The 109,100-nt window shown below is 33.8% G+C and overlaps 4 protein-coding genes across 4 annotated transcripts in view; all 4 read left to right on the plus strand.

The window, feature by feature from the left end:
• The window catches only part of LOC131625331 (uncharacterized), a 6,784-nt gene extending 6,767 nt beyond the window's left edge, over positions 1-17 (plus strand). Inside the window, exon 9 of the mRNA XM_058896198.1 lies at positions 1-17. This exon is cut by the window's left edge and continues 163 nt beyond it. Within this exon, the coding sequence (XP_058752181.1) occupies positions 1-17 (17 nt within the window).
• Positions 18-18,190: 18,173 nt separating this feature from the next.
• Positions 18,191-21,421, plus strand: LOC131625347 (scarecrow-like protein 27). Its single transcript, XM_058896211.1, has 2 exons — positions 18,191-18,477; positions 18,947-21,421. Exon 2 carries the CDS (start codon positions 18,947-18,949, stop codon positions 21,185-21,187), a length of 2,241 nt encoding a protein of 746 aa, XP_058752194.1. The 5' UTR covers positions 18,191-18,477; the 3' UTR covers positions 21,188-21,421.
• Positions 21,422-54,156: 32,735 nt separating this feature from the next.
• LOC131625307 (albumin-1-like) lies at positions 54,157-55,000 on the plus strand. The gene is made up of 2 exons (XM_058896182.1): positions 54,157-54,297; positions 54,397-55,000. The coding sequence occupies exons 1-2, from the start codon at positions 54,246-54,248 to the stop codon at positions 54,753-54,755; spliced, it is 411 nt and encodes a 136-aa protein (XP_058752165.1). The 5' UTR covers positions 54,157-54,245; the 3' UTR covers positions 54,756-55,000.
• A 17,455-nt stretch (positions 55,001-72,455) lies between these two features.
• LOC131625308 (albumin-1-like) lies at positions 72,456-73,383 on the plus strand. Its single transcript, XM_058896183.1, has 2 exons — positions 72,456-72,527; positions 72,821-73,383. The coding sequence occupies exons 1-2, from the start codon at positions 72,479-72,481 to the stop codon at positions 73,177-73,179; spliced, it is 408 nt and encodes a 135-aa protein (XP_058752166.1). The 5' UTR covers positions 72,456-72,478; the 3' UTR covers positions 73,180-73,383.
• Positions 73,384-109,100: the final 35,717 nt, after the last annotated feature.

The raw sequence follows: 109,100 nt of genomic DNA on the forward strand, positions 1-109,100 counted from the left end.
GTTTTGGACATATATAGGAGTTTTTCATAGCATTCATACATTCAACAATGTGAAACCAAGGGGGTTAATTTATCGTAGTAATCTTCTATGCTGCTTCTGAATTTTGAATATTGTTCGTGAAAGTTTTCATCATATTGAAAAATATCTATTGAATTTTTTCCTCATTATAGTTTAGAATGCTAAAGGTTCATGAGAAGAGATATTTAAATATTTAATTTTGTGGTTCTTACTTTCTATGACATGTTTGATTTGTTGTACAATACATAATTGATTTTTTCTTTTGTGCCACAGGAAAACAAGTGGGAAAATATTTCATGCCCTCGACGTTGGATAACTTATGAGTTTTTTTGGTGGTTCTACGTCTGCATTTGTAATGTGCTAGCCATGCATTTATGTTGCCATATACTTCTTTCAATTTGGTTGTTATGTCTTTCTATTATATATATATATATATATATATATATAATTAATTAATTTGTGACTAAATAATATTTTATTTGATAGAATTTAAGTTTATTTTTTATATGATATATTGTTCATATTTGCATTTTTGGAAGAATATTAGTTTTACTTATTAATATATCGAACACTCAAAAAGCATGTATAAAAAAAATAGATACGTATAAAAAAATATTTTACCAAATTTTTTTTTTACATATAATAATGCATTTTAAAGAAGCGATATTGAATGTATCAGTCTTTAGTATATCATATAAGATATCGCTTGGCAAAAAAGCGCTATTACATTATGGAATTATATTACACATAATCACAGACTATGTTAGCGCTTGAAACAAACACTATTAAAAATGTTCATTTAATAGCCCTTATAAAGCGCTATTATAAGTGGTGAATTTATAATAGCGGTGGCTTTAATAGCACTTAAAAGCACTATCAAAGCATAAAAAAAGCGCTATTAAATAAGCTTTTTGGCGTAGTGAAAAAATTAATATATCTGGTCTATTATATAAACAAATACATTAATTATTCAATAAATCTAAAAAATATATTTTCTTTTATAAATAGAACTCGAGAGAATAATTCATTTTGGACGATTTCTTTGAGGAGTTTGATAGTGTAAAAAATTAATTTTTAGTGAGCTAACATGTAGTAAAATGCTACAACTAAGGTTCAGTTTGGTTAAAATAGTTTATAGTTGATAAGTTATCTTGTAGCTTATAACTAATAATTTGTAGCCTGTAGCTGATAGTTAATAACTAATAACAAAGCAACCCTTGCACCATCTCCTTCTAGGGGTGTTCATTGGTTCGGGAAAATCCGAACCAAATCGGAATTCAAACTAAACCATAGTGTTTGCTTCAGGCATTTTTTTAGTATGGGCAAAAATCGAACAAAACTAACAAAACTCGATGTTAATTGGTTTAGGCATCGGATTTTTAAAACTCTACCCGCGGACCTGTCTACCCGAATCAACAATAACTAATTTGTATAATTTATATCATAATTATAATGGAAACTAGTATAAAGTATTCAACTTCAAAAAGGAAAAAAAATCATTTGTGACATTCACAATCTATATGGAGAAAAAAAATTAAGAATTTTATATTATGATTGAAATTTAATTGATGCAAATTAGATTTTTTTAAAATATTTGTGCTTATTTGTTTTTCGTGTATCCGATTAATCCAATACAAACCAACCCGTGGTTTTCCGGTTTGGTTCGGTTTGGACGTTATTGCAAAAGTGTGTAAATCCAATCCAATCCATATATTTTTAATCGGTTTGAGCATCAGATTCTCTCAAAACCGAACCAAACCGACCCACGAACACCCCTATCTCCTTCATCTCTCCAGTATCTCACCATGAAAAGGTGACTTGTTTCACTTTCCGACAATTCACATTGATTTATCTTCATAATTATTAAGGATTATACTAACTATCCACACATCTCTTTTAATTCAAATCTTTTATGGATATATTTTACAATTAAATATTTAACCTTTTATTAATAATTATAATTTTCATTTTTCAAGTATATAGAATTTTAAACGATTTATTTAATTGTTTTTTTTTGCAATAACACCTTATTACCATAATAAAATACTTCCATCATATTTATAAGAGAAAATATATTTTTTAGATTAATTGAATAATCAATATATCTGTTCTATCATATAAAAAAATACATTAATTATTCAGTAAATCTATTTTTTTTTTCATAAATAGAACTCGAGAGAATAATTCATTTTGGACGATTTCTTAGAGGAGTTTGATATTGTAAAAAAAATTAATTTTTAGTGAGCTAAAATGTAGTAAAATGCTGCAACTAAGATTCAGTTTGGTTAAAATATTTTATAGTTGATAAGTTATTTCGTAGCTTATAACTGATAATTTGTAGCTATAGCTGATACTTAATAACTAATAGTTAGTTTATTAGCCAATAGAAATATTTAGTTAAAGAGAATTTCTAGATAGACCCCATATGGGGAGAATCCCCGCTGAAAACCCCTATATTTCGGAAATGCATCTCCGAAATCACTTTTTTTCTGAAAAAAAGTTGATTTCGGAAGTACATTTTCGAAAACACTTTATTTTTCGGAAAAAATATGTTTTCGGAGATGCATTTTCGAAAATACCTTTTTTTCAAAAAAATGTGACTTCGGAGATACACTTCCGAATTCACCCCCTTGAAATCAGGGACGGAGCTAGGTTGAGCCCTTTGTGGGCCACTGCCCCCACTAATTTTTATATTTATTTGTATGAGTATTAGTTAGATAGATATGAATATTAGCAAAAGCAAGTTTGGAGATTTTATATATTCTGGACAAAAACATAAGTTTTAGGTGTGCCATTCTAATTATCTTTTTTTAATATTGGTTTTATATGTTTTTAACTATTTAATTATAATATAATATAATATTATAATAATATTTAAAATTTTATATGATCATCAATTTTTCTATAAAATTTGTAGTAATTAATAAATATTTTGCATATTTGATATATGCTTACTTGATATTATCCAAAAGTGTAATTGTTGAGATTTTTTTTTCAATATATATCATCAAAATTTAATATGAATTTTTTACTTCTAATAATGTCATATTATTTTCTCTAACTCTCAAAAATAACTTTATTTTAAAATATTCATGTAATATTTATTTATTGTTAATATATTTTTTATTAATTAAATTTCATTCTCTCACCACTAATTCAGCGGAACATAACGGAGCAGATTGGAGTCGAATATGACGGAGCGGAGCGGAATAGAATAGAGATCACATTCTATTGATTGGTTAATTTTTTAAAAATCTTTCATTCCATCTCAAACACCATAAATTGGATGGAACAAAAAATAGAGAATTGAATGAAATATGATGAAATTGATTCCATCATATTTCATTTCATTCCATTCCATCGATTATTTGCAAATCCAAACAATAAAATCTCATTAATTACCACTTCATTCCATCATATACCACCAATTCAAATATACCCTAAAATCAACTTAGTCATTTTTTATTTTAATAATAAAACATAATATTTATTTAAAAAAAACAAATTATTCATATATATATATATATATATATATATATATATATATATATATATATATATATATATATATATATTGCCCCACTAACAAGATTTTTTGGTTTCGTCCCTGTTTGAAATATTAATATTCTTTTATTTCGGAAGTGTACTTCCGAAATATTCTAAGGGGGTGAATTCGGAAGTGCATCTCCAAAGTCACTTTTTATTTTTGGAAAAAATGGTATTTTCGAAAATGAATCTCCAAAAATACTTTTTTTTCTTATAAATAAAGTGTTTTCGGAAGTGCACTTCCGAAATCAATCTTTCTTCAGAAAAAAAATAATTTTGGAGATGCATTTCCAAAACATAGGGGTATTTTGGGATTTTTGCTACGGGTGACTAAGAAGATTGGGGTCTAAAAAAAATCTTCTTAATAAAATAGTAGTTAGTAGTTCGAGTAGCTATAAATATAAAATGACATAAAAAATATTTTTTAATTAATAATTATACATTAGTGTGACTATTAATTTCTTCTCTTGATGAATCTAATGGTTAATATTTGTTCCGCTCATCTCTTATTATAAAATACTCTCATTTATATATATATATGACGTATAATATGACTGTGAAAATGATATTTTTATATGAGAATATGAAAATGAAGCTGAACTAAAATTTTAAAATAAATGATAAAAATTATGTATATTTTTTATTTTATGATCATACATTATATGATATAGTAGGGGTAATTAATAATAGCTAGAAAGCAAAGTTGAAAATCCACGGAAAAAAAAATGGAAGAATGCGACATTGAAACGACGGAGAAGAATGAAGACAAATTGTAGTAAGAGGTTATTAATTTTTTTAATATAAAATTTGACTTCTTATATTCATGTATTCAAAACATATTCATTTTATTTTAAATTATAATAAAATGTAAAAGATAAAAATAAGTTTTAGTTAAATAGTAAAGATAACAATGAAAAGAAAAAATTGACAAGGTAAAAGCTTTAAACTTAAAATCAAATTTAAATATTTTTAAAAAAAGTCATAAACCAATAAAGAAACTACAAGCCACCAGTTAAAAAACAATTACCCAACATAAATTTTTTGTTGTTGATGTGAACAAAAAGTTAAAGTTAAAAGCTAGTTTTTTTTGGTATTCCGAAACCAACTCTAAGTATATTTTGTTTAGATTGATTAACCATTTAAAAAAATTGGATGGAAAAATATATTTTTTTAAATGCAAATTTTCGACAGGTTTACTCTTTATAATTTATTTTGAAAATCAAGATTTTTATGAATAAACTTCTATAAAACTGGAGCGGGAGTTAAAATTTAAAATCTAAGAATGAAATACCTAAAAAAATTGAGCGCCATATATATATATTTTTTAAATTGAAAATTTTGAGTGAATAACTCATTAAAAAATTGTTTATAAATAGATCAAACAATCACCGATATTTCTCATCTTACTCGCTCGCCCGAGCACCATCTCTCATACTTTTATTTTCCTCTCTCTTTTGTTTCTCACGCAACAAACTTCATATTTCTTATTTGTCTAGCAATATGTATCATTTTGTCTGCCTCTTGCAGTTGCCTTAACTAACCCTGTTTTTGCTTTGGTCGCCCACTTTTCTACTACTTCGTTTAGTCAACTTATTTTATTAATTAATATATTTGAATTATTTTGCTAATTGTATTTTAAATATTGTGTTTGTAGTTTAAAGTAGGAATGTCCGCGGTGCGGTTTTGACGCTAAAAATCATCCGAATTTCAAGAGAAAAAAACATATGATTTGGTTTGGTTCAGTTGACTTTCAAAAATAAAACTGAACCAAACCAAGCTAAATTAATGTGGTTTGAGTTGGTTCAGTTTTTTACAATTTTTTTTATTAAGTTATACATACACATATAGAGAAAAATATAATTTTGTGTTTAATCGTCCATAAATTACCACAAAAAAGTTTATACTTGTGAAAATAAATTTATAATTTGATACATAAAAATGCGTCTTACAATTTTATCTTTGGTCTAAAGAATGATATACATAAAATTGCATTCGTTAATAAATATTATACTATAAATACGATAAAATATATTTTGTCAAAATAGTATTTATAAATGAATAATATTTTATTTTTTGATGCTATATAAATGTAAATAAATATCATACAAATAATATGATAAAATATATACATAATATTAGTTGATTTCTCTAAAAAATTAAAGAAATATATTAGTTAGTAAGATTTTGTAACATAATGCGGTTTGGTTTGGTTTGATTTGATTTGCAAAATACAAACCGCTAACCGAACTACGCGGTTCTGTTAAAAAATGACCCAAACACATCCGAACTAAATGTAGGTTTTTGCAATTTTGATTTTGTCTTGTTCGATTTTGCGATTTTCTATTTGGTCGTTTCAATTTTGTCTTGTTTGATTTTGCAGTTTTCTATTTGGTCGATTCGATTTTGAAAACCCTAGTTTAAAGTATGGTTATGTTAATTCAATTTTAAATTATTTATTGTGAAGGCAAGCCTCTACAACATTATGTTTTGATGAAGACAACTATCATAAGTATGCATCAATAAAGGATGAGCAAAAAGATCAAATAAGCTATGGATAAAGATTGCAACCTTCATGAAGTTTTAGCTTTGGTTGATTGATCTTCAAGTCATAATGGTATAAGTTAAATACTTTTACATTGGTATTCCTTAGTGCTCAAAAATCATATAAACTTTCATACATATGCATGCCCAAACTTATATATGCATGGCATAAGTTTCCAACCTTGAAAAACATGCTTTTTCACCTTTTATGCTGAGGTAACCGGTTACCCTGGTTTCAGTAACCGGTTACTGAAACTTTTTCCACTGTTTTTTGTATGGGTAACCGATTACCCTTGTTTCAGTAATCGGTTACTGTGTTGAAAATTTCAAAAAATATGAACGTTGGAGTGGGTAACCGATTACCCTGCTTTTGGTAACCGATTACCTGCTGAAACATTGCCTTGTTTCATTTTGCTTTATGTTCAAACGTGAATATCTTTTCAAACCTTAAACATTGCATTGTTTGATCATTTTATACTCTTTCTAAAGGGTGTAAATACCTATATAAATACCATAAACTTCAGATTTAAATCTCACCTCTTTCATTACAATTTACCATCTTTTGATCATATATTTTCATCATATATTTTCATACAAGTGTTTCATACTTGAACTTTCATTGAAACTTTTTCTACACATTGTTAGAAAAGTTTCTCATTCATACATAAACACTTGAGCACTATTATATCATTGTAAATTGTCTTGCTTGAAAGAGAAGATCAATCTTATAGATTGATATATGTTCATTAACATTTCTACTCAAATATATTCATTATTATTGACTTGCTATCCAGGATTGTTGGAAGCAAGGGTTATTGATTAGTGAGAGGATTGTTCTCATAATCAAGATAGTAAATCCAAGAGGATTGTTCTTGGTGGTTGAAATCTTGTTGTCCAGGATTGTTGGAAACAAGTTAGTGAAAATTCCAAGAGGATTGTTCTTGGTGGTTTTGTTAGAAGATTGTAGGAGGAGTCTTGGTATAGGCTTGTACAAAGATCTAACAATAGTAAAATCTCTTTCGTGTTTGAAAGGGGACTGGAGTACTCTCGGATTGTAAGGGGAACCAGTATATATCGTTGTGTTCTTTACTTTTTCGCAATTTACCGCTTTCATCACTATTAGCAAGAAAAGAAAAGAACCATTCAAAAACCTTCAAACACTTAACCAAAAATAAGTACAAGTATTCTAAAAACCGGATAAATCTTTGAAAACCTAATTCACCCCCCCTCTTAGGCGCACTTTTAAACTTACAATTGGCATCAGAGCAGGTTATAGGTAACTTGTTCCTAAAGATCCAGAATGGCTTCCGCAAATCAAAATCCAGTTTTTAGAGATGGTGGTAGTAACAACAAGCCTCCATTATTTTGTGGTGAATACTTTGACTTTTGGAAAATCCGAATGAAGGCTCACTTAGAAGCACAAGGAGAAGAAGTATGGGAAGCAGTGCAAAATGGTCCCTTTGTTCCTACAACTGTTGTCGATGGTGTTGAATCAACAAAGCTTAAAGTTTCATGGAACGATGATGATAGAAAGAAGGTTCTTGCTGACAAAAAGGCGGTCAATCTTCTTCAAGGTGCTCTTAGTATGGATGAATTTTTCCGAGTATCGGCATGTACAACCGCAAAGGAAATATGGGATACTCTTGTAGAAACTCATGAAGGTACCACCGAAGTTAAAAGATCAAGATTGAATACCTTAAGTCAAGAATACGAACTGTTTAAAATGAAGCCTAGAGAAACTATTCTCGAATTGCAAAAACGATTCGTTCATTTGACAAATCACTTGAAGGCACTTGGTAAGACCCTCACTAGCGAAGAACTAAATCTAAAAGTGCTTAGATCTTTAACGAGAGAATGGCAACCGAAAGTAACGGCGATATCCGAGAAAAAGAATCTATCAAAGATGACTTCTGCAACCTTGTTCGGTAAACTTCAAGAATATGAAACAGAACTCGGAAGACTTGAAACGCATGAAATTCAAATAAAAGATTCAAAAGATATTGCCTTAAAGACAAGAGCCAAGCATCATGATAGCAATCAAGAGGATGAATCCACTAGTGAAGAAGATGATGAGTTTATCAAAAAATTTGAAAAGTTTCTAAGAAAAGAAAGGAAAAAGGAGATCATCAAAGAGGAAGCACCAACAAGGAAGATTAAATGCTTTGAATGTGGAGAAAGAGGACATGTCAAAAGTGAATGCCCTAAACTTGAAAAGAAGAACAAATACTTCAAGAAAAATAAGGATAAAAAATCAAAGAAAGCATATGTAGCATGGGATGACAATGAAATAAGTTCATCTTCAGATGAAGAACATGTGAATCTTGCATTGGTAGCAACACACCATTCTGATGATGAAGACAATGAGGTTAGTAATGAATTTTCCCTTTTTGATAATGATGTTCAAGATGCTATAGATGAATTATTGAATGAATGCAAAATCTTGTATAAAACCGTATCAACTCAAAAGAAACAAATCAAAACTCTTGAAGAGAAAATGGATGCCATGCAGAAAGATTTTGATGTTGAAAAGAAACAATATGTTGATAAAATAGAACAAAAATATACATGTAATAAATGTGAATCACTTTCTTTTCAAATTGTTCAATCAAAGAGAGTACTTGAAAGGTATGAAAAAGGACAAATTGGGTTGGAAGGTGTCCTTAGGCAACAAAGGTTCCCTAATGATAAAAGTGGTCTTGGATATGCAAAGTCTAACAAACCAAGTACTAGTAAAACTATTTTTGTGAAGGCAAGTGAACAATTCAACAAATTGGATAAAGCACAAAAGGTTCATCATCATCCTAACAGGTTTCCTAAAAAGAAACCATATGTTCCTAGATACAAAAGTAATTTTGTTCCTACTTGTTTTTATTGTGGTATTGTTGGTCATACACCTAATGCTTGCTATGTAAGAAATTTCAGTGTGGCAAGTGGTCATTATGTGTGGGTTAAGAAAGGAACTAACTATGATGGACCCAAAGCACATTGGGTACCAAATCAAACTTAATTTGTTTTGTAGGTTTGCTTGAGGACCACTTAAAATCTATGGTGTTTTTGACAAATGGTGGTTCTAAGCATTTGATGGAAGACATAAACTAACTTTCAAATCTAGTTATAAAGTTCAAGGGTGATTTCACATATGGATAATACCTTAAAGGAAGAACTCTTGGCATTGGCAAAGTTGGAGCACTAATTTTCATATCAATTGAAGATGTACTTTATGTTGAAAGACTAAAGCAAAATCTTCTAAGCAAAAGTCAACTTTGTGACAAAAGCTTCAAAATAATATTCACCAAAGATGAATGTTTGATGAAGTCACTCATGAGTTAAAACTCATAGGTAAAGAATTAATTGTGTTCATATTTTATTTTCAATAATTTATCTTTTTCCCATCCTTTTTGATAATGACAAAGGGGGAGAAGATATTTGTGTGTATGTGTATGCTTGCTTGTCTCTAATATTTGCAGCCACAAAGAAGTAAAATTCTCTATAAATCAAGGGAGAGCTTTGATCAAGGGGGAGTTATCAAATTTAGGGGGAGCATTCACATAAGAACATTACACTTCATATTTCAAAGGTTGTCATCATCAAAAAGGGGGAGAATGTGAAGGCAAGCCTCTACAACATTATGTTTTGATGAAGACAACTATCATAAGTATGCATCAATAAAGGATGAGCAAAAAGATCAAATAAGCTATGGATAAAGATTGCAACCTTCATGAAGTTTTAGCTTTGGTTGATTGATCTTCAAGTCATAATGGTATAAGTTAAATACTTTTACATTGGTATTCCTTAGTGCTCAAAAATCATATAAACTTTCATACATATGCATGCCCAAACTTATATATGCATGGCATAAGTTTCCAACCTTGAAAAACATGCTTTTTCACCTTTTATGCTGAGGTAACCGGTTACCCTGGTTTCAGTAACCGGTTACTGAAACTTTTTCCACTGTTTTTTGTATGGGTAACCGATTACCCTTGTTTCAGTAATCGGTTACTGTGTTGAAAATTTCAAAAAATATGAACGTTGGAGTGGGTAACCGATTACCCTGCTTTTGGTAACCGATTACCTGCTGAAACATTGCCTTGTTTCATTTTGCTTTATGTTCAAACGTGAATATCTTTTCAAACCTTAAACATTGCATTGTTTGATCATTTTATACTCTTTCTAAAGGGTGTAAATACCTATATAAATACCATAAACTTCAGATTTAAATCTCACCTCTTTCATTACAATTTACCATCTTTTGATCATATATTTTCATACAAGTGTTTCATACTTGAACTTTCATTGAAACTTTTTCTACACATTGTTAGAAAAGTTTCTCATTCATACATAAACACTTGAGCACTATTATATCATTGTAAATTGTCTTGCTTGAAAGAGAAGATCAATCTTATAGATTGATATATGTTCATTAACATTTCTACTCAAATATATTCATTATTATTGACTTGCTATCCAGGATTGTTGGAAGCAAGGGTTATTGATTAGTGAGAGGATTGTTCTCATAATCAAGATAGTAAATCCAAGAGGATTGTTCTTGGTGGTTGAAATCTTGTTGTCCAGGATTGTTGGAAACAAGTTAGTGAAAATTCCAAGAGGATTGTTCTTGGTGGTTTTGTTAGAAGATTGTAGGAGGAGTCTTGGTATAGGCTTGTACAAAGATCTAACAATAGTAAAATCTCTTTCGTGTTTGAAAGGGGACTGGAGTACTCTCGGATTGTGAGGGGAACCAGTATATATCGTTGTGTTCTTTACTTTTCCGCAATTTACCGCTTTCATCACTATTAGCAAGAAAAGAAAAGAACCATTCAAAAACCTTCAAACACTTAACCAAAAATAAGTACAAGTATTCTAAAAACCGGATAAATCTTTGAAAACCTAATTCACCCCCCCCCCTCTTAGGCGCACTTTTAAACTTACAATTATGAATTTCAACAATTAGATCAATCAAAACACCTTATAACTATCAACACGATAGAATAAAAATAAGCTCGATACATATCTATGTTGACCTTTAGAAAGAGGATTTAATGTTTATAATTTGACATAATACACGATAATAAATATTGTTTTATGTTTTTTAGGTGCATATATCTTCGAGTGGATTGTACTTTTATATAAAGAGAAGAACCCTCATTGTAATATATCTCTTGATTGTAGTTAAGAAAAGTTGTATATCTTAATTCACAGGTTGTGGTGTTTGTAAGAAGAAAGTGGTTTGCTTTCTTCATAGTTGTATTATGAGATAGTGGGTGATATCTTAGTTGTAGTAGAAGTCTTATATGGTGAGGCTTGCATATATTTTAACAATATTGAAACAATTTTAAATATGTATATAAAATTAAAATAATATCATGTATTCAACACATTTATATAAATTTAACGACGGATAATAGAGGATTGAGTATAAGTGATTAACAATAGAGAGCGAAGCTGGAGTCGGCGAAGAAAGAGAATGGAGGAATGTTGAATGAAAATGACGTAGAAAAAAATAGAGAAAAATTGTAGTAAAAAATTCATAATTTTATTAGATATAAATTTTAACTTTTTTATTTACGCATTTAAAATATTTTTTAGATATAAAATTTGAGTTTTTTATATTCATGTATTTAAAATATATATATTTTTATTTTAAATTATAATAAATTGTAAAAAATAAAAATAAGTTTTAATTAAAATAATAAGGACAACAATGAAAGAAAAAATGACAAGATAAAAGCAATAAGTTTAAAAATTGATTCAAATTATTTTTGAGAAAAAATCATAAACTAATAAAAAATCTATAAGCCACAAGTTAAAAAAATCTTTTTTATTGATGTAAGCTAAAAAAGAAAATATAAAAGCTCTATTTAGCAAACCCTATTTTAAATTTATAGTTTATAGCTTATAGCTTATAAACTCGTATGATAATAAAAGATTTGTTTGATAATAGTCTTTTTATCACGAGCTTATAATTTATTTTACAAACTTATAACTTATTTTCTAGACGCTAATTTAAATAGCGTTTTAGTTTATAGCTTATCATTTTTCTTCCATTATTACTCTAATAAATTTTAATTATTAATTAAGAAATATCTTTTTTATGTCATTTTACATTTATCAGCTAGTTAAACTGCTAATTTTATCAAACACTTTAATTAGCTTATCAATTATCAGTTATCAGTCATTAGCTATAAACTATAAGCTAGTAGCCATCAACCATAAACTATAAGCTAGCTTAATTTCCAACTGCTAATTTTATCAAACAGAGTCAAAATAAAAAAAATTGTTGTTCTCAAACCAAATTCGAATATGGTCATTTTCGAGTGATTAACCATTTGAAAACTTGATTGAAAAAAAATACTTTTTTAAATTTAAAATTTCAAGAGATTAACTCTTTAAAAATTCTAACAAAATTGATTTTGAAATGCAAAATTTTCATTGATAAACTTATATAAAACTGGAGTAAGAATTTTAAATTTAAAATACAAAGATAAAATACTTAAAAAATAATTGAGCACAACGTTTTTTTTTAATTCAAAATTATTAAGTTATTAATTAATGAAAAATGCTTATTAGTAAAAAAAATGGAAAAAATAAGAAGTACAAGAATAGATTTCAACATTTCATTATCACCATAACCCCATGATCTCTATTAAAAAGAAAGTTAAATTTAAAATTATTTTAAAATTCACCACTAAAATAATGACACATATTCATTTTGACATTTCTTCTTCAAATTGATTCGTACTAAATAGCATTATTCATAAAAAAAATTATTTATAAATAGGGCAAACTATCTCCCTCTCATTTACAATATTTTATATTTCTCTTTTTATTTGTTCAAATATCATTTCTCATCTTTTTATTTCCCTTTCTCTTTTATTTCTCTTGCAACAAACTTCACATTTTTTATTTTTCTAACAATTTGTATTCCTCTCTACCACTCTACCTCATGTAACTATCTCAACGGACCCTATTTTTTCTCTAGTCACCCATTTTTCTTACCTCAGTTAGTCAACTTATTTTCTTAATTAATATATTTAAATTATTTTGTTAATTATATCTTTAATATCATGTTTGTAGTTTTAAAATATGCTTCCTATTGGTATGTTAGTTCAATTTTATATTATTTATAAATTTTAATAAGTAGTTCGATCAAAAGAAGTTATGATAATCAATTCTATTCAAAACACTTTTTAATATTCTATTTCCATTGAGACAGAGTTTGCAAAAAATATTTTTTGAGTTTATAGTATATAACCTGCATAATTAGAGTCGACATATCCTTCGATTACTGCTTTACTATCTTCACCCAAGGCTCCACCATAAATTATGACCCTATTCAGAGACCCATTTATGTACCTTAAAATCCACTTCAATGCTTGCCAGTGAACCTTTCCAGGATTCGCCATGTACCTGCTTACAAGACTTACTGCATATGCTATATCGGGTATAATACAGAGACCATAGTATACATCAAAGAACCAACTATATTAGCATATGGAATGCTATTCATATAGGCTATCTCATCATCAGTATTGAGACACCGATCAATACTCAGCTTGAATTGAGGATTTGTTGGAGTAACAACAGACTTTGCATTCGACATACCAAACTTTTCGAGAATCTTCCGTAGGTATGTCTCTTGAGATAAGCAGCTCCCAAGAATGTCAATCCCAAGAATCCTGGAAGCAGCTCCCATATCCTTCATATCGAACTCCTTATTGAGTTCAGCCTTCACCCTCATTACATCTTCGATATTGTTGCTTGCTATGAGAATATCATCCACATAAAGCAACAAAATAACAAATGAATTACCAGGTTGAAATCGGAAGTAAACGTAATGGTCGAACTGACTTCTAATGAAACTTATGCATGCCATGAACTTATCGAATCTCCTATTCCACTGTCGAGGAGATTGTTTCAGCCCATATAAAGATCTCTTTAGCTTGCACACATAATCTTCCTTCCCTTTGTTGACATACCCTTCAGGTTGCCTCATCAGGATCGTTTCATCTAGATCAGCATACAAGAATGCTATCTTCACGTCCATCTGTTCTAGTTCAAGATCAAATTGTGTCACCGTAGCAAGCAACATTCGAATGGACCTATGCTTTACAATAGGAGAAAACACACCATTAAAGTCGACACCTTCTTTCTGAGTGAAACCCCTTGCGACCAACCTTGCCTGGTATCTTTTCGACGCCACTCCTTTGATTCCTTCCTTAACTTTGAAAATCCATTTACAGCTGACTAACCTTGCCCCATCAGGTTTCTTGATCAGTTTCCAAGTGTGATTATCATGAAGAGATTTCATCTTATCATTCACGGCCTTCAGCCATTCAGTCTTATTTCAACTCCTCATAACTTCTTTGTAGTCTCTAGGTCCTTCGGCTAGAACCTCACTTGCAGAGATTAAGGTATAAGTTATAAGATCTGCCTACCTAAGTCTCTAAGGTGGCTTAATGATTCTTCTCGACCTATCTCTTGACAATAGGTTGTCATTGACAATTTCCTCAACTTCCTCAATATTTTCTGCTTCTTCTTCTTTGACTTCATCAGAGATATGCAATTCAGCATCAACATGCTCCACCTCAACAAGAATCTCTACCTGTTATAGCTCTTCGTCAGATGTTGCTGTATTTCAACCAACATCACCAGTTTTCTTAAAAGCCATTTCAGCTTCATTGAAAACTACATCTCGACTGGTGATACTCTTCTTGTGACCTTGCTATAGGCACCATAGCCTATAAGCTTTAACTCCTTCGGGGTATCCCATGAACATGCATTTTAGAGCTTTAGGTTCGACCTTGTCTTACCAGATCTGAGCATAGGCTACGCAGCCAAATACTCCTAGTCTGTTGATATCTGGTGGATGTCCCAACCAAACTTCTTCAGGTGTCTTCATATCTAACGCTGTCGAAGGGCATCTATTTATCTGATATGTTGCTGTCAAAACAACCTCAGCCCAGAACACCTTCTTTAACCCAGCACCAGTCAACATGCATCTAAATCTCTCCAAAATAGTTCGATTAAACCTTTCAGACAAACCATTTTGCTGTGGAGTTCCTGTAGTAGTTCTATGCCTTGCAATACCAGAGGCAGCACAAAAACTGTCGAACACCTCATTGCAAAACTCAAGGCCATTATCAATTCTCAACCTCTCGACCTTTCTGCTAGTCTGATTTTCGACCAAAGTCTTCCAACTTTTGAAATTCTCAAAAGTTTCATCCTTAGTCTTCTAGATGAATACCCATAATTTTCTGAAATAATCATCTACTATGGATAGAAAGTACCTTGCTCCTGAATGTGATGGACACCTTGCAGGCCCCCAAAGATGAACATGGATATAATCAAGGGCTCCATGTGTTCTCTGTTTGCCTTTGTTCAACTTCACTCTGCAAGATTTTCCAAGTACACAAGGTTCACAAAACTTCAACTTTTCGACTTTGTCTCCACCAAGCAGATTTTGTTTCCCTAATTCGACCAGACCCTTTTCATTGGCATGGCCCATTCTCATGTGCCAAATTTCTGTCTTTGACAAAAGTTTCATGGATGCAACATTTGTCGAACCACTTACAACTTTAGCCTCTATGGTATACAAGCCTTGTTTCTTCACGCGTCTCAAGACTTCCTTCGATCCCTTCATGACTCTTAGGATACTTATCTCTCTTTGGAAAATGTATTCTTTCTTGTCGAATTCACCAAGAGAAATCAAATTTCTCTTTAAATCAGGAACATACCTGACTTCAGTCAACAACCTTATTGACTCATCATGGAGCTTAAATCTCACAGATCCAACACCTACAATCTTGCAAGCTTTGTTGTTTCCCAGCAATACAAATCCGCCATCTTGATCACTTAATTCGCCGAACAAGTCTTTGTTTGGAGTCATGTGCTAAGTGCAACCTGAATCCATAATCTACTCCTTACTCGAGTCACCACTTGAAACCACAAGAACATCAGATGATTTAAAATCATCTTGAACAATGGAAGCGTTGCCATTATCCTTACCTCTACAATCTTCTAGGAGTTCAGGGCACACCTTTCTTATGTGACCCTCCTTCTTACAATGATAGCATCGAATACCGGATGCTTCGCCACTGTAAGACTTCTGCTGACTTTTGCTCTTATTCTTGTCGCACTTACCATCCTTACACAAGAATTTTCCTTTAACAGCCAAACCTTCACCAACACTCGAAGGTTTATGCTCATTTTGTTCATTCAAGTCCTTCGAATATAAGGCTGATTGAACTTCTTCAAAGGTCAGGGTCTCCCTTCCATACAAGAGAGTTTCTTTGAAGTGAGCATGTGAACGAGGCAAAGCACACGACAGTAATAACGCTTGATCTTCTTTATCGATCTTCATATCAATATTTTCAAGATCAAGAATCAGTTTGTTGAACATATCCAACTCCTCAATCAATACTTTGTCTTCAATCATCTTGAATGAATACAAAGCTTACTTCAGCTAGAGTCGATTTATCAGCGATTTGGTCATGTACAAACTTTAAATTTTCACCCATAACCCTGATGTCGTCGTCTCCTTTGATACTTGTCGAAGAACCTTATCACCAAGGCTCAACAGAATTGCATTGCGGGCTTTCTCTATCATGACCATCTTTTCTTTTTTTGTTAACGCATCATCCATAGCCGCTGCTCCCTTCAACGCTTCCAAACAACCCTGCTGAACAAGTAGGGCTTTTGATCTTCAAGCGCCACAGACCGAAATCATTCACTCTAGTGAACTTTTGAATCTCATACTTTGTAGAAGGCATCTTTTCCATGCTCACCGCACCAATTTGTTGTTAAAAACGATGTCAAGAATAAAGTATAATAGGGAATTAGGGAAGAGAAGAAGATCAACAAGGATTGATTATAACTGCTATTATTTTACTTTCTCTTCATACACGATTACAAGTGTTACAAGAATAACAAATAACCCTTTCACCATAAATTAGGATTTGCAGTATGCAATGATGAGAGACTAGTATGCTATTTATAATAAAACCTAACATACTAAACTAATGGGCTTTTTCACAAATACCCATTTCAGGCCAACTTAGGGTACAAGCTAACTTAAACAATTGGACATAACAAACAAGCCCAATTCAAAATACTAATAACCCTAGCATTTCAACACCCACATACTAGAACACACTACGACTACAGTATGTAGGTGTTCAACACCCTAGAGTTCGATCCAATTCTCAGATAAACTCATATAACAATCAAAGGTTTGTTTGGTAACCGTTTTTTATCACAGATTTATAGTTTATTTTACTAATTTATAGCTTATTTTTCAAACGATTTCAAATAACGTTTTATCTTATAGTTTATATTTTGGTTCCTTTTTGCTCTTATTACTATAATTAAAACCCATTAATAACTTTTATAATTTATTTTAATTTAAAATAAAATAATTATATATTAAATGGTTTTTATGTCACTTTAATTTATCAACTAATTAAACTGATAATTTTATCAAACACTTCAATTAACTTATTCGCTATAAGTCATTAGTCATCAGTTATAAGTCATCAGTCATCAGTCATCTCATAAATTATAAGCTATTAGCTAGTTTATTTGTCAAGTACTAGTTTTACTAAACAAAGTCTAAAAATCGTCACAAATTAACATATTTATATGTTATTTTCGTATTTCAAAACTTCTCTCTTTAAAAAAATCAATATTTATTTATAGTATCAAATCGTTTAAAATATTTTATAAAAAAATCTTAAATTCAAAAGATTTTTAAAAACCATAAAATCATTTTTAATTAAACCTTAAATGATTAAACAATTTGTAACTAGATTCATGAATTAGTTGCAAACCACATTAAAATATTACAATGACAACATCTCTCACACATTTCTAGAATCAAACAATATTTTATCAATAATTTACATTTGGAAACATCATTAAAATATCATAAAACAAGAGTTTGATCTCCACGCGCCACAACCGAAACTATGGAAACAAAACTCAATTGAGAGAAACTGCAACCTCTGCCAACCAGAGGGAAAACTACGTATGCAGACAAGTTACACAAAAAATACAATTTTTTAAAAACCTCAAAATAAAAAAACATTAAAAAAAAGTTAGAGAGAGAAAGATAGAGTTTTAGAGAGAGAAAGTTCTAGAGAGAGAGAGAGAGAGAGAGAGCACTTTACCACTTTTATACGCAGCACGCATCCATCTTAACAAAACACAAGCTACAAACAAAGAGTGTTGTGTTTGTTCTTCAACACAAACAACAACAACAACATCAAAACTCTCTCTTTCTCTCTCTAACATTCATGTCTTTCTTCTCCATTAACTTCTTCAACTCTATCAACCTCAACATGTCACACAACATCACACAAAACAACAAACTTTAAGGTGCTCTCAACTTGTTCATGTTTTTTTCTTAATGTTTTTTTTTTGTGAATAACATAACATGCTTTTATGTCATGATTTTTTTTGTAGTTTTGGTTTTCATTTTTCAAAATGATTACCCCACTAAAAAAAATCACTTTTTTTCAAATGGGTTTTGTTCAATTTTCATAAAGAATCTAAATTTGCTTAATTTCTAAGCTTAGTTTGTGGATTTGTGAAAAAACCCCAAAACCCATTTTTGAAAACTTAAAAAAAAATCATTTTTTTTAATTTGAAATGAAATAGGTTTATGGGGTAGTGGATTTTGTGGGGGAGAGGGTAAGAAGAGAACAAAGTTGCAAACTTTAAGGTCTTTTGATTTTTGATGTCTTTGGGGACATTTAGGTTTATATTGGTTTTGTGGTCACTCTTTATTATTATTCTTGTTCTTGTTTTCATGTTCAAATTGTTACCTTTTTTTTGTGTTGTTTAGATGAAGTTACCTTTTGAGGAATTTCAAGTGAAGGGAGTGTTGGATTATTTCTCTTCAACTTCAAATTCAACTTCAACTTCTTCAACAGCTTCAGATTCATTTTCATTGCTTTTGAATCAACAACAACAGCAACATCAGAATTGGACAACGTTGGACAAACAAGATTATTGCTATGTGGAGCCTACTTCTGTTCTTGATTCACGAAGAAGCCCTAGTCCTCCAATTTCATCTTCAACAATGTCATCTTCTCTTGGTAGTGGTTCAAACAACAACAACAACAACAACAACAACACTTCGATGGTAGTTTCGGAGAATCTCGCTCGTCTTTCAAACTCGAACTCGAATGAAGAAGGGTTCGAGAACAGCGAAGAGAAATGTAGTGGTGGTGGTGGTGGTGGTATGAGAATGGAGGATTGGGAGGGGCAAGATCAGTCTCTTTTGAGGTTAATCATGGGAGATGTTGAAGACCCTTCTGCTGGTTTGAACAAAATCCTGCAAAACAGTGGTTGTGGTTCTGGAAATGCTGATTTTCATGGCGGTTTCGGTGTTTTGGAACATCATCATCAACAACAACAAGGTTTGAACATGGACCCTTCTGTTGGGAATTATAATGTTTTTCCTTTCAATGCTGAAAATTTGGATGGTCACAATGTGAAACCTGGTCATGAATCTATGTTTGGTAACTATCCTATGTTGACATCATCGTCGACAACTTCCGGTGTGTTTTGTTCTCAGCAACAGCAACAACAAGGGTTCGGTGTTGTAGACGAGAAGCCTCAAGTTATTAACCCTAATTTTATGATGAATCACAATCAAGTTCAATTTGCTGATAATCCGTCTTTCTTTGTTCCATTGCCGTATCCTCAAGTGCAAGAGCAACAAGTTTTTTCTTCTCAGAATCAGTTGAAACGGCCACTTTTCGATGCGGTTGGTCACAATTATCCGGTACCGAGGTTACCGCTTCTGGATTCTGGTCAAGAAATGTTTGCTCGGAGGCATCAGCAGCAGCATCAGCAAACACAGCTTCCATTGTTTCCCAATCATCATCTGCAGCAGCATCAGCAATCGCCGGTTGTGCCCTTTGCGAAGCAGCAGAAGATGAGTTCTACTACTACCACCGGAGACGATGCAAGCAATCAGGTTCAGCAGAGTATATTCGATCAACTATACAAAACTGCCGAGCTGATAGAAGCTGGTAATCCGGTTCAAGCGCAAGGGATATTGGCGCGGCTCAATCACCAGCTCTCACCAATTGGTAAGCCTTTTCATAGGGCTGCTTTTTACACTAAGGAAGCTTTACAACTAATGCTTCATTCAAACAGTAACAACAATCTCAATGCTTTTTCGCCGATTAATTTCATATTCAAAATCGGTGCTTACAAGTCTTTCTCCGAGATATCGCCTGTTCTTCAGTTTGCCAACTTTACTTGTAATCAAGCCCTCATTGAAGCCTTGGAAAGGTTCGATCGAATTCATGTTATCGATTTCGATATCGGGTTTGGAGTACAATGGTCTTCTTTTATGCAAGAGCTTGTGTTAAGAGGTAACGGTACACCTTCACTTAAGATTACTGCTGTTGTATCGCCCTTGTCGTGCAATGAGATTGAGCTCAATTTCACCCGAGAGAACTTGAGTCAGTACGCCAAAGACCTCAACATGCCGTTTGAGTTCAACGCTTTGCACATCGAATCGTTAAGCTCTCCGTCATTTCCTCTACCGGGTCATTTATTCGATAGCAACGAGGCCGTTGGTGTGAACTTTCCTGTTTTGAGTTTCATAAACCATCCATCATGTTTCCCTCTGGCCCTCCACTTTCTCAAGCAGCTGAGGCCAAAAGTTATCGTCACACTGGATAAAAACTCCGACCGAATCGACGCACCTCTTCCAACCAACACTGTTCACGTTCTTCAATCTTACTCGTCCTTGCTCGAATCACTAGACGCTGTTAACGTGAACCTCGACGTACTCCAAAAGATCGAGCGTCATTTCATCCAACCAACCATCAACAAAATTGTCCTCGGCCACAACAACCGCTCCCCCGACAAACTACCTCCATGGAGGAACATGTTTCTTCAATCCGGCTTCTCTCCGTTCACATTCAGCAACTTCACGGAAGCGCAAGCCGAATGTTTGGTTCAACGGGCACCGGTGCGAGGGTTTCAAGTGGAAAGAAAGCCTTCATCTCTTGTTCTATGCTGGCAGAGGAAAGAACTCATCTCAATTTCAACTTGGAGATGCTAAGAAGAAGTGATTATTGATTGGTAACTTTTATGTTAAAGTTTTTATGTAATTGTTTGTGTAATTTTTAGGCTTATTTATGAAATCCAAACCCTAATGTTTTGTTAACTAAATGGGTTGGTTTCTATGATTTCAAAACTCTATTATTAGTATTTATGTAAAAGCCTTAAATGTTTCTTTGTCATCTTGAACTCAAAAGCTTATTGCTTAGTAAGAAACAAACAATTTGGGCATGAATGAATGGTCTCTTTATGCTTTAGTTTTTGTCTTAGGCCTTGTTTGGAAGAACTTATGAAAATAAGCTTATTGTGTTCATTAGCTGCATCAAGTATTTATATGAGGTTACGAAGTGGCTCGTGTTGTAATGGACCCTCTTCGGTCGGTTGCAGACGGTTAGATGAGAGAGAAACCTTGCAGTCTAACCGTCTGTAATCGGCCGGAGAGAATCCAAGTCCATCTATTACTTGTGTTATATTGAGTTTAATACGTTGCATGAAAAATATTGTACTAATTAAATTTGTGTTTATGCAAGTATGTTGTTAGAAGGCATTGAATTTAATTGTGTGTATCTTTGATAGATTCAATTTGGTTTGGTAGTTGTTGGATTAATATATTTTTTTTTTTTTCAAATTACGTGATTTTAGTCAACATTACATTGACACCAAAAGAAAATTTATGCATAATTATTGGTGAGATATTTTTAATTTATGTATTTGACCTAAATATAAAACTAGCCAACTAGGTAATGATTGGGCAGGTTTTTTTTCCTAATGTCAAAATGTTGCTAGATTTAAATAACTATACTTTATTTGTTAATTATTTATTGTGGTCTTGTCTAGATGTAAATGCAATGTATTCATACGTTCATATAAAGAAATTTTCTCTGTAGCTGTCTCCAAGATAAAAATTAAAAAAAACTGATTATATAAATCATTACTTTGACTATTTTATTTATTTTTAAATTAAAACAAGAAATTATTAGGGGCAAGCCTAGTAGCTCTACTCGTATTGCTCTATTGGTATTTGGTATAGGCTAATTCAGTACTAGGGTAGAAAAATTTTATCCGCCCGATTCAAACCGATTGATCTGTTATGTTTCAGGTTGATTTAGTTGTTTAATTTGAATATTGTAGGGTTATTTCGATCGAGCTCGGATGATTATTTTAAATCTGTCAAAAATTAAATCCGACCGAATTCAATTAATATTTAATTTATTTATTTTTATTACTATAAAACTAACATATTATAAAAATAAAAGTCACAGTATTGTCAGATTTTTATCATTTTATAGTTTAACGATATCGTTGTGTTATCACACTAATATAAGAACATGTCCTATAAAATTTTAAATGTTATTTAACTTTGTAGTTTAAAGTGTAATAATGACCAAAATAATTTCAATAATATTAGAAATGTTATCCCATAATAATAATCAATAATAAAAATTGTTATTCTTTAATTATTTTAAAATTTTGTTTATTTTTTAGTGAAATTTTATAAAAAAAATAGTCATTTTAATGAGTTTATTCCAATAAATATTAAACCGATAAAACCCACCCGACTTATCCACTTAATCGATTTAATCCAAATTGACGATAACCAAATTTTTTCCGATCGAAATAGGATCATTAAAATGAAACCGCAGTTTACGTTGAATTTAAGTTTTAGGCCCGATACCGACTTAAACCGATCGATTGTCCACCTCTATTAAGTACTAGTAATTGTTAAGTGAATTAAATGGATATAAACAGTTGTTTTAAAGTCTAATCTTTAATGATAAATATTTATTTATTAATATAAAGTGTTGCTATTTATAAATCAAGAATTTTAACAATTGATAAAAATATTATTTAATATTTATTTATTTATTACCATCTATGCAAGATAACGTTACTCTAGCTATTATATCAATTTAAGTATAAATCACAAAAAAAAATATAAAAATATCGTGTTTGATTCGGATGTGTTTGAACTATTTTTTAAGAGAATCATGTGGTTCGATTTGTGATTTATATTTTAAAATTTCAATCAAATTAAACTGGATTGTATTATATTACTAAATTTCACAAACTAGTATGTATTTTTTAATATTAAAAGAGTAATTACCATAAGCACAAAGAGAGTGGTTGTTGTGGTGATGATGAAGAGAACGGAGATGATGATAAATGGAGGAGACAAAGATAATTGAGAAAAGAAAATGAGAAGACGATGTGTACATTTTATGTATTGAGTGCACTTTCTAGAGTTAGGTACTTGGATAGTGAAACAATACATTATACAATAACACATAAAAACAAAATGTTACACCAATGACTATTTATTTTCTAATACATTAATATTTTTAATGTAAATTTTTATAATTATATATTATATAATATACAAAATATAAAAGTTAAATAATATGGCCGGAGTCGAGGAATCCACGGAGCGAGGTACTTTTTCAATCCCCACCACAAAATGTCATATGGAGAACTTTTCTCTCCATGCCCGTTTCCGCGAGGAAGAAAATCTCCAACTTCAATGCTCCAAATAGATAATTTCCACAAGAATTTCTATTAACAGATGTAAATTGACATTCTTAATATATATATATATATATATATATATATATATATATATATATATATATATATATATATATTTCTCTCTCCACGTATATTCAGAAACATTAATATATATTTATACCAGTCAAAATTATATTATATTATCTATTAAATAAATATAGTAAATAGTCTAATGCATCACCTACCAAATATAAAGTATATATATATATATATATATATATATATATATATATATATATATATATATATATATATATATATATATATATATATATATATATATATATATATATATATATATATATATATATATATATATATATATATATATATATATATATTTTTTTTCTCCACGTATATTCAGAAACATTAATATATATTTATACCAGTCAAAATTATATTATATTATCTATTAAATAAATATAGTAAATAGTCTAATGCATCACCTACCAAATATAAAGTATATAGTCTAATGCATCACCTACCAAATATAAATAATTAAAAATATATTATAAAGTCTGGTCTAATATTGAAACGTTTAAGTCTTAAAAGTGTACTCCTCTCAAAGTCTCAAATTCGAATCTTATTAGATAAAAATTGTCTATTAAAAAAATATTGTATTGTCCTATAGTATTTTATACAATGATAACTATTTTTGCAAGTCATACACATTATTCACTATTAATATTTAATATGTGAATTTTACCACTAGTTCTCTGCAACAAAACAAAAGAATATATATTTTTGAATTATATTTTGCATCTATATCATATCATATAGTAATGACTGGTTAAAAATACATAAATGTAGGTACAAGATTTTATATTTATATAAAACTAAAAATATGGGTAAATATTGCCAAAAAGTTTTCCAACATTTATTTTTATAAATATGAATCTAAAGTAGGGCTTGAATTCTTAATTTTAAAATTTACTTCGAAAATAACTAACAATAGTGCCTCCAACTATCACCACTTTCTCAACTTATAAAAATTAAAGACAATATTTTATTTATTTATGAAACCAATAATTATGTTTTTAAAATGAAATTACATCTCTTGTTCATTTGTCATGTTAATTAATTCTATTTCTTGCAAGTGACTCAATTTTCATTTCTTAAAAAGTTTTAGGAACAAGAAGATGCTTTGCCCCCTATGGTGTCTAAAGCTAAGTATCTGAAGGATCATATGTGCAAGGAATCACTTCCTTCTAAATGAAGATTGCAAACAAATATTAAAACATATTAAAAGAGGTTAATGAGAAATTGATGAAAAATGTGAGAAAATTGAAATCGGGCTTAAACATCTTATACAAATAGAAGAGGGTTATTACCATTTTTGCCCCCTGCCATATAGACGACTTTTGGTTTACCCCCCTGTAAATTTTTTTTTTGTAAAAGTAACCTTGCCATTTCAAGATTCTGTTTTTTTAGACCTTGGAGGAAAATGGCACACGCCCAAAGCCTATGTGGCGTGCTTAGTGGCATTTTTTTTCTTTTTTCTTTTTTTTAATTTCAGCTAAGCTGACGTGGAATTATATTTTTTTATTTTGATTTTTTTTTATTTCCACGTGGATTTTCTTTTTTTTTTTAAATTTTTTTTCAATTTTTTTTTAAATAATTTTTTTTTTGAAATAATTTTTTTTATTTTTTTTTTATATTTTTTTATTTTATTTTTTTAAAAAAAATTTGTAGGTAAATCCGCAGGTATTTTAAAACCCGTAGGTAAATCCGCAGGTATTTTAAAATCCGCAGGTAAATCCGCAGGTATTTTAAAATACCGCAGGTAAATCCGCAGGTATTTTAAAATCCGTAGGTAAATCCGCAGGTATTTTGAAATCCGTAGGTAAATCCGCAGGTATTTTAAAATCCGTAGGTAAATCCGCAGGTATTTTAAAATCCGTAGCTAAATCCGCAGGTATTTTAAAATCCGTAGGTAAATTCGCAGGTAAATCTGCAGGTATTTTAAAATCCGTAGGTAAATCCGCAGGTATTTTAAAATCCGTAGGTAAATCCGCAGGTATTTTAAAATCCGCAGGTAAATCTGCAGGTATTTTAAAATCCGCAGGTAAATCCGCAGGTATTTTAAAATCCGTAGGTAAATCTGCAGGTATTTTAAAATCCGCAGGTAAATCCGCAGGTATTTTAAAATCCGTAGGTAAATCCGCAGGTATTTTTTTCAATATTTATGTGTTTTGAATTTGAATAATATTAAAATAAATAATATATATATATATATATATATATATATATATATATATATATATATATATTACGTTAAAATAAATAAAAAATAAAATAAAATATTTAAAAAAAAATTAAAAAAATAAATATGACGTGGAATTAAAAATAATAAAAAATAAAAAATATAATTACATGTCAGCATATTTGAATTTTAAAAAATTAAAAAATAAAAGAATTACACAATCTGCATGCCACATATGCAAATGGCATGTGCCATTTGTTGGCGAGGTCTAAAATGACAGAATCTTCATTTGACAAGGTTAGTTTTACAAAAAAAAAATTTACAGAGGGTAAACCAAAAGTCGCCTATATGGCAGGGGGCAAAAATGGTAATAACCCAATAGAAGACAAGGGATTGGGCCATTTGGGTTATTTCCAGGCTTACTATTTTCACCCTATTGTCTGTACCTCCTACCCCCAAAATGAACTAAGCAAGGTTTACCTTTCATTTTTCACAATTAAATATTTTTCTCTATTATTTTAAAACTTTTTACCGTTGAAAGCTCTTAAAAATCTAAAAAAACTGAAGATTGCATAAAAAACAAGTGAAAGAATTCAAAAGTAGTCACGTCAAAATTCAGCCACTTATAGAATAAATTTGAATATATGGAATGTAAACATTTTCTTGGGTACAAATCTTATAGATTAAATGTATATGTGATTCCATTCCATGTACATGTCTAGACAAATGAAGTGATAAAATTACAATTAAACTATAAATGAATTACACATATGTTGAAATAAAATATTAAAATAACACAAATTAAATTAAATATATTTTAGATATATTTTAGATATGGACAAAATATTAAAATAAAATAACACCGACTGCAATGCAATTTTAAATATATTTTAAATATGAAACACAATTTTTTTTTGAAAACATTTTGATTCATCTCAAAGATATGGAAGTAAAATTGCCTATAAATCTGCTAGTCAATTACAACATGGATATTCAAAAAAGAGACTACATGAATCTACAAGATAAACATATTTGTCCTAGTTTTCTCTATTTCTTCTTGACTACTTAAAAGATTGTTATAATAGTAACGTGAATAGATAAATACACAAAAATTTTATTCACGTAGGTCAGCTAAATTACTGACGTCTGCGACTATAGAGTAATTATAGTTTCCTTTATTATGTCTTGTGAATTGCATATAGATTACAGTGTTACAAGTCATATATATAATACGAGGTCTTAGTTTAACTAAAATCAGTGGCGGAATCATAAATTTTAGGGAGCCTGAGCAAAAATTTTACACCATATTTTTACTAATTTTACACCCTGTTACTACTCATTTTGCCCTTGATTTTGTCAAAATTTCACACCCTGTTTTTACTAATTTTACCCTTAATTTTGTCTAAAAATTACTAATTTTGCCTATGGTATTGTCTAAAAATCGATTATTAGATGAGGAGTATACAACGAAAGGAGGGGTTGAACCCGGGCGCATGCCGGGCTCACTAGGCTGTAGACCCGCCCATGTCTAAAACCCTAATCCGAGTTTTCCTCAACAAACAATTATCTCTATCCATAATTATCTCAACAATATGAGCTATTCTCACAACAGCCTAGAGTTATCTCACAAATCCATAATTATCTCAACAATATAACTAATACTCTCAACAACTCATAATTAACTCAACAACCAATAAGTGTCTCAACAATATTTTTCTGATAGTACCGACACTTCTAAAAAAAGATGTGTCTGTGTTAGTCTTGGTGTTCAAAACTGACACAGACACTTATGATTGTGTTTATTTTATTCATTTGTTTTAGTTATTATCAGTATTGATAGATCAACTTCACTGTCCTGTTTTCTGTGTCCGTGCTTCATAGATTACCCGTTGAACTATGAAAAAAGATAAATGCTAAAAAGCATTACAAATAGAGTTATAAAGCTTGAAGTGTTTAACCACTAAACTAAGTCCGTTGACTTTGTCAATAGAGTATGATCATGCAAATCAATTCGTCTCCTTTTAAATCTACCTTCAAGTATCTTGACATGTATAACACGTAATAAGATTTCCAAGAAGCGTTACCTTATTCCAATGAGTATGATCATGAAAATCAATTTGTCTCCTTTTAGTTTTTAACTTGGTTGCATAAACTTATCGATGCACGCCTGCAGAATATTTCTCCTAACGTTTCTTCCGAAATGGCTGATAGAACAACACAATCAAATTCAGAAACTAGTAGAGCTTATCTGCATTTTCTTTAGTCCTGTTTTGAGCTTAGATTTTAATGAGTGTCGACTGATATCATATTGCTTTATTGTTTTTGTTATTTAGTTTGTTTCCTGAATTTTCTAGACTAGACTCTGGATCATTTGAGGCTTTAAAACTTGATGTGGAGCCTGCTGCATTGCCAAAGATAATCTAAATATATTTACATTCAATTGATGTTTAGTTCCATATCTATCAAGATCTCCGTCCCTCTAGTTGCAATATTCAAAGCCTGAGTTTCTAATGAAGCAATGAAATGGACACGAAATTGACTCATAAACACTACTAGTAAACATGACAGTGATCTTTTTAGACATGATTAGAGATGACAAATATTGAAGTATGTCATAAAACTTTTGTTGATGAAGAAAAAGAAAACATATTTTGAGATTGTCAAAAATCAGAAAGCCGAAAAGTAATGTGGTTCGAGCGATTTACGAGTATCGGGTTCGGTCGGTTCGATTCATTGATCCATTCATTAATATTATAATATTTTATATTAATTTAAAGATCATATAAATTAATATAAAAAAGTATTCTGAAAATTAAAAATTTAGTAACGATAATGAATCTTTTATCATTCTAAACAAAATCATTTTTTCAAAAAATGTCAAATATTTTTTTATATTTTTTTAAAATTTTGTTTTTGGAAGTCCTCCCCTCCCCTCCATACTCCCAAACATAGCCTAAGGGGATTTGGAAAATACTTCTAAACACCTTGAGTTTGAGTGATTTTTATATTGAGAGTTGGAGAGGTTGAAAAACACTTGGGTAGAAAATAGAGTTTGTTCTTTGGGAACTGTGAAGACTATTTTCTTGTAACTCATATGTAATCTCTTGTAACAACTTTCTGAGTATAGTGAATTGGAGAGCTGCCCTCTCCCCATAGTTGATCGTTTGATCGATCTGGGTAAACAAACCTTCGTCTTTTTCCCGCCTTATTCTGTTATATTATCTGTGTGTGAATTATTATTGCTGTAGACCATTTATTTTGGTTGCTATTATTCTTTGCTTCACAAATTGATATTGAATTTTGTCTTAATTCACAACAAGATTCACAACAACAAAAATATTCGTACCCGCGAAAATGCGCGGATAAAATCTGTCACGGGTACGAGGAGAAATCTATCACGGGTACGGGGAGAGTAGTTTAATTGATATCCGCAGATAAAATAAATAGATATTTAAAATACCCCTTTATTAATGGATATGGATAGAAGTTTAATGTTAGCGTGCCCGCAAATATCCGTATCTGTTAATAAATTATAAAAATGACTTAATATTATTAATTTTCTAGACTCTATCTTTTCATCTTCTAAAAAACTAAAAAACTTGTCTCCTCGTATTTTTTTTTGAGGTTTTCTTTGAAGAAAACCTTTACATTTATTTCCAATCTTATTAATCATTTCATATTTAATCTTATTCTATACTCCATACCTTACCGTCCAACCAACCAGTACTGCTCTTTTCCCATCCAACTACTGCCATTCTTTCTACTCCTCTGTCGTCCGCTCTTCCACCATAACTCACAATCACAATATCATTCTTTTTTTTGTTGTTAAAAATGAAATGTATGGAAATTATGTTTTGGTGAAAATGAAGGAAATTAATGTGATGAATCTTTGTTGTTAAAATAAGAGTGATTTGTATGAATCTTATGTGATAATAATGTTTTGTGTCTTTAAAAGAACCTGAATTTTTTTTATCAAAACATATTTTAGAAAAATAGTATTATCAATGGATATCTATAAATATCCGCAGAAACCTTAAAACCCACATATTAGTCGTTTAGCGGATATCCGCACAAATATATGCCAGATATGAATATTATATTTATCCAACAGGATAGACACGAATATCATACTTTAAATTTTCTTGAATTATGTTGATCCTTTTTGCATTAGATAATTATATTAGGCTACCCTATACTTTCTCTTGATGCTATCTTATCTCCCCAATCTTTCCCAAGTGATGATAGTTTAGAGTTATTCTATTTTGTTGGATGTTTCACTGCATTTTCTTCTTTCACTACTTTGATCTGAAATTCATCTCTACCTGAGAGTTAATGACAAGAGAGTTAAAATGTCCAACTCTATGGTATATTACAGATATATGAGGGGTAGGCTTACTTTAGAGAAGGTGAATGGCATCTTATGGAAAAGCGAATACTGAGCTTACCACAACTCCTAAAAAGAAGAAACGTAAACAATTTTCTTCTTACGTTATGCATTACATTGGAAGGGATTAAAGGAAAACACTTTTTTCTTGAAGCTAATGTAAAAGGTCCAAACACTTAAACTTGACAACACTGGAAACCGTAAGTATTCTTGTCTTTCAAAACATGCCATGATTATGAATATTAGTTATTATATATCCATAGATATTGAGCATTGGTCTATCAATTAAATAAGAGTATAAATGCCTTAGTTATTTATTGGAGCATTACTAATTGTTTTTCATATAGATTTGATTTAAAATTTCAATTCCCATACCAGTCGAATGTATGAGTTTTTCCTTGTGGATTTTATTGTCAAGGATTTGTAGACAAATCAAGTTCTTGTTCCATTCGGCCGGTTCTTCGACACCTTGGTCGTTTTAATGAGACACATGTTGGACATCATCCTGTGTTCATTCTTAATCAGCCTCATTAAAAAACTTTACTTTGACCTTTTTCTACTGATAAATTCTTCACCAGTCTTTTGCCATTTTCCAATTGTCTTAAAATTCCGGCGAAGATTTACAAGTTGATTGAACAGATTCAGAATAAGTTATCTTCAACCGTATCAATGCTTGTGTCTCTGATTTAAGTTGGGACATTAAGTTAAAGGTTTGGAAATGGGCCCGGATTGGGAACACTTCCACTACCAAGTGGAACTTTTATGAATTCTGCAAGTCCTTTGTACTATTTGCGTTAATCAGTTGGTAGGTTTTGGTTTTTCCGAGCCGTGCTTGTGTTCTTTTATAAGCGGGTTAGAGTACCCCCTAGCACTATCTACATATATTCATTGCTTATAAAAAACATATTCTCCATCAGTCTTATTTATTTAATTTGTAGAACTGGTTTTCTTTATCTTTATTTTAATATGCTGGTTCACTAGTTCCATTTCTAATATAGTACAATTCTTTCCTTTTCACTATTTAGTGTGTATGGGTGTTATATTGGTGTGCTTTATATAGAAAGAAAAAGAGCTATGCTATATCTACACTTCTTTTCCTACACTCTTATGTTACACCATATATTTTAACAAAGAAAAACACTTGGGCACAAAAATTAAGAAGGCATAAATTGTTAAAAAATGAGTTTTATATATTGTAGGTATAAAATTACGGTGTTGGTGTAAGTTTATCATTTTTCAAAGAAAAAATGTGTTTGGAATATATTTTGTATCAATGACATAGTATCAAAACTATATATTGGTATGAGTTATTGTACTTGCATAAAATGAAAAATATGGATAAATATTAACTTTTTGCCACTTTTGAAAAGATTTCCGAGAAACATTTAGAGTGTGTTTGGATGAGGTAATTAAAATTTTTTAAGAAATTTAAAATTCTAAGCAATTCAAATGATTCAATTGAAATTCATTCAATTTTAAATTCTTTTATTTGGATGAAGTATTAAAATGATTCATTGTTAAATTTTTTGTTCATTTTCATTAATTTTAAAACTTTTGACCCAAAATTTGAAATATGAAAAATAGGACTAATTTGCAATTTTTGAAAATTTTAAGTGACCATTTTGTAAATTTGGAAAATTATTAGGGACTTATTTGCAATTTTATGAAAATTTTTGGGATAAATTTATAATTTTAATAAAATATTGGACCATTTTACAAATTTAGAAAAATTAATAATAAACAATTTAACACTCAAGTTATGGAGCAATTTTAAATTCTTTATTTTTTGGTGTCATTTGAAATTCTTTAAATATAACTTGAATAAAATACTTCATAAATTTACATCATTTTAACAATTCTCTATATTTTTCATCTAAACAATGGATTTTGGTCAAATCATTTTTAATTTCCTCAAAAAATTACTTTCCCTCATTAAAATGCTCCATCCAAACACACTCTTAGTCTCATAAATGTGAATCTAATGATATGTATGGATACACTTTGTGAACAAAAAATTTAAATAACAATGTTTAAAAAAAATTACCAAAAAAACAAGTTTTTCAGAAAATTTACCAAAGTGTCTAGGTTTTGCAGGACCCCCTAGAGTATGCGCCAAACCATTTGGCGCATTAGTATAAATTTTCTTGAATTAGCCAATTCATTTGGCGTATAAGTGTTTGTAAAAAGTCAAAAAAATAAATAAATAAAAAAGAAACATCCACATTGGCGCCAAATCATCTGGCGCATACACCTAATTTTTGTACCAATGCGCCAATTCATTTGGGGCATACTCCAGGGGGTCTTGCAAAACCTAGACAAAAACTTATTTTTTTGGTATTTTTTTTTAAACCTTGTTATTTAAATTTTTTTCACACTTTGTAATTTATCTTTTTTATGGTGGAATACCCTTCAAACATACGTCTAACCCGCATATCCAAACATGCACTAAATAGAAGAAGATGATGCCTTGCCCTCTATGATTTTAAAGCTAAGTATCTGAACTATCATATGTACAATGAATCACTTTCTTTTAAATGATGATTGCAAACGAAAATATAAAACAAAAAGATTGAGACATATAGAGCGTACAAAATGAATGAAAATGAGCATAAGCGGTAAATGGAAAAATAATGAAAAGTGTGAGAAAAAGGAGTTAGGGCCCAATCATCTTTATACAAAAAAGAGAGGAATGAATTAGAATTTTTAACTAGCACCCATATTATTGCACTTGGTACCCCTTTTGCTACAGCTTTTATCATAATACCCTCCCACTTAAAAAACACATCTTCCACTATTTATTTGTTATTTTTTTTTAATCTTCTATCACATATTTACAAGCAGGGCCGGTCCAATCAACGCAGAAGCCCCGTTCTAATTTTAAAAATAGGCTCAAATTTAAAATATAAATACAATTATAATAATTAAAAAAGACACATAAAAATTATATTTATGTATTAATCAATAATATATTTAATTATAATTATTTTGAGTTTTGATCTATCTCAATTTTTGTATGTATTAAGTTTTTACTATAGCATTTTTGATTTATTGAATTTTTATTATAACATTTTATTTATTTCGATTAATATTTATGAAAAAAATTGGACCTTTTAAAAATTTGAGACCTCCTAAAATTTGGGGCCCTGTGCTGTAGCACTTCCTGCACATACACAGGGTCGGCCTTGTTTACAAGTAAATCTTTTTTTCCTGCTAAATTTATGCATTTTTACTAGCAATTTAGGATTCATACTGAATTATTAGGAAAACACATGCATTTTTACCGTCATTTTTACACTTTCTGATAAAGTTCCATATTGCACATACATTTATATCGGCATTTTAAAAAAACGCAATAACCAAGATGTATTTTTTCCAGAATTTTTGAAACATCCGATAAAAATGCATACATGCATACAAGAATTTCAAAAACGCCAACAAAAATGCATGTTGGTTAGTGTAGTTTTTAAAAATGCCAGTAAAATCATGTTGATTTTTGGATATTTAAAAAATAGTTCATGTTTTATAATTTTTTTCTGTAGTTAGGACTAGAGGAAGAGACGACAAGATAGCTCAAAGATTGACGAATGGCACAGACAACTCTGGTGGAGACGACGGAGATAACAAACAAAAATTGCATCTTAGGGTGGGTAGAGTAGCCCCTACAAGTTTGTTGGAACATAAGGTTGAAGATGAAGATAATAGAAGAGAGAGAAAGAGAGGGAAAAAATTGTAACTAACTTTTACTCAATTGAAAATAGTTACAATTGTTACAATTGAATGATTCTACACTCTTACAATCACAAAGCAAAAATGCTATATATACTAAACCCATATTGAGTCAAACTAATTAAAGCTCAACACAAGGCACAAAAATATTGAATGTGCAATTACACTTCAACAAAGTTCTCACTGTAGAAGGATTGTAGAAGGATTAGACAATACGACTCTATTTGGTAAAAATAACAGTTGACTGATAAGATAGCTAATAGCTTATAGTTTATGACTGATGGCTGATGACTGATAGCTTTTCGATTATAGCTGATGTCTGTTGACTTATAGCGGGTAAGCTTGTTGAAGTGTTTGGTAAAATTAGCGGTTCAATTTGTTGATAAATTAAAATGACATAAAAGACATTTAATATATAATTTTTTTTTTAAATTAATATAAATTATAAATGATATTATTGGATTTTATTTAAAATAATAAGGACAAAAAAGAAACAAAAAATAATAAGCTATAAGCTAAAACGCTATTTGAAATAGCGTCTAAAAAATAAGTTATAAACTAGTAAAATAAACTATAAACTTATGATGAAAAAATCGTTACCAAACATATCTTTTATTGTCATATGAGCTTATAAGATATAAACTCAAAAAATAATTTGTGAAACAGAACCTACATATAATTTATGTTATTTATTAGAACATTACCCATTGTCTTATTATATATTTGATTTAAAATTTCAATTTTCATACTGGTTGAATGTATGAGTTTTTCCTTGTGTATTTTGTTGTCAAGAATTTGTAGACAAATCAAGTTCTTCTTTTCCGCTGTGCATGTTCTTCGAAACGTTGGCCGTTTTATTGAGACTTATGTTGGTCATCATCGTGTGTTCATTCTACATAAGCATCATTAGAAAAAATTAATATTGACCTTTTTTGATTTTTCACCACTGGTTTAGTCCGGTTTGGAAGTCAGTGATTCTTCCTACTAAGTTCAGCGTCAATCACCACTGAACCAACTAACAATTAGTATCTTACAAACCGATTTTATTATAAGTTTTTGTAAGGTTAAATTATGTCTAATTGTAATTTTTAAGAAATTCACTGTAACATAGCATTTATGTTTGTGGATGAAAATGTCTTTGATTTGATCATTGTTGGATAGGAATGTGTTTTTTCTGGAAGGTGGGTTTGCAATATATAGGTTTTCGGTTTAAACGGTTGGGTCATAAACAAAATCTAGATTGAAAGCAAACGTGTTTTCATGGTAGTTGTGATTTTGGTATTTTTTTCATCTTCATATTTCAATTTGTACTTTATTATGTTGTTTTATCAAGTTTTTGACAATTATTTGTATCATATTTAGACTAGGATTATTATTTCTTTAGATTGTAGAACTGATTTTCTTTATCTTTATTTTAAAAGCTTTTCACATTAAAATGTCAATGTTTGTTATATCTGCTGCAATATATTTGATGTTTTTGTTTACATGTTTACAAGTTGACTATGCATTAATTTTCTATCAAATTGTTTGCATGTCTTTTGCTTTTTTAAAAACAAATTAAATAACCAAGCAATTGGGTTCGAGTGGTAAACGAGCTCCTACTAAGAACAAAGTTCGGAGAATACAAAGTCTAATTTTTGGTGGGAGCAATATTTATAGTCTACAGGTAAATCTGTCATTAATATATTTTTTAGTCCAAATTAATTTATAGGAACTTCTCTGAATGCTATTTTTTAAAATTGAATAAATAAAAAGTGGCATATTCAAATCCGCACTTTTACATTCAGTTTTTTATGCAAAGTTATCAATTGATGTGACAATTATTAAAATTATTAGGGAGTATATAATATTATGAAGTTATTTTAAGAGATCATCATCACTTTAATTTGTGTTAAAATAAGTTACACAATGTCTTTAAATTCATTTTTTTTTTATAATAGGGATGACCTAAACCTAAAGAAAAAAAGAAACAATAAAACAACAATGATAGGACTAACCGTTCAACTAGAATTCATGTTCAAATAGGGTCTTAATAAGTTCGGAGCCTCATCATAGATGAAGAAGTTTTTTTTCCATGCATCCATGATTAGCTAAAGCATCCACACACAAATTCGAATATCGGTAAACATGGAAAACAATAATAACCTCATGATCTTCAATAATCTCTTTCACATTCTTAAGAATGAAAGCACATTTAACTTTATCAATCTCTCCCTCTTTATTAGCTTTCACCACCAACATCTAATCAACATTAACCTCCACTCTTCTAATACCTAAAAGTAATAAACCTTCCGACACTCCTAAGAATTCCGAAAAATAACACTACAATTTTCCAAAAATAATCTCTAATAACTCCCTCACACCCTGCCACTCTATTACTTTTACTCATACCATCTTTATTGAGCTTAGCATAGTTGAAGTAGGAGGCTTCAAATTTTAGTGTGTATGGGTTTTTTATGGTGTGCTTTAAATTGAAAGAAAAAAAGGGTTTGGAATATATTTTGTATCAATGAGACCCCTTCAAAACTATATATTGTTATGAGTTATTGTATTTACATAAAATGAAAAACGTGGATAAGAATTGCTAAAATTTTTTGGCACGTTTGAAAAAATATAGTGAAACGTTTAGTTTCATAAATGTGAATCTAAATAGAAGAAGAAGATGATGCCTTGCTCAGTTGCTCTCTATGCCTTTTAAAGCTAAGTATCTTAAGTATCACAGGTACAAGGATTCACTTTCTTCTAAATAGAACTTAAAAAGAATGAGATAAATAAAGAGTAAGAACATGAATGAAAATGGGCCAAAGGGGTAGTAAAAAACTGATGAAAAGTGAGAGAAAAGAGGGTTTGGGGCCAAACATTTTATAAAAAAAAAAGGAATGAATGAGGTTACTTTTCTTACCCAATAGGATGAAGGTGAACACACTGAAAATCCGATTTTGTGTTTCTTATTTTTTTTGAGATGCATCTCCGGATGATTCAATACATAAAGTTGAGTGTGGCTGCCACTCTCCATTTATGCTAACAAATATTTCGGAGATGCATATCTAAAATCCCCACTGATGTTTTCAACACACATATAAAAGGTATGGCAAGTGAACGACACCCCGAAAATTATTTCAGAGATGCACCTCCAAAATCACCTATGTATGATGTTCCATGTTAATTAAGTCACACTTAATTGAATCAGTGACAATTCCGAAGCAGGAAAAATAAATAAAACAAAACCATTTCATATTCTTCTTCTTCTTCACGATCAAAGACAATCATTATACCAAAAAATTTTAAAACGTCCACACATTCTCAATCAACTTTTATGTTCTAAAATAACATTTTTGTGTTTTCTCACATCAAAAGTAGGAAAAGAGGTTGCAATTTCAGGTAAAGAACATGTATTTTTGTCTATATTGCTTGCATTAATTTGGTTTTGCTTGTACAAAATGAACATTGAGTTCGGAGATGTACCTCTGGAATATGTTGGATATTTTTCGGAAATGCATTTACGGATGTTGTCAAGATTGAGTTTGAATTATTAATTTATTTTTCTATTATGATTGGTTGTATATATGGTGCGCCCTAATACTTTGCTTTAAACTAATGTGTATGTTAAATCAGATAAAGTGGAAGATGATGTTAAACCAGGTGATGTTGAGGAAGATGTTAAATCGATTGATGTTGAGGTGGATGTTAATCGATTTTTATTGAGGTGAATGTTAAACCAGCTGTTGAGGTAGATGTTCGTGAATAATTTACAACTAATGAGGAGTTTGTTTAAAGTGAATATATGTTGTAATGGATTCGGACGACGACCACCAAACTTGGGTTCAATATTGTAATTGAGAGGTCTGATAATGGTTATGATAATAGACACGCATTTGTAACAATGGTATGCCAAATAAGTGTCATATACTAACAACCTATTGGGAAGTTGAAACAAGGTGACACCATATCGAGAAAGTGTAAATGTCCTTTTAAGGTTTGTAGATACCATAAGGTGAATAGTACATGGAAGTTTAATGTGATTTCTGATATACATAATAATTACTTGTGTCACAAGTTAGCTGACTATCCCATTGTATGTTGACATAATCCTGAGGTGAAAGAACTTGTTTCTGACATGACATAAAATATGGTGCCACCCAAAGACATACTTGAAACGTTGAAACAGAAAAAGCCTCAAAATGTATCAAATATCAAGAAAATATACAATGTTCGTTCCATAAACAACAAGGCGACAAGAGTACCAAGAACTGAAATGCAACAACTATTGAAGCTTCTGGATGATGAAGATTATGTTTCTAAGTACATAATGTGTGAGGACGGAGTCACTGTTTGAGATATATTTTGGACTCATCCTGATTCCATCAAATTATTCAACATATTTTCCACCGTGATTATAATTAATTAAACATACAAAATAAACATGTATAGATTTCCACTTCTAGAAATTGTTGGTGTTGTTTTGACAAAGATGCCTTTTTCAGTGAGTTTTACATTTTTGGAAAGTGAAAAAGAGGACAATATTACACAGGCTTTGGTAGTGTGCAAGACTACATTGAAGGATAAAGAAAATATGCCAAAGGTTATTGTATCCTATTGAAAAATGATTACGCTTCCTTGAAATGAGACATCTTATAGCAAGTGCTTATGATGTAGTGTGTATTGATTTGACAAGATATGGTTTCTTGGAAGCATTTTTTCCACTTCGGAGTAGGCCACCTCAAAATCCATCCGGATGCATAATGTGTATTGGGTCACATTCAAAAACACAACATTTTATTTAAATTTATTTGAAGCCAGGGTGTCCTATACCAAAGACATCACCATAATGGACGACACATTTGACAAAAGAGTTTGAAACTTCGTAGAGTCACTTTCTAGAAAGTATGAAAGAGTTCACCAAGTTGAGCGACATTAAAAGAGAATAAAATAAGGAAAAGTCAAAGGCGTTGATCCGCTGTCGCACACGGATCAAAATCGAGTGATTTTGAAATATAATTACGGTAACGACAACTCGAGCATCGTTCTCAAGGATTCTTGTTTATTAACCAAATGTAAAGTCGAATTTAGGGGGGGGGGGTTGGTTCAGTTTCGAATTACAGAAAAAGTGATTATAAAATAAGTGATTAATAATTAAGCTAAAACGAATCAACCTACTGTATCGACTTCCGCCTTATCATTGATTCATATAAATTTTCAAACGGGTCTGATCCTATTCGATTACAAGAACTATCAACAAGCGCAATAGCAATTATACGAAGGAAGTTTCTCAAATTCTAATTAGGTAAACAGAATAAAAACTAATGCGAATTAAGCAAACGCAATTTGATCGAACGCGATAGCGCAAAAGCTACGGTAACACGAATATGATTCAGAAACAACAACAACAATCGAATTTAAGAATTATATCCTATAGCCACAACCAAATTAAGAAAATAATTGAGATTATAAGAATAATTCAAAGGAAACAGATTAATATGGAATTTATAAAAGAACCTCAAAGTGGAATTCGATTACAGCAGATTGATCCTTGGGAAATTAGTTCTCCATAGTCATTCTTTGCAAGCTCTCAAATTTGTGAATAGTAAAACATGAATAGTGGATTTCATGATAAGTGTTTTCGGCTACCTAACCTAGGTAAAAACAACCAAACCCGTTTCACAACTTAACCAGGTCAAATGTACGATCCAGGCCCAATACAACTAACCCAAACAAAATACAAAAATAATGCAGCAGCTTCAACGAGTTTCCTGGCCTTGTTAGAGTCCGAATTAGCTTCTTACTTCTGAACAAAAGTCGTATATATTTTTCTTAGCTTTCCAACAACTGGTAGCACGCTTCAATCCGATACTCCAAGCTTCAGTTATGAATTTATTCGTGCAGACTACTAATGCTGAAAAATTAATATGAAAAACAAATAAATGCAAAAATAAAATAAATTGTAAAAACATATTAAAACATAAAAATAATTAAAACAAATCGAAGAAATGCTTGAGTACAAACATGAAGAACGTGCACCAAAATGCACTGATCAGGCGTCACCACCCATAGTGATAGATTTAGGTGATGACACATGTTTTGATGCTTTTTAGTTTGCCTCTAGCTATGTATTTAGATGGCCACTAATTTCATCTAACTAATGTTACCTCTCTACAACTTTATACAAATGTAACATATATTCAACATTAATTGTATAACAATTTAGATCAATTTTAAGAAAACATTATCTTTAAACATGTTAACAACTTTGGGTAATCTATGTTATGTATTAAAAATACCCCTTCATGCATAAAACAACTTTTGTATAGCACTTCGGGGCATTTCCGAAGATTCACTTCCAGATTAGCCCCATTTAACTTCAAAAACTACCAAACAGAGGGTGTTACGGAGATACTAAATGTGAGAAAAACACAAGAATGAGGGGGTTGAATTGTGTTAACTTTTCTTCTTTTTTCTTACAAATCTCTTATAAGATTTTGATCATAAGGATAAAATTTGAGTTAGAGTCTGATGATTACCCTAGGAATAAAGTTGATTAGAAATAAAGTAGAAAGCAAGAAAATACACAAGCAATTATCCTAGTTCCTCCTGTCGCACCCCAATTTTTGACCCGCATATTTCATTCATAGTTGGCTTGTCCCATTTTATTTCATGTATATTCATCATTTAAACATCGCATCGTTGCATATTTTGAAAAATATACTTTTGATAAAGTCGATAAAAATAACTTGCATTTTCACATCTTTGCATATTTATATTCGAGTTACCATTTTTAGAATATTTATTTTTTAGATTCCATAGACTTTAGATAATTATAGATTAATTTTTGTTATTATTTTATTTTAGGTTTAGATTTTTATTTAGGTTTTTTTTTAATAATCAAAGAGTATATAACAAAAAAAGAGAGAGTTTTTATTAATCTAGGCCCATTTAGTTAGAAGCCCATTTTTACACAAAAAAAATATAGTACAGAAATTAAACAAAAAAAGGCCTTCACTTTCTTCATGCCACGCCTCTGCTCCATCTTGCTATCCATGCCATTACAGTCCAAAAAATGCTGCATAGTCTGCTCTTTCTCCTGTTTAATAGCTGCTCCAATAAATCCAAAATTTTCACCAAAATGAGCATACAATCCCTGCAATCAAAAAGCAAAAGATCAGACTACCAAAAGTGTTCAAAAATCCATCCCCAATTTCCCCCCAAAACCATTTCATTTTCTCTATAAGAAAGAGAAGTAACAGCAAGAATAAGAGGGGGGACACGCACAAAAAAACCCTACCAAAAGAACTTCCTCCAAATTCATCTTCAAACCTTCACACATTATCTTCAAACCTGCCGAAAATCTGAAAGAAAAACACAGAAAGAAAGAACTTCAGAACTTCATACATTCATAACACCACACCCTCACCTTCATATCACCTTCTACTCTTTACAACCTTCGTAAATCCTCAATACTCAATATATTCCTTGATCAAACCTCCTGCAAACAAACGACATCACCAACACCATTGCAAGCTCGCGATAGACGCAACATAACTCAATAAACACCGACATCGTTTCGCAACTTCAGCACTGAATCCAAAACATCATCACGATTCGACAAAGATGCGCACCTGAGCAACTTCAAGTCGGACGGCGCCGTCGACGAGATTTAATTGATTTGCGTGGATCTCTTCCCCTGGTAACATCCGGGCGGTATTCTTCTTTCCTTGTTAAACTAATTGTTGTATGTTTGTGCTTGCTTGATGTATTGTTGTTGCTTTTTCCATTGCTGCCAATTGTTGTTTGGATCACTCTGTAATTCTTGTGGATGCCTTAGTATGTATAGAGTTGTGTTGTTATTTGTTTGATTCAAAACCTTGCCGAGAGATTCAGTGTGAGAGATTATTGAGTGAGATTCGAGCGAGAGAGCGAGAGTTTCGCGGTGAACAGAGGAAGAAGAGAGAACCGTGAGAAATCTCTGTTCTTTTTACTGTTGTTGTTTGTTCGTGAAAACATGAACAGGGTGAGAACGAATTAGGGCAGAGATAGGGTGCTTGATGGAGGCGGATCCTCCCTTGTCTTCTTAGGTTTTTTCTTTTTCTTTTGGTGTTGTTGATTTGGGCTGGTGACAATTAAAAGCCCAGCTGAACTTCCTCTTTACACACTCCCTTTTATTTGTTTATTTAGACCATTTACTTAAAGGTTGTTTTATTTTCTTTCTTTCATTAATATTTCTCACTCTTTATCTTCTAATTGGTTATAATATTAAAAAATCCAAAAAATATTTCATTAGACTTTATTTTAATATCAAAACATCAAAAATTTGTTAGATTTTACTTTTATATTAATAATACCAAAAAATATTTAGTTTAATCTCGACCCAAAAAAAGATCAATAAACCTTGGTCCAACGCCAAGTCGATACAAATAAACTTCTCGATCCAACGTCGAGTTTTTCTTTGTTACAAAAATTCTTTAAACCATACCGAGAGATCGAGTGACAAGAAGTGTACACCTCTTGAATACCTCGATTCTTTTGGATTAACACATTTTTTAAACCTTTCATTAATAAAATCAAAGTGATCAAGTGACAAGAAGTGCACACCTCTTGAATACCTTCGGTCCTTTGAATCAAGCAATAAAATGCTTTCTTAAATAAATCGAGAAATCAAGTGACAAGAAGTGCACACCTCTTGAATACCTTGATTTTCTTGAACCAAAACTCTTTAATTAATCAAAGTGATCCTGTGACAAGAAGTGCACACCTCTTGAATACCTTGATCTTTTGAATCAAAACACATTAATCAAACCGAAAGATCCTGTGACAAGGGGTGAACACCTCTTGAATACCTTGATCTTTCGAATCTTTTTTAATCAAATCAAAATGATCAAGTGACAAGGGGTGCACACCTCTTGAATACCTTGATCTTTTGAAACTAAAACACATTAATCAAACCGAAAGATCTTGTGACAAGAAGTGCACACCTCTTGAATACCTTGATCTCTCGAATCAAAATACCATAATCAAACCGAAAGATCTTGTGACAAGAAGTGCACACCTCTTGAATACCCTGATCTTTTGAATTAAAATACATTAATTTTCAAGGACAACAAGTGACAATGGGGCTCGCTCCTGTTCAATACCTTGGGTAAAGACGCGCTAGGTGAACACCTATGCTCAATCCTTTGCTAAATGTCCCTTTTAAAAACACAACCTCAATTTCATTCAACCTTTTTGCCTTATGGCTTTTAAAACTCTTCTCATAAACGAGACACTTATTCAATTTTAAAATGCGAACATACTTCCACATGTGAAGATCGAATATCTTCCACTCGAATGCGATGATGGCCAAAATCATGTCTTATCTTGATTTAGTCATCCATTCTTGTAGTGATCTCATATCCATGTGCGCATAGTATTTCCATTTGAAAGCGATCGAGTACCTCTCGCTAAAATCAACCAACAAACATTTCGTGGTTCTTCGTCCGAACTACGATTGCTCTGACTTTCCCATTGCACTAGGGAATACGTAGGCACAAGATACAAACGTCTTGGCGAGCATAATAATAAAAAATCATTTCTTTTTCTTCACAATAATAAAAAACCTAAAAATCTTTTCTTTTATCTTTTCTCGATTAATAAGCTAAAGAACACAAACATTACACTAACACTCAAACACAAAACTAACTAAATGGGTCCCATCGAGTACGATGGAGGTAAGGGGTGCTAATACCTTCCCCTTGCTTAACCGACTCCCGAACCCTAATTTGGTTACGAACGACCATTTTATCCTTCTTCTTTTCATTCGTGGGTTTTATCGATATTTTCCCTTTCCTCCTTGGAATGAATAAAGTTCGGTGGCGACTCTGTTGTACTTCGAGCGTGCGATTGCGCTCGAGTCACATTTTTACCGCTACAGAAAGTGGCGACTCTGCTGGGGACTATCCTAAGAGAGTCAACCCTAGTTTAGTTTGTTTTATGTTTTGAGTGTATATCTTTGTTTGTTTATTCTTGTGTTCTTTATGCTTGTTCTTTATGTTAATTCTTGTGTTGTTTATGTTTCTTTACTCTTGATTTATCGCTTTCAATTTATTTCTGTATATACTCAATTGTGGATATGGGAATGATACTTGAGAGAAGCTCTCAACCCGAGCTTTGAAAAACAAGAGAAAAACATAAGTTAGGAGGTGGTTGTGTAGTGCTAGTCCCCAAGGTGAACACCTTGAATGGCTAATACGAGAACCCCACTTGGAGGAGACTTAGTCATGAAATTTGTCATAAGATGGTTCGCCCATCGCATGGCAGAAATCTGATTTCGTCGTTAACTCCAAGGACCTTTAGAACCCGTTCCATCTGTAGAGGTTATGCTACTATCAAAAACCTTAGAGCTAACCTTGTGAGGGGATTCTTGGGTAAAATAATATAGAACTATCCTATTATAAGAAGCTTTCCTCAGTAGGTCCTGTTATCCATTTACATTTATCATTTTAATTCAGTCTTTGTATAACATCATGTTGCATTCCATATCATATGACATTGCATCATTTCTACATGAAAAAATAAAAAAATTCATGCATCTGCATTCATGCATTCAAGCTGTCAATAAAAGACTCATTCCGTCTGTCTTCATCCTCAAGTGGTATGTCTACCGTCATGTTGATTCCTCAACACATTGAACTAGAGGCATGAATCTGAAGACTATGAAAGAACTTCAACGAGGCCAAGATTTGCTAAGAGTGGAATTTATCCAAATGAAGAGCCAATATATCAGTCATGATGGATCATCCTCATCACTGATTATTTCACTAGGCCATGTTTTCTTACTGTTTGCAATTCCCTTGTTGGTACTGTGTGCTGCATTGAATGTTGTTTATTTCTAAATGTTAATTTTAATGATATGAGCATTACATATTTGAATCAATCCATTCACATCCATTGTGTGTTTCTTTATGCTTTATCTTTCAAAAAAATAATAATAAAAATATATCTCTTCTTCATTTTCTTTATCAAACTTGTGTTTTATGCAAAGATTGGAGGGAGGATGATGACAACGAAATACCCAAGTTGTTGAATTGTATGCTTTCAAATAGAACTTTGCTGATGATGTACAGGCATTGTTTCAATCCCCAAACACTGGAGAAATAAGGAAGTTAATCCCTAGTCAACCCCGTTGAGCCTAGAAGTCGGTGTTTCTTTTTGTATGAAAAAACCCGCGATTTTAACCTGGGGCAGGGTAGTTCTCAGTTAATTTGTTTATGCATTCAATTTCAAGAAAGTCATTAAGTACACCTTTCAATAAGGGTTTCAATTGAAGGTGACCAAGATGGTTATCATTAATCATTATCAAGGCAGTCACTATCTTTCCAACAGAAAAAAAAATATTTCAAAAAGAGCCCGCTAAGTCAAAACCTACGAAGGAGACTTAGGCAAAATTGGGGCATCCCGCTGACTGTGATCTCAAATGGAACAGTTAAGGCAAAAGTTAGGGATAATAGAAACAAAAAAGAGAAGTCCATAAATTCCTTGAACAACGATAAGACATTGTGACTATCAAAAGGAAGAGGTGACTGCCATCTCAAAGATTCCCTTGGTCCTTAAACCATCATCATTATCATAGGTGCAATCCCAAAAGCCTTTTGGAACCTGAATGTATAATTTGAATTAACTGAGCGTAGGATTGGAGATCATCACGAAGAATGGGGTGGGTACAAATAATTTTGAGCCTATATCCTTTGTTTCTAAAACCGTGAACCAAGCCACGTTACAACCCTCAAAAGACCTAATTGAAGCAAGGTTGATTTTTAAAGCATACTACAACAAGGTTGCGTTAACCTGACTCCTAAAGATCTTTGCAAATCGTTTGTTTTACCATACCTTTTGCTTTATCCATCACTTTGAATGTCTAAAACATTGTGTTTGGACCTTTGATTCATTTGCTTTACATCAATAGCATCATTCCAATAAATGATTTTTATTTCAAAATATGCTTTGAGCATCGCATTAAAATTTCCATTTTTGAACGAACATTCTATTTGCAAGAAATTACTCATCTTCAAGGAAGTTCAAACAGTCAAAAGACTTGATTAGTGATCCTATCAGGGGCACGTTACTTCAAGATCCTGTTGTTCAAGACTTATACTGGGGCAAGCGTTCCCAACTTTCATTTCAAGGACTGAAGCAACGATCAGGTAACAATCAGCCAGTCAGGGGCAGTCTTCCTCAGCAATCCCCAAGCAGTTTATCAGTCCTTCCAAGAGGATCATCAGTGTGACAAGACCATGATTGGCAGTGTTCTTGTGTTGAGGAATCAGAGTTTCGATCTACCCTCACAAAAGAGTCTACATCAGTTGTCATAACCGATTGCATTACATTACATTCACATCTCATGCATAGAAAAATTCAATATCATGCATAGAAACAAAATTCATACTCATTTGCATTCTTTCAAGGTTTCGTTGTTATCAAACATCTTACCTTGAGATCAAAGTCCAACTCACTTGGCATTTACCAAAGCAGTTTCGTCTTATATTCATCAGTACATTAGCTGATAATGTCAATTTACTTTTATTCATCAGTACATTAGCTGATGTCATTCACCACTTGTTGCTATTATCAGTACATTAATTGATAATATGCACTTTCATTTCCCGTCATTAGTACATTAATTGATGCGGGACTTTCATCAGTACATTAGCTGATATCAAAAGTCTCCTGTTTTCTATCGTCAGTACGTTAGCCGATGATTGATCATGGTTGTCTCATCCTTATCAGTACACTAGCTGGTATAGGACTTCTCTTCGTCAGTACATTAACTGATGTGAGCCTCTTTCTTCTTTCCTTATCAGTACATTAACTGGTATAGGATTTCCTTTCGTCAGTACATTAGCTGATGACAATTCCCTCTTGTTTCCCTCATCAGTACATTAACTGATGCAGGTCAATTTGTTTCGCATCTTCAGTACATTAATTGATGATATAATCGTTTTTCCTTCTTTAGTACATTAACTAAAGTCGTGTATCCTTTTCATCTTTTATCAGTACATTAGTTGATAAGAGATCTCATTTCCATCTTTAGTACATTAGCTAAAGTCGATGGTCTTCTTTGCCTTTACCAGTACATTAGCTGATATGAGTCGTTGTTTTCATCCAAAGCCAATAATTGGATGTCACAATCCACAATAAGGTGTTTTTCTCCATCTAATGTCACTCTTAGACGCTTCTACTGTCTTTTTACCCAAAGTTTTATCTCTCCTTTCCAAGTCTATCCAACATTAGTTTATCTTATTCCCCACAGAGAATCGAGTCTGTGTCATATCATATTGCATTCAAAATAAATAAAAAAGGTCCATGCATTGCATTTCATTTGCAAATGAAGGACAAAAATTGTGTACTTTGTATTTAAGTCTCTTCACATCTCTGATAGAAGAAACTTAAATAGGGGCATCTGTCGCACCCCAATTTTTGACCCGCATATTTCATTCATAGTTGGCTTGTCCCATTTTATTTCATGTATATTCATCATTTAAACATCGCATCGTTGCATATTTTGAAAAATATACTTTTGATAAAGTCGATAAAAATAACTTGCATTTTCACATCTTTGCATATTTATATTCGAGTTACCATTTTTAGAATATTTATTTTTTAGATTCCATAGATTTTAGATAATTATAGATTAATTTTTGTTATTATTTTATTTTAGGTTTAGATTTTTATTTAGGTTTTTTTTTAATAATCAAAGAGTATATAACAAAAAAAGAGAGAGTTTTTATTAATCTAGGCCCATTTAGTTAGAAGCCCATTTTTACACAAAAAAAATATAGTACAGAAATTAAACAAAAAAAGGCCTTCACTTTCTTCATGCCACGCCTCTGCTCCATCTTGCTATCCGTGCCATTACAGTCCAAAAAATGCTGCATAGTCTGCTCTTTCTCCTGTTTAATAGCTGCTCCAATAAATCCAAAATTTTCACCAAAATGAGCATACAATCCCTGCAATCAAAAAGCAAAAGATCAGACTACCAAAAGTGTTCAAAAATCCATCCCCAATTTCCCCCCAAAACCATTTCATTTTCTCTATAAGAAAGAGAAGTAACAGCAAGAATAAGAGGGGGGACACGCACAAAAAAACCCTACCAAAAGAACTTCCTCCAAATTCATCTTCAAACCTTCACACATTATCTTCAAACCTGCCGAAAATCTGAAAGAAAAACACAGAAAGAAAGAACTTCAGAACTTCATACATTCATAACACCACACCCTCACCTTCATATCACCTTCTACTCTTTACAACCTTCGTAAATCCTCAATACTCAATATATTCCTTGATCAAACCTCCTGCAAACAAACGACATCACCAACACCATTGCAAGCTCGCGATAGACGCAACATAACTCAATAAACACCGACATCGTTTCGCAACTTCAGCACTGAATCCAAAACATCATCACGATTCGACAAAGATGCGCACCTGAGCAACTTCAAGTCGGACGGCGCCGTCGACGAGATTTAATTGATTTGCGTGGATCTCTTCCCCTGGTAACATCCGGGCGGTATTCTTCTTTCCTTGTTAAACTAATTGTTGTATGTTTGTGCTTGCTTGATGTATTGTTGTTGCTTTTTCCATTGCTGCCAATTGTTGTTTGGATCACTCTGTAATTCTTGTGGATGCCTTAGTATGTATAGAGTTGTGTTGTTATTTGTTTGATTCAAAACCTTGCCGAGAGATTCAGTGTGAGAGATTATTGAGTGAGATTCGAGCGAGAGAGCGAGAGTTTCGCGGTGAACAGAGGAAGAAGAGAGAACCGTGAGAAATCTCTGTTCTTTTTACTGTTGTTGTTTGTTCGTGAAAACATGAACAGGGTGAGAACGAATTAGGGCAGAGATAGGGTGCTTGATGGAGGCGGATCCTCCCTTGTCTTCTTAGGTTTTTTCTTTTTCTTTTGGTGTTGTTGATTTGGGCTGGTGACAATTAAAAGCCCAGCTGAACTTCCTCTTTACACACTCCCTTTTATTTGTTTATTTAGACCATTTACTTAAAGGTTGTTTTATTTTCTTTCTTTCATTAATATTTCTCACTCTTTATCTTCTAATTGGTTATAATATTAAAAAATCCAAAAAATATTTCATTAGACTTTATTTTAATATCAAAACATCAAAAATTTGTTAGATTTTACTTTTATATTAATAATACCAAAAAATATTTAGTTTAATCTCGACCCAAAAAAAGATCAATAAACCTTGGTCCAACGCCAAGTCGATACAAATAAACTTCTCGATCCAACGTCGAGTTTTTCTTTGTTACAAAAATTCTTTAAACCATACCGAGAGATCGAGTGACAAGAAGTGTACACCTCTTGAATACCTCGATTCTTTTGGATTAACACATTTTTTAAACCTTTCATTAATAAAATCAAAGTGATCAAGTGACAAGAAGTGCACACCTCTTGAATACCTTCGGTCCTTTGAATCAAGCAATAAAATGCTTTCTTAAATAAATCGAGAAATCAAGTGACAAGAAGTGCACACCTCTTGAATACCTTGATTTTCTTGAACCAAAACTCTTTAATTAATCAAAGTGATCCTGTGACAAGAAGTGCACACCTCTTGAATACCTTGATCTTTTGAATCAAAACACATTAATCAAACCGAAAGATCCTGTGACAAGGGGTGAACACCTCTTGAATACCTTGATCTTTCGAATCTTTTTTAATCAAATCAAAATGATCAAGTGACAAGGGGTGCACACCTCTTGAATACCTTGATCTTTTGAAACTAAAACACATTAATCAAACCGAAAGATCTTGTGACAAGAAGTGCACACCTCTTGAATACCTTGATCTCTCGAATCAAAATACCATAATCAAACCGAAAGATCTTGTGACAAGAAGTGCACACCTCTTGAATACCCTGATCTTTTGAATTAAAATACATTAATTTTCAAGGACAACAAGTGACAATGGGGCTCGCTCCTGTTCAATACCTTGGGTAAAGACGCGCTAGGTGAACACCTATGCTCAATCCTTTGCTAAATGTCCCTTTTAAAAACACAACCTCAATTTCATTCAACCTTTTTGCCTTATGGCTTTTAAAACTCTTCTCATAAACGAGACACTTATTCAATTTTAAAATGCGAACATACTTCCACATGTGAAGATCGAATATCTTCCACTCGAATGCGATGATGGCCAAAATCATGTCTTATCTTGATTTAGTCATCCATTCTTGTAGTGATCTCATATCCATGTGCGCATAGTATTTCCATTTGAAAGCGATCGAGTACCTCTCGCTAAAATCAACCAACAAACATTTCGTGGTTCTTCGTCCGAACTACGATTGCTCTGACTTTCCCATTGCACTAGGGAATACGTAGGCACAAGATACAAACGTCTTGGCGAGCATAATAATAAAAAATCATTTCTTTTTCTTCACAATAATAAAAAACCTAAAAATCTTTTCTTTTATCTTTTCTCGATTAATAAGCTAAAGAACACAAACATTACACTAACACTCAAACACAAAACTAACTAAATGGGTCCCATCGAGTACGATGGAGGTAAGGGGTGCTAATACCTTCCCCTTGCTTAACCGACTCCCGAACCCTAATTTGGTTACGAACGACCATTTTATCCTTCTTCTTTTCATTCGTGGGTTTTATCGATATTTTCCCTTTCCTCCTTGGAATGAATAAAGTTCGGTGGCGACTCTGTTGTACTTCGAGCGTGCGATTGCGCTCGAGTCACATTTTTACCGCTACACCTCCTACAAATCATGAGCAGTCCATTCCCCTTGCACTTCCAAGAGATTTTCATTATAACTAAATATGATTACAAATTGGTCAAACACACAAGCAAGAGACTTCTAATTCCCAAACACATATGTAATGGACTTTAATGCTCAAGCATACAAGCAAGATATTTCAATATTCAAACACACAAGCAAGAGACTTCCAAATGCTCAAGCACACAAGCAAGAGACTTCTGACTCTTTAACAAAAATTACGAGAATGTGATAAACTACACTTGATATACAATTTGAGGTGTAAATAGAATACAACACATACAAACTCTAAGACTTAAGGACTTCTATTATATACAAGAGTTAAGAAATCCTAAGTTAAGCTTGTGCTCTTAGTTTTGAAAAATTAACCTCTTTTTATTTGTCAAGGTGCAATGTTGTGTCTTTTCTCCAAGTCTTCAGCTCCATATATAGAGAACCGAAAAAGAGACGTCAGAGAGAACTTCTTTCACAAGTGAGTCTACTAGAGAAGCAATATCAGATCCGTTGTAAAACTTCCTGATATGTTTAATTTTCTTTCAATACCATTTAAAACTCCTTTGCTATACAAAGAATTATCAGTTGAAGAAGACAAATTGACCTTAGAGTCTGATAGTAACTTGTTAGAAACTCCTTGATTCTTGAGCTTTAATTGGCTTCAGATTACGATCCTTTAGATTCTGAGTCTTAGCTTCTAATCCTTCAGACTCCGAGTCTTTAGATGTTAACTTGAGAAGAGTATGGGATCTTCAGATTCAGATCTTCAGATGATAACCTAGCCTTCTCCAACCTTTGGTCTTCAGAACTTGACTTCTTCAAAGGCTGACTCTTTAGAGTCTGATCTTTTGAATCTACATCTTTAAGATTCTATTTGAATGTTCAGTGCAGTATCAAAATTGACTTTTAATCAGTATATTAATCTTTGTACCTGCACACTTAAACACACATTAGTCTACCCAATTGCTCTTTAAATACTTTGTTATCATCAAAACCAAGGAATATGGTACACACCAATTTTGTTCCAACCGATACATCTTCGTAAAAAGCCTTATATTGGAAAAAATTAGGTGAGTTCGAAGATGCATCTCGGAATATCCTTTAAGACATGATAGGGTTTCTAAGGTCCAAAATGAACTAAAATGTGTATAAATAGATGGTCTCTCATCTCATGGTGTTAAAAAAACACACCACGCCAGAATGAACATATCTTAGTATTTTCATGACGACAACGTTGATGATTGTTGAAGTCCTTGGTGATATCGTCCTAACTATTTGATAATAGTGATTAACAATACTGCAATAACTTATGTCTATTGTTAGAGAACAGATGTTGCAACACACATGTTGGAACATCGTGTTTCACATGTGTCCCTTCGGTTAAAGTAGACAAATGCGACATGTGTAGTATCAGATTTTCGGTGAGGTTTATAGCGCTAGTGTTGTCACATTTTATCAGAACAACTCCAAAATTAACACTGTGATCATTAAGTTGTAGTTTCATCCAGATAATCTGTGCACAACAACTACCCACAATAACGTATTCTACCTCAGCTGTGGATAGCATGAAACTTGCTCGTTTCTTGCTATTCTAGGAGACAAGGGATTTGTCAAGTAAGTGACATGTACCATTGGTAGTTTTTTTATCTGATTTGCACAAAGCAAAATCAGAGTCGGTGTACCTCAACAAGTCACAACTCGTTCCCTCGGGGTAGCATAAACCCATTTGTGGTTTATCAGAGAGAAATCTCCGGAGGCATTCGACCGCACTGAGATGTGATTATTTTTGGGATGCTTGAAAGTGAGCACAAATACACACAACCAACATAATATGAGGATGCGATGTAGTAAGATAAAGCATTGATCCAATAATACCTTAGTATTCTCTTTACCCTACAAGTTTTCTCTTCTCGTCCTTTTCTAGGATGCATGAGGTGGTCATTGAAGTTTCTATCTTGGGCTTTTCCATGTCAAACCTCTTAATGAGTTCCATGTCAAACTTATAGGTTGCAACAATGATGAGAGACTATGTGTATGTATCTTAGGGTTTTGTGAAATTAATAATTGATCTCTTTTTTGAACTTTGAGATTATGTTAGATAGAGGACTATTCGGCCAGGAAAAATGATTTCTCTCACTTCCTTAACTACAACGTGGGAATAGAGGAAGACCAATTTCTCCCCAAATTATGGGGGAGGTAGTTTTTCCCCAAGATACTTCTAGGATGTTGTTGCTTGAACACCTGATGGACCACATGTATTAAGCTAAATAGACTCTGGATACTAGTTTGGGCGAATAAGCCAATTCACACAACCTAACCATTTCGGGTGACGAAGTTCACTTTGGACAACCAAGCCCACTTCGGTGTTAGCCCAACCTTCTTACACTTAGTTTGCTTTTTCCGTGGACTGTTTTATTATGGAACAATCCATTTTAGTCTCTAATAAAATTATTCTAGTCCAAATGTTAATAAAATTTAGAATGTTAATTTTTAAATTAATTTAATTTTGTAATAATTATTTTATTAAGTAATGCTATTTTTTTTCTTTTCTAAAGTTGCACTTTATGAATTGTAACTAATATTTTATATTTTTGTGTGAATGTTTGTGGTAGATATTTTATGAGAAAAAGGGATATGCACTGACAATCACAACCATGTATCTAATTAAAACACAATTTTAATTAAAAAAAACTAATATGATATAACAAGTGTAAGGATTTTGATTGAATATATGTGTAAAGTTTGTTTACACTGTCACTGCACTACCTTTAAACTCATATTTTATATTGATTCAATTAATTTATGTGGGGTATATATTTTGATTTGTTTATATATGATTTTAACGTTGATGAATTGTTTGTCATTCAAAATATTATATGAAGGATGATATGGTATAAGTCTCTTCCAGTTTAACTAGAGGTCTTAGGTTCAATGTCTGTCCTAGACACAAAGCAAGAAATAATTTGTATTTATTCTTTTATGTTTGTGTAAAAAAAGATTAATATTTAAATTGGGTTCAATTTTAACAGCTCATATAACAAACATCCAATTCAATCAATGATGGTCCACAAGATCAGGCCAGCTCATTGACAACTCTTATAAAACCCAAAATATAACAGAGCAATGAAGCCACTAGGCCATCCATGTACTATCATATTTTAATGAGCTCGTGCTTCTTGCCTCAATAATAATTGTACAAATTATCCAAAAAAGGGAGAAACATTATCAGTGTTGTGCATGTAGGGAAGAGATGCCCAAAGAAGATAATTTAGTCATTATTGGCAAATGAATGTGTGGTAGAAAATGAGGCACGACACATACCATATACAAAAGTCTTGTCTATAAATTAATACATGTAAGAATGAACTCATGCAAGTTGCAACACAACACTACACCAACCTAGCTAGTTCTTTCAATTCATTCAAGCATTATGGCTTATGCTAAGCTCTCTCTTTTGCCTCTCTTCTTACTAGCCACATTTTGTATGTATTCTATCTTTACTTCTTACTATGCATATACATACTTATGTATCTGTGTTTTGTATATATTTTTGTAACTAACTTTGGCATCATCATATGCAGTATTAATGTTCCCAATGAAGGAGGTAGAAGCAGTTTGTCCAATTGCATGTTTTCTATATAAGCCAAAAGGATGTGGTGATGGTTGTAAATGTGTCCCCGCTTCACTAACTTCTGGGGTATGTGTTAAAGCGTCATTTCAACATGTTACTATGATGGTGGAGAAACACCCTAACTTATGTGAGTCTCATGCTGATTGCACCAAAAAAGAAAGTGGGAGCTTTTGCGCTCGTTTTCCAAATTCAGAGATTGAGTATGGATGGTGTTTTGACTCTAACTCTGAAGCTGAAGCCTCATTCAAGAATGCTCTTAGCTCTGAATTCTCAAACTTGTTGAAGATGCCTTTAGATGCTTCCACTTAATATGGACAACAAAAACCATGCATGCATGCATGATCTATCTATACTTAAATAAAATTGCTATGTCTGTCTTTATTTCCAACTAAGTTTGGATTTCTTAGACACTTAAATTTCAAAAATAATGTATGTATGTGTGTGGGTATGTACTTTGTTATCTATGTTTTTACTTTGCAAGTAATGGATTCTAATGACTCTATGTATGTTTTCTTGAATCCTTTAATGAGTATTGGAGCATGATTTGCATATGATGTTGGTTGGCCCATTTTGTACCAAAGTTCTCTCTAAACTAGTTTATTTCCTTTTGTATATTTTTTTTGGAACAAATGGACTTAAGTTAATTTTTTAGGAGTTGTTAATTTTGATGGTAGGATAGAACAAAAATAAATAGCATAAAGGATTTGGATGTGACACTGCTAAAAATACATCAAGACAGATTTGAAGACAATTGTTATAGACAAATTGGGACAGTTCATGAAGAAAAAAGAGCAATATTTTATTTCCCATTTTCAATATTTTTTTACTTCTAAAAAAATAAAAATTAGTCTCGATTGACATATAAGACTTTCTCGATTGATACATAAAAATTAATGTTGTATGATGATATGACATAGCGACGTGATTGTGAAGTGATGCATTCTTATGAATGACGATGATTTTGTTGTTGTTGAAGTTCGACATTATATTAATAATGTTCGATGGTAATTTAGACGATGTTGTGAAGTATTGTTTATGTGTTTGTGGATGTGTGTCATTGTGTCGCATCCATTGCATAAGCGTTCTTTAGCCTGAGAATGGCAACGACTATTAACCTGAAAGATGGCAACGACTATTAGCCTGAAAATGGCAACGACTATGGCCCAATGGTAATGATTGAGATGGGAGTTTTACTCCGAATGATACCACATGCATTTGCATAAGTCGAGTCATATTTAGATTGCATTTGATGTTGCTTGAATGTGTGTTTGTTGTTGCGACGTGATGATGAGATGTTTTTTGTGACATGATGATAGTATAATTATGAAATTGAACATGTTGTCTTAATTGATTAATGATATTGTTGCCGTTTTGAAAGTTGTACTACATTGATAAGTTGTTTTGAGATGAAAGTGCTGTGAGATGTTATGTGATGCGAAGTGGTGAGATTATGTATGATCTATATCTCCTATATTATTTATCATGCATTCCTTTATATTATAAGATATCTCACCCCTTTGCTGATATTTCCCCTACCATGGGAAATGGGCAGGTACTCAAGCTTAGTCGTGGATGTTCGAGGTTATTGATGTGAAGTCTTTATGTTGCTTTATGGCAAGTTGAGTTGGTGTCCATTGCTCTGATACGTAGCACTCGGGGGGATTAGTCGTTATTGTTTAATTGTTGTATACTATGATGACATTTGTTTTAAGTTGAATATAAAGATGTTTACATGTCGTAATTGGAAGTTGTTGGATAAAGTTTTATTTTTCGAAAGCTATGTATCTTTATTAAATGCAATATAAGTATGTTTGTTTGGTTAAGTCGAAATATGACGTCCCATCGTTTGATGAATATTTTTATATGCACTCTGATTTTCGCTTATAATTGCGGGATAGAATTGGGGTGTTACATTTAGTGGTATCAGAGAAGGTCTTTCTGTCCGGCCAATGTTGTCTAATGTTGTTTATTCCCGTGTACGTGACGAGTGTGTGAAACACTGTCGGTACTTGTTGTTCTTTTTATCGTTTGTCTGCAGGAGTTGGTTTGAAGCTAAGTGGGGGAGAAGCTATGCTTCTCGGATATGTTGTAAGGTGTTAGTATATTGCTGCTGTCGGCGACAATGCAAGTGTCGAGGGAGTTTGTTGTTTCTCGAATCGAAGATGACTTGGAATTTAAGATTTTGGTTGCTAGTTAAGTTGGAATCTCTTGAGGAAGAGGATGATCAAGAATTATTGATGTTCACTTCTCGAAGGATGAGGAGCTATGTAGCGGTTGTTGGTATACGAGTGTGGTGCAAGTTACAGATGTTTCTGAAGGTAACTGTAAGTAATGGAAATAAATTCTAGAAGATGGAATTTAGAAAGTTGCGATGTTCCAACGCTACTGATGGACTGTGAAGCTGTAAGTTGTGTATCCTTACGTAAGATACCGATGTTGGTTCAGTGATTAAGTAAGGTACTGTTGTAGACCTTGATGAAGATTGTTGTAAGTGATTGAGGCAGTAGTAGAAGCTGTTGAAGCTGTTGAAACATTTTGAAGCGCGAGTGAGAATTGGAAATGCGGAGAGATGAACATGATTTTTATAATAAGAAGTGTTCATAATGGCGTACAAGAATTTTGTTCTGATGTACCGTCAGAGGTGCTTAAGGAAGTAGCTGCAAGACGTTGGTGTTAGTTTTGTTCGGAAGATTTTGGAAGATTAGTGGATTATGGAATTATAGTGCTTCTGGTGATATGAGTACAAGTTAGAGAAGAACATTATTAATGTTGGTAATGATGGTTTATACCCCATTATGGTTGTCGTTTATCTATTGGAAAATTGAGGACTTGATCACCCTTAATCACTTGTTGATAGTAGACGAAATCGTGGTTGGATGGCATAGACGTATCTTGCTAGCTTGATAGTGCATAAAGGGATGAATGTTATGTCGTGAAGATATCTGGTTAGTGTGAATTAACGGAAAAGTATCCATGAATGGTTGAGAAGTAATGAACAGGTCAGAGAAGCTGGTTTATAGGCGAGATAACATCTCAAAGTGAAGGATTGAGAATGTCGAGTGCACAACGATTTTTGTGATGGATGTTTAAGGAAGTCTGAACTAGATTAAGACTTGTGAACCATGTAATTGACGGAAAGATATTATGTGGACGGTGGCTTAAGATGAATTATCAGAGTTGCGCAGCGGATGTGTAAGGTGGCGCAGTTGCTATGCGTGTGTGTTTGTTAGAGGTGAAGAACTAGGTATCAGAAGCCTAGGAGAATGATATGTTTGTATCTGCATGTTGGATTTGGTGGACTGTTGAGATAAGAACGAGGTATCGGAAATATGGTATTTTTGCCGAGTTTATAAGGATGATATAAGGGTTGCTAGTTTATGGTGAAGTTGGGTGTATTCATCGGGTAATCTTGTTATATTGATGTTATATGTGATATGGTTTCTGTTATCGTGATATTGTTGTTGGACTATTAAGTAAGAAGTGATACTTCATGCTATGACTGAGTTGGGTATGCTGGCTACATTTATATCATTATAAGATTGATATGATGAGGCGGAGAGAGAGTTGTTGGTGTTTGTTGAAGATTGGCATGTATAATTAAGGGAATGAAAACACGTATGTGCTCTAATGTTGAGAATGTTGCTAATACGATAATGGTATGGCGTTGAACACCTAAGTATATGAGGGTTATGATTGTTACTACCTTAAGAATCATATGTCAAGGTGTTGTTGAGCAGTGATGATTCGGTTGCTAAGATAATGAAGTAAGATTGCATCTCCACATTTAAGCGTGTTATTGTTGTTGCTACCATAAGTATTGATAAGTCGGGAGATTCCTAAGGTGGTTAGTAAGTTGTTAGCAAGTATGTCATAGAGATGTCGAATAATTGACATTGGATTTAAGTCGGATTAAGTTGATTCGGTATTCGAAAGTGTTGTCAAACGCAAATGAGAATCGGAGAGTTGGAAGCGAAGTTAAGGATGGTTATGTCGGATAGATTTTCGAGGACGAAAATATTCTAATGAAGCGGGGGAGAGTTGTAACGCCCCGAATTTAATTAATTATTTAATTAAATTAAATCAAGGATTTATTCGTTGGAATTAGTCGAGGTTGGGATTTATCGGTTTTATTCTAAAGGTGTAATTGGATTAATATGTTGATTTGAGCAGTTAAGTTTATGGTCGGATTAGTCGGAGAAATATAATTGCGAGTTGGTATTAACTAAGTTATGGAGCAATTGTAGTTGTGGAATATTATTGGAAATAATATTATTTATGTTATGTGATTATCTATTTATGTGTGTTATTTGGCTTAATTGGGTAATAAGAGGAATATTATGAATTGGGCTTAAGTGAAAGAAATATGACACAAAGAGAGTGGATTGTGGGTTAAGCCCATTAGTGAGAATGAGTAGTAAGAGTTAGGGTTATAGAGGTTGGTCCCATAACTCATTTTGTGAGAAAGAAGAGAAAGAAGAGAAAGAAGAGGAGAGCTATGGCATGAAGAGGAAGATCTCCATTGATAAAGATGAAGCTTTTGATAAGGTAAAGGTCGGTTTCTTACTCTCTAAGGGTTGACATGATAATGTTTATGGGGGGTTAGATTGTATGTTATTCTCCATGGATGTGTGAGTTCAAAATGTTAGGTTTTGAGTGAAATCATTTGGGTAATGTTGTATGTATTGATGGAAATGATATGTTATAATGCTTCTTACCATGATTGTATGTGTGGGTTTTGAATTGTAGTATGTTTGGTGGAAAGAATGGGAAAACCTAACTTTTGAGATTTGGGTGAAATTCATAGATTTGCATGATTAATGAGGTTTTGATGAATATGGTGGTCCATATGAGTTGTATATATGATATGTATGTGAATTTCGTATGCAATTTTGAGCTAGAACATGGATTTGGGTGTTGGGATGAGAAGGGGGTATGCTGAACTCGTGCAGGGAATGTTTCTGCACTGCGATCGTGGCGCGAACATTAGAAGGCGGCGCGAACTGAGTAGTTGGTAGGCTACTGACTTGTGGTTCGCGGCGCGTCTGTAGGGTGGCGGCGCGACTGTAGGCAGATTTGAGAAAAATTCAAATATGTGTAACTTTTGATCGGTAACTCCATTTTATGCGTCGTTCAAAGCGTTGGAAAGCTAACGCAATGAACTATACCATGATGTAATGAAATGATTCATATGATATAGCCTCATATTATGTTTATTAGGATTAAGTGATGAACTATGTTGTGTTAACATGCGAAGTGTGCTCTTTGTTATGAATTGACATAACCATGTTGTGGTATAACTTGATGTATGTTTTTCGTATGACAATACAATATTATTGAAATGATAATATGTGCCTCCATTATGATGAGATAATGATGTATGTGATGATATGCATAATTGATAAAGATGTTGTATGCTATATGCGATTAATTATGCGTATTTGATATGTATGAGTCGACGACGATGCCATGTGATGAATTAACAATATGTATGTCTTTATTAGGAAGTTGAATATAACGTGATACGCTAATTACTTGAATTAAGGAATATGAAGAATTTGTTGATGTTGTTGGTAATATGATGAATTGTTGATGTTTGTTGTAACATGATAAATTGTTGACGTTTGTCGTTAACATGATAAATTGTTGTTGTTGTAACATGATGAATTTTTGTTGTTGTTGTAACGTGTTGATGTTTGTTATTGTTGTTGCTGCAATATGTTGAATTGTTGTTGTTGCTATAACGTGATGAATTTTTCGTCGTTGTTGTTGTAGACCCTATGGTCCTGTTGATAAGCTGTGTTGCGATATGTTGTGAAGTGAATTAATGTTGTATGATGATATGACATAGCGACGTGATTGTGAAGTGATGCATTCTTATGAATGACGATGATTTTTGTTGTTGTTGAAGTTCGACATTATATTAATAATGTTCGATGGTAATTTAGACGATGTTGTGAAGTATTGTTTATGTGTTTGTGGATGTGTGTCATTGTGTCGCATCCATTGCATAAGCGTTCTTTAGCCTGAGAATGGAAACGAATATTAGCCTGAAAGATGGCAACGACTATTAGCCTGAAAATGGCAACGACTATGGCCCAATGGCAATGATTGAGATGGGAGTTTTACTCCGAATGATACCACATGCATTTGCATAAGTCGAGTCACATTTAGATTGCATTTGATGTTGCTTGAATGCGTGTTTGTTGTTGCGACGTGATGATGAGATGTTTGTTGTGACATGATGATAGTATAATTATGAAATTGAACATGTTGTCTTAATTGATTAATGATATTGTTGTCGTTTTGAAAGTTGTACTACATTGATAAGTTGTTTTGAGATGAAAGTGCTGTGAGATGTTATGTGATGCGAAGTGGTGAAATTATGTATGATCTATATCTCCTATATTATTTATCATGCATTCCTTTATATTGTAAGATATCTCACCCCTTTGCTGATATTTCCCCTACCATGGGAAATGGGCAGGTACTCAAGCTTAGTTGTGGATGTTCGGGGTTATTGATGTGAAGTCTTTATGTTGCTTTATGGCAAGTTGAGTTGGTGTCCATTGCTCTGATACGTAGCACTCGGGGGGATTAGTCTTTATTGTTTAATTGTTGTATACTATGATGACATTTGTTTTACGTTGAATATAAAGATGTTTACATGTCGTAATTGGAAATTGTCGGATAAAGTTTTATTTTCCGAAAGCTATGTATCTTTGTTAAATGTAATATAAGTATGTTTGTTTGGTTAAGTCGAAATGTGACGTCCCATCGTTTGATGAATATTTTTATATGCACTCTGATTTTCGCTTATAATTGCGGGATAGAATTGGGGGTGTTATAGTAAGATTTTGAAGTGAGTGTTCACTGGTTATATGAAAGGTGGGAAATGTTTAAGTTTTAACAATTGAAATCTAAAGGATCAAAGTTCATTATAAGCATGTTTAGTACATTTACTGAGGCCTTAGAAAGGAGAAAGTGTAGATACCGTGAGATGGATATATTAGAAATAATAGCAGATAAAACTTTGTTTGACGAGGGGGAATGAAAAATCTTTTACAAGCGTGTTCAGTGAGGTATGCTTACATTGCACTGGGTGTTGTATATTTAACCCTTTATTTTATAAAGATGAAAAAAGCTCATAAAGACACATTTAAATAGGACATCAGAACATACCTCTCCCCTAGGATGGCAACATCTAGATCTGAAACTAGTTAGTTGAGTGGAATTTGTCGATCTTCTTCATATTTGTTGATGTTGAGATTTATATTAACCTTTTCCATTTCACATCCCTTAATTTAACTTGTTGAGGATGCCTTACTCTTTTGAGATTTTTCTTATGTTGTTCGTCAAGATGATGATACTTCATTGTTGTCCATTCTTTGGGTTTTTCCTCATATTTATCTTCCAATAGACTTTTTCTTAGATTATATGCACAAACTAAATAACTTTACCTCTACAAAATATACAGGGTTAGTTCATCAAAGGTAACATGTATGAATTCTACTATAGTCATGGTCTTTTCAAAAAAAATTTATAGAGAAAAAGATAAATTTTATTTCAAAGTATTAAAGACTGTGATTATAGCAGAATTAGGCGATACTCATTGCATTTGTCACACAACTTACTTAATACTAATTAAATCGTGCTATAGAAAATCACTAACCAAAACAACTCAAAGGTAGAATTAGGGATCTTACAAATATTTCTAGATCCAACCGATTTCTTTTGTTGTTACCATAAGAAGAAATTTCTCCTCTCATAGGAGTAAAATAAGAGAATATATTTATATTTTTGACCATGTGATTTAAACAACCATTATTAATTTTACATTATGAGTTTGAGATATCAAGCATAAGCATATATGTATTACAATTTAACTTTTTGACCTTTGGTACCCAAGTCTTTTAAATCTTATTACATTAATGGGATACATATTATCATTACACAAGTAAGATTGAACATAATTAACTTTCATTTTCTTTCATGCTATTCTGTATAGAAGTTAGAAGGTGTTTAGACATTTTTACTATCATGACTTTTTCTATAGAAAAAGGAAGTGGAATGACTGTTTTTATTGAAGTAGCTACATTTAAGATTAATCATTTAAAGGTCTTATTTTCTTGGCATCTGTTGGTAAAACTTTTAACTTTATTTTTATGTTCATAACCTAAAATGATTTTGATATAAGGTGTTCTTTGAATACATAGAAGAGGATTCAAGTTATATCTTCCTTTTTTAAGCTTATCAAGTGTGATATGCAACTCGTCAATTTTATTTTTCAAAATATTGCATTGTTCACACTTGATAGGTTCAACCATACCCTCATGAGAAGGAGGTGAATAATCTTGAATTAAAATACTTTGTTTCTCTTTAAGACTATATATTTCTTCCAACAAATTTTTACTTTCTTTTTTACTAGGAAGAAATAGTGGACGTGGATGCAGAAACAATGTGATTTAATTTATTTGATTTGCTATCTAACATTTTACATACACGAAATAATTAATCATAAGTATTGTAAAAAGTTACCTCTTCATCTCCATGATTTTCAATAAAACATATGTAGGAGTCTTTCTTTGAATCATCCAAATATTCCATATCATTGTCATTCCAAGATATATATATATATATATATATATATATATATATATATATATATATATATATATATATATATATATATATATATATATATATATATACACTACTACGGAAAAGGGCTACGAAAGCGCTTTTTTTGGGCTACTAAAGCGCTTTAAAGCGCTGCCAAAGCCTGCGCTGCCGTAGGTAACGAAAGCGCTTTTGAAAGCGCTCTGGTAGCCCCCGAGCAGATGCCTAAAAATCATATAACAATCGGTAAAATATAAAATCATTCAGTTTTAGAATCAAATTATATATTAACACTTTAAATGTACCTCTTTTAGTGATGCAACAGACTCCTCCTCCTGTAAAATCCCTTTACCCTTAATTGCGGGTTTTGTAGGATCAGTCTAAAATTAAAATGTAAAAAATAATTAACGTAACGGTGCAGAATTGACATTCGAAAACTAAATGATTCATAATGGTTTTCAATATACCTCATCACCAATGATAATGAACTCCGAGGGCCATGCAACAAATGACCCTATTGCATCTCGCATCAATGTTGTCTCTGAGACCATGTCAGGTACCGGTAGCACCGCATCATGATCTAATACAACATCAACTGATACTTTCAGGTGTCCATCCGGGAGCGGTCTATGGTGAAGTAAATCTCCTAAAGTGTTGTGCACTTTTCCCTTGCCAACTAGGCGATAATTCGGTGACGATAAGTATAGTTGGCAAGATGAAATGCCCTAAACCAATAGTAAATATAGAGTCATTATCATTAATAAAATAGAACAATTTGTAAGGAAAAAAAATTTATAATTACCTCGGGAAATTTTCTTTGACAGTTGATACTAGCTTTATCACTAGTTTCTTTCACCGATGAAGTATTGCAATTCAGAGACTTGTGCTTGTAATTCCTGCAATTTTTGCAACACTTCTTCTTTGGTAGAATTTCTTCTCCTAGAATGCTTGTAAAAAGAGGTTGGAGTCACACCATGACCTTTACCCCTCACCCGACCGGGATACTAGGAGCATCTAGTGCTCTACTAAGTACGCTCCTATCATCCTGGTCCTCACTGGTGGATACCGATTGCGACAAGGTCTCTTGTAATTCATTTACATTTCAATAATTATTAGTGGAGATAAAAAATCAATTATATATTAAAAAACATTTGATTTAATTAAAGACACAGTGTTATACTTACACATTCAGCATAAACTCTTTGAACATCGGGATCGACAGCTCGATTCTTGCCCACACGAGCTTCCTTCCACAACACATGTACTGGAAGTGAGGTTTCCTCACTTTTCATCTCCTCTAACTATGCATTTACATAAATGATAAAATCGTCAAATAAAACACATTTAGACAATTAATTAAAACACATTTCTATTTACTTACAATTTTTCCTCTAAGCGTGCATATCCCAAACGCCCTTTTTTGTATGGATACGCGGCTTTTGATGCTCTCACACTATTTGTGGCACTCCTTTTCCGAAAAGCTTCATCTCTTTGATTTACAAACTCAACCCAATCTTCTTCATCATTGAAGATCTCATACTTTTTTGGACGTCCCGGGGCCTCTTCAAGAAAGTTTCCTTCTTTATCCTTAAGATAGGTGTTTGTTAAATAAGCTTTCCACTCCCTATATCTTTTTCCGGCCAAACCAAGAATGAAGCGTTTACGCTCATCTGGTATGTTAAAAGACCTCTGCAAACAAACATACGCAAAGAGTGTGTTAGTATAAGTAATTTAATCAAATTATCGTCAAGATAATAACAACAACCATATATGATACCTTAAGCTCGTCCCAAATCATGTCTTTTTTCTCGTCCAACTCTTTGCTTTTCAGATTCCATTTAGCTACAGAGACTGGAATATGCAAACGAACAAGTGTACCAATATAGCTTGTCAACTTTGCAGAATTAGGACCAATTGGTTGGTTATCAGAATTCCATTCCAAATTATATATTAATCCTTGGTCTCTATGTCGAATGATTCCCTTCATAATGGTGATGCCTCGTGCAACTTCTTTTGATGATGTATCAGGTGAAGGATTTGTATCCGGAGCATCTCTATCTTGTGAGTTTTCTTGTGGGTTTTCTTGATTACTAGCCATTGAACCTGTATCAAACAAACTAAAGCACATTAGTACACTATTAATAAGCTAACAATCTATACAAGTCAAATGAAAGTCAAACCATGCATGTACAAGTAAATCGGAATCGAAATCGATGAAATCAGAATAAGCGTAAAAAAAAGAAAGTTGTCGGAATTGAACGAAATTTACATGGCTATGGTAAAACGTCCTCACGGACTCAAATGAAGTCGGTTTTCCGAAATTCAGACCCTAAGCCCGACTTTTGATCACGGGCAGAAGCAAAACCGATAAAAAACAGTCCCGAAATGTAAAGATAAGTGAATGAGCAGCTCCGGAATTGTCAAAATAGTATAGTTACATGTAAAGAAGTCGACAAACGGATACATGGTTCAAAAGTTATGTACAAAACGAAAATATGCACCAAAATTGAATAAGTATTGTAACAATCGGAATACAAATTGAAAAAACTATACAAGTTGAATATATAACAATCGGTACAAATTGAATAAAGCACATTAGTCGGAATATGTATACTATTACCTTTTTCACTAACGTCTCTTTCTTTTCTTGGTAGGATTGTGTTCTACGCGTCTCTTAACAACGCGGACGGTTGGATTGATCCAAATATCCTCATTATGATCATTTCTAGTACAAGATTCATTCTCATTTTGATCGTTTCTTGTACAAGATTCAATGCCAACACCAATATCACCTTGATCTCCAATGTTTTCATCAACTATTTTGTTTGATAAAAGAACTATAGACCATTTCGTACTTGTCGGATCATTGACATAGAACACTTGTTTAGCTTGAGAGGCTAGAATAAAAGGCTCATCTTTGTACCCCACTCTATTGAGATCCACTTGCAAAAATCCTGACTTATCCATTCGTATGCCATTATTATTTTCAACCCACTTGCAACCAAATACAGGAATCTGAAACTTTACGTAATCAAACACCAAAATGCGCTCGATAACCCCAAAATATGACAAATTTGCAAATTTCGGATTTAAGTCATTCGCACTTGATATGTGCATTGCTTCAACTACCAAGGTAACACCACTATTTTGCATAGTACTTTTATCATCCTGTTCTTTGGTATAAAATGTGTATCCATTAATTGCGTATGCGCTATAAGAAAACACAATTATACTTGGACCATAGGCTAAACATCTCAACCTTTCTGTTACTGAAGCAGGATCTGAACGATACTTTGAATAAATATGTTCCCTAAACCACAGTATGAAACTTCGATTGTGCTCTCGTACTATCCAATTCTCATTTCTATTCGGATTTAAATCTCGGAGAACAACCTTGTGCATTTCTACATACGGCTCAACCTCAATCTCATTATGCAAAACATACAAGTGCGCTTGATCCCGCTCGACCATTGATACTGTCACAACTTTATTTCCAATTAGCCTTTTTCATTCTTTTTTCAACAATATGAGATTTGGGGAGTCCAATTGATTGAACATTTGACAGAAAATCAGTACAAAACTCAACCGCTTCTTCAACAATGTATCGTTCGGCAATACAACCCTCCGGTCGACTTCTGTTTTTCACGTACCCTTTTAATATTGGGTTAATAGTAATTCAACCCCCTGTAATGTTAGCGAATTTTGCTTTTGCCCCCTCCCTACCTTTAGGCAACGGTTTTTTCAAAAAAACCGTTGCCAAAACCTGTCTTTGGCAACGGTAGGGGGGTAAACCAAAACACGCTCATATTACAGGAGGGTAAACTACTATTAACCCTTTAATATTTTCATATAACGTTCAGCAGGGTACATCCATCTCATATAAGCTGGTCCGCACAATTGTGTCTCTTTCACAAGACGAACGACTAGATGAACCATTATGTCAAAAAACGAGGGAGGAAAATACATTTCAAGATCACATAAAGTAACAACTATCTCTTTTTGCAATGTTGGTAAGATCGCGGGATCGATCACCTTACTGCAAATTGACCTGAAGAAAAAAGACAGTTTAGTTATTGCGCTTCTTACTTTTTCTGGCAGAATAGAACGTATACCTATTGGTAAAAAATGTTCCATTATAACATGACAATCATGCGTCTTCAAACTCTTTAACTTGAGGTCTTTCATGGACACAAGTCTTCTAATATCTGAAGAGTAGCCTTCTGGAACTTTAACTTCACTGAGGAACTTACACAATGTTTTCATCTCCTTTCTAGATAGAGTGTAAACAACAGGTGGCAGATATGTTCGTCTTCCTTTCGTCACGGGTCCCAATTCAGTTCTCATTCCCATGTTTACCACGTCCTTCCTTATGTTAAGGCCATCCTTAGACTTTCCTTGTATATTGAGTAACGTACCTATAACGCTGTCAAATACATTTTTTTCAATATGCATAACATCCAGGAAATGTCTTACGTACAACGACTTCCAATATGGAAGTTCAAAAAAATTGACTTCTTCTTCCACCCACCCTTGACAAGTGAATGTGCAAAAGGCTTGCCAAACTGAGTGCTCACATCTTTCACCTTTTCAAAATTTTGATCACCTGACAAAAAAGGCGGGGCTGTACGATGTTCGGCCTTTCCATTGAATGCTTTTCTCCACCCACGGTAGTGATGATTAGAATTTAAGAATCTACGATGGCCGAGAAAGACATTCTTCTGACAAAGATCCAATCGTGTCGTATCGGTTTCATCTTCACAAATAGGACACACTTTTTGACCTTTATTGTTGTACCCAGATAGATTTCCGTATGCTGGAAAATCATTAATTGTTCCAAACAACATCGCCCTCAAGTTGAAACTTTCTTTCCTATACCCATTGTAAACCTCCACACCGTTCTCCCACAAAAACTTTAAATCTTCGATTAAGGGTGCCAAGTATACGTCTATGTCATTCCCTGGTTGTTTAGGCCCAGAAATTAGCATAGATAACATCATGTACTTACGCTTCATACATAGCCACGGAGGTAGGTTATAAATCATAAGAATCACAGGCCATGTGCTATGCGAGATACTTTGAATACCATGCGGGTTCATTCCATCAGTAGACAATGACAAGCGAAGGTTTCTTGCTTCTTTTCCAAATTCAGGATAATCAGTATCAACTTTCATCCACTGTGGTGAGTCTGCCGGATGTCGCAACTTTCCATCAATAATTCTTTCATCTGCATGCCAAGTCAAGTGTCTTGAATCGGTTTCACTACGATACATGCGTCTAAATCTCGGAATTATAGGAAAATACCATAAGACTTTGGCCGGAGACAACTTTTTCTTATATCGAGGGGCACCGCATTTAGGACACTCATTCAACGCTGCATACTCGTTTCGAAACAAAACGCAATCGTTTGGACATGCATGTATCTTATCATAGCTCATGCCAATAGAGGACAACATCTTTTTGGCCTCATACGTTCGATTGGGAAGAACATTATCATCTGGTAGCATATCTTTCATAAGGGCTAATAACTTTGTGAAACTTTTATCCGACCATCCATTGTCCGCCTTTAAGTTGTACAACTTTAACACCGCAGACAATCTTGTGAATTTTGTACAACCATCATACAATGGTTTCTATGCATCACTTACCAACCTCTCGAACATTTTGGGACAATACTCAAGATCTTCTTCAAGCGCTTCTGCAATCTCTTCGACTCGATCATAACCATATGTGTCTGTGCAATCGTCGTTTGAAGCATACTTCGTATTACACCTCGACTCAACATTCCCGTTACTTTTCTCACCATGCATTGTCCAACATGTATAACTTCTATCAATTCCAAACCGTAGTAAATGCGATGCCAACTTATTCTCGTCAACCTTACCCCCATAACAGCAACCCAAGCAAGGGCATGCCATTCGAATCGGGTCTTTGGCGTGCGCAAGCATAAACTTAACGAATTCCCATACCCCTTTCTCGTACTCTTTCGACAATCAGTTTGAATTCATCCATGTTTTATCCATGTCTTAATTAAGCTAAACAAAAACAACTAATTATTAAGGCACAAAACGGTATAATGCGTTTCTGTCAAAACCAATAATAAAACGCAGCATATTCACACAATTTCAGACAAATTCATCACAATATTTTTCATATTTAACAATGATTTAGGTAATAAAACGCAGCATATTCATCACAATAAAACGCAGGTTCAATATTTTGAGTAATAAAACACATCATTTATATTCACGCAATTTCAGACAAATTAATCACAATACCAATAATTTAAGAAAGAAATTTACCTCGAATTTTACCGAACTCGAGAAAACGTAGAGATTGAGCGCTGTACGTCGAACTAGGCCGGGAAACGCTGCTAATTCAAAGGAAAGAAAACTTCTATTATAAAAAATTTCATACAATAAAAACCGACTCAACCACTAATTAGTTTATATACAAATGATACTAGAACTATCTGTAATAGCATAAGTAGTGCATTAATGTGAGTATACATAAAAATGAGGCCATACTCCATTGCTTAAAAAATATGTCAATCTTAAGAAAAATGAGGCCATACAAATGATGCATTACTCCGTATTCAAGAATTTGAACCGCATCAATCAACCAATATAATCACAATTTGATATTAACAACAATTCAACATGCGTGATTCAATGAACATCCCCACCCTTAATCCTCAAGAATGAACAACAACACTTTAATTTCTATCATCAATTAAGCACAACAAGCATTGAGTTTCAAGAATCCACAACAACAAATATGAATTTCTAGCAATATCAATCTCAACAATTAGTGTTCAACATAAATATGAATATCAACGCAATTCTACCTCTCATTCAAATTCGTTCAACAACAACAACCTCCATAATTGAATATTACTCATTAGGCACAACAATTTGCAAATTCAGAATTCAAGTATCATCACACATAACAAGCATGTAATCATCAACTAGAATTTATCATCAACTACCAACAACAATAAACAGGTTTCATCCACAATGCAAATAATTGAATCAACAACTAAAGGATCGTGAAATTACCGAGAAAATAGTGCGAGATCAGAGTCACGGCGCGAAGCAGAAGCTTACAGCGTGAATCGAGTAGAGAAACAGAGGATTCACGGTGGAGGGAGGAAGTCCGACGAGGTTGCGGAGGTGTCCGGCGATAGAGGGAGGTTGTGGTCGAAGGTTGATCTTAAGGTTCACGATTTTCTTCTCCAACGGCTACTGATTGAGAACGGAGAATGGTGGCTCACAATTTTCTAAGATGGTGAGTTTTCTGAGTTGAAATGGTGGGCAACGATGGAAACGATGGCACGATGTTCTCTTGTGGGCGACGATGGCAACGATGGCTGAGATGATTTCAAAGATTTTCTAAGTTTTCTGTGGGCAGCAATGGCAGAGAAAGAGGAATTAGGGATTTGGAAACGATGAAAGAGGAATTATGAAACGCGTTTAGTATAATTTGTTTTTAAAAATTTTAATTTTAAAAAAGGTATGACAGCGCTTTTGAAAAGCGCCTTCGTAACTAAGGCTATACCAGCGCTTTTTAGGATAAAAGCGCTCTTGTACCCCACCCCCTATAGCAGCGCTTTTGAAAGCGCTTTCATACCCCCCGATAAGAGCGCTTTTGAAAAGCGCTTTCGTACCCATGCCTTTACCAGCGCTTTTTGAAAGCGCTTTCGTAACCCCCCTATATGAGTGCTTTTTTTGTGTGTTTTTTAATTTTGTTTTTAGCGAAACCTATACCAGCGCTTTTTCCTAAAAGCGCTTTCGTAGGGGTGCTGCTAAAAGACAAATTTGGCATAGTGATATATATATATATATATATATATATATATATATATATATGTCTTCTTTGTTTCATTTTAGGGCTGGGGAGAGGTGTCAGGTTACACTAAGAACATGCCGCATTTCAGAGCCTTCGCCTCTTTAGAGGGAACCGGGTACCGAATTTTACAGGCGCTGTCTTGACCGCATGGCTGCTGAGGACATCCACTACGACTGCTAAGCTTATCACCGTGAGACAGTTCTGTTTGATGAGATCGTACTATATTTTGGATGGTTGGATGCTAGTTTGACCATCATTGTTCATTATCTTCTGGAGCACGTCATGCGTCTATTTGGCTACCAGCAGACGATACCTTGCCACCCTTCTGACTCCGCTTCTATCGTTATGACCCGTCGGCAACTAGATGAGGTCTTTGCAGATTGGGAGCACCACATGGTTCCTGCCGAGGCTCGGACGACCACATGAAAAAGGGATTAGAGCTGCGTCGACGGATACATCACATGGTATTACAGAGTGTAACACCCATACATGCTTCCCACCACACCTGGATCACCGCGCATACCAGCCCAAAAAAATATTTTACAAACTCATCAGACTCAGATGGACCACACTCAGAATGTTCTTCCTCGGCGTCGTGAGATAGCTGACATGGCGCGGGCAGGCATTGCTGATGGTTTATTCTCTGAGGGGTATGCTGGCCTTTGTCTAGTGGAGGGTATCATTAGAATGGCAGATGAGGCCTTTTTGTACCGTAGAAATCGTGCCAGGACAGGTCGGGCACTCGACAGTAGATGCAGAGTAGCTAACAGACGGCGCGGTGGACACAGAGGCGGAGGCGGGCCAGATCGCAGGAGAGAGGCGCATGATGATGTCCGACACACACAGTAGTGATGCCTGTGATTTATTTGATATATGTATTTTGATTTCATGTACAAGGTTTTGATATATGTATTCGACATTATTGGCCGACGATTTATACAATGTATTTTTTGGTGTACTATTTACTATTGTCTTTAAATTGCATTATTTTAATTTACTGTAATTGGGTTTTCCATTGTTATAAAAATTGAGTTTTGGAGTGAAATGTCTTTCATTTGAAAATATAGCAGACGGTTCCGTAGGTGCATCTAGGGAACACTCTGTTTTAACACGTTCCATAGATGCACCTACGAAAAGAAACAAAATTTTAAGAAAAAAATATTTTCAGATGTGAATCTACGAAAATAGGGGGCATAATTAAAATTTCGTCAAATGTCTAAAAGATTCAAGGGGTGTTTTGAGATTTTCTCGCCAATAGACCATCCCTGTACTATCATATTTTAATTAGCTCGTGTTTCTTGCCTCAATAATAATTATACTACTTATTTTTTAAAAAAAAAAAAAAGGAGCAACATTATCAGTACTGAGCATCTAGGGGAAGAGATGCCGAAAGAAGATAATTTAGTCATTATTGGCAAGTAAATGTGTGGTGGAAAATGTTGCACGACAAAGAAGATATACAAAATCTTTTCCTTTTTTTTTTCTCTATAAATTATTACATGCAAGAATAGCTAATGCACCACAGCACCAACCAAGCTAGCTCATTATAATTCTCTATTCATTCAAGCATTATGGCTTATGTCTCTCCCTTTTGCCTCCCTTCCTTGCTTGCCACGTTTTGTATGTCTTCTATCTTTACTTTTTACTATCATATAATCATGTATTACAATAATTGCATTGGCTTTTGATACTTCATCATGTTATGAATATTTTAGACTGTTCGGCCTCTGAACAAGGCTTGCAAACTTGCTACACATAATGTGTATATGCTAAATAAAATTTCTCTTGATGTACATTTACTTGAAGAGATGATGGAAAGTTCAAGTCTATTGGGTTCTATGCCATCGCAAAACATGCCTGTGTCTGTGTTTTGTATATATTTTTGTAACTAACTTTGGCATCACCATATGCAGTACTAATGTTCCCAATGAAGGAGGTAGAAGCAGTTTGTCCAATTGCATGTTTTCTATATAAGCCAAAAGGATGTGGTGATGGTTGTAAATGTGTCCCCGCTTCACTAACTTCTGGTGTATGTGTAAAAGCATCATTTCAACATGTTACTATGATGGTGGAGAAACACCCTAACTTATGTGAGTCTCATGCTGATTGCACCAAAAAAGAAAGTGGAAGCTTTTGCGCTCGTTTTCCGAATTCGGAGATTGAATATGGCTGGTGTTTTGACTCTAACTCTCATGCTGAAGCCTCATTCAAGAATGCTCTTAGCACTGAATTCTCAAACTTGTTGAAGATGCCCTCAGAGGTTTCCACTTGATATGTATAACAAAAACCATCCATGCATGATCTCTATATTTAAATAAAATTGATTTCGTATGTCTTTATTTCCAACTAAGTTTGGATTTCTTAGACACTTAGATTTCAAAAATAAGATATGCATGTATATGGGTATGAACTCTGTTATCTATGTTTTAACTTTTCAAGTAATGCAATCTAATGATTCTATGTATGTCTTCTTGAATATTTTAGTGACTATAACGAGTGTTCGAACTTGATTTAAGAGATTAATTACACTAATAAGTTATGTCAGTAATTACTCGTTTTTAACTGTTGATTTTATTATAATTTAATAGTCCTTAATTGGCCACTTAATACTCATATCATACTCTTCCTCCTTTGCAAAATAAGTGTCATATATCATATTATCTTTCTTTATAAAATAGTCCCCTCCCAGTTTAAAAATAAATAAATTGTATTTTATCAAATATATTATCTTTCTTTATAAAATAAAATATCTTTTTCTAACTTTTTCTAATATATTTGGAAATTCTTCATTTTATTTTATAAAAAAAGTTGATTCTAAATTTAAAAAATAATCATGATTCTTAAAAAAATTAAAATAATTCTTCTTATTTTTTAACATATTTCATTTTTTAATTATATTATATTCTACTCATTTAAAATGTGTTTAAAATGATAATGATAAATAATAATGAGTAGGTAAGAATTTAATTGTGGATTGAATATAAAATTTAATTTGTTTGAAAATGTTTAAAATGAGAGAAAACTTATCAATATCATTATTTATCTTTTAATATAATTTTTTTATTTACATATTAATTATTATAATCTCATTATTCATTATTTAATTTTTTATTTTTTATATAGTTTCATAATATAATATTATATCATATTTTTATATATTAATAAAAGTTATAGTTTATTTTAAGTGTTTAGAAAATAATTTATTTAAATAAGACAATAAAATTTGTTTAAAATTGGGAGGAGACAAATTTTTATAAAAACACACATTTGTTGAAAAATATTAAAACAATAAATAAATAAGGTCACATTAAGTATTTGTTTTTTCTGTGATATCTTTTGTTCCTGTGGTGTTTCTAAACATATTTTTATAACTTGTGAATTTATATGTATTTGATCATTTTCTATAAATATATACTAGGTGTGATTTTTTAATTTTGCATTATACTATTTTTTTTCATCCCATGCAACTATTATATATATATATATATATATATATATATATATATATATATATATATATATATATATATATATATATATATATATATATATATATATATATATATATATATATATATATATAAAAGAGAAAGGTTAACTAGTGCCCTCAGGGCAATGATTAAAACTTTTTTTTTTTTTTTGGCTTTATACCACCGGTTTAGTCCGGTTCGGGGGCGAGTTCTGGCATCAAGTGGTTCCATCCCCCTCCCGATCGCAGTTGCGGGGGATCGAACCGTGGTTCTCCCTACCAAGTCCAGCGCCAATCACCACTGGACCAACTAACGATTGGTGGCAATGATTAAAACTTTAAAATAGTAACTTTATCTCAATAATCTGTGTATTTAATGTCTTGAAAATTGAAATATTAAAATTTCTATAAAATAATTTCTTTTTTAGGAATACTTAACTATTCCTTGAGAGCACTAGTTAGCAAGACCCTTCATATAAACATTCTATTCAGTTTATATCTTATTAACACTATCCAACGGACACCATAAACTGTGTCGGGGCACGAATTTCTATCTTGAAATGGCCATTACTTTGTCAATTGAATTTTCCAATATTATTTCCTTAACTTTTCTTACATATGCCTCCAGCATTGGTGGTTGGTTCAGTTGTGACTATTGTTGATGAAGTAACGTTCGTGTCTGCAACAGAGGCCTCTGTTTTTCGGTTCGGGTTCCTAATGTGAAATTCCAAGTTCCGGTTTTGAACTTGAATTTGTATATTTCCTCTTTTGTTTCTTTGTCGTTGGTTGTTCGCAGTTTGTATTGTTCGGCTGAATTGATTAGGTTCCCGAGGTAAAGGCTTTGGCAATTTTTCATATTCGGTGAGTTGTGATTATGCCCATTGAAATGTCAGCTTCAAGTTTTGATTTTGATGTTTAATTTGTATAATTATTAATGTTACTCATGATGCTACCATTTTAAGGAACAATTAGTATTTAGTAGGTATTCTAAATTGTCATCTTTATATCAAGCAATAATCATCCAAACTATGTACACAAATGAATGGCATTATCATTATTATGTCCTAATTGATCCAATGATTGAAATTGAACATGTAATATGGAGGAAAATTATGTGCAGCATTTTTATATTTGATCTGTTTGCAATATCAGACTACAGTTGGATAGCTGTTATAACCAGTTTAAGTTCATCTTCATAGGTATCCCTAGAACTTTACATTATTTTGTAATTGTCATCTATAACCACTCTTTAATACATGTTCTTACCTATGTCATCCTCCAATATATTTTACAATGTCCATGACATTTGTCAATTTGAAGTCTACTGTGTTAAAAAAAATATTCATGATAGTACATAATTTGGTTTTGAAAACATACACTATTAGCATTGCCTAAATCATTAACACAACATAATACAACATCATCAACACAACATATAACAGTATCATTACCAAAATGTCATCTACAACCACACAACATAACCCAATATCGTTACTAAAATCTGTTACAACTAATACCCACTGCTGAAGTTAACTCATAATGTTTCCCAATTTCTTAAGTTACATAACCTTAAATTCACCGCCCATCATCAACGCCTCTCAAAAATTACCTTCTACCATTTGTTGGACGACAACCACCATTATAAATTACAACCACCATGTTCAACAAATCTCAAAAATATCACCAGCAACCACATAATACATTCTGTTACAAATTACCGATTCAACAACTTCACCATAAGTTCATCAGCAGGAGGGACACGGAGAATAAACGCAACCCTATCACCTCCTTTGATTTGTCTGTTCCTAAAAAAATCGTACCAACCATAACCAACAAACCTTTCTACACGCTGATTTCTTTTGACATAGTGTAGCTGACAATAAGAACTCACCCACCCAGTTATCTGCGTCAACAAAATTAATCCGCCTATGGCCGGTTAAGAAACATCTCCTAACTACTTTTTCAGGAATATACTGCAAAACATACATACAGATATTAGTATATGTATTGCAATCTGCCAATGGTGCTATATAATGTTTACAGAGTACCTAAAATAATACTTACTAATTTTTTTTCCTTTCAACCATCGTTGAAGATATCTTCATTTTCCAAACTATATAGGTTGGATGCATGCGAACATCTTCACATCTTCATCAGTTAAATCCTCAACACACCTTTCATCCCCTGAACTACATTCAAATTAACCACTTCTCCTTCTTTAATATCACATTCGCTATAAATATTATGTATTTATACCCTATATAATCAACTATAGTTAGCATATGCCAAATCCCACTACAAACAAACGTTTTCACAACATAAAACGTGAATGTGAACTGCAAATACTCTTTGGAACCCTAATGTCACGGTTAACGTTCACAATGGACAAAATGGATCTTTCCCTTTTAATTGGGCCGAATTGTTAAATGGACATGTGCCTTCTATCCTTATTTCTCCAACCTATGTTATATTCCTCTAAGTTTTCAATTTTAAAAATAACATTTAATAAATTTCATTTATAAACTTATTTTATTTTATTTCCATTATACTTACATGTTTTTATTAAAACACACATTTATTGAGAAATATTAAAAATAAAACTTTTTAAGAAATATTAATAAGAATCACATTACGAGACATGTTTTTTTTAAATAACAATCATTCATAATAAAAAAGCTAGATGGGAACTTTGACAAGTTTGTCACGTGTCAGCTCCTTATGCATTCTCACAAATTCTACCTATTTTATTTATAGCAAGTTATATTACTTTTTTATATTTTCACATTTTTTTATTTACTTATATTTATTTATATCATTATCATATTGAGAATCTGAAACATCTCCCTTTCCAAAACGAACATTCATTTTTCTCATATACCCATTAAAATATTATTATCTATTCAATGCTTTGTTGCGCCCAAAATGAAAATATTCACTGCATCAATAAATTTTTTGCATCAATCTTTGTCAATGGCTGTTTGATTCCTTCCCACTATCCTCTTCATATGCAAAACAAATCTGACATTCCACCCTCATCTTCCGACGCCTACGGTATGTTGTCCACATCAATTGGAAACAAATAAAAATAAACCCTAGGTAAACTTCTGCCTCCCTATTTTTCAATTGTCCACACTTTAACTCTTCTTTCTCTTTTTCGTGACTCAATCGCTCCTTCAATCTTACGCTCTATTTCTCTTCCTCTATTTTATTACATGGCTATGGAATTAATGAATCAAGCAACGAAATCCAGGTGATGCATCTCCCGATCTATGCTTCTACTTCCTCTGCTTTACATCTTCTTCCTCCTTCTGCTATTGGTTCGTGCATTGAAGCTTGGATCGATGAGGTCAAGGGGGCCGTTGGGGATGCGATTCAACCTAGATTGTTGAGCGTTGTTGTTGCGAAGGTGAAGCTGAATCAATGTTGAAGATGGATTAGCGTTTTGCAAGGTGCGATGGTGTCGCTAATGTTGTGAATGCTGGAGAATTGCGAGTTGAAGGAGATGAAACGAAGGTTCGGTTTAAAACAAGGTGATGTATTTTGGGAAGTTGCTGCGCTCTGAGTTTGTAGTTGTAGTATCCGATTCTATTTTGTAAGTGCCGTATGAAACAATGGATGAAATTTCCGAAAGAGATGTTGTAGTTGTTGCAATTTTGTTTCGCGAATGGCTGCAGTTTCGGTTCGAAGAAGGATATTATGGCTTTGCTGATTATTGAATTCAATGAGGTATGATGTGTGTTCTTTTTGCATGTTTTAGAAGAGGATTTGGATTTGATTGAAGATTGGTTTTAATGAAAGTTGGTGTTGAGTGAAGATGTTTGGGGATGAAGTTATGCGAAATTGTTGTGGTGATCGGTTCAGATTTTTGTAAGTTATCAATGTTGAGGATTAAAGGTTGATTTAATGGAGGCTGTGATGATTATTGGAGTCGTGGAGTGTTGGTATTTGAAAGTATGAAGGTGGCAAAATGAAGGAAATACTCCAAACTCCGACGCCGGAATTAAAGATGAATGCTAAACCAACATCGGAATCCTTAGAGTAAATTGTATGTTTCGATGCCTATCCTTCAGTTCTCCTTCGTTTTCATGTATCTTTTGGTGCTGGAAATTGTTTGATCTATTTTTTTGCATCTGTTAAAGTTCAATTCATCGAGCTTATAAAGTGATTTAGTTTTTTATTTTAGTTGCGTGATGTTGTTATTGTTTTAGGTCTGAGTTCAGAGAGACTTGCAAAGACGAAAATCCTACCAACAAATCCGTTGATCACAAGTGCGACTACTTAACTTTATATGTGTAATTGCAATTTCGATCTTGGTGTGGCTGTAAATGATGAGATATTGCATTGAAAATGTTTCCATTTGAGTTTCATTTTTTTCTAAACTTGGTAAGTTATAACGTATTTCTTTATTATTTTGATCCGTGTGTAATTGAACTTGGTGTTTTTGAAATTTTAGGTTTTGCATCACATGGAATCGTAGTTGATTAAGTTGAAAAAATATTTGGTGTCAAATACTGCGATCTTTCAAGTCATCAAGGCATTGTTTAACATGAGGATCCTTGAACTTTATGTGTGTGCCTGTTGACTCAGAAAACTACAACCTGCTATGTACTTTGTATTCATCAGATTCACTTTATGTTGTGTTTTAGCTTCATGCTTTTTATTGTTAAAGTGAAGTTTTCCTTTAAACCAAGCATGTGTGTTTGATGTATTTTCTAACCTTAGAGGTGTTCTTTTAATGCAGACTGATCCTAATTGGTGGTAATTTCTTATATAGTGAAGCTACAAAGACAATCAATCTTATTCATTTTGGAGCCGCACGTGATTTTCCGAAACGTTTTGTTGATGATTATTTAAGGATGATTGGTTCCTTTCCTTTGAACTTTTTATTTTTCTTATCTAAATATGACGATTTGAAATTTGAATTCAGTTTATTGTTTTCACTTTTAATTCTCCTGTTTGCTGAGTGTAGCAACCTGCCCTAAAAATTAAAAGGTTTTAGAGTCGCCACCTATTCTACCAGGGCGAATAGGAAACCCTACGCAGTTAAGAAATCTGGGTAAGTTATTATAATCAGGTCAAGGGAAGGTGTTAGGCACCCTTGACCATTTCCTAAGGTTTTGAGTTAAGGTAACAGTTTTATGGCTAAATATTAAGGTTTAATAGCTAAGGAAATGAATAGGGGAAAAGTGAGATTTTTAAATGAATTGAATTTTTGGGGAAGAGGACTTGCCTTGTTGCCAAGTGCCTACGTATCTCCTTAGGGAGAATCAGAGTCAACGTAGTTCGGGGCACAGGGTTGTACGTCTTAGGATTTGATATGAAGGTGTTTGAAGGTATTTTGAGTTGCCTTATCGTAGTTTTTGAAATGCGAAATTCGCAAGGTATTTTGAATTACCTTATCGTAGTTTTGGAAATCGCAGAATTGAAGAGACGAGTTTTGAGTGTTTTAAATGTGTTTGAATTTGGCGTAGAACCCTGGTTTAATATGTTACGATTAATCGCGATGATCAATAGGTTTGATCACCATAATTAACAGATTGAAGGGAGGATTGCTAACCATTCTAATCGATCGATTCGATTATCACGAATAGCAAACGGATGTGTTTTAATTATTTAATTTTATCGTTATCCCTCATAATCAATAGCTTTGATTAAAAATAATAACGAATTTTTAAGGAGGAAATGCTAATCAACGTAACCAATAGATTTGGTTAAAACCTTTTAGCAAGATAAATGTTATTTTTATTTCAATTGATTAAATGACTAAATGATTAAACAATCGATTATTATCCATCGCGACCAATAGATTTAGTCGAAACGAATAACAAATTAAAATCCTAATATTTCGGCCAAATGGCCAGTGGGATTGGGCAAACCCTAATGCGTTGATAAACATATCTCTAGGGTTTTTATGATTTATAATTATTAACGCTAATTAAACATATTAATCGAAGTAGTCGAATATTCGGGAATATAGTTATGGCCCTAATCCTAATTCACATCTAATCCTAATTTAAAAATTAAATCATATATATATTAATATATTAAGATAACTAAACAATTAAATACAATATAAATAATATATATATATATAAAAATAAAAGAAACCTGGTGGTGAGATCATGTGTAGCGCGTCTGGGATGCTCTATGGTGAGCTTCAGCCTTGATGCGTTGGATCTAGATAGGTGGAAATCTGATGGTTGACATTCGCAAGTGTACCATAGTCACACGCAGGTGAGCTGCGCTGGATCTGCAGGCTTGTTGATATGAAAAATACAGGAAAAAAACAGCGCGTCACACGCGAGGATTGAACCCCCGTTTTAATGGTGATAGGTATGCGCCCTTTACCATTCATCCATGGATCATTCGCTGTCAATACCATAATAACCAAACAATATATATGATATAAACTATTTAAATTTTGAAACAGGATCTGCGCGCCTTTGGTCTTCTTCATCTTCCTCACGTTTTTTTCTGAAAATACAACATATCTATGGCTACGATTCTTTCGTTTGTGGCCATACCCCCTGCAATTATCCATCTCACAAAATACAACGATGCACCTCAAAATAATTACACAGTTCTCTCCGAAATTTCCTTTTAAACGTGATTATGCCATTTTTTTTAGCTAATTGCATCTCTAACCAGCCATCCCCAATTCACCTCTTATGAACCCTAATTATGGTGAACGACCATATCTGGATCAAAACTCAAATTAAGATAATAAAACATGTTACAAACATCATAAATAACAATAATATGCAAGCAAAATCAGATAAGGGTGCGTGAATCGAAGAAAACGGTTCTTGACATATTGGAGCAAACCGTGACTTAGTGACATGATTCCAGGTGTGGTAAGCTTCGATAATGATTGGGAAACGACCAGCAAACTTCCAGGAACACATCTGAACATCTAAAGGCCTTTGAATCTCCTTCAAACCTCCAAACCGAATTCAAAATTCTCTTGACTTTTTGAGTTTGGCATCATCGCTTCTGGGCTGCAAAACCTGTTTTTCCCAACCCCCCTTTTCGTCTGAGTATCTTAGGTACTTATAATGCAATGGATTAGGTTAAGAATTTTGAAGAAAATCCTTGTAATTTCCATGATTAATATTTGATTGAAAATCTCCATGAAATCTTTCTAAATTTGCTCAAGCTCAATCCAATATTACCAATATTACCTTGCACGAATTTGGATGTAATATGTGATGTGTAATTGATTTGATTTGCTTGGAAAATAAGACTAAAATCATGGAATTTTCCATTTTGACTTAGCGAGCGTTTTTTCTTTTTGTTTTGAATGCTCCTTTGGAAATATTGATCCTTGGATTTTAAATATTGTGACTGCCATGTTGACTTTGATTTGTAAGTTTCGACTTTCATACTTCCTCGATCTTGAATGATGTGTTGAGGAAGAAGATTGTTGTGAATGTTATCTCCATTGCTTCCTCATTCTTGGATGAATGCGAGGAAGAAGATATGCTTGAACCTTATGCTTGAACTTTTGCTTCATTGATTATCTTGACAACCAAAATACACCATTGAATTAGTCGAAATCTACCCTGCCCCTGGTTGAAATCAAGGTTTTTTTGAAAAGTAGAAACAAACTCCAACTCCTGGCTCGAGGGGGTGACGAGGGATTAACATCCTTATATCTCCATTGTTTAGGAATTGAAACAATGCCTGTACATCGTCGGTTCGGTCTTACCTTGAAAGCATACGTTTAGCGAGATTTCGTTATTTGTATTCGTCATTCTCCCTTAAGTTTGTTAGTAATTGAGGATTGAAATTGAAAATAGAAGTGTGCGCGTGGAAAGTCGTAGTAGTGAGTGAGTGAATTGACTCCAAAACCTGCATCGTCGTCCCATTAGAATTGCTAATCCGAAGGTACAACGTTTATCCTGAGTAACACTTAGCGATCGTAGGGGTTGAAATTCTGAGCATGGCAAAACCTATTGATCCTAGGGACTATCTCCTTTGTAAATCCGTTGACCTTGTTTTACTCCTTAGCTCTTAGACTTGTAGAAGTAAAGGGTAATCTCGAATTCTCCTTGGGCACGTCAAACCTGTCGGGAATAAATCGTTAGCGGTGGGGTTTCGTCGTTTCGGAACTTCATGAGTTTCCTTTGACTGAACCTCTTTTGCTTTTTCTAAGAATAGTATCACACCGTTCGCAATCTTTGGAGTTCGTAGATTGATAAAGAAAACTTATGACCCTTTTGCCCCTCGGTGGGGAGTTAACATATGTCGCCTTCCCTCCATCGTAGTTATGCATCTTCAGTCAGGATATTGCCCCAGTCGGACTGACTCTTGCCCCCAGGTTATCGTAGAGCGTCCTTGTAAATTTGCTATGTTCGTAGATGAACCCCTTTATGACTAGATACCCCTTGAGTGTATCTATGAGGGAACTTCTTTGTTGAACTAATCCTTGCTCAACGATAACCTTGGTCGTATTTATGATCCTGTTACGACAAGGCATGGACATGCGGCTGGCATGGTGAAAGACATCCTCTTTTCCTTAGCAATACTAAGATCATTCTCAATAGTTTACCCTCCTTTCTCCATAGTTTGTGATCCTTTTGATTTTCTTCGGGAATTTCGGGAAACCGGCTAGCGCGGTAAGTATGGATGCGGGCGAAGATAGCAATGCAAATGTAAATGTATGAGCGCATAAAAATGCGAATGCATGCGTATGCAAAAGACTCCCTTTTTTTAAGGTGACTCCTTGTATGCAATGCAATGCAGACGTCGACTGATATAACCTTAAGGATAGCCTAAGCGGATTTAGGGACGACATTAGACCCTAGTGAGATCCTTGCAAGATAGACGTTATGACACGCCAATGGAAATCCCTTAGATTAGGGAGTATGCAGGAGGTATCGGCTGGTGATCGTTCAAGACAGTCACCAAATCTCATGGCCATCGTGAGGCCGTTCGACGTGTACTAATGAAGTTGTCCCTCGTGGGAAGGTTCTCTATGCGGAACACAACCTATCTAAGGACGATATCAGACAAAGTGAAATCCCTACAGGCTAGGGATTGAAGATGCATAAATGGAAATCCAAACCCTACAAGTTAGAGGGTGCGCGGGAATAAGCACGGGGTGACCGTTCAAGGCAGTCACTAAATCTCATGGCCACCGTGAAGCCAATCGACGTGCGTTAATGGGGATATCCTTCAGGGGAAGGACAAAGTCGTTGTAAAAACACATGGACGTAAAAGAAAATCCCTACAGGCTAGGGAGTGCGTAGGAGCAAGCACGGGGTGACCGTTCAAGACAGTCACTAAATCTCATGGCCATCAAGAGGCCAATTGACGTATGCTAACGAAGATGTCCTTCGTACGAAGGATGCGATTTTAGAAATAGAATCCCTACACGCTAGGGAATGTGTAGATGTAAGCACGGGGTGACCGTTCAAGACAACCACCAGATCTCATGGCCATCGAGAGGCCAATCGACGTGCGCAAATGAAGATGTCCTTCGTGGGAAGGACACGTAGTTGTAAAAATACAGAGATATAAAAATAAAATCCCTACAGGCTAGGGAGTGCGTAGATGTAGGCACAGGGTGACTGTTCAAGACAGTCACTAGGTCTCATGACCATCGAGAGGCCAATTGACGTACATAAATAGAGATGTCCTTCGTGGGAAGGACATGGTCTTGGAAATAGAGTCCCTGCATGCCAGGGAACATGTAGGGATACCTGCAAAATTAAAACGCAAGATATTCGCAGTATATGAATCGCAAGCATATAACAAGCACAAAAGCACAAAAGTCCTAAGTTCATAGGTTCGGCATGACGGCTTAGGGAGGCTACCCTTCCCACTGGTATGTTCTAGAAGGTCTCATGGGGTCGTTCGTAGCCTCCGAGACTTTTTGTCTCTTTGGATTTTAGAACAACTCATTTATCCATGAGGTTCGAGTTTTTGGGGTAGGTTCCCAGAGAGATCAGCCAAATACCAAGTCCTGCCCTCAACAAAGTCAAGCTTCGTATTGGACATTTCCGGATATTCAACCCACTCTGAGTGGAATTATCAATAAGACTCGTAGGCGATTCAAGTCCCCCCTGGTCTTAAGGATAATTTCGACACTTAGGTTTTAACAACAATTTATATCCCAAAAATATAAAAAAGGCAGCAATTTATATCAAAAAGTAATAAATATAAATAAGCAATTAAAGCAATATCTAAATTACTGTAAAAAAAATACTGTAAATAAATAAATTAAATTTAACTATTTAAAAAAACTAACCTCAAAATCCGACTGGCTATAATTCAAAAATATAGTAAAACAACAAATATTTAAATAAACAAATATTTAAATAAACAAGTATTTTTTTAATTTGCTGAAAAAATGAAATTGTAAATAAATAAATAAAAAAATTTAAATTTAAATATTTATAAAAAATAAATCCGAAACCCTGATTTTGGCAAATTAGCCAAACCCTAAAAAATTCGCCAAAACCTAAAAATTTATCAAAAACCTAAACCTTGTCAAAACTATAGGAACATAATAATTCACCATTATAGTGGTCCCCATCAGAGTTGCAAGCTGTAGCAACCTGCCCTAAAAAGTAAAAGGTTTTAGAGTCGCCACCTATTCTACCAGGGCGAATAGGAAACCCTACGCAGTTAAGAAATCTGGGTAAGTTATTATAATCAGGTCAAGGGAAGGTGTTAGGCACCCTTGACCATTTCCTAAGGTTTTAAGTTAAGGTAACAGTTTTATGGCTAAATATTAAGGTTTAATAGCTAAGGAAATGAATAGGGGAAAAGTGAGATTTTTAAATGAATTGAATTTTTAGGGAAGGGGACTTGCCTTGTTGCCAAGTGCCTACGTATCTCCTTAGGGAGAATCAGAGTCAACGTAGTTCGGGGCACAGGGTTGTACGCCTTAGGATTTGATATGAAGGTGTTTGAAGGTATTTTGAGTTGCCTTATCGTAGTTTTTGAAATGCGAAATTCGCAAGGTATTTTGAATTACCTTATCGTAGTTTTGGAAATCGCAGAATTGAAGAGACGAGTTTTGAGTGTTTTAAATGTGTTTGAATTTGGCGTAGAACCCTGGTTTAATATGTTACGATTAATCGCGATGATCAATAGGTTTGATCACCATAATTAACAGATTGAAGGGAGGATTGCTAACCATTCTAATCGATCGATTCGATTATCACGAATAGCAAACGGATGTGTTTTAATTATTTAATTTTATCGTTATCCCTCATAATCAATAGCTTTGATTAAAAATAATAACGAATTTTTAAGGAGGAAATGCTAATCAACGTAACCAATAGATTTGGTTAAAACCTTTTAGCAAGATAAATGTTATTTTTATTTCAATTGATTAAATGACTAAATGATTAAACAATCGATTATTACCCATCGCGACCAATAGATTTAGTCGAAACGAATAACAAATTAAAATCCTAATATTTCGGCCAAATGGCCAGTGGGATTGGGCAAACCCTAATGTGTTGATAAACCTATCTCTAGGGTTTTTATGATTTATAATTATTAACGCTAATTAAACAAATTAATCGAAGTAGTCGAATAATCGGGAATATAGTTATGGCTTTAATATATTAAGATAATTAAACAATTAAATACCATATAAATAATATATATATATATATATATATAAATAAATAAAAGAAACCTGGTGGTGAGATCCTGTGTAGCGCGCCTGGGATGCTCTATGGTGAGCTTCAGCCTTGATGCGTTGGATATAGATAGGTGGAAATCTGATGGTTGACATTCGCAAGTGTACCATAGTCACACGCAGGTGAGCTGCTGTGATACCCCAAAATTTGCCCATACTATTTTTCTTATACAAATTCAAATCAATACATAAAGCTCCAAGACACATTCTTCTACACAAGGCTCTAAAACTAGGGTTTGGCTTATTCGAAGGAAAATCAGTGAATCAATGGCTCCAAGGCATCTCATATGGCTCAATATATCTCACATCGTCTCCATGACAAGTATCAAGTCTCATCTCAAAGGATTGGTCACTCAATTGTTCAGAAAGTCAACAGTCGACTAAGTTAACCTAGAAGTCAACTGTGGTCAAAGTAAAGTCAAAACTCCTGATTTTTTTGTCAAGATCCTCATATTGAAGTATCATTCACCATTTGATCAAAAATTGATCATGGTTCATCATGGAAAGATCAAAAATCAACAAATCAAAAGGTTTCTAAATTAGGGTTTGCGAGACTTTGCCATACACTGAAAAAATATTTCTTTGTGCTTTTCTTTTCAGGATTATTATCAGATATCACCCGATCACGCGCCATGCCTTCTACGAAGCTAAGTCCCGACTTTACCTTTCTTTATTATCATTTAAATATTCATTTGCCTTATATTGTTAAGGACCTCGAAAGTCAATGGACTATTTTACACTCACGTATCTTGCCTCTCTACCTTTTCAGGATTTGACCTCGAGGCTGCCTTCGACTACAAACCATATCAGATCAAATAAAAGCTAAGTCCTTGTCATATTTATTTTTCCTTTTGCCTTTTTTTCATTATTTATTTTATTTTATTTAATTAAGGGTTAACCTTAATTCTCATTTGAACTGATAATACACTCACGCCTTCTTGTTTATTTTACCTTTTTCAATTTTCAGGGTTTGCCAACTGACAAAGCTCAATAATCGGTAACCCTAAACCATGATTTATTTTAATTATTACTTATGCCAAACCTTACTATAAACCCGCTGGTTTCATTTCCCCTTTCCTCCGCTGGTTTCTCTTTTCCCTTCCCCGTATTGCTTTATTTATATTTATTTATTGATTGATGTGGTTAGTAATTCTAGGGAGTGCAAGCTTGTAATTAACCTAGAATAACTAATTATAAGATAAATATTTGAATCAAATCACGTGATTGTTGCACACGCGCACACTTTGAGGGTAACCTCTCTGTTGCCTGTTGCCTTGTTGCCTGTTTCCTTGTTGCCTGTTGCCTTGTGTTTTGCAGAATAGCCACGTCCCTCGAATACGAGGATACCTCAGCAAATGTTGCCCTCAGTTCATTCAAAGGTCATAAGTCCCTAATGATGCTGCCTTCGATTCGCCAAATATGACCTCGTCCCTCGAAGTTGCCTACGAAGTGCTGAGGTATCCTCTGGCTGCCTACGAAAAGGCTATTCTGATCCTTCCTTTAGACTACCTGCCTCTCTATGGCATGGGTCAGTCTTATGGCGAACGATAATGCGACGACCCTTCAACCTCCAAATGAAAGGATTCCTGCCCTCTTATGGCATGGATAGACCCTTTCACCCTGAAAGGCTAAAAGAACTCCTTTTTCAAACTATAAGGTAATTGCCCCTAATTGCTTTGCCTTGCTCTAAAAATCTTTCATATTCTTTCTCATAAATCTTCAAAATGGCTACGCTCATTTACGAGCTAAAGTCCGCTTTCTTCTTCTACATTTCTTTTCAAAAAAACGAGCAAAGCAATTAAGAGCCCATGGAAAACCATGGATGCAAAGGGTGCCTTACACCTTCCCTTTGCATAATTACCCCCCGAACTCAGTTTTTCTAAAAAAGGTTTTTTTCTGTTCTTTTAGCCTTTCTAATATTTGGATAAAATAAAAGTCGGTGGCGACTCTTGCTATCCGCGACATTTCGATATAAAAGTCAGTTCACCGTATGACAGAACTGGCGACTCTGCTGGGGATTTTCTTATAAAAGAGGGGTTACCTTAAAAGCTTAGGATTCACTTAATTGTTTTCTATTGTTTGCTTTGCTTGCTTTATTTTTCAGGGCTGTTTCGGGAATTAACTGAAGGACGAATCCTATACCCGGATTCAAGAACACTTAAGATTAGGAGTGGCATAGTCATGGCGACCTCTTTCACATATGTGGGAGATGAGTGAATATGAAGTTCACACTTGAGTTAGGACTCCATAGCATATGCACACCTTTCTCAAATGAGGGGGGGTCTATGTATTTGTCTGTGGGTGCGCCGGAGCTCAAGGACCTTTAGTTACCCTTAACCCATCTTTGCCTTTAGGAACGTAGTGGGGGGACTACTCTTGACAAATGTTGAGAACTAGTCGCTACCCGATGCTACAATTCAGATAGGTCCTTTCTCAAAGTATCATTGCATGGTGCGAATGCATCATGTCCGAGGGTGCTTTAGAATGGCTGACAATTCTGGATAACTTATAGAACCTGTTGCTGAAATCTCCTTATCCATAGAAGTACCTTTGGGAAGGACACCTGATCATACTCCATGCAAGCCTTAAGCCAAAAATTGTGTGACTTGTGTGACTTGTTTGTGTTTGCTACTAACCTTCATTTCCTTGCAGGTTTTGTTAAAATGACTTGTTTGTCCTTACTATCTCACACTACGCCTAATGCACTGCATTCACATGACATCATGACATCATAAGCATAACATGATTAACTAACCCTTTCAAGGATCTTAGGAATTTAGGGCGCACAATTTCAGGTGCTCTTATCAAGGACTGAATTCCCATCAAGGGGCAAGAGGATTTATTTTCCTCTTGCCGTATGCCTTCCAATTCAGAGACTCGGTACCTATCAAGGGGCAAGAGGATTTATTTTCCTCTAGCCATTCTCCTTCAAATTCAGAAGTATCCCGAATCAGAGGCGATGACCCACTCGATATGGTGAGCTTGATTCTCAAAGAAAGACGTTCAAAGACAAAATTCAGAATTCTTCAGACAAAGACGCGACCAAATCATTTTCTAAATGTTGCTAACTAAATTCCTAAAGATCCTTGAAAATATTGCATTTGCACTCATAACATCGCATAACAGGTTTCTCACAACAGGTATCTCATCCTCTCTTGCTGTTTACTTCAGCACAAATGGATTTCGAGCAATCATTCAAACACCTTCAGGCTCATAACATCCAATCCCAAACTTTGATTCTGAACTCAGCCAAGGGGCAAGAAGAATTGAAGGCACTCCTATTCTTGGGGTACAATTACAATGCGAGATGCGCTAATTATTCGAACAATCCTGGTTATGGTGTAAAGGATGGTAGACCGTTGAAGCGTGCGATAAAAGATTTAATCATGACACTCAAATCAGAAAAGACCACGACAATGAAGTCACGACAACTGAGTCACGACAACAAAGTCACGACAACTGAGTCACGATAACAAAGTCACGACAACTGAGTCACGATAATGGAATCATGACAACTGAGTCACGATAATGGAATCACGACAACTGAGTCACGACGACAAAGTCACGACAACTGAGTCACGATAATGGAATCACGACAACTGAGTCACGATAATGGAATCACGACAACTGAGTCACGACAACAAAGTCATGACAACTGAGTCACGATAATGGAATCACGACAACAAAGTCACGACAACTGAGGCATGACAACTGAGTCACGATAATGGAATCACGACAACAAAGTCACGACAACTGAGTCACGATAATGGAATCACGACAACCGAGTCACAACAATGAATTCACTCATATGATCCAGATGCTCAGGGAAATCGAGCCAACGAATTCTAACACCTACACTCCTGACTATAAACCCAATGCGAGGTGCACGTACCATTCCAACAGTCTTGGATATTACACAAACAATTGCTGGACATTAAAGAATAAGATTCAAGATCTGATCAATGACGGAGAAATCAAATCCAACCCTCCTGAAACCCCTGTGGTGATCACCGCTCCTATGCCTAGTCATGACAAGATTGATTGACGTCTCGACGGACAAACTTTTGGATCATTAGATCTACTTTCATTTGCAAGTTCTTTCCTGTTTGTTTAAACATTTGATTCATGATAGACATTATCTGTTTTAATAATCATCATCAGTGCATTGCATATATTTGTCTTGAATAAATTATTTCTCTATCACTCATTTAAAATTATGTCTCTACTTTGCATATGTTTTGTGATATTCAACTCCTGTTAAAGTTGTATGCCTTTCGAGGGAGGATGACGAAAATGATACCGCAACTTCATACAATATGCTTTCGAACGGACTATGCTGACGATGTACAGGCATTGTTTCAACCCCTAAACAGTGGAGATATAAGGATGTTAATCCCTCGTCAACCCCTTTGAGCCTAAGGAGTAGAAGTTTTCTTTCTTGAACAAATTAAAACCCTTGATCATAACCTGGGGCAGGGTAGTTCTCAGTTAATTTGGCTGTGCAGTCTATTTTAAGAGAATCATTCAGTACACCTTTCAACAAAGATTTCAATCACAAGCGTTCATCCGCACACATCAAAGAAGTGTGGGAGATGTCAATCAAAAGCCAATGATAGTTCATCAATCATTAAGCAAGGCAGTCAATATCTTTCAAAAAAAAATGAAAAAACATATATACAAAGAAAAGCCTGCTGAGTCAAAAATCAAAAGATGACTTAGGCAAAAATCAAGGCATCCCGCTGATTGCAATATCAAAATAAGCAGTTCAGGAAAAAGTTAGGGATAACAAGAATCAAGGTTAAAAAAGAGGTCACTACAATCCTCGACCAAAGCAAAAAGAATTACAAAGAAAGAGGACTGATTGTCCAAATAAACTTCTGGTGCTTCAACCACCATCAAATATCAATGTTAATACTTTAAAATTCTGCTAGAACTTAAATGCAAAGTTAACTGAGCATAAGATCGAAGAACATCACGAAGATTGGGATGGGTATAAATAACTTTTGAGCCTTTATCCTTTGTTTCTTAAACCGTGAACCAAGCCACGTTACAACCCTTGGAAGTCCTAACTGAAGCATGGTTAGTTCGAAAGTATACTGTCACAACAAAGGTATCCCGACTCCTTAAGGTTTACCACAAATGCTGAGTTGATATTTCGTTTTTTACAAAATCATGTTCGTATAAATATCACGCTTTTACATCTCCTGTTTTAATGTTTTTCAAAAAAATTCAAGACAAATGTATGCATTGCATCTCATGAATACATTATTAAACATATTCTGCTACATAATTTCAAATGTTAGCATCAGAAAGAACTTGGACAGGGTACAACTAATGACTGAAAGTTACCCCGACAGACAAGATTACTCCGAGAAGCAATGTCTCCTACGTATACAAGGGGCATGACACGTTTTGCTCAATCAATCTGGGGCAATCAAGTCAAAATTCCAAGAAACTCTCAAATGCCTATATCAAGTGAGTTTCAAACTATTTCCCGATCAATTTGGGATAATCAGGTCAAAATATAAAAATCCCTCAGAGGCATCAACAATCAGGGGCATGCGCCCAAGTGGGGCCGAAGCTACCGCCCGATCAGTCAGGGGCATCATACTAAGTACTAGGGGCATGTCTCCCATAGTACGCATCTCATAAAGTCCTCGCGAGGAGAATCTTTCCAAGTTCCTACTAGTAGGGACAAACCTATGCAAGGCCAGTTTGACACTTCGATCAATATTTATTGGTGTGTCCTAATCAATACAAATCTAGGAATGGTAGTTACTATAATACTAGGGGCAACGTTCAAGACATCCACGTCTTCCCACAAAGCTGATTTCACAAGATCATATCCCCACAGAGTAATCACTAAGAAGATCCCTTCAAATACTCTCGTCCCGACAAAGACATGGCTCCCCAACAGAGTTTACATCTTCAACACTACCGTTTCTCCAACACTTTGCTCTTCTCCAACATGGCTTACTAATATCTTTCATCTCCAGTCAGGATCCGTCAAATTACTATTCATCCCCAAGCAGAAATCATAAATCCCAAGCTGAGCATCTTCAAGATAAGATCAAACATCAAAATCACAATGATACAGAGATTTATTTTCTCAAAACACTCCAAACAGCATCAGTCATACATCATATATTCATACATTGCATACATTACCTCATAATAAATTCATACATAACATACAAGTTTCTCATTTATTTTGAGAGACTCGTCACATAAATACATGCATCATGGCGTTGCATGCTGCTAACTTTGTCCTTCAGGTAAGTTCCCAAGCAGACGAATACCACCAACAAATCAATCTTTATCAGATATACATTCCGGAAGCTCGAACCCCGGACATTCTGAAAATTCCAAACAGATGCACATTCTGGAAGCATGACCCCCAGACTTCTGAAACATTGTTATCAGATATACATTCCGGAAGCTCGAACCCCAGACATTCTGAAAATTCCAAATAGACGCACATTCTGGAAGCATGACCCCCAGACTTCTGAAACATTCTTATCAGATATACATTCCGGAAGCTCGAACCACAGACATTCTGAAAATTCCAATCAGATGCACATTCTGGAAGCATGACCCCCAGACTTCTGAAACATTCTTATCAGATATACATTCCGGAAGCTCGAACCCCGGACATTCTGAAAATTCCAATCAGATGCACATTCTGGAAGCTTGACCCCCAGACTTCTGAGACATTCTTACAACTCTCATCTTTTGACACTCATTCAAGACACAATTCAGAAACAATCCAAGATCTAATTCAGTTACTAGGAACAGTGCTAACCAATCGACATTCGAAGATCTAATTCTATCATCATGAACGGTGCTGACACGACCAATCTCCAACAAATACTTCTCAATACAGTGGATTCCGTCTAACGTACGACGTATCCTGACTCTCAAGTCTATCAACCTGGATGGCATCTTTAAGCCCATCTCCAATAAACTTTTTTCTCGAGGCATGGATGGCATCTTCAAGCCCGTCTCCAAAAAGCCCCTTCACCATCAGCAAGGGCAAATTTCTTGGTATTCTAGTGTTCAATCCTCTTCTACCTTCAGATTCCGACAGGCACACAAGCCAATCTACATCCTCAGGTACCAGAAGATTGAACAGGGGCAGCTGTCATACCCCAAAATTTGCCCATACTATTTCTCTTATACAAATTCAAATCAATACATAAAGCTCCAAGACACATTCTTCTACACAAGGCTCTAAAACTAGGGTTTGGCTTATTCAAAGGAAAATCAGTGAATCAATGGCTCCAAGGAATCTCATATGGCTCAATATATCTCACATCATCTCCATGACAAGCATCAAGTCTCATCTCAAAGGATTGGTCACTCAATTGTTCAGAAAGTCAACAGTCGACTAAGTTAACCTAGAAGTCAACTGTGGTCAAAGTAAAGTCAAAACTCCTGATTTTTTTGTCAAGATCCTCATATTGAAGTATCATTCACCATTTGATCAAAAATCGATCATGGTTCATCAAGGAAAGATCAAAAATCAACAAATCAAAAGGTTTCTAAATTAGGGTTTGCGAGAATTTGCCATACACTGAAAAAATATTTCTTTGTGCTTTTCTTTTTAGGATTATTATCAGATATCACCCGATCACGCGCCATGCCTTCTATGAAGCTAAGTCCCGACTTTACCTTTCTTTATTATCATTTAAATATTCATTTGCCTTATATTGTTAAGGACCTCGAAAGTCAATGGACTATTTTACACTCACGTATCTTACCTCTCTGCCTTTTCAGGATTTGACCTCGAGGCTGCCTTCGACTACAAACCATATCAGATCAAATAAAAGCTAAGTCCTTTTCATATTTATTTTTCCTTTTGCCTTTTTTTCATTATTTATTTTATTTTATTTAATTAAGGGTTAACATTAATTCTCATTTGAACTGATAATACACTCACGCCTTCTTGTTTATTTTACCTTTTTCAATTTTCAGGGTTTGCCAACTGACAAAGCTCAATAATTGGTAACCCTAAACCATGATTTATTTTAATTATTACTTATGCCAAACCTTACTATAAACCTGCTGGTTTCATTTCCCCTTTCCTCCGCTGGTTTCTCTTTCCCCTTCCCCGTATTGCTTTATTTATATTTATTTATTGATTGATGTGGTTAGTAATTCTTGGGAGTGCAAGCTTGTAATTAACCTAGAATAACTAATTATAAGATAAATATTTGAATCAAATCACGTGATTGTTGCACACGCGCACACTTTGAGGGTAACCTCTCTGTTGCCTGTTGCCTTGTTGCCTGTTTCCTTGTTGCCTGTGGCCTTGTGTTTTGCAGAATAGCCACGTCCCTCGAATACGAGGATACCTCAGCAAATGTTGCCCTCAGTTCATTCAAAGGTCATAAGTCCCTAATGATGCTGCCTTCGATTCGCCAAATATGACCTCGTCCCTCGAAGTTGCCTACGAAGTGCTGAGGTATCCTCTGGCTGCCTACGAAAAGGCTATTCTGATCCTTCCTTTAGACTACCTGCCTCTCTATGGCATGGGTCAGTCTTATGGCGAACGATAATGCGACGACCCTTCAACCTCCAAATGAAAGGATTCCTGCCCTCTTATGGCATGGATAGACCCTTTCACCCTGAAAGGCTAAAAGAACTCCTTTTTCAAACTATAAGGTAATTGCCCCTAATTGCTTTGCCTTGCTCTAAAAATCTTTCATATTCTTTCTCATAAATCTTCAAAATGGCTACGCTCATTTACGAGCTAAAGTCCGCTTTCTTCTTCTACATTTCTTTTCAAAAAAACGAGCAAAGCAATTAAGAGCCCATAGAAAACCATGGATGCAAAGGGTGCCTTACACCTTCCCTTTGCATAATTACCCCCCGAACTCAGTTTTTCTAAAAAAGGTTTTTTTCTGTTCTTTTAGCCTTTCTAATATTTGGATAAAATAAAAGTCGGTGGCGACTCTTGCTATCCGCGGCATTTCGATATAAAAGTCAGTTCACCGTATGACAGAACTGGCGACTCTGCTGGGGATTTTCTTATAAAAGAGGGGTTACCTTAAAAGCTTAGGATTCACTTAATTGTTTTCTATTGTTTGCTTTGCTTGCTTTATTTTTCAGGGCTGTTTCGGGAATTAACTGAAGGACGAATCCTATACCCGGATTCAAGAACACTTAAGATTAGGAGTGGCATAGTCATGGCGACCTCTTTCACATATGTGGGAGATGAGTGAATATGAAGTTCACACTTGAGTTAGGACTCCATAGCATATGCACACCTTTCTCAAATGAGGGGGGGTCTATGTATTTGTCTGTGGGTGCGCCGGAGCTCAAGGACCTTTAGTTACCCTTAACCCATCTTTGCCTTTAGGAACGTAGTGGGGGGACTACTCTTGACAAATGTTGAGAACTAGTCGCTACCCGATGCTACAATTCAGATAGGTCCTTTCTCAAAGTATCATTGCATGGTGCGAATGCATCATGTCCGAGGGTGCTTTAGAATGGCTGACAATTCTGGATAACTTATAGAACCTGTTGCTGAAATCTCCTTATCCATAGAAGTACCTTTGGGAAGGACACCTGATCATACTCCATGCAAGCCTTAAGCCAAAAATTGTGTGACTTGTGTGACTTGTTTGTGTTTGCTACTAACCTTCATTTCCTTGCAGGTTTTGTTAAAATGACTTGTTTGTCCTTACTATCTCACACTACGCCTAATGCACTGCATTCACATGACATCATGACATCATAAGCATAACATGATTAACTAACCCTTTCAAGGATCTTAGGAATTTAGGGCGCACAATTTCAGGTGCTCTTATCAAGGACTAAATTCCCATCAAGGGGCAAGAGGATTTATTTTCCTCTTGCCGTATGCCTTCCAATTCAGAGACTCGGTACCTATCAAGGGGCAAGAGGATTTATTTTCCTCTAGCCATTCTCCTTCAAATTCAGAAGTATCCCGAATCAGAGGCGATGACCCACTCGATATGGTGAGCTTGATTCTCAAAGAAAGACGTTCAAAGACAAAATTCAGAATTCTTCAGACAAAGACGCGACCAAATCATTTTCTAAATGTTGCTAACTAAATTCCTAAAGATCCTTGAAAATATTGCATTTGCACTCATAACATCGCATAACAGGTTTCTCACAACAGGTATCTCATCCTCTCTTGCTGTTTACTTCAGCACAAATGGATTTCGAGCAATCATTCAAACACCTTCAGGCTCAGAACATCCAATCCCAAACTTTGATTCTGAACTCAGCCAAGGGGCAAGAAGAATTGAAGGCACTCCTATTCTTGGGGTACAATTACAATGCGAGATGCGCTAATTATTCGAACAATCCTGGTTATGGTGTAAAGGATGGTAGACCGTTGAAGCGTGCGATTAAAGATTTAATCATGACACTCAAATCAGAAAAGACCACGACAATGAAGTCACGACAACTGAGTCACGACAACAAAGTCACGACAACTGAGTCACGATAACGAAGTCACGACAACTGAGTCACGATAATGGAATCATGACAACTGAGTCACGATAATGGAATCACGACAACTGAGTCACGACGACAAAGTCACGACAACTGAGTCACGATAATGGAATCACGACAACTGAGTCACGACAACAAAGTCATGACAACTGAGTCACGATAATGGAATCACGACAACAAAGTCACGACAACTGAGGCATGACAACTGAGTCACGATAATGGAATCACGACAACAAAGTCACGACAACTGAGTCACGATAATGGAATCACGACAACCGAGTCACAACAATGAATTCACTCATATGATCCAGATGCTCAGGGAAATCGAGCCAACGAATTCTAACACCTACACTCCTGACTATAAACCCAATGCGAGGTGCACGTACCATTCCAACAGTCTTGGATATTACACAAACAATTGCTGTACATTAAAGAATAAGATTCAAGATCTGATCAATGACGGAGAAATCAAATCCAACCCTCCTGAAACCCCTGTGGTGATCACCGCTCCTATGCCTAGTCATGACAAGATTGATTGACGTCTCGACGGACGAACTTTTGGATCATTAGATCTACTTTCATTTGCAAGTTCTTTCCTGTTTGTTTAAACATTTGATTCATGATAGACATTATCTGTTTTAATAATCATCATCAGTGCATTGCATATATTTGTCTTGAATAAATTATTTCTCTATCACTCATTTAAAATTATGTCTCTACTTTGCATATGTTTTGTGATATTCAACTCCTGTTAAAGTTGTATGCCTTTCGAGGGAGGATGACGAAAATGATACCGCAACTTCATACAATATGCTTTCGAACGGACTATGCTGACGATGTACATGCATTGTTTCAACCCCTAAACAGTGGAGATATAAGGATGTTAATCTCTTGTCAACCCCTTTGAGCCTAAGGAGTAGAAGTTTTCTTTCTTGAACAAATTAAAACCCTTGATCATAACCTGGGGCAGGGTAGTTCTCAGTTAATTTGGCTGTGCAGTCTATTTTAAGAGAATCATTCAGTACACCTTTCAACAAAGATTTCAATCACAAGCGTTCATCCGCACACATCAAAGAAGTGTGGGAGATGTCAATCAAAAGCCAATGATAGTTCATCAATCATTAAGCAAGGCAGTCAATATCTTTCAAAAAAAAAATGAAAAAACATATATACAAAGAAAAGCCTGCTGAGTCAAAAATCAAAAGATGACTTAGGCAAAAATCAAGGCATCCCGCTGATTGCAATATCAAAATAAGCAGTTCAGGAAAAAGTTAGGGATAACAAGAATCAAGGTTAAAAAAGAGGTCACTACAATCCTCGACCAAAGCAAAAAGAATTACAAAGAAAGAGGACTGATTGTCCAAATAAACTTCTGGTGCTTCAACCACCATCAAATATCAATGTTAATACTTTAAAATTCTGCTAGAACTTAAATGCAAAGTTAACTGAGCATAAGATCGAAGAACATCACGAAGATTGGGATGGGTATAAATAACTTTTGAGCCTTTATCCTTTGTTTCTTAAACCGTGAACCAAGCCACGTTACAACCCTTGGAAGTCCTAACTGAAGCATGGTTAGTTCGAAAGTATACTGTCACAACAAAGGTATCCCGACTCCTTAAGGTTTACCACAAATGCTGAGTTGATATTTCGTTTTTTACAAAATCATGTTCGTATAAATATCACGCTTTTACATCTCCTGTTTTAATGTTTTTCAAAAACATTCAAGACAAATGTATGCATTGCATCTCATGAATACATTATTAAACATATTCTGCTACATAATTTCAAATGTTAGCATCAGAAAGAACTTGCACAGGGTACAACTAATGACTGAAAGTTACCCCGACAGACAAGATTACTCCGAGAAGCAATGTCTCCTACGTATACAAGGGGCATGACACGTTTTGCTCAATCAATCTGGGGCAATCAAGTCAAAATTCCAAGAAACTCTCAAATGCCTATATCAAGTGAGTTTCAAACTATTTCCCGATCAATTTGGGATAATCAGGTCAAAATATAAAAATCCCTCAGAGGCATCAACAATCAGGGGCATGCGCCCAAGTGGGGCCGAAGCTACCGCCCGATCAGTCAGGGGCATCATACTAAGTACTAGGGGCATGTCTCCCATAGTACGCATCTCATAAAGTCCTCGCGAGGAGAATCTTTCCAAGTTCCTACTAGTAGGGACAAACCTATGCAAGGCCAGTTTGACACTTCGATCAATATTTATTGGTGTGTCCTAATCAATACAAATCTAGGAATGGTAGTTACTATAATACTAGGGGCAACGTTCAAGACATCCACGTCTTCCCACAAAGCTGATTTCACAAGATCATATCCCCACAGAGTAATCACTAAGAAGATCCCTTCAAATACTCTCGTCCCGACAAATACATGGCTCCCCAACAGAGTTTACATCTTCAACACTACCGTTTCTCCAACACTTTGCTCTTCTCCAACATGGCTTACTAATATCTTTCATCTCCAGTCAGGATCCGTCAAATTACTATTCATCCCCAAGCAGAAATCATAAATCCCCAGCTGAGCATCTTCAAGATAAGATCAAACATCAAAATCACAATGATACAGAGATTTATTTTCTCAAAACACTCCAAACAGCATCAGTCATACATCATATATTCATACATTGCATACATTACCTCATAATAAATTCATACATAACATACAAGTTTCTCATTTATTTTGAGAGACTCGTCACATAAATACATGCATCATGGCGTTGCATGCTGCTAACTTTGTCCTTCAGGTAAGTTCCCAAGCAGACGAATACCACCAACAAATCAATCTTTATCAGATATACATTCCGGAAGCTCGAACCCCGGACATTCTGAAAATTCCAAACAGATGCACATTCTGGAAGCATGACCCCTAGACTTCTGAAACATTCTTATCAGATATACAATCCGGAAGCTCGAACCCCGGACATTCTGAAAATTCCAAACAGATGCACATTCTGGAAGCATGACCCCCAGACTTCTGAAACATTCTTATCAGATATACATTCCGGAAGCTCGAACCCCGGACATTCTGAAAATTCCAAACAGATGCACATTCTGGAAGCATGACCCCCAGACTTCTGAAACATTGTTATCAGATATACATTCCGGAAGCTCGAACCCCGGACATTCTGAAAATTCCAAATAGACGCACATTCTGGAAGCATGACCCCCAGACTTCTGAAACATTCTTATCAGATATACATTCCGGAAGCTCGAACCACGGACATTCTGAAAATTCCAATCAGATGCACATTCTGGAAGCATGACCCCCAGACTTCTGAAACATTCTTATCAGATATACATTCCGGAAGCTCGAACCCCGGACATTCTGAAAATTCCAATCAGATGCACATTCTGGAAGCTTGACCCCCAGACTTCTGAGACATTCTTACAACTCTCATCTTTTGACACTCATTCAAGACACAATTCAGAAACAATCCAAGATCTAATTCAGTTACTAGGAACAGTGCTAACCAATCGACATTCGAAGATCTAATTCTATCATCATGAACGGTGCTGACACGACCAATCTCCAACAAATACTTCTCAATACAGTGGATTCCGTCTAACGTACGACGTATCCTGACTCTCAAGTCTATCAACCTGGATGGCATCTTTAAGCCCATCTCCAATAAACTTTTTTCTCGAGGCATGGATGGCATCTTCAAGCCCGTCTCCAAAAAGCCCCTTCACCATCAGCAAGGGCAAATTTCTTGGTATTCTAGTGTTCAATCCTCTTCTACCTTCAGATTCCGACAGGCACACAAGCCAATCTACATCCTCAGGTACCAGAAGATTGAACAGGGGCAGCTGTCATACCCCAAAATTTGCCCATACTATTTCTCTTATACAAATTCAAATCAATACATAAAGCTCCAAGACACATTCTTCTACACAAGGCTCTAAAACTAGGGTTTGGCTTATTCAAAGGAAAATCAGTGAATCAATGGCTCCAAGGCATCTCATATGGCTCAATATATCTCACATCATCTCCATGACAAGCATCAAGTCTCATCTCAAAGGATTGGTCACTCAATTGTTCAGAAAGTCAACAGTCGACTAAGTTAACCTAGAAGTCAACTGTGGTCAAAGTAAAGTCAAAACTCCTGATTTTTTTGTCAAGATCCTCATATTGAAGTATCATTCACCATTTGATCAAAAATCGATCATGGTTCATCAAGGAAAGATCAAAAATCAACAAATCAAAAGGTTTCTAAATTAGGGTTTGCGAGAATTTGCCATACACTGAAAAAATATTTCTTTGTGCTTTTCTTTTTAGGATTATTATCAGATATCACCCGATCACGCGCCATGCCTTCTATGAAGCTAAGTCCCGACTTTACCTTTCTTTATTATCATTTAAATATTCATTTGCCTTATATTGTTAAGGACCTCGAAAGTCAATGGACTATTTTACACTCACGTATCTTACCTCTCTGCCTTTTCAGGATTTGACCTCGAGGCTGCCTTCGACTACAAACCATATCAGATCAAATAAAAGCTAAGTCCTTTTCATATTTATTTTTCCTTTTGCCTTTTTTTCATTATTTATTTTATTTTATTTAATTAAGGGTTAACCTTAATTCTCATTTGAACTGATAATACACTCACGCCTTCTTGTTTATTTTACCTTTTTCAATTTTCAGGGTTTGCCAACTGACAAAGCTCAATAATTGGTAACCCTAAACCATGATTTATTTTAATTATTACTTATGCCAAACCTTACTATAAACCCGCTGGTTTCATTTCCCCTTTCCTCCGCTGGTTTCTCTTTCCCCTTCCCCGTATTGCTTTATTTATATTTATTTATTGATTGATGTGGTTAGTAACTCTTGGGAGTGCAAGCTTGTAATTAACCTAGAATAACTAATTATAAGATAAATATTTGAATCAAATCACGTGATTGTTGCACACACGCACACTTTTGGGGTAACCTCTCTGTTGCCTGTTGCCTTGTTGCATGTTGCCTTGCCGCCTGTTGCCTTGTATTTTGCAGAATAGCCACGTCCCTCGAATACGAGGATACCTCAGCAAATGTTTCCCTCAGTTCATTCAAAGGTCATAAGTCCCTAATGATGCTGCCTTCGATTCGCCAAATATGACCTCGTCCCTCGAATTTGCCTACGAAGTGCTGAGGTATCCTCTGGATGCCTACGAAAAGGCTATTCTGATCCTTCCCTTAGACTACCTGCCTCTCTATGGCATGGGTCAGTCTTATGGCGAACGATAATGTGACGACCCTTCAACCTCCAAATGAAAGGCTTCCTGCCCTCTTATGGCATGGATAGACCCTTTCACCCTGAAAGGCTAAAAGAACTCCTTTTTCAAACTATAAGGTAATTGCCCCTAATTGCTTTGCCTTGCTCTAAAAATCTTTCATATTATTTCTCATAAATCTTCAAAATGGCTACGCTCATTTACGAGCTAAAGTCCGCTTTCTTCTTCTACATTTCTTTTCAAAAAAACGAGCAAAGCAATTAAGAGCCCATGGAAAACCATGGATGCAAAGGGTGCCTTACACCTTCCCTTTGCATAATTACCCCCGGAACTCAGTTTTTCTCAAAAAGGTTTTTTTTCTGTTCTTTTAGCCTTTCTAATATTTGGATAAAATAAAAGTCGGTGGCAACTCTTGCTATCCGCGACATTTTGATATAAAAGTCAGTTCACCGTATGACAGCTGCGCTGGATCTGCAGGCTTGTTGATATGAAAAATAAAGGAAAAAAACAGCGTGTCACACGCGAGGATCGAACCCCTGTTTTAATGGTGATAGGTATGCGCCCTTTACCATTCATCCATGGATCATTCGCTGTCAATACCATAATAACCAAACAATATATATGATATAAACTATTTAAATTTTGAAACAGGATCTGCGCGCCTTTGGTCTTCTTCATCTTCCTCACGTTTTTTCTGAAAATACAACATATCTATGGCTACGGTTCTTTCGTTTGTGGCCATACTCCCTGCAATTATCCATCTCACAAAATACAACGATGCACCTCAAAATAATTACACAGTTCTCTCAGAAATTTCCTTTTAAACGTGATTATGCCATTGTTTTTAGCTAATTGCATCTCTAACCAGCCATCCCCAATTCACCTCTTATGAACCCTAATAATGGTGAACGACCATATCTGGATCAAAACTCAAATTAAGATAATCCAACATGTTACAAACATCATAAATAACAATAATATGCAAGCAAAATCAGATAAGGGTGCGTGAATCGAAGAAAACAGTTCTTGACATATTGGAGCAAACCGTGACTTAGTGAACGGGATTCCAGGTGTGGTAAGCTTCGATAATGATTGGGAAACGACCAGCAAATTTCCAGGAACACATCTGGACATCTAAAGGCCTTTGAATCTCCTTCAAACCTTAAAACCGAATTCAAAATTCTCTTGACTTTTTGAGTTTGGCATCATCGCTTCTGGGCTGCAAAACCTGTTTTTCCCAACCCCCCTTTGCGTCAGAGTATCTTAGGTACTTATAATGCAATGGATTAGGTTAAGAATTTTGAAGAAAATCCTTGTAATTTCCATGATTAATATTTGATTGAAAATCTCCATGAAATCTTTCTAAATTTGCTCAAGCTCAATCCAATATTACCACTATTACCTTGCACAAATTTGGATGTAATATGTGATGTGTAATTGATTTGATTTGCTTGGAAAATAAGACTAAAATCAATCCTTTCACAATTTTCCTTTTATTTGATTTAAATTGAATCTTTAATGAATAAAAAATTCACTAAAAATAAAATAAAAATCCAATGGGCGTGGCCTTTGAAACTGGAGGTCCTTAGTAACCTTAGAATCAATTTTGGATCATAACAAGATAGGCCCATTTGCAAAAATATCCATTTTGAACCACTTTTGCTTCATATTTTCCATCCAAAATTGGCCAACTTTGACAAGGCATATCTCCCTCATTTTTTAAGATATAAGAGAGTTCTAGGACTTTTTGGAAACGTCAAGATGTCCTCTACAAGCCACTTTGGAACATAGTTTTCGTTTGGAGATTTTATTTCCATGATATGGCCTTTGACAAAAAACTGCTTTTGGTTGACCTTTGAAAAGGACCTGTAATGTATTAGACCATATCTCTTGAATGAAGCATTTCTGGCCTTGGCTTGTGAGAGACAAAGTTGTAGAGAATCCAATTTCCTTCAGAATAGGCTTTGGTTGGGGAATTTTTGATACTCCATGTGAAAGTTATGACCAGTCAAATTTGAGTTGACTTTCTCCTATGAAAACCCTAATTTGAACCTTTTGAATTTGTTCATTTCTGAGTTTTTATTAATGGATCATGATCAACCTTTGATCAAATGATGGATATAATCTCAAATACTTGATGTTTACCAAAAGTCTTGAAGTTTGATTGTATTTTGACTATAGTTGACTTTTAGGTCGACATAGTTGATTATTGATCATCTGAGCCATTGAGTGAGCAATCCTTGGAATGGAAGCTTGACTTTTGACATGGAGATGCTTTGAGACATATGAGATACCTTGAGATCCATTTGAGGCCTTAGAGATTCAAACTCCTTTGATAAAGTGCGAACCCTAATTTTAGAAGTCCTTGATTATGAGGAGCTTTGACTGATAGAACCCTGAGTGCTCTTGGACAGTTGAGGAACCTTAGATTGAATATAAGAGGGCAAATTTTGGGGTATGACACTGAGATTGGAGCATTCAAGCTAAGTAGTGAAATATGTCATTGCTGGTTGCTTTTCCCCTATCTTAAATCTTTTTCTTCTGCATTGAAATAAAAAATTATATTATGCTGACTCTGTTTTGCCTGGAAGTAATCAGATTTTCATCTAAAAAGTATTATTTAGGTTAATTGTTGGTTTAATTGAAGTTGACATTTATATAGGAGTAGAACATGCTGAAATAAAACAAAGCTTTGACAACTAATATAGTAGGTTATAATTTTCCGAGTTAATAGGCACACTCAAGTTTTGTTTATGCTACTAATGGAAGTAACTGTTTGTGAATTCACAAGGTTATGATTTTGGTGTTCTGTATCATGACATGAGTTTAGCTTTATGAATTGAATTTGCTTCTATAAGCTATCAAAATACAATGGCATTGCATGTTTTCCCCGTTATTATAAAAGTTAAAACACCCTGACATGAACTTTTCGTTGTATTTAGTATATCAAATATGTTACATAGTAAAATCCATCTTCATAACAGGTTCATAGTTTAAGCCTCCTATAATTTCATTTTTTTCTATTGATGGTTCCATCTTATCAACTATTTACTTGGCATTGCTAATGCTTATTGTCTTTTCGTTTTTATACAGAAATGCATAGGAAAGGCAAGATGCACAATAACCGTATCAAACATCAATTTCAGGCATGACCCGTGTCCGAACGTGTTGAAGCGATTATCAGTTGAAGCTATTTGTGCTCAAAGGAATGGGGCTGGTTAGTTAGCAAAGCACCCCTTTTTAAGTGTTATTTTCAATGATTTATTAGCAAGTTGACAGATTAATAAGAATAGAATAGGTAAAGTAAGTCCCATAGTTATTTTAGGGCAGTAAGTAGCTCTGTTTTTATATATGTTGTGCCAAAGGCACATGGTTTTAGTTTTAAGCTGTGTTGGATAGTGTGAATTTGGAGTCATAACAGGATATCTTAATGGCTGGTTATGTATCCTAACAGGATATCCCTACAATGCAGAATTCTCAAAATTTGAATTTCTTTGGTGTTAAGGAATAAAGATGATGATTTGCTAATGATGACGGTCTCTAGAGCCGGGTTCAGTGCTGGTGTTGTTGCCTATGTTTATTACAAAAGTACTGTTTGTATTTTTAGGGAATTGTTTCAACATTATTTTAGCTGTAATATAATTAATAGTGTATATTAATTGTCAAATTTTATTAATATTTTAAGCGTGAAACTTGGATTTGGGAAGATATTACTCTATTTTTGTTTCCAATGATATCTCATGCACACTTTTCTTGAGTTTCCAATGCAAACTATTTCTTTTTCTTTTTATATGAAAAACTTAATTCATTTGTCTATTCAACTTTTTGTCTCTGCATCCACCATTACTTCCACAGATTCTTCATCATCATCTTCCACTATCCTTACATCTTCTACCTCAACTATATAATTATTAAATTAGATTAGTCAATATAATGAAAATATAATGTGTTATAACTTATAATCCATCATTTTTTTATAATTAATACAATTTATTTGATTTTTGATATTTTGAAGATTAGTCAATTATGATTTAATTAATGATATAAAGTTTTGGTTTTGTATCAATTATTCATTCATACCAGTTATAACACGGAAATGGCTTCAGTGACTTTGCTGTAGCAGTGACTTTGTGACTTTAGTTAATAAAATGAGAGAATAAATTATTAATGTATATTATATTATTGTGACAGAAAAATATATTGACTAAAGTTACCAAAGTTACCATATACCAAAGTTACTGAAACCTTCTCCTTATAACACGTACCGATAAATTTTAACTTCAAATGTTAATATCCAATTACATTTTTTTTCTTCTTTATTATCCAACCTCTATTTTCTATAGTAATAGTTACGATCAATATGTGATTAATAATAATAAATTAATAAATAAATCACTTAATTTAAGTAAAGCAAATAATCTATAAAATATTTATATAAAACAAATACATATATATATATATATATATATATATATATATATATATATATATATATATATATATATATATATATATATATATATATATATATATATATATATATGTGTGTGTGTGTGTTTTTTTTTTTTCTAAAAAAAAATTTAAAGTATTTTTAAATTAATGAGTGAATATTAATTTTTTTAAACAATAATAAAAATTCTATTGATCCATTTATTTAATAATATATATTTTTATAAGAAAAACAAAAAATAATATTTAATACAAGAAAAATATATCATTAAATTATGTTTGGTTCATATATATTGGTGCTTATTGTTTTGTTTCTTATTAGATAATTAGATAATCTAATGATTAGGGAAATATTGTTTGTGTCATACTAATTAATTTTGTACTAAAATATCATTATGATATAAATACATTTAATATTGACGTTTTTATATATAAAAGAGTGAAGATCCATTTTAGTCCCTCACAAAAATTACACGACCCAAATTAGTCTCTCACAATAAAAAGAACCCGATTTAATCCCTTACAAAATTTAATCGGACCATATTAGTCTTTCTATTAATACTTTTTTAAACCGGTTTTTTTTCTACTTTTAAACCGTGGCTAGAATTACACGTTGTATTTTATTTTTTAAATACTAAATTAACTTTTAATTTTAATTTCATTTTTAAATAATTTAGATTTAATAAATTTAATTTCATTTTTTAACAATTCTGATTTAACAACATCCAAAAAGTCAAAATTATTTCTTATAAGGAATCGAACCCAAGAGTTTTAAACAATATCTTAAGTCTTTGCCATTAATAATATTAAATAATTTTGAATTTAAAACAAAAATTAAAAAATTTGTACCATTGAGGTCTCAAATCTAAGTCCCATAAATGATAATCACTTTACAACTATACATATATTTATTTGTTTGTTATTTAAAATAAGTAAATGTTTATTCTAAATTATTAACTTAAGTTTTCATTATTAAGAATGTTTATTCTAATTCTTCTTGCGTCTTCTGTTGTTGCAATGAAGAAGACTCGGTCCATATGCTGCTGTTGTGCCATAGTGTCAACTTGGTTTGGAGAGATATAGCTGAGTGGATCGGTTTCGATAACTACAAAGCAGGTGATATTAAGGAAAGTTTTATGAGGTGGTACAATTTCGGAAAGAAGGCTAGAGTTAGAAAGGGAAAGGAGGGTGTGGTGTGGTTGGCGGTGATTTGGCATCTATGGTTGGTTGTTGCACCCTAAAATTTGCCCTCCTAATTTTACTGCTAACTGGCTTAGGCTTTTGCATTCATATGCACATTTCCATTAGAGCATTTAACATAACATGCATCATTAATTAATAAATCTGGCTGGGGATCAAGGATCTTGAAATATTGGGGTTTTAATTGTTCATTGCTTAAGCTTATTGAGTTTAATCGATTAAAGATGAGATTAAGGTATCATGTCTTCAAGTTTCATAACCAAGGAAATTTCTTAAGGGGAATTTTTGTATGTATCAAGATTATCTGTCATAATTTGTGGATCCTTTGTGATTAAGGTAAGTTCTGGTGAATCGGTAAATTGATTTGAGCTAAGAGTTTCTTTGAAGAGGCAAAATAATTCGGAAATTATTCATTAAAGTTCGAAGTGGATCCGAGATAACAAGTAATTAAAGTTATTTAGAGTTCTCAATATTGCAATATGGAGAGATATTGGAGAATTTAAATAGATGCATATTGAAGGGAGAGGAAGATTTCAAATTACATAGAAAGTCAACCATGTCAGCATACAAGTTTCTAACTAAAGCCAATTACAAGTCAAAGTTCTACATCACATACAAGTGCAAGAGGTCATTATACATTACAAGGTCTCCACCATTACATCATATTGCCAAAAAATAATAAATACAGAAAAAGTCAACTTTGACTTTTAGTCAAAGTCTTGACCAAGACCCGGTTTGACCAAAATCTCCTAGACATATCTCTCTTCCATTGAGCATCTTCATGACCCAATCTCAACTTGCTTCAAGTTTCTTCATGGCTAAGCAATATAAGTTCTTTCTTGAATATTTGTCCAAAGAAGGCTTCTGAAACCTACAGCAATACAAAGACAGTCAGCCCCATACATAAGAGTTCCATTTGGCTGCTCATTGAAAAAAAGAAAAATAAACTCATGGCTCTGCATATGGCTTTCCCAAATCAAAGGCCAACCGTGTTCTCCTTCAAATCTCCAAATGGCTCCATGTCAAAAGTTTGCACCATGCATACTTTTCTCCAGCCGTCTTCACGTCACGAACACCATCCTCCAACCATAACTCCACCTACTGCAAAAAAATCCATGAGCAATTCAGTTCAAACATTCCGCAACAATAACCAATACAACACACTATTTTCCCTGCTAACAATCAGCTCTAACTAAGCCTAACCACAATCCTACTAACATATTCTCACAGTGAACTAACTTTGAGAAATCCCTAACCATGACATAACCACTTCTTCTAACAGTTAACAACCACTGATAGTTATATAACCATTCCTACATAACCTATTCAAACCAAAAAAAAGGGGAAGAACCTACAACATCATTATCAAAAATTCAAACACCTATCAAACTGTCCCATTCAGCATATATTCCAAGCAGAGATTCATAACTCTCATTCCAAACCAATTCTCACAGTTTTGCTAAACTCTAACTACAAACAGAGTGTAACTAGCTTTCACCACCACCTGCGAACTTGCTGCCTATCACAAAAAATCACATAACAAATTCAAACCCCAATTAACCCTCCAACAGAATTACTAACTAACAACCTAACTAACTTCTAACTGTCAAACTGCCATAACAGAATTCTAACAACCGATAACCAACCCTTAACAGAAAAAACAGAACTTAACTAATTTGTAACCACCTGAA

This window comes from Vicia villosa, unplaced genomic scaffold (assembly GCF_029867415.1).
Source record: "Vicia villosa cultivar HV-30 ecotype Madison, WI unplaced genomic scaffold, Vvil1.0 ctg.000205F_1_1, whole genome shotgun sequence".
NCBI classification, from domain to species: domain Eukaryota; kingdom Viridiplantae; phylum Streptophyta; class Magnoliopsida; order Fabales; family Fabaceae; genus Vicia; species Vicia villosa.

Coding starts and splice junctions, on each gene's coding strand:
- LOC131625347 (XM_058896211.1), top strand. CDS start 18,947: ATGAAGTTACCTTTTGAGGAATTTCAAGTGAAGGGAGTGTTGGATTAT.
- LOC131625307 (XM_058896182.1), top strand. CDS start 54,246: ATGGCTTATGCTAAGCTCTCTCTTTTGCCTCTCTTCTTACTAGCCACA. Junction 54,298..54,396: donor CTTCTTACTAGCCACATTTT/GTATGTATTCTA, acceptor CATCATATGCAG/TATTAATGTTCCCAATGAAG.
- LOC131625308 (XM_058896183.1), top strand. CDS start 72,479: ATGGCTTATGTCTCTCCCTTTTGCCTCCCTTCCTTGCTTGCCACGTTT. Junction 72,528..72,820: donor TTCCTTGCTTGCCACGTTTT/GTATGTCTTCTA, acceptor CACCATATGCAG/TACTAATGTTCCCAATGAAG.